We start from the raw sequence: 142,408 nt of genomic DNA on the forward strand, positions 1-142,408 counted from the left end.
GCTACATTCGACAAGAGCGAGCTCTGCGGCCTGGACCTGCCGACCAGGGATGGAGGCCCGCCCGCCTACCATCTTCCCTCCCACCGCCTCAGCCCGGGCGCGCAGGCTCACACCCCTTCCTGGGGAAGCAAATGGTCCCTTCCAGGCGGGTGGCCATGTTGTTCTAATAAAGCGGGAGGGGCGGCGGCGTGGGGAGGCGGGGGAGCAGATGCCGCTGGTTGCGCGCGGGAGCCGGGCGCTAGCAGAGCGCAGCCGCGAGGGAGGCGCGGGGGAGGCGAGCCGGAGCCGGAGCCGGAGCCGGAGCCGGAGCCCAAGCCCAAGCCCAAGCAGCAGCTAGTATTGGCGGAGGGCACCCGGGCGCAGCTGGAGCAGCAGCCGCGATGGCCGTGGCCGTGGGGAGACCATCTGTGAGTGCTGGGGCCTCGCTTCCCTCGGCCGCTTCTCCTCCGGCGCTGGGGGGGTTCCCGCTTGCGGGCGGGGGCCGGCGGGGAATACTGGGGGCCGGGAGCGGGGGCCTCGGGACGGCTGCGGCGGTAGCTGTGGGTGTGTGCATGAATTTGGGCGCGTGTCTGGGGCTGAGGGGAGGGCGAGGATCCCCGCGGCTCGGCTACTACGTGATGCAACAGTGTATCGCCTCGTCGCGCCCCGATTCCCGGGATGTAGGAGAAAAAGGACCCCTCGCCTATTTTTTCTTTAAGAGGATCCTTTTGGCCACGGTATTTCTCGGCTGCCTCCTCCCCGCGCACACCTTTCCCCTCGTGACAGTCGAGAAAGGCGCCGGGTGCGGGGGTGGGGGGGGGGCGGTTTCCTCCCGGCTCCCCCGCGCCGAGGGGCGACCAGGGCGTGGGAATTGTTAACCCAAGCGTTGGGTCACGCGGTTGTAGAAGCGGGTCAAAAACGAAGGGGTGGGATTGCTGGGTCGTATGGTAGTTCTATTTTTAGTTTTTTAAGGAACCTCCATACTGTTTTCCATAGTGGCTGTATCAATTTACATTCCCACCAACAGTGCAAGAGGGTTCCCTTTTCTCCACTCCCTCTCCAGCATTTATTGTTTGTGGACTTTTTGATGCTGGCCATTCTGACCGGTGTGAGGTGATACCTTATTGTACTTTTGATTTGCACTTCTCTAATGATTAGTGATGTTGAGCATCCTTTCATGTGTTAAAAAAAATTAAAAAGGGGTGGGATTTCCGTGGTGGCCTCCCCAGTGCACTGTGAGATCCCGGACACCCTCAGGCACCCACGCTGGTGACCGGGCCCTAACCAGGATGTGGACAAAAGCCTTAGATACACAAAGTTTTCAAAGGGCCCCGTTGTGGGGGTGGGTGGAAGTTTTAAAATGCTCTGCGGTTGGAAGGCCGGGGGCGGCGGGCTGGGGAGGCGGGCGAGCGAGGAAGAGGAAGGGATGGCGGGTGCGTGGAGAATCGGGTGCCCCGGGACGGGGCGAGGGAGACGGAGAGGGAGGGAGGGAGGGAGGGAGGGAGGGGGCTGCTTAGTCCCCGAGTTTGCCGGCAGGGCACGGGCCGCGCCTCCGGCGGTGCAAAGCTCATTCAGCGACTCTGGACCCGGCCCGAGGGCAGCCGGACTTCAAGGGTGCGGTTTCAGCCGGGGCTCTGCATCCCGGGTGAAAGGCGGAGGCCAGGGGCGGTGGCGGCGGCGGCCTTCCCTTTTTACTGAAAGGAGCAGAGCCGGTGGGGAAAGGCGGAGTCCTCTCTTTCTCTTTCCCCTTTTCTTTGTCGCTGTTCAAAGTCACTTTCGCCCCAATGGGCTTTGTGGGCTCCTTGAGCGAGTTTCTTCCCGCTCTACCACCTCCTTTTCTTTTCCTCTCTTCCCCTTCCCACAACTGTGTAGCTGCAGGTGGTGGCTTGAGAGATTTTGCAGGTACAAAGTCTCGCGGAGATACTGGAAGCTCTGCAAGCCCAGAAATGCAAATTGCAAGTCTGTGCTCTCAAACCCCCGGCCCTTCTCCCAACTCTTCCTCCAAATACAGTCGCTTTTTGCACCCCTCCCCCATAATTAGCGGAGTCCTTCAGCGTGCTCTCACCCGGTTTGGTGGTTCAGCTGCCGCGATGTTTTCAAAGACATTCTCCACCGTCAGAAAATGTGCAGTGGTCATATTGAAGTGTAACGGTGGGTCTTTTAGGTAGTTTAAACTCTAATATTTAATGACAAACACTTAAGAATTCAGGTCTCCTCTTGATAATTAGTGGTCATAGATTGTTGTTACTGCGGGAATTTGCATAGTCTCTGGGCTGATCCCTTTATTTTTCTGGTGAGAATATTGAGGTCCAGAGAGGTCAAGTTTATCTGGTTAAATTACTACTCCCACCCCCCCACCCTACCCCCCTTCCCCAACACACACACACACACACATATTTACAGAGCACAGATTCAGATAAATAACAATATCTGCTTTAGATAATTGGACAGTGACTATATGCAAATGTTCTGTGTGTGTGTGGGCAGGGTGTCTTTCAGTAACACCTATTGCTGGTGCATTCTTGAGGCATGGGGGAGGTGGGAGAAATAATTTGCTGCACATTTTCTATAAATTAGTTCATATATGTTAGTTAAATAGAAACAGTATGTGGATTTAAGATTTAGTTGTGTGGCCACAATCATGTCCAACACCAGGTCTGCCAACCAGATGTGAGCTTAATTCCACAGAACTCTTGTGTAAGACCTCTCTCATTCAAAAAATAGAGGCGATTTTACAAAGTGTGTGTGTACAGAGGAGGTAACTGCTTTCTCTGCACATTCCCTGTTGTCATTAGAATTAAGATTAAGTTACTTACAGTTTGGAAACAGAAGACTTTTTTTTTTGGACCGAGTTGTGGTAGGAGTGATCAGGAGTTGACTACCAAGTTAAAAAGTCTTTTCATACATTTTCCAAGGAATTGTTGAACTGTTTCACTTTGTTCATTCGGTTCCTGTTTTAAGTGTAGTGTTTGCAGTTAGGTCTTCAAAACAACCCCAGTGAATGCAGAAGATTCTCCAAACCCAGCCCCAGGGTCTCTACACAGAATCCTTCATGGTGGAATTCGCTGGCCCTCCTTTCCCCGTATCTATTCTACGATTTGAACAAAAGAAAGGAAGGGTGTGTTGATAGAAAAGAATCACTCCAAAGTTGACTGTGAATGGAGTTTCCCTAGTTACTCCTTTAGAATTAGATTTTTTTTTGTTTAGGAAAACGTGAACATATCTCCTTCCCCTACAAACTGCCTCTCTCATTCAGATTGAAGAAAAGTTCAACCAGAATAACTTGCCCTCAACTTTAGACAGACATTCTTGAACTTGAACATCTGAGTGTGATACCTCAGGTACATATGACATGTTACTGGGCAAAAATCCTTATATATCAAATGCAGTATTTTCTATTTTATGAAGTGGTTATCTTCAGTTATAACCATTTTAACTTCAAGGCTAAATTCAGACGTTTCTTAAGTGGATTTGTTGTTGGCTGGGAAACAGAAGCGTCAGTCTGGTGTGATACTGTTTATTTCCATTTTAATCTCGACCCTTAGCTTCTCCATTTTCCCAGGAGTGGTTTTTGGACTTGGCTCCCAGAAGCCCCTGAAGCACATCTGCTGTTTCCAGAGTGACTGATGATTAGCAAGAGCATTTCTCCCCTAGGGATGTGTGCACATTTTGGATGAGTTAGTATTTTGGCATCCAAGTCCCAGGGCCGCTATTATCTTTGTTTTAATCAGAGCATGGTAATTTACTCTACCTGGGAACAGGCTTTAAGTAGCTGATCCTCTCTTTTAAGGAGTAGTGTTCATCAAGTTATAAGGTCTGGGGGTTTAAAAGGACTTTAGAGGTCATTTGGTTCAGCCTCCTCCCCAATGCAGAAAGAAATATTTTCTACATTATCCCTAACAGAAGTGTTTAAGTCTTTCCAGTGGTGGAGATTCCCCTATGATATCGTTCAAGAAACAAGTTTAATTATCCTTTTGTCCACTGCGCCAAAAGGAATGGAAATCCAAGTTCATTCATTAGCTTATTTAACACTTTATTGAGCACCTCCTGTGTGCCAGGTACTGTTCTAGGTGCCAGGGATACAGTAGTGGACAACAGAGAAATTCCTTCTTACCTGGAGCTTTTATTTTCTGAGAGATTTAGTGTCCGTGTGAATTACAGAAACAAACTTCAATAGCGTATGTAAGCCATTTCGGGAGAAAGGAAATTATGTGCCTATTGCTGAGTCAACAGCTATGATGCAGGTTAAAGGATCTTATCTGTTCGAGGATCATTATAGGCAGTTCCTAAAGATAGGGTCTGTCTTCAGGAGGAGGGTGAGGACTGACAACGAAATGTTATTTTCCCTTGTTGTAAAATTGCCATTTCTATGACTTGAGGGTGTGGCCCCTACATGGAGGGCTGTGGCTTTTGGACCTGGGGAAGGATTAAATCTTTTGAAAGCCGTAGATTATTTTTCTATCTTCTAAAGTATCTTCTTTAAAAATGATATGTCTACATCACGATGAAAAACTGACCCAAGGAATTGATTAAAAGATGAAAACTACTCATATCCCATCGTCCTGATGTAACAGTTCTTAGATTATTCTCATCAACTTTTTGAGGTTTACAGCAGCAGGCATAACCCATACCATATAAACTGCTACTAAGAAACCAAACTGTGTGCCTGGGAGTACTCCGTCTGACTATTTGGACGTTCGTATACTCGAGGAAACAGATGCTTAGTGCTTTCACAGGGGCCATGCTATGTCTGTGTCCAGACAAAGGGATGAATGATTTGGATGGCCTGCTTTGATTGATTACCAAAAGACCCAGTGTTTATTACACTGATGATGCCACAGCTGATGATGATCTTCGGATTTAGGCTCCCTGCGGAGCAAGCTACAATCAGGGTTTTCTGTGCCTGTGTTTGTCTTTATAGGGCCTTAAACTTGGTTGGGGGGGAGGGTAGGGGATGCTCTTGGATTTTATCATTTATTGGGAACTGTCTTTCATAGCCTTAGCTAAACTGTCTCAACTGGGGTCAGCCAAGCTGAACGATTATTTAAACAAAGACCCAGTAGATCTAAAGCTTCAATCCTTTTTCCCAAAGAGAACTACTTTACAATATAATTGATACCCCCTTTGTTTTGTTTTTTTTAGTTTGTTTGTTTTAATCCAGATTGACAGAAAACCGCCTTTCAACTAAACAATACCTCTCCTATCCACTCAGGCCTTCTGGCAGCCCATCAATGCGGCTGCTGTTGAACATAGAAACAAGACTTGGGCTAAGGTGAAACAGACAGATTTCTAAAAAGAATGCTGGTGATCTAAAAATCAAGTATGCATTGTCTCACGCCTGGCCTGAGGGAGAAATCAGGAGTCTGTTGCCTGATGTGACCAGAGCCAAGGCCTTAGAAACACCTTTTCAGGATTGGTGCCAGTGAGGGTGAGCGCATTGCTCAAGTCAAAGGATGCAGGAAGTTGAGTTGTGTGGATGCGTTCAGTCCACCTGCTGAACTAGGACCCTGTGGGATGGAGTGTGATGTGTTGACTCGGGCCAGGCTGGGGTGGAGAGGTGTAGGAATGGCTTCATTCCTACAAAAGAACATCCTCGTATCCAACAAGGGGGAGCTTGGTTCCTGCTTTTTTTTTTTTTAATTTTAAAAATTGTTGTGAAAATATACCTAACATAAAATGTGTCTGTGTTTTTTTCACACACACACACTGTATTTTATTTTTACAAGAGATAAATCAACTGACACCAAGCATTGTAAATGGATGACCACAACAAAAGCAACAATGATTGCAATTACGAAACACGAAACACGCTCATACTATGTCATAATATTGACATTCAGTCCAGGAATCCTCCACTGTAACAGCTCATTTACTTTGCAGTGAACATTGATTTGTATATTTTTTGCCTCTGAGTCCTTGTGGGATTGTGTCTGTTTTTGATAATTAAGTAACATTCCTTTGGGAAGAATTTATGATTTTCTTACTTTCTAATTCTTTTTTCTTGTAGAAGTAGAATTACAATAATATAGATAGGTTAGAAATGGAAAAACAGAACAACTCTCAACACCCTAATGCATCAGTGGTCATTCTTGGCTTCCTAATCCATCTGCTTTATCAGATACGTCTTGTGCACTTTCTTTGTGTAGGTGCTGAGGTTATGACGTAAGTCCTTGAGATGCCGTCCCTGATGCTCATAGAATTTCTCTGAAGGATGAGCAAGCACTAGGTCTCAGCAAGGAAAGTCAGGTGGGGCGGTGGCTAGGGAAAAGTGTTCCAAGCCAAGGGAACAGCATGTGCAAAGCTCTGAGGTGAGGCAGAGCCTCTTAAGGGAATCCAGTGGAGCAGGGACATCAGCATTCAGGATGGCATAGAGTGGATGGACGTGAGGCTGAGAAGGTGGTGGGAAGAGACCACATCACTTTTGCAGTGCATTCTTCAAGACATGGGTACTTACTACATAGCTCTTTAAATATTTTATATGCTATCCACCCGACCCACAACATAGGATATCCCAGATTCTTAGACTTGGTTGATGGAAGACACTGAAAATCTTCAGAGCACTAATTCTTCAGGTTTCAGGGGAGGCTCGGGGAGTTGACTTCTTTCATGGCCAAATCAAGCCCTTAAAGAACTGAGGAAGTAAAGACTGAGGAAGGGCACAGAGAAGAGTGACAACATCACCAGGCCTTCCTCTGTCTAGTCTTCTGTATTGAGCTCTTCCTCAAGATGTAGAACTAAAGTCTTACGTCCTTACACACCAAAGCAACTGAGTCCTGAAGGGTGGGATAGAATGCTAGGACTCCTCCCACCTTGGACTGCAAGTGCCGGTCGGTGTTGTCCATAAAGAAAACTAAAAACCCACTGGATCCTATGAAAACAGGAGGAGAGTCTTTTAAAAGCCAGGGTTCTGTTAAGACTTAATCCTTTTTCATTCATCTTCCTTTGTGTACCCTTTTCATGCCAATATAAACTTCATGAATCTCATTAAGGATGCCCATTAAATTTACTCAGACCTCCTGTTGGAAGGAAAAGGCTTGACTCACAGCTTCTTTGTGAGGTATAGGAAACCTGTGCAGCGTCTTGATTTTTAAGTTTTTTCTATTTAAATTACTGTCAAGACAATTATTTCTGTTTATCCTCACAAAAATTCTGAGAAGTAATACAGGCAAGAAAACTGAGGCACAAAGAAGTTGTCACTAATCTGGTACAGCCAATTAGTGGGAGAGCTTGGCTTTGGAACCAACAGTTCTTAGACCAATGTGCATACAGACCTACCATTTGTATTGGTCTGTTAGACTGAATTATGATGAGGTAACAAATTGGTCCCGGGATCTGGTGGCTTACACAGCAAAGGTCTATTTCTCACACAGGGTCCTTGTCTGTTCCATCCTCTGAGATGCGCTCCGTGCTGAACTGACCCTAGGACCCAGGCTGAGGGAACGTTCTGTCCTCTCTCTGGACATTGCCAGTCTGGTGGCAGAGGAAGAAGAGGCCTGCTGAACCCTGAACTGACTTTTTAAGCTCTTGGGTGGGTCACTTGCACGTGAACATCATTGACCAAACTAAATGTTTACTCCTAAATTCAACAGGATGGAGATGGATAATCCTTCTGCAGAGAGTGGCTCTGCCAGTCACTTGGCCAAGCTGGAGGGGATGGGGAAGTAAACTCTCCCCTAGGGAGAGCCAGTGATTGTGTTGAATAGTAAGAGTTCACCATAGCTTCCTGGTCAGGGCATCTGCTAGAGAGCCAAGGGTCTTTATTATTTTGTAAAATTGTCTCCCTGTCTGTAATGATTTTTCTCAGTCTATTTGTCCTACTCTGATTCTAGCTGGACATGGCAGAATGATGAGAGAGGGAGAAAGAGTGTCTGTGTGTGTTTAAGCAGCCAGAATGAACTGAAGGCAGAGAGCATGATTATTCCTATTCTTTCACAATGAGCTTGCAATAGCACTGTCACCAAATAAGGGATGAGTGGTGACCTTCTCAAAGACCTGTGCTAGTCTCTGGTGGCCCCAACTCTGGGACTGTACTCTCTGGGAAATGGTTTTGAGGCTATTAGGGCTTCCAACTGCTTGATAGAATTATTTCCCTTAGGATGCTTCCAAATCAGTCTTTTCCCAGCCTGGCCCTGTCTGTTCCTAAATGCAAATGCATCTATGACACCCTTTTCTGTGCTTTATTTTCTCTCTGCTGAGGGGTACTAGTACAGTCATCCCTCAGTATCTGCAGGCACTGGTTCCAGGATCTCCGCGGATACCAATATCTGCAGATGCTCAAGTCCCTTATATAAAATCGCCTAGTATTGTTGGCCCTCCGTATCTGGATTCAGCCAACCGCTGATGCGGTCCCTGCAGATAGGGATAGAGGACTGTATGTAGCATTTTGGTTGAGAATGTGGGCTCTAGAGCCAGACTGCTGGCCTCCTAGTGTATCACCTCTGCCATTTGACCACCTTTGTGACCTTAGACAAGTTACTCACCTTGTGTACCTCACATTCCTCATCTGTAAAATAATTACAGTACCTTCTTCAAAGGTTTACAGGATTAAATGAGTTATTACACCAGGTGCTTACAATGATGCATGAAACATTCGTCCTCAGTAAAAGACAAACAAATACTGAAATAATAACTGCTTTATACCTAAGGCTGGGCTCAAAGCAGAACTGCCACACACCCCCCCCCAGCAGGAGGCGAGCATTTGCCCCTTCCCTTGCTCACACACCTGAAATGTACACTCTTCCCTTTTTCTTGTCAGGGCACACTTTTGAGGCACAGATCCAACATACACGCTCCTTGAAGCCTCCATTCACCAACCCAGGTTTTGGTGACTTTTCTGTCTTTGAATTCCAGCAGCAGTAATGCCCACCACACTTATGTGCCACCTACATAGTGTTCTGGCGCACCTCCAGCCCCAAGTTACATTTTTTAAATAAAGAGGAATGATCAAATCTAGTTGTGAATGTTTAAAAAAGCCTCATTACCTTAAGCAATATGTTCTGATAACCTTGACCACATTCATGTACTCTTAGCCCTAACTGACAGGCTTAAGGGAGGGGCTGGCGCTGTGCACAGACCCCACAGCCCAAGAGACATTTGACCGAAGGAGTGGAAACTGGTCCTTGGATCCGTTGGATGAGACGTGTACCGGCTCCCCTCCTCTCAGCCACCCTTTTATTCCAGCTGTGCTGTGCTACCCTCTGGCAGGTGTAGACCTCATCTCCACAGCTTTCTGCCCCAGACTTCTCGGCTGTAGTGTTCTGCTTAGCTGTTCTGACCTATGTACGTATCTGGATGTCCAAGGGAGTTACCATTACATGGCTCACCTCTGACTGCTGGGGGATAGAAGCTGGTAGATAAATACTTCTCTTTTGTCACTAAGTTGGACAATTCTGAGGCACAATCAGAGGGTCCACATGGGCCCCAGCCCTCAGGGGTGATTGGTCTATCCTTTAGGATAGCTTTCCCCTTTCGCTGTTAAACTTTTCCCAGTCCCCACTCCTGTTTCTCTGGATCACTTTCACATTAGCTGCATGCATGCAAACCCTTGCCTCAGGCCCCTGCATTTTGGGGAAACCCAGGTGAAAACACCTTGTTTCCTGGTTTGGGGCTCTTCTTTTGCCTTATGCAGATGAGGGAGACTGCATGTTGCTTTTGTAACATACCAGATTACTCTGGACATCAAAAAAATAGGTTCAGAACAAACTGATCTTTTATCAGGTTTTTACTGTTTACTGGAGGACAGACTTCAAACTGCTGTAAAAGCTAGACTCAGGGATTTCCCTGGTGGTACAGTGGTTAAGGATCCGCCTGCTAATGCAGGGGACACAGGTATAAGGTCTAGCTCATGCTCTCAAGAAGCCTGCAGTTCACTTGAGGAAAAAGTCTGAGACTCAGGTAATGCTCAACTTCCATGATTTTGGGGGGGTGGGTGGCAGCGTCTTGTCAGGCTCTTCTAACTACTACTTAGCCCTCCCTTTTCCCTTAGATAGTAAATGTCAGGAACTTGATTCAGAATTCAGAAAAGTAGGGCCCGTTTTATTTCCCTTCTCTTCTCATTTTATAATGTAATTTGAGGAGTGCTAGAAAGATGACCTCAACTTTATTTCCTTCTAGGCTACCATTAGAAATTTATTCTTTTGGTTTAAGGTGAGGAGAAAAAAGGCACAACAAAGGGAATTGACAAATTGTATCAGAGTCTGGAGGGGATGTTTTCAAAATTTCTTCCAGATTAGTTTGTATGCCCCATTATCTCTTCAAAACATAGTGACTGCCACAGCGTGCCAAATGCTTTGACTAGTAGACTAATATTCTATTCTAGGGCACGTGGGCATTTCTGTACCTACCATGCCTGCTGGATCAGTAAGCCAGTACCCATGCTTACTGGGTCAATTGTTTGTTTCCAAACCCGCTTATGCCAGTTGTAGCAATCATCATAACGTGCATAATTTAATATTATGTAAATCTATGTAATATAGGTGCAAAAATAGAAAGATTTAGTAAAGGTGAGAATTTTGCTGAAGTAGAACTGCTGTGAATTTAATATGGTTAAGTTGGAGAAAAAAATTGTAAGAATCTAAAGGAGTCTGAATTCAGATTACATTGAAAATGTTTCAAAATTCTGACTCCACTTGAGAAACAAACTGGAAATCATAGATGATGCTTATGGGCTTGTACCAGAAAGACACCTCTAAATGGAATTTCTCTAACTCATTATGATGAAAACAAACCTTGGCCTTTTGTCAAAAAAATTGGTGCATGAATGTATGTTTATATGTTTTAAGGTAAAATAAAATGTTTAGGCTATAACGATTTTTTAAATAGTAGTTTTTATTGTGTATGAAATTTGGAGTGAGTTTTATTAATTAATTTATTATTTTTTGCTGTGTTGGGTCTTTGTTTCTGTGCGAGGGCTTTCTCTATAGTTGTGGCAAGCGGGGGTCACTCTTCATCGCGGTGCGCGGGCCTCTCACTATGGCGGCCTCTCTTGTTGCGGAGCACAGGCTCCAGACGCGCAGGCTCAGTAGTTGTGGCTCACGGGCCTAGTTGCTCCACAGCATGTGGGATCCTCCCAGACCAGGGCTTGAACCCGTGTGCCCTGCATTAGCAGGCAGATTCTCAACCACTGCGCCACCAGGGAAGCCCCGATTAGATATTAGTCTTGACCCAAGCCCGTCAGCCCCTATTTGATGGATCAGGACTCATACTTGACGATCTTAAGGCCAAGTCTTCTGGCTGTTGGTTATACCTCTTCTTACCAAATGGAGATAACACCCAAGGCTGCAGAACAGTGCTGTCAGGTAGAACTTTCTGTGACGATGGAAATGTTCTACCACTACATTGATCAGTATGGTAGCCACTAGCCGTATGTAGCCGTTGAACACTTGAAATGTGGCTGGTGCAACTGTAGAATTAAATTTTTTATCTTTAATTAATTTGCATTTAAATTTAAATAGCTGCATGTGGCTAGTGGCTATCATACTGAATAGTGAAGCTTTAGGAGTGTAATCTAGAGATATTTACAATCTGATATCTTTCTCATTTTTTAGAAAACTTTTTTTTTTTTTTTTTTTTTGCGGTACGCGAGCCTCTCACTGTTGTGGCCTCTTGCGTTGCGGAGCACAGGCTCCGGACGTGCAGGCTCAGCGGCCATGGCTCACGGGCCCAGCTGCTCTGTGGCATGTGGGATCTTCCCGGACCGGGGCACGAACCCGTGTCCCCTGTATCGGCAGGCGCACTCTCAACCACTGCGCCACCAGGGAAGCCCTAGAAAACTTTTTTATTGAGAAAAATATCAAACATACACAGAGTAAGGATGGAGGTGTTCATTATAACGTTCTCTCATCACCCAGGCCAATCTTATATCATCTGTTTTCCCTTTTCTCTAACCTCTTCTCTTCCCTACCCATCAACCCCCCAAATTATTTTGAAGTAAATTCCAGGACAGTCTGATTTCATTTTGTTTTAAAAGCTAAGATGGTGATCTGGGGGAAGGAGGGGAATGGTATTAGAAAGAGGTACTCAGGGATCTTCAAATGTATTGGTGATTAAAAAAAAAAGACGAAGTATAGAGATGGGAAAAGTTACGGTTTGACAAAGGTAGGTAATGAGTATACAGATGTGCTATGTTTTGTTTGCTTGAAATATTTCATCACCATCATCATCATAAGAAGCCAAGCTTGAGCCCAGAGATGGAACAGTCACTGTACCAGGCCTCACTTACCTGTGCTTATATTGAACTTTGAGTTCCTGGATAATTTAAACATTCAAACATTTTTCGTATGTGATATTTATCATTGAGCTTAATTGAATGCCAACAGTGCTATAGAGTCGTAGGATCTGTAAAAAGGTGGAAAGCAAGCTGAAGATCTTTCTCTTTAGCCCAGTCTCCTCCCAACACTTGGTTTCAGAGAGTGGTAGCTTGATTGGAGCTCACACTGAGTCCAGAGTTTTCTGTCACACCACACTTGCCAGATCGACTGATTTGCTGAGTTAAAGCTTGCAGCGCTAAGCCACTCCTACCTACTTTTTAAAAATGGCAGATTCCTTTTTATAAATAAATAAATAAATTAATTTTTGACTGCATTGGGTCTTCATTGCTGCACGCGGGCTTCAGTAGTTGTGGCTCGTGGGCTCTACAGTGCAGGCTCAGTAATTGTGGCACGTGGGGTTAGTTGCTCTGCAGCATGTGGGAACTTACCGGACCAGGGCTCGAACCCATGTCCCCTGCATTAGCAGGCGGATTCTTAACCACTGCACCACCAGGGAAGTCCTCACAATGGCAGATTCTTATAATCTCTTTTAGAGCAGATACATTATTTCTAAGTCTACTTGCAGTTTTGCAGGTACTCTTGTTGGAGGGAAGTGTTTTTGTAATTAGCAGTATAAAGAAGTCATTTATGAAATTTTATATTTGGGGCTGAGAATTGATGCCTGTTACTGGTGGAGAGTATTATAGGAAATGCCTGTTTGTTTTTTACATTTCTGTTTATAAAAGAAACCCTTGTAGCAAGCACATTTTGGTCATGTGGACACATTGAAGGAAATAGTGCTTGCATCAATGATATTTAAAAGTGCAGTTTTCCTTTACTATGTAAAATGAGAATTGTTGCTGTGCTTTTGTAGTTCAATTTAGAGGCTAAAAATGATTTTCTTCCCTTCTGATAGTGTGCAGAATATGTATATTCTAAATTTGGAACGCTGTACTTAGGATCTCAGGATTTAAGGGGAATGCATTTGTGATGGTAAAGGATCTTGTATCATCAGAAATGCTCCCAGGCCTTGGCTCAGCTGTCCTATTGATGGCGAAAGATAATATGCTTTAGAAGAAGAGCTATTAAAATTTTTAGCAACATTCTGAACAACTGCAAGCCCATGGTTGCAACAGGGTGCTGTTCCTCTTCCATGGTCAAGTCTCTAAAAGCCTGCCCTTTGTGTTCCCTTGGTCTTTTGTTAACTACATTCCTGGGATGGAGGGAAGAGCTTTGTCTAATCTCATCGTCTACATTGCAATTTGGTCCAGTTTGTTTTTATTCCATGGTTTGTGGAGATAGTGAATAGTTGGTTAACACCCTACATATAAATGTTACCAGCAGTCAAGATTTATGCCATTTTTACAAATAATACTCCCGTGAAATGAGCCTTCTTATCTCCACTTGACAAGAGATAGTTGAATCCATGGTAGGGCAAGAAGATTTAGGGAAATGTTTTGTCAAGTCAGTTGCTCTGTCCTTTTCATGTAGGATAGAGACAAGAAACTATTAAGGCTTTAAAAATGACCGTGACCTGATTAGGAGACTATAGCAACTATTTTCAGTAAAGAGGGCACAAGATTAGTGTGAGTAGCAGGTTTTTTTCTTTTTTAATGTATTAAGTTTATAGATTTTGAAAAGCCTTTATATTAGATGAAATTTAAATCTAGCAATAACACATCTTGAAAAAGAAAATAAATTGATCGCAATTAAGCATTCTTACACTTAATTACATTTAGAAAAGTGTTAAACTTGATGTCACCATAACACTAGTAAGAAATAGAAGTTTACCATATGTGTTCTCTTTAAAATAGTTAATGAGCCATGGTTTACTGGCAATCTAGCAATCTTTGATAGGCCTCAGTTTGGTTCTGGAGTGAATTATTTATGGCATGGTAAGATAGTAAGGGAGAGAAATATGTCAAACTGTCTTTGAACAGGGTGAGCTTCATTATTTGGCTCATTTACTTGAAGGGAAAAAAGTACCAAAAGGGACAACTCTCAGATTCTTCTAGTTAAACTGCTATAAACGGGCAAGCACATGCCACCTCTTGATTCTGGTTGTTGAAATAAGGGTGTTAGTGGTGCCATAGTTTTTCAAGAGAAGACGGACATTTAGAGTTTGAGGTGAAATTTCCCCATCTGAAAATGTTGGCAACGAAATCAAATATTTTAAAAATACTGTGTGGGCCACATACACACATGCTCATGGGCTGAGTCTGCCAGTATGCAGTCTGATTTCCACTTGAAATGATTCATTTATTTTTCTTGTATTTGAATAAAGAACTCATTAAAGTTTTTAAATTTTATTTTGTTTTGGTATGCCTTTTAGAATGCTTTAACATTTGAGCAATTACAGTGCTTTGTGTGGAAAATACTCTGGTTTTTTAAAACAGAAGCAGTGGGACTTCCCTTGTGGCGCAGTGGTTAAGAATCTGCCTGCTGGGCTTCCCTGGTGGCGCAGTGGTTGAGAGTCTGCCTGTCGATGCAGGGGACACGGGTTCGGGCCCTGGTCCGGGAAGATCCCACATGCCATGGAGCAACTAAGCCCGTGCACCCCAACTACTGAGCCTGTGCTCTAGAGCCTGCGAGCTGCAACTACTGAAGCCCATGCACCTAGAGCCCGTGCTCCGCAATAAGAGAAGCCACTGCAATGAGAAGCCTGCACAGCGCAACGAAGACCTGATGCATCCATAAATAAATAAATAAATAAATATATTTAAAAAAAATAAAAAATAAAAAAAAAATAAAACAGAAGCAGTGCCTTGAACTCCGGTATGAAAATGTCTAGATTGTTCGAGGGCAGCATCAAAACTTGTAAATTGTTGGGCTTCCCTGGTGGCACAGTGGTTGAGAGTCTGCCTGCCGATGCAGGGGGACACAGGTTCGTGCCCCGGTCCGGGAAGATCCCACATGCTGCAGAGCAGCTGGGCCCGTGAGCCATGGCCGCTGAGCCTGCGTGTCTGGAGCCTGTGCTCCGCAACGCAAGAGGCCACGACAGTGAGAGGACTGCGTACCGCAAAAAAAAAAAAAAACAAAACAAACAAACAAAAAACCTTGTAACTTGTTTTGCTCACAGGATATCTCCAAACAGGTTTGATCACATTGGGAGAAATGGAACCGGAGTTGTGTGGCGTGACTAGGACCCACAGCAGAGAGAATGGGAGGGATTCATGAGTGTGTGGGATCCAATGTAAATATCCCTCTGCAAAAACATGTGCTATATATAGTGAATGGGGTTGGATTTTTTTTTTCTTCCTTTTTGGTTGAGGTCCAATGACAGTTAATGGCTGTTTCTTACAGGCTGTGAAATTATTTATGAGTTTGGCAGTAGGATGATGTAAAATGCAAGTGGATATAGGTAGAATAAGGGCTGTTACCAAATTCCAGTAAACTGTTAGTGCTGGAGCTGGGAGGGAATTGAGAGGTCATCTCATCAGGGCCTGCCTTTGAGACGGGGAACTGAGGCCCGAGTTCAGCTGAGACTGAAATTCCCCATTCACCCTTCCCTGCCCGGCAGGAACCCAGCATTCTCCCTTCTTTTCCTCTCCCTGCCTGTAGGAAAATGTATCTTCCAGGAACTATTTGTGACAATTAGAGAGTCTTGGAAAACAAACAAAAGCAGATGTTTGGTGAACAGAACTTTTAGAAAACAACTTGTGAGGAGGTTGTCTTTCCGATTGTTAGAACGTTTTTATTGGTAAAGTTTCTGTGGTTGTTTTTTGTGAGTCTTGATACCCATCTTTCCCAAAGTCTACTCTTCCATAATGGGTATAAGAAAAGCAAAAAACCAGTTAGATCATCGACAGAAAAATGTGGCAATTAATTACCTTTAAGTCTGCAGAATTTCCTAGTGGTGGGTTCAACCACATGAACTAGTTGATTTCAGCTGTTTCTGAACTACTGAAATGCTAGTTTCACATGGTCCAAGATAGTAGCTTGAGCAAAAGGGTAATAAGTACAGTTGACCCTTGAACAACAGAGGTTTGAACTGCACAGGTCCACTTAGAAGTGGATATTTTTCAATAGCAAATACTACAGTACTACGTCTGTGGTTGGTTGAATCCAAGGATGCAGAGAAACCACTTGTATGCAGGGCTGACTACACATTACACGAGGATTAACCCCTGTGTTGTTCAAGGGTCAGCTGTACTGGGGTATCTTCCTAGTCCTCTAAAAACATCCTTAGCGTTTTACGCGGTCACTGGCCACTCAGCCCTTCTCAGTTTATCCTGCTCAAACACTGTTCTGCTGGGGTACTTTTACTAAGAAATGTGGAATTGAAAGCTCCACGTGCACACGTGGAACAGTCTTCCTTCCACATGTTACCTTTGGCTTGAAAAGCCTCCCTTGCCTTGAAGAAAAGACTACCCAGCTAAAGTCAGATGCTGGATTTGTTTCTAATTGTTCAAGCGAACAGAAGCCAGTTGGAATGGAAGTCTTGGTCAACAGCAAGATAGTTTTTTTTTTTTTAAATTAATTAATTAATTTTTTAAATGTATTTTGGCTGCGTTGGGTCTTCATTGCTGCGCATGGGCTTTCTCTACTTGCAGCGAGCGGGGTCTACTCTTCGTTGCGGTGGCTTCTCTTATTGCGGAGCATGGGCTCTAGGCACGCGGGCTTCAGTAGTTGTGGCTCGTGGGCTCCAGAATGCAGGCTCAGTAGTTGTGGTGCATGGGCTTAGTTGTTCGCGGCATGTGGGATCTTTCCGGACCAGGGCTCGAACCCGTGTCCCCTGCATTGGGAGGCGGACTCTTAACCACTGTGCCACCAGGGAAGCCCCCAGCAAGATAGTTTGATATGCAGTTATATTAATGTTACAACTTGTATTGAGGATCTGAGACTTTTGGAAACATTGCCCTGTTATTGTAATTGAATCCTAATTCTGATTTGGCAGTGGTAGTGGCGGGGCGGGGGGCGGTGGTGAGTGGGCCCACAGAAAGCAATGTTGTAAACTTTAGACTTTTTCTTCCGCTAGTTTCCTAAATCGAATCCACTGAGTATTGGCTTTGTCAAACCGACTTTTGTTAAACAAGTGGCATTTTAGCATTTTGTAGATTCGGAAATTAAGTATAAAATAAGAGACATTTGGGCTTCCCTGGTGGCGCAGTGGTTGGGAGTCCGCCTGCCGATGCAGGGGACGCCGGTTCGTGCCCCGGTCCGGGAAGATCCCACATGCCGCGGAGCGGCTGGGCCCGTGAGCCATGGCCGCTGAGCCTGCACGTCCGGAGCCTGTGCTCCACAACGGGAGAGGCCACAACAGTGAGAGGCCCGCACACACAAAAAAGGAGACATTTAAACTTAACTCTGAAAATTTTATTTGAGAGATGTTGTGATCTCAATAATATTTCAGACGTCTGACCAAATAGAGGTCTGAAAATCTTTTGACTTTAGGCATCTTAAGAAATTTAAAAAAAAGAAATCCACCCAAGATCCAATCAATAAGAGAAAGCCAAACTCTACCAACTTCATGGTTCATAAAGATCAGAGTGCACTGCAACTGAATAAATACAACGAAAGAGCCACCATAAAGAGCAACTTGGAAATGGGATTTTTCTGTACTCCTTTGAACCAGAGGGTTAGAGATACGTTTCTAACATTTCAGTCCTTTTTGACTATTGGTTTAAAATCTGTGCTTTACTCCAATTCTTAAAGCATTGCATAATACTTGTATATGAGCTGTAGAACTAAGGGACCCTTTTATTGATATAAAACGTTTTCCAAAGGAAAAAGGTCCTGGAGAGGCTGAATCTCTTAAATTACTTCTGCAAAGCTGCCCTTCCATACTCTGTTCTCTTTGGGATTCAGGCTCACCTCCCCAGGGTGGCATGCTCTTCATGACTGGATGCCTTTCCTCCCATAATCCCTATGAAGCTATTGCTGGGTCCTGAGCACATCTCCATGCAAACTCAGTCTTCGCACATCACAGAAATGCCTTTCTCCTGGTTTCTTCCACCCTCTACACCTACTCATCCTGAGAGACTCTCCAGGCCTTTTAGCTTTCCTCTCGCCTAGGCAGAGTTGGGAAGACTTCTTTTCTGAAGTCCCATTTATCTTGGGCTCCTATAATAAGCAGATATTTCGTTGTACCGTAATGGTTTTCATGCCTTATTCATTTTTGTATCTTAAATACAGTATAGAATAGTGCCTGGCCCAAAGGAGTTCCTCAATAAATGCTTCAAAAATAAGTCAGCAGTAACAGGCCCAGGTTTCTGCCTAATGTAGAAGGACTTAATCAGTAAAAATTACTGTGGCAGAACATCCTAGAAGGAGGTTAGGGAACAAAGAGTTTAACAATCTGCTCAATTTTCCCCAGGAATTCTCAGTTATCTTTATTTAATGGTTGAGCACCTGACAGTAGGTTGCTGTGGAGGGCTGAGAAGTGAACACAAATGCAGTGGGCTGAAGGTTTTAATTTTCATTTCACCTGTTTCTTGTCTCAGCTCAATTTTTCTCAGCCCTGGGTTGCTCAGGCTATACCAGTTGGAGTTGACAGAGCATGATATAATTTACTCCTGCCCATCAGAAAATATTGCAGAGTGACTGGGTGAGGCAGCCTCAGTAAATGGTACAGGTGGTTCTCTTTGATGCTGTACTCAGGGCCTTCCCCTGGGCGTATTTTTCCTAATTATTGAAATTGTATGAATAGCAGTGATCCCTGAAGCTCTTCTATGTGGAAGTTGGTGGGTTGCTTTCAGTATTTCCACTTTCATTACTTATTATCTTCCAGAGAGCTGCCAGGTGAAAGTTCTAGAAATAATAGCATGTGAAGTGGTTATTCATAGTTGTCTTTGTCCTGTGGAAGTGAGGCTACAGGCATTCATCAGGACAGTAAATATTTACAATTTTTAAAGTTTATATATGAAATCTATATGTGTTTCTTAAATAAACGTTCTTAAATGGCTAGCAGAATTGACAATGAATTGATAGGGAAAAACATTTTAAATCTTGTTTACTGTGGAATTGCTTAAAGTGGGCAAGACTATACCAGATACTTCCTATTGTCTCTGAGGAAAAACTGTCACAAACCTATAATATAGACATCTGTACTTTTCCGTGAAAGGAAAAGAGACTTAGAAGTCACCTGCCCCAAAGTCATTCAGCTCAAAGGTGGCAGAGCTGGAATTTTTATTCCCAACTGACTTGCAGCCAATGCTTGTGACACTCTTCCATGCTGCTTTATTTTTTGTATTAATTACAGAGAGATTTTTTTCCAAGCCTATCATTTAAGATACTGATATTTAAATATTAAATTAAAAATGGGGGGCTTCCCTGGTGGCGCAGTGGTTGAGAGTCCACCTGCCAAATGCAGGGGACGCGGGTTCGTGCCCCGGTCTGGGAAGATCCCACATGACGCGGAGCGGCTGAGCCCGTGAGCCATGGCCGCTGAGCCTGCGCGTCCGGAGCCTGTGGTCCGCAATGGGAGAGGCCACAACAGTGAGAGGCCCGTGTACCGCAAAAAAAAAAATTAAAAATGGCACCACCAACTTCATGCAGACCTGCCTGAAATGTATGTTTGTGAAAGGTAACACTAATTACTTTAAAATTTTAAATCATTTTATGCGTTGCTCTGAAACAGAATATTGCAGTGTATGTTTCAGCTGAGTACTTTAGTTACGATTTTTGAATGTTGGCTCAGTGCAGCACAACACCTATGAATATGCCAAGACTTTTATGAGCTTTTTAGAGGGGTAGTATTTGCTTGGAAAAAAGAAAACCATCTGAAAATGGATAGAACTTCGGGGTTATTCAGTGGTAACACTGCTCATCTTAGAAGAAGATCAGAATGAGCCAGTGAGGGTCTGGGTGTGAAATGCCAAGTGGTTGTCACAGTGCCTCTTTTCTGTCCAGCTTCACACGGTATGTAAAAAATAGGCCTTTTAAAATATGGGGACATAAATTAGTTTTCTTAAGTAATTCTTAAGTAAAGATGGCCAATGGCTCCGCAAGATACAGCCACCTCTAGGTGGTTATGATATTCAACCACCGTGATTGTAGTGAGGTTGGACATCTTTTCATGTGGCTCTTGGCCATTTATGTTTATTTCTTTGTGAATGACTTGTTCACCTCCTTGCCCTTTGGCTCCTCTAACCCCCAGTTGGGCTGTTTCTCTCTGTCCTGTTGACATTCGTCCTTTTTTTATGTACAAATAATTTTCTCTCAGTCTGCCATGTTTCTTTTCTTTTGTTTTTGGTGTCTTGTTATATAGAAGCTTTAACTGCACCATCTTCTTTTTGGTTTGTATTTTGGTGTCTTGTTTTGGAAATCAAGCTCCCTTTTCACGGAAATTCATTTAACTATGTTTAACAGCTGTTTTATCTTTTGCTCAGTACTTTACAGACGACAAGAATGTAGCAACTGTTAAGAAACAGAGTCCATTCATCCAGTGGGAGACGTCCTGAACTAATAAATTAGAAACCACTCAAAGAGGAGACAGAAAGGGAAGAGCTTGAAACCCAAGATGTGAAAAGGAGCTCAAGGATCCAGCCCCTTTAGAGGGGCACAGGCATTCAATGCTCTGTGATTTGAAGAAACTTTTATGAGATAATTAACACCTAACTTGTAATTAACAGTTGAGTACACGCTGAGCTAGATGGAGGACAAGCAAGGGAGGCCTTGAGTTAGTGATTGGGTCTTTGAGTTAGAAATGTGTTGTTTGGGGGGAGAGATCCCATTTTAACATTCTTTTCAACTGGGTTATTTCCAGGTTTATAGATCAAAGTATTTTATCGGTAATAATGAGTAATAATACTGAACACTCACTATACAGCAGGCAGTGTATCTAAGCACTTTATGTGCATCATCTCATTTGGTCGATAAACTTATGAGCAGGTGTTGTTATTATGCCATTTTCCAAATGAGAAAACAGGCTCAAGAAGGTTAAATAACTTGCCCAAAGTCACATAGCTGGTAAGTAAATGGTACCAGGACTTGAATTCAATTTTTTTCTGTCCTCAGGGCCATCCAAATGTGATTGTTAACACATGTAAAAAAGTATTTGTGGAGATTCTGAATGATGAGTCCTTGAAGTCAATGAGAGTGGCTGTTCTGCTTTAAAATCAGGCTCTATCAGGCATCTGCTGGCAGGGCCTGACTTAGTTGCTCTCAGTGGAAGTCAGAAGTCTCTGAAGGACTTTACCACTGGAAACCCTTAAAAAAAATCAAAGCCGCTTCACTTCTGGGGCCCTGCTTTTCTCTGCAGCCTTTGCTGTTTTCTGCCAAAGTGATGAGTGGGTCGTTCTGCTCTTTCAAGCCCTGGCTTTGCTCTCCAGCACCCTTTTACTAAGTCAGGTCACAGGTAAGCCTACATGTTGCGGTGGTGCGAGGGGACTGGATAGACCTTGTCTGCGTGTGTACATGACACACACATGTGAGGGGGGGCTCAGAGCATGGCCATCTCCTCCCCAGGGCTCCTTGTCAACAGTTCCACTCCCCAGCTCAGCACGTATTTCATCAGGCTGTCCCAAACATAACCTTCTACTTCAGTGAAAATGTGACACATATCAAGCAAACGGAACAAATGCTGATGTGAATCGCTGATATAATTCCATAGTGATAAAGCAGGTTAAAAATCCAGGTTTTGGGGCTTCCCTGGTGGCGCAGTGGTTGAGAGTCCGCCTGCTGATGCAGGGGACACGGGTTCGTGCCCCGGTCCGGGAAGATCCCACATGCTGCGGAGCGGCTGGGCCCGTGAGCTATGGCCGCTGAGCCTGCGCGTCCGGAGCCTGTGCTCCGCAATGGGAGAGGCCACAACAGTGAGAGGCCCTCGTACCGCAAAAAAAAAAAAAAAAAAAAAAAAATCCAGGTTTTGTTACTTACTTCCTCTGAGACCTTGGCCACGTTTCTTTGTATCTCCATGACTTAATTTCCACCTCTGTAAAATGAGGATGATAATATCTATCTTACAGGGTAGTGAGGATGTAAACGTTAATGCATGTAAAGCACTTAGAATAGTGCCTGGAGGATAAATGGTACCTTATGAATGTTAGCTATTTTATAGATTTAAAGCAATAAGCCACTATTTCCAGAGTGGTGCTCCTGGTACTATTTCAGTGCAGTTCATGGACATCTTATATTCTTTTTTTTTTTTTTTTTTTGTTTTTAAACTTTTTATTTTCAAATAATTATAAATTCATGGGGAGTTTCAAAAACAGTACAGAGAGGTCCCATGTGCCCTCCACCCAGTTTCCCTCAATAGCTACATCTTAGATAATTATAATATAGTATCAAAACCAGGAAAATGGTATTAGCACAATGTGTATGTATAGTTCCATGTCATTTTATCACATATGTAGCTTCATGTAACCACCACTGCAATCAACAGATTATTCCATCAGAATCACCATAGATCTCCCTTGTGGGTCCCTTATTAGTCACACTTAGCCCTGCCCATCAAAACCAGCCCTAACCAGCGGCAACCACTAATCTGTTTTCCATCTCTCTAATTTTGTCATTTTTGAGAATGTTATATAAATGGAATCACATTTTGTAACCTTCTGAAATTGATTTTTTCAGTCAGTATAATGCCCTTGAGATCCATCCAAGTGCTCGTGTGTATCAATAGTTTATTCCTTTTTATTACTGAGTAATGTTCCATGGTATGGACTACCACAGTTTGTTTAATCATTTATCTACTGAGAGACATTCAGGTTGTTTCCAGTTTTTGACCATTACAAACAAAGCTGCTATGAACAACTGTGAACAGGTTTTTTGGCAGATATAAGTTTTTATTTCTCCAGGATAAATGCCCAAGAGTGCAATTGCTGGTTTGTATGGTAAAAGAGTTTGTTAAAGAAACTGCCAAACTATTTTCCAGAGTGGCTGGTGTATCATTTTACATTCCCACCAGCAACATTCAAGAGATCCAGTTTCTCTACATCTTCACCAGCATTTGGCATTGTCACTAATTTGGAGTTTAAATCATCTAATAGGTGTATAGTAATATCTCATTGTGGTACTAATTTGAATTTCCCTAATGGCTAGTTAAATGTTAAACATTTTTTATGCGCTTATTTGCAATTCGTATATCCTCTTCAGTGAAACATCTCCATGTCTTGTGCCCATTTTCTAAATGGATTATTGTTTTTGACGTTGAGTTTTGGGAGTTCTTTATATAATCTAGATGAGTCCTTTGTCAGATAATGTGGTTTGCAAATATTTTCTTCCAATCTGCAGTTTGTCTTTTCATCTTCTTAACAGGGTCTTTCACAAAGCAAATGTTTTTTAAATTTTGATGAAGTCCAATTTATCAATTTTTTCTTTTATAGATTGTGCTTTTGGTGTCATTTCTATGACCTCTTTATCAAGCCCTAGGTCCCAAAGATTTTCTCCTTAGAAATTGCAACAGCACCCCTTGCAACACCATCCCCATGCCAGCCTTCCTTACCACCCTTCTTGATTTTTCTCCATAGCACGTGCCCCATGAAACACCATATATTTCACTTATTTGTGTATTGCCTGCCTTGCAGGCAATATAAGTTCCACTGGGCAGGGATCTTTCCCACTCTGTTCACTGCTGTGTCTCCAGTGCCTAGCATAGTGCTTGGACACAAAGTACGTGCTCAATATACATTTGTTGAAAGAAAAAAGGAATCTTGGCTTCTGAGCTGCAAGATGCTTGGGCCTTATTACCAAAGGCAGGTACTCTTACAAGCTGTACCTTTGTGAGCCACATAAGAAGGATGCCAGAAGCCTGGAGTGGGGAGCACAGCATCCTCATTAGTACCCTGCTCCTCCCTGCCCCCACCCCTCAGTAGGGAGTGGCTGCATTCACCCAGAGAGAGGAGAACAGGGGTCAGGTCCTCAGGATACAGACCCTGGGGAAAGAAGGAACAGTGGTGCCCAGGCCACGTGCATCAGAATCTTCTGGGGGCTTGTGAAAAACACAGCTTCCCTGTTGAACCGGACCCTCTGGATGTAATGCCCTGAAATCTTCATTTGTTAACCAGCTTTCCAGGCAATTCTGATATGCTTGAGAATCACAGCCTTAGGGCAACTGAGAGGGTCGAGAGATAAAGTAGAGGCAGCCAGCAAGTGGAGATCTAGAGACCTTTTTTTCCCCAAAAAAGACATCTTATATTCTTACCTCTGACAGTTTGGCGCACTGATATCACACTTACCTCCCCCTGTAGATGAATGCATTTCTGTGGTCTCCAGAAAAGTGGAAACGTTTATTTGAGCCCCAGGAATACTGCTGGCTTTGAGTCATCCTTTCTCACCATGGCCACGTTCCTTTGATCACCCAGATGTAGTCCCCCACTTAAGCCTAAAGAATGGGTTCTCTGCCTTCTAGAATTGGCATGTATTCATGAGTTATTACCCTAGCAGCTGAAATCAAGATGAAAACATCCTAACTGTGCTTGTGGTCTCTCCCTACCTCCTCTTCCTTGTTGAAGGTGCCCCTTGGCTACGGTCCTTGTGGACTGTTTACAGCTCAGTGGCCCGTGTCGAGCACTGACACTCCTCCAAGCCCTGGACTAGATGCTGTGGAGGCACACTGAACACCACTGCAGGTTTCTGTGGCTTGGGTTTTCAGAGAGTATTCAAGCAGGAACAACTTTTAAAGAAATCATCTCATCCAGCTCTTTCATTTTACAGAGAAGGGGGCCGAGACCCAGGAGAGTCAGTGACCTGCTTAAGGCCCACAAACTCAGAACTGGAGCCAGATCCTCTGACTTTTGCTCATACTGCAAACCCAAGGACAGTTGAATGGAGGCATTCCTGATAGGTAGTTAGTAGGCAAATTCTTTGGTGGTTTCCCATTGCCTAGCGGAGAAAACCCCAAATCCCTTTCCAGTTACTGATCTCATGTTTGGGACCCTGGTCACTTACTACTGTGAAAAAAAATCTTAACGGTTTTGGAACTACACATGTAATGAATCAAGTTTAACTTGGGCCCTCAATGCAGTTGGGTGTTTATGGTGAGTCACCCTTCGTAAAAAAAAAAAAAAAAAGTGATTCCTTATAAAAGGCTTACATAACACAACTTGGGTTATTGGTGCTTGTGTGTGCATCTCCAGCCTGTGGACTAGAAAATAACGAATGCCTTACCGACAACACAGGACACCATTTGAAAGCTCTCTACCATCCCAAAGTGCTTACTGTGACAGTATCAGTTTGGGACATTTTTTTTTATTATTAGTTGCATACTTTATGCCAAAACAAAGTACTCCCCGTAGCCATTCCTGTGGAGTTTTGTTGCAACGTCGATCCACTTTTATTATTATTTTTTTATGTTTTAAAAATATTTACTTATTAATTCATTTTACATAACAATAATCGTATTACCTGTTAACATTAATAACAGTTTTATGAAATGTAAATTTTTCAAGTCATTCAACGAGTGAGATGAGATACAATTGTTTTGCATTTTTGTGATTCTTTTTAATGTCTGACTTAATAGAAGACAGCTGGTCTTTAGGTCTGCTTTTCATGTACTCTGATGCAATGTATTGTTTTGGTCGAAGTGCATGCAGAAGTCCCAGCCTCACAGATATGTGGTTGGAAAAGAAGGAACTTGTACACCCCTAAAAGTTTCCTGGAAAGGCCTCAGGGAACCCCTGACCACACTTTGAGAACTACGTTACTTTAGAGTAACTCTCTCAGATCTGTATCCTTATTCATTCCCCTCTAGGGAGGAACATTGCATTTCCTAATAGATGACATGGATGGAGAAGGGAGCGGGCAATGCTATTACTGTGAAGTTAGGACTCTCAGTGACTGTGTGCTGATAGTGGTGTATAAGGTAGAGCTATGGTAAAAAACAAAACAACAAGAAAATGACTCAGTGCCAATTCAGGATAGTGTTTGTATCTGGTGGTGGGCAGGAGGGAAAGGGTTACCATCACGTGTGGGGAACTCTGGGGCTTCAAAGCATTTGGTAGTGTTCTGTCTCTTGGGCTGGGTGTTGGATATATGGGCGTGTGTTCTTTCTCTTTGCATGATAAGGATATGTTATAGACACTCATATATATATATATATATATATATATATATATATATATTTTGTGTGTGTGTGTGTGTGTGGTACACGGGCCTCTCACTGTTGTGGCCTCTCCTGTTGCGGAGCACAGGCTCCGGATGCGCAGGCTCAGCGGCCATGGCTCACGGGCCCAGCTGCTCCGCGGCATGTGGGATCTTCCCGGACCGGGGCACGAACCCGTGTCCCCTGCATCGGCAGGTGGACTCTCAACCACTGCGCCACCAGGGAGGCCCGACACTCATATATTTAAAGAGAGCTCTGGTTTCTAGCACCTGGGGGAAACAATGAATCTGTTTTTTCCCCTCATTCAGTCTCTCCTGCTTTTTTGGCTTGGAGTTCTTGAATCTTTCCCGTCTAAAAAACACCTGTTTGGATACATGAGTTATGACTATATCCATCACAGTTATTTTTCACTTCAGGTACTTGTGTTCACGCAAGATCTAAAGCTTGTGATTCCCTCACTGTTGTAAGAGTAAAGAGAATCAGAGACTCTCAAGCTCAAATATAGGGCTAGAGTCATGAGAGCTCTTGGTGTGGGAATGGTCTGGTGACAGTGCCCCCCCACCTTTGCTCTGAACCTTCTGTGTCACGTTGATCTTGGCCCACAAGGGCTGATTGGTTGTTCTGCTTTCTGCTAGATAATAGGCTGGCTTTGTGGTCTTAAAAGCTAAAGTTGTGCTTCTTGGACCGGCTAACATACTTTTGACTTGCACTTGGATCCATTCCTCTGTTTTGTCTTCTCCTTTGGCTTCATATTTTATACTTCTGATTTGATGACTGATTACTTCTAGTTGGATTTTATTTGAAGCCTGATATCCACTCTAATGTAGGCACTGGCATCCTTTCTTTTCTTACCCCACGGTCAGTGATAGAAGCCTGTGATTGAAGAACTAGAGAGTGTTCATGCACCCTTCCTCAACAACGCCTGTCCCCTCATCTGTGTTATAGAAGATGAAACTGAAGCCCAGACAAATGGTAGTTGCTGTTATTTAAAGCAGCCCCTAGCTGGCATATGGTTGCAAGCCCTGGAGGATTTTTAGCTGTGGAATGTAATGGCTAAAGTAGCTTTGTTTGCATGTGTGCTTATTTACTTTAAGGTAGGTAAGTCCAGCTTCAGGATATAATGTGGAATGAGGTGGAGGGAAGAGTATAGTATTCTAAAGAAAGCATATTTGGTGGGAGAGAAACTTAGACGATAGGACAAAGCTCAAGAGGAAGCAACCACCAATTTTTACTGGAGAGGGAGAAAATGGTATTAAATAATATGTGACTTTAAATTGATTAAAGTTTGATTTTAAATGCTTTGCCATTTGTTGTACTTGCCGAAATATTATTGCCTAAATAGATGACATCTGAATATGGTTTCCATGAGTCTGAGTAAGCCATTAGTAATTACCTCATGGATTGTTAAGAAATCAAAAATCAGGTAGTTTGTGTTGATGCCACAGTGGCTGGTGGCTTGAACATGTGTTCCAAATTGTGAGCTGCAGACAAGTGCATGTAAAGGAATGTGGGTGCAATTAAAATGCCTTCAGAATGGAAGTCTAAGTAAATATTAAGTGAAACAACAGAAGTGAAATTGCCAACTAATACCTAGCTCAGAGTAGGCTTTAGAATCATGAATGTTAGTTTCCCTGAGGGTAAAAATATCACTAGTTTTAAAAGTTTTATTTTTTAGTATAAGCTCAGAAGTGGATAGTGGTGTTCCATCAATAAATCAGGAGATAATCATTCTCTCTTCCATCTAATCTTTTTTTAATCAATTACTTTTATTTTTATTTATTTTTGGCTGTGTTGGGTCCTCGTTGCTGTGCGTGGGCTTCCTCTAATTGTGGCGAGCGGGGGCTGCTCTTCACTGCAGTGAATGGGCTTCTCATTGCAGTGGCTTCTCTTGTTGCGGAACATGGGCTCTAGGCGTGCGGGCTTCAGTAGTTGTGGTGTGTGGGCTCAGTAGTTGTGACGCACAGGTCCAGTTGCTCCGTGGCATGAGGGATCTTCCCGGACCAGGGATCGAACCCATGTCCCCTGCATTAGCAGGCGGATTCTTAACCACTGCGCCACCAGGGAAGCCCTCTCTTTCATCTGATCTTAAATACGTGGGTGATGAGCCTTCCCCTCTAGACAGGATGAGGGAATGAATCTGGAGACGTCCTCTCATCCCAAAAGGCGCATCTCTTTTTAGGATAATTAAGGATAATTAAGTTTATGTCTTGCCAGTTCCTTGCACGTGGGAATAGGGGTACAGAAAATATTTGTTCTTCTCTATCCCCTACTCCTAAACGTTTTTTAGAGTCCAACCATATGTGTGTGTGTTCCTCAGTGCTCTCTGAGAAGCTAAGGAGGAAGTGATGGGAATTTCCGACGTGTTAGCCATGTGGTTTTAATCAGTCAGGACTGCATCCTGTCTTCCTTCTCTATCTCCAATGCATTTTCTTTGCATCTTCTATGTGAGCTTTAGTTGATTTTTCTCTACAACTGGTTTTTATAGCATTTTTCATATCTTCTTAGAGAAAACTAAGAAGGGAGGCTTGATAATCTCTGCTTTCTGGATGAGTGAGAGAGCGATTACTGTAGGCTGTTCAACTTTAACCTATAATCTTTCGGTTAGACATGTTCCTTCTGTGTGAGAAATACAAGAATCCACCCCAGCAGCTGGTGGTGGAAAGGCATCTCTTCTCAGATCCTTCCTCCTCTTCCTTCCTTAGTCTCCCCTTTACTTTCTTTGTGTGCTCCACCAGGTGGCTTAAGGCACGTATGTTGTGGTAGAGCTACCTCTCCTACTCTTACTGACCTTAGGAGATGGTAGTGTAGTGTGCTGGTGTGAGGCTGTGGATGTCCCCTGATGGCCAGCACACACACATCACTCTGTGGCTTATAAAAGGTTGACCGGGGGCTTCCCTGGTGGCGCAGTGGTTGAGAGTCCGCCTGCCGATGCAGGGGACACGGGTTCGTGCCCCGGTCCGGGAAGATCCCACATGCCGTGGAGCGGCTGGGCCCATGAGCCATGGCTGCTGAGCTTGCGCGTCCGGAGCCTGTGCTCCGCAATGGGAGAGGCCACAACAGTGAGGGGCCCGTGTACCGCAAAAAAAAAAAAAAAAAAAAAAAAAAAGGTTGACCAGAAGTAGCTTTTCTAGGCTCTTAGGCCTTGCTAATTCAGTGGCACGGGTTTGGAAGCAGCCTGCCTGGCTTTGAACCACCACTTACTTGCTGCATGACCCTGAGCAGCTCAATCTCTGAGCTTCAGTTGCCTCAACTGTAAAATGGGAATCATATCAGAGGTGGTGGTGAGAGATAAGTGAAATCAATGTAAAGTACCCAGGATGGTGCCTGGTGCTGTGCGCGCGCACGCGCGCACACAGACACACACACACACACACGTTTCCTGAGACCAAGTGCCCTACAGTGTTTGACTTCTAACTATGCACAGTGAGTTGCCACTAAGTGCTGGGAAGGGACCATACTGATGCGTGTGGCTGGAGTATTAATGTCTAACTTCTCCAGTTTCCAAGGGCATCTTCACCCTTACTTCCTCCATCACACGTACCCAGGGGGTTTTAGCCCATTAGGAGTGCTCCTTCCAGCATGGCCGCTGTTTTGGTTGGGGAAGGCAGGGGAAGACTGTTAACTCTGTGAGAACTGATTCCCTGCGTTTGTTCATGCTAAACATACAGATCAGGCTACGTGTGACATTGTGATAAGTGAGGTTCAAAGTAAGATGAGTAAGATGGGGTTCCTGTCCCCAGGAAATTTACATTCTTCTGGGGCCTAACCAGTGGAAAACTAAGTATACTGCTAGGTACAGGACGTGCTGAGTGGCCCAAATACAGTGAATGTTTGTGAAATAGAGAACAGTGGTGTCTAATTCAAGGAACCAGGGGAGGCTTAATGAAGAAGGTGACATTTTGCCTGGGATTTTAAGGATGAGTAGGATTTGACAGGTGGAATTGATAATAAAGCATTCTCTGTGCACAGGTGGTGGGCTTTGAAAAGAGTCAGCTGTCCAGCTTAAAGTCCAGGTGGTGGTGGACTTGGAATCTGGCACAACTGGTTTGAATGCTGCCTCTGCCATTCATTTGAGCTTTGGTTTCCTCATCTATAAAATGGAGCCAAAAATATCTACTTCACAGAGATATGAGGATTAAATGGGAAGATGTTTTAAAGGTCCAGGTATGGTGTGTGGCACAAAAGTGCCCAGTAAACCATTATTTATGTGATGGTTGTAGTGGAAGGAGGATAGTATTGAAAAGCTTGAAGGGTTAGAGAAGTTATGGCGACCTTGGAGTATCTTGTTTATTTTTGCTAAACTCTACTTAGTATTGTGGTCTTTACATAAATGTTCAATGGTTGCTTTTTGGGTGATTGATCGAGGGAAATGTTAGATCCCCTCTTTTTAGTTCTCTGGCTAAAAAAGTGGTAGAGCCTGTTTCCTCTTTTCCCTACTATGAATATTTTAACCTTCACTATTCAGGTATTCCAGGCAACTTTGAATTGATATTTGTAAAAGATATCAATCTACTTTTCCATCTTGAACCCAGAATATGAGGTGAAATAGAAGGTACATTTCTTAGTGCTCTAGTCTCCCTGAGGACTGAACTTTCACTCATTCCACTGTCCAGATAGAACTGGTTTTACAGTGGTTATTCCTTGAGTATTTGGGCATGCTAGCAGCCAGATGACTTGTGGCTGTCACACTGTCTTCCGAATTATTAATATCTGGGCTCAAGAGTAGGAAATTGGACTGAGGAGGAATCCGGGGGGAGAGCTGCCAGGCCTTATTTCCTTACATTGGTGGTCGCAGCTGCCACATTGGGCGAAACCCACTCCTGGTAATAACCAACCTAAGTATGTACAGTTGGTGCAGTTGTGGCCAAAGGGATTTAACTCTGTGTAGCCATGATTACAGTAAGATATATGGTCTGACCCTCTCTATGCAGGAGGAATTTGAGGCTTAGATCTTTCTCAAATCCAAATGGCCAAAGTTGCTTTTCTTGTTTTTGCCAGTGTAATCATCACTTATCTTCCCTGCCTGCCTTTCATTTTCACTACATGAATAATAATTACTCTAATGAACCATTAAGGCTTTGGAAGAGGTTAATGGTGGCAGCTTGGATCAGTGACTAAGACTTTTGCTAATTCTGTTCTTTCTTTCACCCTGGGTCTCATTTAACTTTCTTAGTTTCTCCTTCCTACAGAATGTATGAATTATAGCGAGGATCTCTTGCCAAGCTATAATCTTTCACGTTTCGATTTCAGCTTAATGCTTTCCTGTAATCATGCTATCAAAGACTGTCAGAAACATATTCTCATTCACATATCCCACAACTCTTAATCTATTAATCTAGGAGCATAGAGCTGAGACTGGACTCCATCTCAGTGAGAAGTCTGGGCTGCCAACCCAACTCCTTTGTGCTTTGTGGGAACGAGATGCATGAAAGTGTAACCTCTGCTGTTGCATATATTCTGTCATCTAGTTTTGAAAGCTGATGGGATTTTGTAACAGATTGTTGTATGTAGTAGAGGTTTCCCAGTATCCGACTTGGGTCCTACTTGATTGTTTAGAAATAACATGATGATAATGAAAATGCCTCTTTAAGAGGCAGTAGAGGGGGCAGAGGGGACTGTGGGAACATTCTTCTGTGACAGCATGTGAGAAGGTTTGTTTTGCATTGGCTGATCAAGACAAGAAAGCCAGCATCTAAAATCATCCAACAACAGGAAACTTTTGAGAGTAGCGGAAAATTGTAACGTAGCCTCTTGGGTCTGCTTTCCTAAGTACAGCAATATGTGTGAGAAAACCCCTATACCAACTTTTTCTTAGAGCTAGATGGACACTTCTGTGATGTGCTACTAGAAGGCAGAAAGTTGTCTGTTCTGCTGGAGTATTTATATTTTTAGGGGTTAACTGGCTCCATTTTTTTTTTTTTGCGGTACGCGGGCCTCTCACTGTTGTGGCCTCTCCCGTTGCGGAGCACAGGCTCCGGACGCGCAGGCTCAGTGGCCGTGGCTCACGGGCCTAGCCGCTCCGCAGCATGTGGGATCTTCCCGGACCGGGGCACGAACCCATGTCCCCTGCATCGGCAGGCGGACTCTCAACCACTGCGCCACCAGGGAAGCCCTGGCTTCCTCTCTTTTTTGAGAAAGAGAGTAGGAAGAAATAGGAAAGCTTTAGTTTGATTAGAATGGCAGAAATTGTAGCCATAATTAATGGAGTCAAACTATTAGGTTTTCTGCAAGATATGTTTTTTGTTTTTTTGTTTTTTTAAATGCTCTGGAGGACGTTTGCATCAAATAGCTTACCATTTGGATGGTTGCCCCGGCTGGTAATCTAGGTTAAAACATTGGCTAGAAGGCAGTTCTATACCCAAGATCCCTTGGGCTGCTGCTCTGGTGGGAAGATCTGTTCCTAAGTGCACTGGGTGGTAGGAAACAGAAAAATCTTTCATGATGTGACCGCCCAGTGATTGTTCCTTGACTTCCTCCCTCAACACTGTGACACCCAGTGACAGATCCTGGGTATGTGTTTAGGTATGTGTTGCTTATATGTGTCTTTGTAATGCTTCACTTTGAGGGATATTTCCAGTAAACTGAAATGTGAACCAGTTTTATTTAAAGTCTTATATCCTCTACACTGAATTATTCTTTGGTTTTTCCAGTTCATTGATTTCCATGCCCTTTTGGACCTCTTTCCTTTCCTGTTGCCTCCCCTAACAGACTCTACTTCTTTCTCTCCTCCCATCTCCATTCCTCCTCTGTAGCTATCCAAATTGATTTCCCCTTATCATGAGCTAGGTGAGGTCTGACCCCCTCAGAGAAAGTCTTAGTTTTTTGCCATGGTCCATGTTGCTGCCCCTTGTCTCACACTGATAAACTTTGTACTATACTTCATCATCAAACAGTTTGCAGTCATCTTCTGTTTTGTCTCAATGACTTTCCTCCTTAATAATGCTTAAGTTCCTTAAAAAGCTTCTGCATCTCCTAGAATTCTCACATAGCAGCCACCTAAATGTTTGCAAGGTTCACTTTCATTGTTGGAAGACTTCCTCCAAAGGCAAAGTGACACTCCACCTAGTTTGTCGTTAACCGCCTTATCACTTTTGGTTACGAGAGGGTGGAAATGCCTTGGTAACCTGATAGAGATCTAGTTTACGACGGTTTACTAATTCCTGTCTCCTCCCTCCCCTCCCCCGCCCCCAGAGACTTAGTTGTGTTTTGTTTTTAATTAGGGAAACTCTAATATTCATTATTTTATTCTATCCTAAAGTTAACTGGGAGAACATAGGAATATTTTAATGCACATGTGGTTGGCAGAATCCTAAGGTGGCCCCATGACCCCAGCCTCTTGTGTGCATGCCCCGTATAACCCTCAGAACTTGTGAGTACAACGGGCTAGTCACCCCTTTGATTATGTTATGGCACAGTTTCCTCTATGATATGAAGATTATCCTGGGGAGATCTGATCCAATCAGTCCCTGAAAAGGGACTGGACTCTTTCTAAAGAAGGTGATTTGAAATATGAGAGGGACAGAAGGGATTTTCTGTTGCCTTTGGAGATAGGTGGCCATATGGCTAGTAACTGTGGGTGACGTTTTGGAGCTGAGCACAGCCTCTGGCTGACAGTCAGCAAGGAGAGGAGGCTCTCACTCCTACAGCTGCAAGGAATGAATTCTGCCCACCTGAATGAGATTGGAAGTGGAATTTCCTCCAGAGCTTCTCAGCCTGGCCAGTGCCTTGATTTCAGTGATATCGTGGGCAGAGAACCCAGCCATGCCATACCCAGAGTTCTGAGTTACAGAACCAAGAGCTAATGAATAGGTGTTTCCAGCCACCAAGTTTTTTGGTAATTTGTTGCATGGCAATAAGAAACTAAGACATACCCCAAGTGTATGCAGACAACCTCTATTCCATCCTGATCGCTTTTCATCCAGGGCTGAGGTTAAGATGCAGTGCTATTTTATTTTTGGAAGGCTTGAGAATTTTGGCCAGGATTGTTTAGTAATATTTGCAGAGTGATATCAAATGTTAATTTGTATGTTTATTTCCTAAGAACATATTTACCATGTCTTTGGTCATTGTTGGTATAGCCCCTCAATTTTCAGGTGCTAGAAATGAATTCCTGCACTCAAAGATGTTCTAAATCAGCTGGGCTGAGCAACTGAAGATGCTTTGGGAGGAGAAATCCCTGGTGCTTTTGTTGATGAGTGCTACAGAGCTGGTTTGGATTTTTTTCTTCTTTCTCAGAGACTGCCATTATGTGGTCATTACAGTAACTGAAAGCCCCTTCCATCTTCAGAAAGGGACAGAAATAAATAATATCTTTCAAAACGGAAGTGGCTAATTTATATCCGGTGATAGAAATGGTGGCAAAGGAAGGAAGTGTCCCATCCATATTTCACTTTTTGCTGATGAATGCTTTCAGTGAATAGAGGTACATGAACTGAGACACAATATTTCTCAGATAGGAAGCACTGAGGAATTGACGTGTGAATATCAGGAGGAGAACCGTACATAAAAAGTTGAGAACAAATGTTCCAACTGATATGGTCCCCTTAATTATCTTTGACCTCCTATTCACTACTGTTTTGAGAAAGCTTGTCTGAAAGATGTGCTGCACGGTAAAGGCAGGGCAGAAGGCACAAAAAAGGAGCCACACAGCTGTGAGGATGTGGGTGGTCTTCTCCCCTGCAAGATAGGTGATATGTTGGAGATGGCACTGGGTTATTTGGGGTCCCACTGGAAAGCTGAGGGTTTTGAAATGATTAGTGACTCTCCGTGGTTTTTTCATTAGCTTTCCTTGGTGTTTGCTGAGTGAAGGGCTTCTCTCTGTCTCGGTGATGTTGAGTGGTGTGAGAGAACAGCTGTAGCATGTGTTTCTAATCGGAATGTGCCTCTCTAAATACTTCTTGCCTATCTGTCAATCCCCCTCCCCCTCCCACCCGTCTTCCTCTGAGCCTGCAGAATTTGTGAGAGTCCCTGGAATGCACATGTGGGCCTTGTTATTCCCAAACATGAGACGTTCTGTTGATCAGCACTTTGTAACATTAGGCTCTCACAGGCATTAGTCACTTTGACTCCACTAGAAAGACTGATCTTTAGAAATGTAAGAAAATGTCTTTTGCTGTTGTTGTTATTAATTCTTGGCATCCAGTTAGAGTTAGCCTTTGAGAATTTACATGGACTTCTAGCAAAAAGCATTCCGTCTGTAAGAAAAAAAAGTGCTGCCACTTTTTACAATTTTGGGATTGTCAAACTTAGTAGTTATTGGCTGCAAGACTATTTTACTAATAAGCCAATACCTCCCCCATCCTGCCTATCCTTCCCCCCACCTCCCCAGGATCCAGGGTTGTGGGCAGCAGCTGGGATTTTGTTCACTTCAGATACCCGTTTCTGAGGACTGTTTTTAAACAGTGTATTTCCTAATTGTGAGAGATCTGATATCTAACTGGCCAAAGGTGAGACTCTAATCCCAGACAAAGCAGCAAGATCTTGGAGGAAGTGTGGGCAGTGACTGTTTTCTGTGAGGGGAGGCTGTAGAGAAGACAGAAAGGCGGGTGGAGGAGCAGAGGCAGGACTGTGTCCTCAGCCCTTTGGTGTCAGGCTTCACTCAGCAACAGTGTGAATTTTCACCTTGCAGCTGGCCCAGGCATAATGGAGGGCGGGCTGGACCAGGCGCCAGGGCGCTGGGTGCCTCAGCTCTGGCTCTCCACGTGGCCCTGTGCGTGGGGAAGACCCATCAGCCACTGGACCTGTCTCCTTATCTGAGAAAGATGAGGTTGGAAGATAACAATTTCTGTGAAACCTCACACGGGATACAAATCTGGGTGATGTGTAATAGGGGTGGTGGTAGGAAAAGAGGGACATGCAAGTTGTGGATTTCCAGGCTCAGAAATAGAAATCAGCTGGTAGACTGGATGCACTTTTGTCGGTTATGAGTGCTGGGTGGGCAAGTTTCAGCCAGAAAAGGGGTGATGGGTGGTTATTAACATCTGGGCACAGGAGAAAAATCTAACTTGAGACTGACAGGCTTCAGGAAACCTTCGCTGTTAATTCGGAGAGTAGCGGAGGGTTTAAGATGATTAACCAGTGGACTTTTTTCTTCTGCAAGAGGGCGGCGGCCTATAAATTTATGCATGTTTTTAGCAATATGCATACGAATTGATGTTATTCTAGAGGCCACTAATAACTTGAAGTAGATATTGTTGCCATTTGACATAAGAAAATCAGAGGAAGGACAGATTTGAATTGAGAATGGGGGATAGGGTGCGTTCTATTGGAGATGTTGGCTTAGGGGTGCCTGGACCATGGATGCCCAGGCACCCCTAAGCCTGGAGGCGGGCAGCTGGTTATAACCAGGGAGTTGTTAGCTTGGGGTTGTCATGGGCAGGGATGGGGTCATCCAAGCAAAAATGTGTCAAAAGAGCTGAGGAGAGAGAATTATGTTCATTCTTGCAACAGCTTGGTGAGCTAGTTTATTTTAAAGTTGACAAGACTGATACAGCCACTATGCAGAACAGTATGGAGGTTCCTTAAAAAACTAAAAATAGACCTACCATATGATCCTGCAATCCCACTCCTGGGCTTATGTCTGGAGAAAACCATAATTTGAAAAGATACATGCACCCCGATGGTCATTGCAGGACCGTTTACAATAGCCAAAACATGGAAGCAACCTAAATGTCCATCAACAGAGGAATGGATAAAGAAGATGTGGTATATATATATATATATATACAATGGAATGTTACTCAGCCATGAAAAAAAGAACAAAATAATGCCATTTGCAGCAACATGGATGGACCTAGAGATTATCATAATTAAGTGAAGTAAGCCAGACAGAGAAAGACAATATCATATCATGTTGCTTATATGTAGTATCTAAAACAAACAAGCCAAACCAAACCAAACCAAAAAAAACAAGATACGAATTAACTTATTTACAAAATAGAAATAGACCCACAGACAGAGAAAACAAGTTTATGGTGACCAAAGGGGAAAGGGAGGGAGGGAGGGACAAATGAGGAGTTTGGGATTAACGTATACACACGACTGTATATAAAGTAGATAACCAACAAGGACCTCCTGTATAGCACAGGGAACTCTACTCAATATTTTATAATCTATAACGGAAAAGAATCCTGAAAAGAATATATACATATATATAAATTGAATCACTGTGCAGTACGCCTGAAACTAACACAACATTGTAAATCAACTACAATTAAAAAAAAAAGTTGATAAAACTGAGGCTGAGAAGTTAAATGAGTTACCCCAGGTCGTTACAGCTAAGCAATGGCAGAGTTGCCCCGTGTCTCCTGACTTCATGCGTCAGGTACCTTCTACTGTACTATTCTGCTTTTTTGCTTACTCTCGTCGCTTTCTATGTAACTTTGTTCTGTTATTAGAAAAGCAATAATTACACATATTTTATCTTACCACCCACCTATTAGCTTCAGTAAAATTGCAGGCTTAGCTACTTTGAAAATATTTTTATTATTTATTATTGTTATTCACATTTCCTGATTTTTATTTATTTATTTAAATTGAAGTTGAGGCTGTCCTTTAATATAAAGTCACGAGTAAATTTCCTGTGGTCCTGACACAACTTTTTTTTAAAATTTATTTGGAGTATAGTTGCTTTACAATGTTGTGTTAGTTTCTGCTGTACAATGAAGTGAATCAGCTACATGAATCAGGATATATACATATATCCCCCCCGCTTGGACCTCCCTCCCACCCCAGCCCCCCAATCCCACCCATCTAGGTCATCACAGAGCACCGAGCTGAGCTCCCTTTGCTACAACTTTTAACCAGAAAAAATGTTGAAGCTTTGGTTTTCTTAGATTATATTGTCTGCGGGTAGTATGAAAGAATTCACCCTAACATATCAGCACGACTTATCTTACCGTTTCGGTGTCTTTTTATATTACGCAGATAACTGGCACCCCTTTCCCTCACTGTACAAAATCTGAATACGATCCATTTCCTGATTTTTAAAATCTCATTTTCTATTATAAAAGTGTGAGGGTTTTTTTTTGATAATTAATTCAGATATTACAGAAACATAACAGAAAGTAAAATTTCCCTGTAATCCTACCATCCCCAAAGAAACCCCCTACACCATATTATTTTTGCAAGAATCTAGAAAAGCAAAATCTGTCCCTCTGCTGGGAGTCTTTTGGAGAAAGTTGCTTAGAGATGGCACTTAATATTGGAGCAGTTACTTAATATTAATCAAGATCTTTCCTGGTTATTTGGTGGTGTTTCAAGAGTGGCTTCTGGGTTTGATAGAGCTGACATTCCTGGCTCTGTGACTTGGGGACTGGCCCCTGGGTGCCTTTTTTTTCTCAGTCCCAGCTTCCAGCTGGGCTGCACTCAAGCTCTTTCCTCATATGGTTTTCCTCCTGAGTTCTCTCTTCTTCCTGGCTCTTACTATTCTGCTGCTTGTGTGAGACAGTTTCCTTGGGAGCTTTCTTGGCTCTGACCTTGGGATTTCATGGTATAGATGACAAGCAGAGTAGCAGATGTTGTCCAAGTCATTCTTAAAGAACGCAGTCCTCATTGGTAGTGAGATGCTTCAGATGTTTTATATTATGGAAGTGGCGTTAGCAATGCCTAGCCTTGAAAACATCCCAGTGCAGGCTTCGTAGTTGTGGTTTGGGTTGATACTTTGCATACCAGTGTTTTCCTTTTTGCATGAGAACTAAGGGCGTGTCCCATCTTCCCACCAACTTTTCCTTCTTTAAAAGAGAATATGAAACCAGTTGAATACTCTCTAGAATGTATTTAGATAAGTGTATGTATTTACAAAAATGAACAATCGGGCACTTGGGATGAGCTTACTTCTTGGACAGTTTGTGAGGCCAGGATTTCTCCAAATACTGAGAAGTGGCTGGTGCTCAATCAGTGATTTTGTGTGAGGAAAAGCATGTTCTTCTCTTTGCCTGTCTCCAGCTGGCTGGCATCTATTACTAAAACAGAGCCTCAAAAAAAAAGACTCTAAGATGATGAAGGGATATGTACCACTCCTCTTCTCTAAGTGGACATCTCCTTTATGGGAAAAGACAGAGAGTAAAGGGAATATGCCCCATGGTTCCATCTCAGCTCTATTTTAAATTGGACATTCATTTTCTTAGGACTTGAGTCTTAGTTATTTCTACCTCCTCCCATCGGGCAATGCTGGTCAAACAGACTTTGTTTTCATCTGAATACATAAAACTTGCACATCAATTGTACATAGGAGCTGTCTACTAAATTAATATCAAACAGTGCTGCAGACTAATACATGTTTTTATATCCTATAAGCTGGTGGATCTACTGCAAGAATCACATGAGTTATAAGGTTGCATCGAATTCTGTACTTTGGATAGCTTGTGATTATACGTTTGGATTGCTTGATTAACATCTGTCTGTCCCACTAGACTACGCGTTCCATGAGTTAGCAATGCTTTGCTTTCTCACCATCATCTCCTTAGCATTTATCACAGTATCTGGCACGTGTTGGTGTTCAATAAATATTTGTTGAATGAATGAAAGCATGAAAAATTTGCTTTTCTTCTTGAAGAGATGATTAACTTACATAGAAGAATTTTCTACATTTTGTTTTGAGGCTATAAATCCACTTTTCAAAAAATTTCTTGAAGACTGCAGATATAGCTGAAGAAAAAAATAGTTTTTAAGCAGGACAGTTGTAGGGAGTGGGTACATAACTTTTGTTTTAAAACTAAGTCAAATTATTATAGTTAAGCAAGCAGAAGTGAAAAGTTCATGTGGAAGACACGAGGTACACACACAGATTTCTATTCTGTTTGGAGTTAACCAGCGTAAATGACAGGAACTCCCTTTCAAGGGTCATGTAAAAACTGAGCCATCTTGGATCTGGCAATAGAAAATCACTGCCAAGAAGTTTTTACCCTGTGTTGGCTTTCCTCAAGCAAAATGACAGATTTAGATTTATGCATCTCTGATTTCCAAATGCAAGAAATCTTAGAATTAGCCTTAGAACCAAAGACTTTGCTTAGAGGTCATTTGTTTAAATCTCATTTTACAGATGAGGAAACCTAAGCCTGGAGATTAAGTGACTTGGATCAATGTAATTCATTCTCCATAAAATGAGGCTTTGAGAAGAGTGTAATTTCCAGGTCTGTAATACATAAAAGAAGTTACCTGTTAAATTTAAAAAGTAATAATTTAAATTTTAAAGAGGCAGAATCTTTCTAAACTTAAATTGTAATGTCTGTCTTAAAAAGGTAAAAAAAATGAAGTCTAATTGTTTTCAACATACGTGAAAACAGATGTCACCTTGGTAACATGCTCTCCAGCTCCCCCTGACTGATGAGGGTCAGCAGCTGTAGACTACCTACTAATCACATCTGCTGAAGCCTTCAGTTTTCAAAGGAAAGAACTGGGTTATCACTTTGAGTATGGTGAATAGAATCCATCTGTGCACAGCCAGTTTGTTAATTTCAGGAGGCTCTGGGCTGGACTAAAATAGAAGGAAGAGTGAAGATGAGGAATCCTTAATGGTTTCCAGCCGTGGAGGATGTGGATGCCTGCAAACAGGAATGGAATTCTGTGGCTTTCCCCTCAGCCTTGTAAATGAGCTTCCAATTTAGGGTGGATTTTCTTCACACTAGAGTCGCCATTCTCTCTTCCATGTTTTTTTTTTTCTTTTCGGTATGCCGGCCTCTCACTGTTGTGGCCTCTCCCGTTGCGGAGCACAGGTTCCGGACGCGCAGGCCCAGCGGCCATGGCTCACGGGCCCAGCCGCTCCGTGGCATGTGGGACCTTCCCGGACTGGGGCACGAACCCGTGTCCCCTGCATCGGCAGGCGGACTCTCAACCATTGCGCCACCAGGGAAGCCCTCCATGTTCTTTTTTTCCTCTTTGTTCCTCCGTGAGTGATTCTTCCTCCCTGGTTAGTCTGCGGGCTTTGCCCATCCACAGTTTCTCCCCCGGCTCCCAGCAGCAATAGGAGGGCTCCTCATTTTAAAATGACAGCTGTCTTCCTCCCACCTAATTTAGGGAAAGGAAACCCAGGTTTCCTGAGGACCTGTTAAATGCTGGCCCTCCCATACGTACCATTTCCTTAGTTCCTCCCAGCCACCCTGCCAAGTCCTCCATTTTTACTGATGGAGGACAAAAGGTAGGGAACCAAACCCATGGCTGTCTGAGTCCAAGCCTTTTTCCATCCTACTTGTGGTTAAGCAAGATTTGGAATTGTGGAACATACTTTAAAGCAGCACTCAGAATGCAGGTGTTGGCACACATTCTTATATAATTTGTTTTATAATTATTTCCATAATGAAGTCAGCTAGACCGCTTCTTAAAAACTTGTCGATTATAATCTTCAAAGTACACATTCATAATAAAGTGACCCTTTGTGTATAGGTAACATTTATCTGGAAGGCTTCTGCAAGCTGGACTTCTTTTCCCTGGTAGATTTGGAGAGCTCCAGCCTTCCTGAAAGATGCCCCCCTGACTTTCCCTAGCCAAAAGCTACCTGTTTCCCCTTTGTCATCCCACAGTTAAAGTGATGGTATTTATCACTTTTATCCTTAATAGTATTACATTTACTTGTGTCCTGTCTCTATTGCTACATTTTAAACCTCTGAAGGGCAGGCAGAGTGTTTATCAATGAATAACAAAAGTAATGTATTTTTGCTCCCTTAGCGCTTTGTGCAGTGAGGTGTTTTTTTGAATGAACAAATAAATAATTGTGTTCATGTGAAGATGATCTGGAAAGAGAAAAATGAGGCTGTCAAGTTAAAGACTGGTTATTTTATTTTATACTATAGAATTTAGTCATTGCCCATTTCAAGATGGAGTGGGCCTAAAAATCATGCAAGTACAACCCCTCCCTAGATAGATTAGCAAGTGGAGGACTAAATCAATTAAGGTCTTATAGTTACTTACTTAGAGGCTCCAAGGTGGCACTTGCATCTCAAAAATGGTCCAAATGAAACCTTTTATTATTGGCTTCATGTGCCATAGATGCAAAAATCAAAGTCTCAGAATTGACGGGACCAGTGAAAATATACTTAGAGCTACTTTGCCAATTTTAATTCTCAACTTCCACCTCTTATGGTTGCCAACGAATTATGATTTTAGAGAACATTTTTTTCTTTCTAGTTTAATATATTGGATTTCAATAGCAGCTACAATTACTGTATTGTCTGGGGCTACCTAGGAACTTAGATCATCATGTGGTAACAGTGACTAAGTGTGAGGACTCTGGACTCTGGCACCTGACCTCCTGGGTCCACATTGCAGCTTCTCACCTTATTGGCTGTGTGACCTTGGGCAACTTACTAAACTTCTGGGCCTCTGTTTTCTCATCTGTCAGTTGAGATTAGGTAACAGTAGTAACTACTTCATAGAATTGTTAAGATAAACTAATTCATTCATATTTAGGGCTTTTCTGGAACCTTGGTCCCTAAATGTTAGTTAGCTGTTATGATGATGATGGTGGAATACCAAATAGCTTGAGCTACTTTTATCCAATTATTATTTTCCTTTTATTGGTAGGGGGAATGTTCACTGAAATTCTCCCTGAGATTTCATAGTAAAGACAAGCCTGGAGATAGAATTTCTGTGGGATCTGGAAGGTTTGGATATGTAAACACTGGCTGTAAGGTCCTTCCAGATAGAGGAAATAGTATGAGTAAAGTCTGATGAGGAGAACCCTGGGGTTTTCTCCCAGGAACTGTAAGGAATTCCATTTAACTGCAGTGGAAGGTGCTCCCTGGGAGGAGTGGGAATAGAGATTTGAGTTTAGCCCATGGAGGCTCCTGAGCTGGCAGGCCAAGTTTGGACTGAGGGCCTTTGAGTACCAAGATCCCTTTGGCAGCAAGGTAGAGTGAGGGAAGATTAGAGGGGGTGGGATGGAGGCAAGGTGACAGTTGGAAGCCTGTTGAATTAGCATAAAGAGGAGGAGGATGTGGCATTGATAACAGTTTGGAATTGATGCAGGCAGGTGGGTCTCAGGTACAGATAAAGGTCACTAACAGAAACAGGGAACCCTGGAGTAGGGGTGGGTTTGCAATAGAAGAAGATGATTTCAAGTTTCTTGAAGAACAATTTGAGGGACAGAAAGGACAACCCGGGAGAACTGCCCCTTTGGTAGAAATTCAGAACTGGAATGCAGACAGATTTCAGTACTTAGAAAATTCTGAGAGTCATTGCTAGGTGTGTGATGGCGGTAAAGACATGAGACTATCTGAGACTCCCTGAGATCACGCCTGTAGACTCAAGAGCCCCGCACACATTCTTCGGATAGAGACATCTAAGGCATGAAGCCATAAGCGTGGTGCCATGAAGTGCTGGGGTGTAGGAGTTCATTTTAGCTGCTGTGTGTGGGATAGAGCTCCCCTCACACATCCTGCAGTGCTTTCAGTTTTAAGCCTGTTCATGAACCAAAGGAGGAACTTCCTATTTCCCCTTTCCCCATCACTCACCAATAGCCCAGTAAAGGATTCCTTTACTGCTGGGCAGAGAAATAGGCTCAGATTATGGAATTTTTAAATGGCATTATAAAATTGACATATTTTATATGACAAAGAAGAGAGAGACTCTGAAGACATAAATTTAAATAAAAAAAAAATTTCAAGACCAAACTGTTTTATAACCCTTCATTTTGTATGTGGTTTTCAGTGGGTATAAAAATACTTGGTGGGTATGTGGGTGGTTTCTCATGTTTTGGAAATGGTGAGAATATGAGATGCTGAGCACTGGGTTCTGGGATGAGAGCTATAATTACTAACTCTGATTCTTTCCCCGGATTGGCTCCTGGGTGGGTATCTGAACCTAAAAACCCAACAACAGTCCAGAATCCAGAGCAATAAACCACTCTCCTCCCCACCCACCCCGCTGGAAATTAAAAGAATTATTGTGGCAAAGAGGAGAGGGAGGGCAGGACGATGGTTCTAACTTGCCTCGTCCCCTTTTGTGCTGCTCGCTGACTGTTCAAGGCCGTGGTGCATCAGGAAAGAGGCTGCTGTGATGGCTTCTCCTCGCTGGCTGCACAGCAGCCCCTGTGCAGCTGTGATGGAAGGAGTTCTAAATATAACCCAGACTCCTTTCAAATCTTCCTCCCCCAGTCTTGGCAGATGTGGTAAACACCCTAAAAATACCTGCTGTCTGAACCTTTGAGGTCTTTGGAGAGGAAGGGGCAGGTGGTAGCCCTGGGGCCACGGGGTGCCGTCAGGAGGCCTTGCCAAGCTACCAGGGCTGCTCCCCAAGCTGTTTGGTGCACTGTCGGCCAGACCATCCTGCTCAAGGATAAGAGCCCACTCTTGAGTCTCCTAGTCACTGCTGGCAGGTTTCAAGGAGACTATTCATAGACTAGACATCTGTTCTCTGTCCCGTTGACCTAAAACCTGCAGCTGCCACCGTGGTATTCAGGCAGTGTTGTGGCTTCCAGTCTTGTTCCACAGAATCAGAATTGTAGAGCTAACGAGGCCCTCAGATATTATATTGTTCATAAAACATTCCATTAAAATCACAACATCTATGGAGTTACATTTCCCTGCCTCTGTAGTGACTTAGGGATTTGGAAATGGAGTCTCAGTCTCTGATTATTAAAAGACCTCACTGTCCTCATTGGGTAACACACATAGGAGGATAACGAAAACCAGTCTTTTTAAAAATAGTGACCAGATGATCCTGTGCAAGGCTTTTTCTTCTTTATTAAAAAATGGAAATTTGAGGCTCATTTTCTCACCCAAAATTCAGTATCTCGAGTATAAAGCTCATTGGCAACATAGCCAGACGCCAGGAGTCTCATTTTCAGAAAGGCTTTCAAGATCTAGTTTCTGGAATCCCATACCGTTATAACTGTGGTGTTTAATTGAAAGACCATAGCTGACCTCTGTTTTCCTGGGAAAGAAAGGTTTCACAGATGATCTCCAATACCCACGGAATGCATTCAAAGTTGTGGAGGCAGTCAGCACCATCTAATGAAACAATATAAATCATCCAGCTTTTAAATGTATGATAACTACCTTAGTCCCAGTCTCCTTCAGGAGAATCTTGAGAAGATGCGGGGAGTGCAGAACCTGTGCTAGGAGCTGTGTGAGGGAGAGCAAAGTAGCCCCGAGAAGCCCGTCCGGATGATGGAGAAGGAAACCAAGTCCTGTGCCACGCCCTTTTCAATATGTTCATCATGGTAGTTACAGAATTTCCATAATTGTAACGGGTATGCATCCTCCACTGTGAGCTTCTCAGGGCTCCTTCCTGTATCTGGAAGAGTGTCATTTATTTTTTGCCACTGGGCTGAAAGTAAATTGAAGGGTTTTCTTGAGTGCTTGAAGCTGTCAGAATGGTTGAAGTTTTTAATGTCACTTAATGCATGTCTGATTCAGCCACTGCTAGAAGCTTATTTCCCCTGGACCAGTGCACCTATAACTGGACCTGAGCTGCCTGGGAGGGAGATTGGTGTACTTAGGGACTCAGTGTGATTTTGTGGAAAGAGCGTAGCTCTGGAGTTGGTAACTTCAGTTGGGTAGAAGCCAGGGACGGGGTGGACGCAGAGGGGTCACCTTTTTCCATGCGTGTCAAGAAGAGAGGGTGGGAGAGGGAGGGGTACCCAGGTGGCACTGTCAGGGGTTATCAAATGTTTCCCTTCTGAAATTCCAGAATGAAGAGCTTCGAAACTTGTCTCTTTCTGGCCATGTTGGATTTGACAGTCTCCCCGACCAGCTGGTCAACAAGTCGACTTCTCAAGGATTCTGTTTCAACATCCTGTGTGTTGGTAAGTGCCTCGTCCCTTGCTGCTGAGCAAGGAATCTGACTCTTAGGTGTTGGCAGGTGACTGTCAGAGGGGCACGTTTCCGGAAATAAGGGGAATGATATTTTCTACTCTTTCATTATCAGTAAAGCAGGGCAATAATACCCACTCATGTATGTCACACAAAGATCGAGACTTGTATTTAGGTAGAATGCTTTGTAGGCTTTGTGATGTTATTCAAAATGTTATTTTTATTTGTGTCACATTGTCAAGCAGTGATCAGTTTAATATTGCTATTGAACCACTTATTTAAATATTTTGTGGGGGGAGGGACTTAGACCCTAGCTAGACTATAGGAAGTTGAAAGAAGTACCTGAGATGCACATACATAGGAAGATCATTCAAAAGCATTTTAAGAATTTGTTTCCAGGGTCTTTGACTATGGTGCAATAGTAATCTCCACTGAAGTCTTTTTAAAGATATGCTGTCTACAGTAAGTAAAATCTGAAACTACTTTAACCACTTTGATAAATTTAGAATATTAAAAATTTTTGCTTTTAGAGCAAAAGACAATTTAAAATTCTCTTTTATATTTGAAATACATTTTCTGCCTGAATTAATAAATTAACCTTTTGTCCTTAAATTGGAATCTGAAATTGACCTCAGTTTATTCCTGGTAGATAAATGGAAAAGGCCAAACAGATACAACTTACATATTTGCATCCTCAGGATGTGTTATTCATATCCTTTAGATGTTATGCATTGACCTGGGCCTCTGGCCTTGGTATTTTTCTTCTTCTTTAGCCATATATTTCTTAAACTAAGACAAGGAAGGTAGGAAAGGAGGTGGAGAAAAAGAGGAACATAGAAATAGAAATCTCCTATTGGTTTGAAGCAAACGTGTCCCTGGAACAGATGACGGCCTTTCCTTCACCCTCCCTGTCACTCTTGATGAAGGACCAGGCTAAACAGCAGTGAAGTGGCTCGGGCTGCATTGTTTTGTTGCCATTGTCCTCTGGGCACAGACTTCAAGACAAATTAAAAGGAATTCTGTATGTAGCCGATATGTGTTCTCTGTGTATCCGCCCCCGACGTTTGGCAGAACGTCCTGACTTCTCTTGTCTAAGTAAAATGAAGTGACTTTAGAAAAGAAAGATGTGCATTCAACGTAAGTTAGTAGTTGGGGGGAGGGCCAGGTATTTTCCTTTCTGAAAATTCTTCGAGAGGAGCATACTGAACGTGGCCCCTGCATTGGGCATTCGCTAGTGGAAAGCCGCCACTGACTTGCACACCAGATGGCTCGCTGTCTGGCATTATGTCTCAAGCACTGGAGAGAGAATGACTGGAGAGAAACATGACCAGAGCCGCCAGCTCTCCTGCTTTCCCCTTTTCCCCACTTGAAGCCGATTAAAATTCAACAGGGGACCCCCTGGAATGGCAGCTCTCAGAGTGGCATAAATGAGTCAGTCTTTTCTCTTCTGCTAAATGCTCATTGCAGAGCAGGACAATTCTTCATTAGCATAGCAATTTGTTGGCAATTTGTTGATTTTCTATTGAAAAGTGTGCTAAATTGTAGGCCAGTTACTATTCTGGCTTCTCTTCTCCGTCTCCCCCAGCCCTGTCTTCAAAATCAGTTTCAAGAATCTATGTGAGAGCTATGGCCCAGCCCCTGCAAGTAGGATAAAGCCTTACAGTGGGACTGGGCTGGAAGGACCTGGTTTGACCGGGTGTGTGGTGTGCAAGGGGGAGTGTTGACTCGTTGGCTGACCCTTGTGTTACTAGCACAATTATGGTGCTAGTTGGAATTCCTCACAAGCCACATCCTTGCTGTGCTGTTGGATTTGTAAAGCAGCTGCTATTCTGACTCTCCTGGGTGGGTGATAATCCCTATGATTCTTAGGTTTTTATTCTTGTTCCATTCTTAACCATGTTGAAAATTAGTTTTTCAAGTTATTCCAAATAATGCATATTTATGTTAAAAAATTATAAAATAGCCCCCCTTCTCTCCTACCCTCATTTCCATTCCATAGAGAAAACACTGTGGAATCCTAGGAACTTTCTAAACTTTTCTCTACTTGGAAATTATTTTCGGAGGCTGAAAACAACACCAGTTATCTCACAGTTTTGTAGAAGTCCCACGTGTGTCTCACCAGGCTAAAATCAAGGCATCCGCAAGGCTATGCTCCTTTCTGGAACGTCAAGGGGAGAAGACATTTCCTTGCCTTTTCCATCTGCTGGAGGCTGTCCACATTCCTTGACTCTTGGACCCTTTCCTCCATTTTCAAAGCCAGCAATGTTGTATCTCTCTCTGATTTTTCTTGGGTTAGGAAATTTTCCACAGAGAATGGCCGAAATCTAGTTTAAACTCAGTTAAGGCTCTTCCTCAACCCCCAAACACACTAAAAAGGTAATATATTGAATTGTGTAATTAAGAACAGCTGGCTCTAGGGATGCAGCGTGTTTGCAGGGCTCCGTTTCTGGTTTTCGAGCCTGCTTGCTGCTGCGTGGCTTCATGGTCGGGCTTCTTCTTCAAGGAGGTGCTACAGCCTCCAGCAGTGTTGCCAGCTGAGCAACCCCAGAGGAGAGAGAGGCCATTCCTGACAAAACCTTCTCAACAGTCATGGGATCTCTGATCAACCAGGCCGGGGTCATCTGCCCACCCAGGGTGGGAGATGGGGATCGTCCACCCCGAAACATACAAGGGTCCCATAGGAGAGAAGACATGGGCAGAAAGGAGAAAGGGCATGGGAGAGACACACTAGACAGATATAAACAGGTCTCTCATGACTACAAAAGTACTTTTTTGTTCTGGTGCAACATAAATGAGATCATGCCGTCCTATTCTTTTTTTTTTTTTTCTTGCGGTACGCGGGGCTTTCACTGCTGTGGCCTCTCCCTTTGCGGAGCACAGGCTCCGGACGCGCAGGCTCAGCGGCCATGGCTCACGGGCCCAGCCGCTCCGCGGCATGTGGGATCTTCCCGGACCAGGGCACGAACCTGCGTCCCCTGCATCGGCAGGCGGACTCTCAACCACTGCGCCACCAGGGAAGCCCGGGAAGAGAATTCTTGATGCTAAATCGGGTACCAGACACCCAAGAGTTCATAGTTCCTCTACTCTCCATCTTGCCTACAACACAGCCGTTCACCCACAAAACTGCATTTTGTTTTAAATAAAGCCTTTCTTTCTTACCCACGCTGTATTTCTCCAAAGAATCTAAATTAGTATTCAGCCTTTCTTCACAATTTTAAATTTATACATCTTTGTCATTCACTTTCCAAAATGACACCAGCTCTGTGAGAAACTCCAGCATTGATCCACCTGTATGTTGGTTCTTTGTGCACCTACACAGATGGATAAAATACTGTGACATCCCTGCTTTTGAAGAGGAACCAGTTCAATAGCAGGGTCAAAGTAAATTAATAACATATTTTGAAAATAGAATTAAAAAAATAATTCCACTGTATTGTTTTGAGGGGAAGGCAGAAGAGGAATAGAAAACAGACAAGTTTCAGATCATTTTAGCCAAAGCTATAGTGTCCGCATAAGCTGTAGAATTTTACAATCAGATCTTAAACATTTTTATCCCATCTTGCTTTTCCAGGAAAGGCTCTGAAGTGATTACAGGGTGAAATGAATGAGTTAATGAATAAAAGATAAAATTAACCACAGAAAATGAAGTGAAGCCAAGGTTAGAGTCAGAACTCAAAGCCATCAGACCTGCCTATAGCAGTTGATTCTCTCAGCAACGCATGTACCTCTCCGCCAGTGGTCAGAGCATGGAGGGACCCATTCATTCAACAGATATTTGTTAAACACATATTATGTGCCAAACACACGTTAAAAGTTTAATGATGACAGACTTACAGTAGCTATAAAGTAAAAACAAAATAGCTGCTCCAGATGAAACACAGTTCACCGGGAAAAATCTCTCCCATGGATTTTCAGAAAAGACATATGGTGGCCGTCCCTCCATTTAAGCTTGGGTTCCTGAGCGTCCCCCACTCAGCGCCACTGAGCCAGGCAACGCCGAGGGTCACATGCTGGTCTTCCAAGGGGACTTGAAAGACCAGCATGCTTTGGCTAATACCACCAGCTAATACCACAGCTGGTGGTATTAGCTAAAGCATGTTCCATCAAAGGCGATTCTATGAGGAGTTAAAACAACACAGCGTAGCTCTCTGATTATCTGGCTTCATCCAAGAATAAAAGCCAGACTGTTTAGAGGAGGCAGACAGACCTTCATGCACAGCTATTTGAATAATTATAATAATTATCCAAGGAACCAGTCTTGGCAGTCAGAGTAAAAATGCTGAATCATAGATCAACTATTTGCTCAGTTTACAATTAATTACTTTCTAATTCATAATACATTCCTCTGCGTGTTTTTTGTTTTTGTTTTGTTTTTTTCTTTTTTAATAACGTCCAGCTTAGAGCTTGCGGTTTAAACAGAATGGACGGGGCAAGCCTGCTTCCCACCGTGCGATGGGTGTTACGCTCACCAGCACTGGCAGACATGGGAGAAACGGAAGCCCCAGATAGTGCTTCAGGAGTAAATCTCTAATTATTCTAACAACTGTTCAGGCAGATGAATTTATAACAGAATAAGCAACAAACTGAAAAATCTACCGAAGTGGCAAATCTCAATATAAATGATCACCATGATCATTTTTCTTTTCAGTTAACTGAAAAGAAATGCCTGAAACTGAATGCCTGCTCTGTGCCAGGGATTCTGAAATGTTTCACAGTTGCTGCCAGTCATTAATTGTCTCAAAATATTGTAGTTGTTGGGTTTAAATTGGAACCTATGCCAGGTAGGCTTTTGCTTACTCAAGTTAAAAGAAGCCTTTGTGCTCTTGTGTGTCCTCAAAAATATAGAAAATGCCTTCTTTTCTGAGGCTAGAGATTGACCTCAACAACAAACGCATTGAAAAGCTCTCCTAGTTCTAGAATTCCTTTTATTCCAAAAGCTGTCATTTCTTAGGGAACTGCTTGTGGTGAATTGCACTGCTGCTAGAGTAGCTGTGTCTAATTAGGGCTCTTAAAAGCACAGAGCATAGGAATGGAAAGCAAAGCACTCTGAAATTTAGAGGAACAGTGGTTTTTCCAACCCGTGGAGTAACCCTGTGCTGTAAGTAGGCCCTGGAATGCTAATTGTTCGTAATTTCCACCTTAATGCAAATAATAATTAAAATTACCTTGCCTTTAAAAAGAAAACAAAACATGGTGTTCTTGATTCACATATGCTTAACTAATTCTCAACTTAGTAAAATGTGATGGTAATTTCAGTCCCGTCCAGGTAACCTAGAATCCTTGCCATGTAAATTGAAGTCTTTATTGCTGTTTTTAGAGAAAGAGATGAAAGTTAAGTGGGTCACTTTCCACTGATAGAACCGTTACCTTATAGGGGAAATTTTATAAGATAGTTCTGCTGTTGTGCCTTTTTCCCTGTTCTGAAAATAGGTAAATTCTGAAAAGAAGTTTGCTCTATTGAGAAAGATACTCAAGTAGGTACTTAAAATGACTGGAGTACCTTCAGTGTAGAATTGCCTTCCAGATTCTAGGTACCTTACAAGTGAGAACCCTGTTTTGTTTCTGTATCCATTACTTAGTAATTTTGTTTTGTTCAGAGTTATTTTGTTAAGTCACCAATGGTGGATATGAGCTTGTTGAGCATTAGGGAACAGAGACTACTTTAGGTTACTTTTATTGATGGGTCTTTTTTTGTAAGAATGTGAAGGAAAGTAAGGAAGACAGGAGACAGTCTCAAGTGCTACACAGCTAGACTTCATGGAGATCTGGAATGACATTCAGGATATTACAGAAGTTCAAGAAGTGTCAGTTGCTGTTTTTCTTCACAGTTTTATCCCCAGCACCTATGCTTGTCACATAGTAAAATACTCAAGTATTATTAATGAATAAATTTCAGGTACTAGTGTCTACCGTATCTATCTGCTCTCTTTCTCCTGTATGTCCAGCTAATTGTCTGTCAGCAACATGTCTTCTATTTATTGACAGCCTTTGCTGCCTCATGGCATCTGATTTTTTGCTTCTCTCAGCATATCTTTTCTTTTTTTTTTGCGGTACGCGGGCCTCTCACTGTTGTGGCCTCTCCCGTTGAGGAGCACAGGCTCTGGACGCGCAGGCTCAGCGGCCATGGCTCACGGGCCCAGCCGTTCCGCAGCATGTGGGATCTTTGCGGACCAGGGCACGAACCCATGTCCCCTGCATTGGCAGGCGGGCTCTCAACCACTGTGCCACCAGGGAAGCCCCCAGCATACCTTTTCTTTTTCATGCCATCGTGCTGTGTGCAGGTTCAAACTCCCAAAGATAGAAGTTTGATTGGATAGACACATCACTGTCCAGTTTGGAGCATTCTCAGCACTGGCGTCCATGGGTGCCTTTGGACAGGGGGCTAGCCCTGGGCCAGTTATCTGTGGTCATTATCAAGGTCCATGTTATAAACTATGGTCTTGCTTGTGAGAGGAATGTGGTTATGGCAGACATTTAAAATATCATTCCCATAACAGTAAATCAGAGTCTGGCTGGTATTCAGTCATGTTCTAGGTCAGATTCTAAGCTATGGGAGATCAGGCCAGTTCGTTGTTGTATTCCCAGAACTTGGTACTAAGCTGGAAAGGATACTGGCTGAAAGAAGACTGATGAAGGAGGAAATTCTTTGATCTTAGATGTATCGGGTCCAATGGGTAAAGCTAAAGAGTTAGGCAAATATACTTGAGCAACTTTTATCCTACAAGTGAATCATGGTAGTCAGTGGCAAACCACCTAAGGCTTCTAATTAGAGAAAGCTCAATTACAGAAAGATTCCATTCTACTTCATGTTTGTACTGTGTTGGAAAGCAATGAGTAATACAGAACTTCTAATTAGTAAAGGTATTTTGTCAGTGGGAAAGTTGCCCTAAGGCTATAAATCTTAGAGCTCTTTTTTCCCCCATGGAATTGTCACCATCCTAAAAGTCATTATGGCAATTTTTCAGAAGAGAGGTACTGTTCCTAGGACCATCATGGGATTGGGATTTGTTGAAAGGGCCGCAGTATATTGGTATGTTTAAATTGAGCTGAAAATCTAATTGGGAAATTTTCCAGATTTTTTTTTTTAAAGGCATTCTTGTGGGTAATGTTTCTCGATTTCTACCATCACACACTCAACCACCACCCCTGACAAGGGTGGGTTCTTTCTCATTGCCAACTATGTTTGACTCAAGAATTAGTATATATAGAGAAAATTTTTCTTGGTCTTATTTTGAAGACCAAGCTAAAGTTCTCCATGGCTCCACATTTGGGTCTTACCATTTGATTGGTGTAGTGGTGCTAGGTACCTGCCACTCTCCTTTGCATATATTAGGGGCTCAGTAAGACTTACTGACTTGAATTATCAATGTGAATTAATAAGGCCATTGTTGCAGGTTATTTAACATCATTCAGTTTCATTGTCACAAACATCCGCTTGAACCTGGGAAATCTAACAGGTGCTTGCCATCTGCTGAATAGGGAAATAAAAATGGAGATAATGGAGGATTCTCACAGATTCATAACCATACCTAAAAAAAATTAGGCAGTCATTTTTCTCTGTAACAGTGAAGTCAGGATGCTGTGTTGGTTGAGTGTAGGTGTTAGAACCACACAAACTTGGGTTAGAAGCCTGGCTCTGCCACTTAACAGTGTGACTTTAGGCAAGTTACTTAGACCTTATCTAAGCCTTAATGCCCCATCTGTAAAAGGGAGGAAAGAGCAGTACTTATTCCATGGGGGTTAGTACTAGGGTTTAAATGAGATAGTGCATTGGAAGCTCTTTACCACAGGGCCTTGTACAAGGTAAGCGCTCAGCAGCTGTAGCTGGGTTTGTTATGATTGCTGTTATTTGTCAAGAGTGTTGTTTTGAAAAATGTACTTCTTTTCCACAACAGTAGATGGTATCGAGTAATTCAATACAAATGAATCAGTCTTTTGAATTTTCTTCGTAACAGAAACTCAGCAATATAGAATTTTTTTTAAAGCAATATAGTGTTACATGCCAACGTTTAGGGAAGGAGGAACTACGGTTTATGTCTTTGAAATGACCACACACTGACCACAGGCAAGCTTATAGGTTCTGATTCTCTATGCAGAGGTAAAGAAAAGTATCTTGATCTGTAAGTTCAAGATCTTTTCTACTGAACGGTTTTGGAAATTCATTAAAGCGTTTCTCAGGAAGTATTCCGTAGATCACACATGGAAAGAACTATCTTTTTGTGGTGGAATTTTTGGTGATACTGACTTTTCAAAAAATTTTACTATCATGATGATGAAAAACTCCTGATGATGTGAACTGGTGCCTCAGAGGCATTGACACATTCTTTGATTTCTCCCTTGTGGTCATGCAGGCGAGACGGGCATTGGCAAATCCACATTAATGGACACTTTATTCAACACCAAATTTGAAAGTGACCCAGCTACTCACAATGAACCAGGTGTCCGGTTAAAAGCCAGAAGTTATGAGCTTCAGGAAAGCAATGTACGGCTGAAGTTAACCATCGTTGACACTGTGGGATTTGGAGACCAGATAAATAAGGATGACAGGTACATCTTGGGATTTTGTGGGGATGTAAATGAGTGAGAAGGTAACAGGATCCATCCCGGGTAAATGCAAAGACTAAGTGTTTGCTAGTTATGGGGCTTGGTCTCCTATCACCTAAAAGATAAGACATTCTTGTCCTCTGAGAAATTTTCTTAGAATATTCTTGAGGTCAGAATCAGCTAGTGTAATTGATTCCAGCTAGGGTAAGGAGAAAAGGGATTTGTTAGAAGGCATAAGCTACCTTGTGGCATTTTTCCAGGAGAGTCATGGAACCAGGCTTGGGTGCTTTCCCACCTGGAAAAGCAGTCTAGAGAAACACGTACAGTTAGTGGAACCCCTGCCACAAACTACCTTATATAGTTTGGTAGCTGTGACACTGGGGAGAGGTCTCTAGAACCTCCACCCAGTCTGTCTCAGAGAGCCAAATGCCTTCACCATCATTTGCAAGAAGAACCCCTTTCCCTGTGTGGGCCTCTGCCTTGTGTGGCTCCCTTCCTGCTTCCAGGTCTTGTATGGCTGCATCTGCTTCGTAGAAAGTAGACCAGATCCAGAACACTAGCTGCAAGAGAGTCTGGGAAGTGTGGTTTCTGGTTTTTGTTGTTGTTGCTGTTTTAACTCTGCAAAAAAAAAAAAAAAAAAAAAAAAGGGGCGTGGGGGAGGGGCATTAAAAAGTAAAAGGAGTTTGGAATGAACATCTGCCACGCTCTCCTAGTCTCTGAGGCAGATTGAGATATTTGACTGAATCCCCAAATTCCTACAGATCTGAATGAAAACTTGGAGTCAACATGATTTTCCCGAGAAGCCAGAGCCCAGGATTTAGTAGACCCGGGTTGTGATCTGGATTCTGCCTATGAGCAGCTATGGGACCTTGGCAATTTATCTCACTCTAAGGGAATGACGCTGGATACTCTCAGGCCTCTTCTAGTGGGATCTGCATACAGTCTCTTCTTAGGTGGGGTCTAAGGAAGGGCACTGGGAAAGGCTAAGCCTGGAGGAGGGGTGTGGTAATAATACACAGCTGATAGAGTGCTATCAGCTCCTAAAACCCCAAAGTGAAGAAAGCATGTTTGTGAAAGATCAGTTGGAAGAATTGTCGTTGATTTCCAGCCAGCACAGGATCTTAATATTGATGCTAGTGCTGTGGCATGAGCACTGTGTGTCCTTTGTGCATTGTCTGGGTCTTCCTGTAGGCTGCTCATACTTGGGTGGCCCGCTGTGTGCAGAATGGCCACATTGAGTCTGAATATTGAGTGTGGTTTCAGTGGAGCCTGGTGAGGAATTCAGATCGCTCTCTATCCAGCAAGGGTTTGTTAAGCTAATTTGATAATATATATAACAAACTTCTTTGTCAGTGTAGAAGAAGGACATGTTTAAGCTGCTTAAGAAATAAAATGTCTTTTCAGAATTTTGGTCCTGTAGTTTGTATGTAGACAGAAGCTGTTAGCTATGTCAGTCTCATGTATTCATTCACTAAAACTGGTTTACATAAACTTGATGATCTAGTTTTAAAATAATATAGTGAGGTTTTACTTTTTTTTTTGAGGTGAAGCAAACAGTCATTTTATTGACTCAAGTTCTTTCATTTACATCTTATCTCAGGCTGTTTGCTTTAGTAGTTTAGCACCCATCAGTAGAGAAGGCTGTCTGCATCCAGAGGTTTTACTTTTATAAAACACACATAGTCATTTTATAAAGCCAAGCAAGTTTGGCTCTTTTCTCTGAGTTGCTGTGTGCCCTTATTTGAGGGAAGCTGTTAAGCCTTAAACCTTCTTAATGTGTTAATCTCAAGATCACCCATCCTATTCACTAATCTTGACTTTAAATGCCTTATGATTGTTCTTACTTTTTTTAACTTTTATTTTTTTTAATTTTTATTTTGTATTTTTAAATTTACTTTTGGCTGCTTTGGGTCTTTGTTGCTGCACATGGGCTTTCTCTAGTTGCGGTGAGTGGGGACTGCTCTTTGTTGCGGTGAGCGGGCTTCTCATTGTGGTGGCTTCTCTTGTTGCGGAGCATGGGCTCTAGGTGCGCAGCCTTCAGTAGTTGTGGCCCATGGGCTCAGTAGTTGTGGCTCATGAGCTCTAGAGCACAGGCTCAGTAGTTATGGCACGTGGGCTTAGTTGCTCCGCGGCATATGGGATCTTCCCGGACCAGGGCTCAAACCCATGTCCCCTGCATTGGCAGGTAGATTTTTTTTTTTTCTTTAACATCTTTATTGGAGTATAATTGCTTTACAATAGTGTGTTAGTTTCTGCTTTATAACAAAGTGAAGCAGCTGTACATATACATATATCCCCATATCTCCTCCCTCCCACGTCTCCCCCATGCCCTCCCCATCCCACCCCTCAAGGTGGTCACAGAGCACTGAGCTGATCTCCTTGCGCTATGTGGCTGCTTTCCACTAGCTATCTACCCTACACTTGGCAGTGTACACGTGTCCATGCCACTCTCTCACTTCGTCCCAGCTTACCCATCCCCCTCTCCTTGTCTTCAAATCCATTCTCTACGTCTGCCTCTTTATTCCTGTCCTGCCCCTAGGTTCTTCAGAACCATTTTTTTTTTTTTAGATTCCATATATATGTGTCAACATACAGTATTTGTTCTTCTCTTTCTGACTTACTTCACTCTGTATGAGAGACTCTAGGTCCATCAACCTCACTACAAACAACTCAATTTCGTTTCTTTTTATGGCTGGGTAATATTCCATTGTATATCTGTGGCAGGCGGATTCTTAACCGCTGTGCCACTAGGGAAGTCCGTTATGATTGTTTTAAATACTTAAGTTCATTCTCAAAAAACGTTTGAGAAAGTTAAAATTAAACTGTCCCAGGCCCAAAGATAATTCCAGAAGGAGGCTTCCAGAGACATTTTTGTGCAGTGACAGCTTAATGGGAATAAGACACCAAATCATTAAGTACCATTATGTTTGCTTAGGGCTCAGAAACTTCATTAGTACCAGGTTTTTTTGTTTGTTTGCTTCATTTTCCTCAAAACTGTGTATGTTATATGTGTGTGTTTTGTAAAGAGGAATTTGAACCATTTTATCTAGGGCTATGTATTGTCTAGATATATTTTAACTATCTGTGATAGAAATATGAGCACACAGTAACAGCAGAGAAATATTTAACTCATGCTCTAGCTGAGCACGGAGCTCTATTTTATGTATAGGGCAATTTAAATGCTCTTCAGTAAGCATTGGCCTGTAATACAGGAGCAGTTGTTAGACATAGTAAGAAAGATTTCATTTTGCATCTGTCAAAATGGACTATCTGTACATTGTGTTGGAGTGGAGGAAAGCTAAGCACAGCTGAGCAGTTGCTCTTAATTTATGACCTCAATGCCAGGGAATGATGGAGAGGTTCTTGCCTGAAGGCTGTCTGCAATGCCCACTGAAACAGATGAAGAGAAAACCCTGATGACAGGCAAAAGTGCACACTGGTCCTCGTGTGGTCATGGAGCCCCCGTCCGAGCAAGGCGGGTCTCCATCTCTGACCTGCGCAGGTCTCTCCCTGGGGTTGGGGAGTGCCATGCTTGTGCACTCCCTGATGGGAAGACATCCGCTGCACCTTCTCAGGATGTATTCCTGCAGGAATGAGAACCGTCTTCCTGCATTTTGCTGCTCAGTTTCCATGAGCTGTTCCAGCTCTGAGTCATCGCTTCAGCACTGCCATTGCATTTTTACTTCTCCCCTAAATGGGGACTTTCCCTCAGTCTGGTGGGTTTTCACTCACCAGCCCTGAACAGCAGGTGGCCAGTGCAACGCTGATCCACACATTTGCAGCTGGAGGCCTCTTTAAGAAATTATCTGACTCATTTGGGTCAAATAATAGTTTCCAAGGAGACTTAGAAGAGAGGAAGTGTGATATTAACCTAACCTACATACCAAGTATTTTTTTTTCTTCGGAAATTTCTTGACAGCTGTTGCATAACCTCTTTAAGTGGCATTTAGAACTCTGGGCCCCAGAATGATTGTTGACACTGTTGACTATAAACCCAAATGTCTGTTGTTAAAAAAATAATCATTTGGATAGGGTCTGCTTCCTTCAGAAAATTGGAAGTGGGATATGCATTTTTGTATCGATATGTAAATATATGGAAGGGGATGTGCTGTTTCTCTAAACCCATGATTATTTTTAGTACTTTGAGGATTAGGCAAGCTTTTCTGCCATCAATGCAAGACTTCAAGAATGTCCCAGTTTGTTTATGTAGGCTTCGGACATGTCAGCATTCCTGCATCATTATCTGCCTGGGACCAGGCTAGCTAGAAGGAGGCAGGAAGAGAGATCTGGTAAGGTTTCCTGTTTTGTTTAATAGCACGATTAACTCTTCGTGGTCTAAGGGCCTCCTTGTTTTGCTGTCTGTACTCTTCAGTAAAGAAGGAAAGAGGTCTGGAGAAGAAGGGAAACCAAATTTGCTGTAGTGCTGGAAATAAAAGAACTTGTTGGCCTCACGTTTGGGATGTGGGAGATAGAATGTCAATGGCATATTACAAACTATAATGATAATCAGTCCTAAAAAAGCATGGATAATTGAAATCCACTGAGAGAATCCTCAAACTCACCAAATCTTTATCGGAGTTATAAAATGGTAATGGAATGGACTGTTTGGTCTTCAAATTCTGTCTTAATTACACTTTCTGGTAGATGTAGTTGAAGGATAAGGAAAATTAACTTTGGCTAATAGATAGCAAGATGCTAGGTATCTGGTCACGTATGAAATGGAGAGTCAGTCCCTGAACAATGGCATTGGCTATTTTGCAGGTGGGTAGCTTGGGTGGATAGAAAACATTGCATAAAATATTTTTTCCCCATCAGTTTTAGGGTCAACCTCTGTCAATTTTTTGTGTTTTTTAATGGCTGGAGATTTATGGGGGAAAAAAATAAGTGGTAGATAAAAAGGAATATCCCATGCCTTAAAAAGAAATTATGTGAAAATGTAAGGACTTGATTTGATCTGCCCTACCCCGCCCCTTCCCCGACCCTGCCCTTTCCTCTGCTTGATAGAGCTAAGATCCACAGAAGTTTGAATTGGCAGAGCAGAATATAAATAGGTATCCTTGCTGTAAGAATGGAAACTAGCAAAGGGCAAAATAGGGATGAAGTTTCCTTATCTTTATGACTTTGAGTGTAGATAACATATGGACAGGAGTAGGAGAGAGGGCAGAGTTTGTTCAAAGGATGTGAAGGGGAGTACAAAGCCACTAGGCTGACTCATGCATCAGGAAGAAACTGTTTCATCAACATAATTGAATCTTGAACACAAGGCATAGTGATTATGGTAAATTGTTCTCCTGAAATACATTTATTTGTTTTTAATGATATAGAGGGTAAAATGGATGGGATTTTGTGCTTGGTTATGTGTAGGAGGTAGGAGAGGAGGTCTCTGGGTTGAGCCCCGGGGTTCTGACACAGCCAGTGGTCTGGATGCAGGTGCAATTTGCTGACCTGAGGAATACGGGGGAGTGTGGGTTTGGGGACAAGATGAAGAGTTTGATTTTGGACATATTTAGAAGAGCAAGTGGAAATATCCGGTAAGCAGTTGGATGGATTGGTCTGAAACTTGGGTGAAAGATCTGGTTAAGTGAAACGCAAGAGTAGATGTGATTTTCCAAGGAAACCACATACAGGGAGAAGAAGGAGATTGAAAAGATTGGCCCAAACTCCTTAAGAGGGGATGGCAGACGAAGCCCGAGGTATAGAGGAGAACAAAAGATGTCTTGGGATATACCAAATCCAGGGCAGAAAGCATGCCTCACTGGAAAAGGAGAGGTGCTATGCCTCCCATAATCTTGGAGGATCAGAATCAAAACCAAATGCAAACTGTTGGTGGGAATGTAAATTGATACAGCCACTGTGGAGAACAATATGGAGGTTCCTTAAAAAACTAAAAATAGAATTACTGTACGACCCAGCAATCCCACTCCTGGGCATATATACCCTGAGAAAACCATAATTCAAAAAGTCGCGTACCACAATGTTCATTGTAGCTCTATTTACAATAGCCAGGACATGGAAGCAACCTAAGTGTCCATCGACAGATGAATGGATAGAGAAGATGTGGCACATGTATACAATGGAATATTACACAGTCATAAAAAGAAATGAAATTGAGTTGTTTGTAGTGAGGTGGTTGGACCTAGAGTCTGTCATACAGAGTGAAGTAAGTCAGAAAGAGAAAAACAAATACTGTATGCTAACACATATATATGGAAGCTAAAAAAAAATGGTTATGAAGAATCTAGGGGCAGGACAGGAATAATGACGCAGATGTAGAGAATGGACTTGAGGACACGGGGAGGGGGAAGGGTAAGCTGGGACGAAGTGAGAGAGTGGCATGGACATATATACACTACCAGATGTAAAATAGATGGCTAGTGGGAAGCAGCCGCAGAGCACAGGGAGATCAGCTCGGTGCTTTGTGACCACCTAGAGGGGTGGGATAGGGACGGTGGAAGGGAGGGAGACGCAAGAGGGAGGAGATATGGGGATGTATGTATATGTATAGCTGATTCACTTTGTTATAAAGCAGAAACTAACACACCATGGTAAAGCAATTATACTCCAATAAAGATGTTAAAAAAAAAACAACAAATGCAGAAAGGAAATGAATAGAAAGAAGCAGCATACTTGGGCCACTCTTGTGGGGAGGTGCTAAGAAGCTGCAAATCAGGAACTGGGGAGGCAGGAAGGAGCACCTGCTGTGAGCTGCTTTCCTGTCCTTGGGGCTAAGAGGGCGTAGGGGGACCTTGATTCCCCCAGTCACATGCCTTGGTGTCAGGAGACCGAAAGATCAGGCCCTGGACTGGCAGGGCATGGGTGGGCCTCACTGGAGTGGCCTGGTCCACTGCCCTACAGGGCATGCATGAGTCAGTAGCAGAACAGTTACCATGGAAAGCGGGTCAGTGTAAAGTTCCTTTTTTTTTTTTCCCTGTCTTTTTGAAAAGTCAGGCTTGCTTTTCTCTTATTTGTTGTTTATTATATTACTATGAAATAGTTATATCTCACAGTTTTATGGGCTAATTCTTTACATATATTAGCTCACTTAATTTGTCACATTAGCTGTCTGATATAGGTAATATCTTTGTCCTTGATATTACCTATGAGGAAATTGAAACACAGAGAGGTTTAGTAACTTGCCCAAAGCCACACAGCTAGTAAGTTATGGATTTGGAGTTTGGTCTTAGGTGGTCTGGCTTGAGTCCATGCTTTTAACCCCCATTTTATGTAACTGTCCTATCATAATAATGGCTATTGCTATTGTTATATAATTCCTGCCTATATTTTAAAATTGGAAAATGGAGGAGAATCTTATTACTTGCTCATCCTTTCTATTGGAATTCATTGGGATTTCTACTGTCATGTTTAGAATTTTATTTAGGCACATTCTACTTTTTCTTTAAACCTCTAGAGATTTCGTCTGCTCAAATTGAAGCAATGGATTATGATAAATCACCAAGGGAAAATATAAGAAAACTTTTTTCTGTTTTCAGTTTTGGTCATACATTTTTGTTTGTTTGTTTAATTTTGTTTTGTTTGTTTTTTCTTTTAGGGCATCTGCTGTCATCCTCATTATAAAAGATTTATAGTCCTGTTTCAGGGATTTCAGTTTAATTTATGGATCCGAGAGTTGACTGTTGAGAGGTTTTTATTTTTCTTAATGCCTAAACTGTTCCTCAGCAAGGTAGTAAGTTTGGGGAAGAATTAACCCATTTTATTCCCAATCAGCCCATGTCATTGCTGGTGATACTTACTTCTGAGAAGTCCCCTTGGAGACCTGGAAGAGTTCATGGCTTTTCCACAGTGACCTAATGTACTGTTTAATCCCTGGAGAACATATGGTTTATTGAATATGTCTTCCCAGTATGCTATTAGTGATTGTGTTTTTGGCCAGTTAATAGAGTCATGTGTAATTATTCAAAATAGATTTGAATTATGATTTGGTGAGAAGAGAGGGTTACAAAGTTTACCTTCAAATCATAAAATTTGAGAGTTGGGAAGAACCTTGATCATAATAGACCAGGCAGTTCAGTTTATAGATGAGGTTATGGCACACACAGGGCTTTATGAGAGTACGGAGAAGCCCTCATCCCCGGGGGTTGGGGGCGCAGGAGCAGGGAGGGGCTGCCAGCAGGAGGAGGTGCCGCATCCTGAAACTGCAGAGCAGTTTCATCTTGTGCATCGATGCCAATCACCTGGGAGAGGCTGTCAAAATCACTTTATTGGGACAGATTTTGAGGCTCAGTTTTGGCCCAGCAGGAAAGAATCCCACAGTCTCTTAGCAATACCTTCATGGGTGCCATGGGGGAAGCGACAGTGTGTCTCACGTATTTCCAGTTGCTGTTTTAAAGGCTGAGTGTTAGCCAGGGGAATAATAGGAAGAAGACCATTCCAGGTTGAGGTGTGGGGGGATGGGATGGCTAGCATGAGGAAAGGCACAGAGGCAGGCGAGAGCTTGACATGTGGGACAGAAAGGGTAAGCCCCGGAAGGGGTTGGAGAGAGGGCCTGGGGTGATGTTCAGGGGCCAGATGGCTAAAGGCCTGGGCTGCCAAGGTAAGGAACTTGGGCCTTAGCTCTTAGGGAAGAAGGAACCACTGAAGACTTTCCTGGAGGATTGTACAAAGAGGTTTGAGACTAGCAACATGCTGATTGGAAAATGTGTCTTAAAAAACCTTCTTCTGGGGCTTCCCTGGTGGTGCAGTGGTTTAGAGTCCGCCTGCCGATGCAGGGGACACGGGTTCGTGCCCTGGTCCGGGAAGATCCCACATGCCATGGAGCGGCTGGGCCCGTGAGCCATGGCCGCTGGGCCTGCGTGTCTGGAGCCTGTGCTCCGCAACGGGAGAGGCCACAGCAGTGAGAGGCCCGCGTACCGCAAAAAAGGAGAAAAAAAACCAAAAAAAAACCCTTCTTCTGCCCTAGCTATAAGCCGATCGTGGAATATATCGATGCCCAGTTTGAGGCCTACTTGCAAGAGGAATTGAAGATCAAACGTTCTCTCTTCAACTACCACGACACCAGGATCCACGCATGCCTCTACTTCATTGCCCCCACTGGACATTCGCTGAAGTCCCTGGACCTGGTCACCATGAAGAAGCTGGACAGTAAGGTACTCACTGCTGCTCTGGGTACTGTCCACTCTCCTGTAAGATCACTTTTATCCTGGGGCCCCAATTTACCTCTGCTTTCAGTGTAATTTGGTGTTTTGTTTTAAAGATTATGTTTTAGAGCAGTTTTAGGTTCACAGCAAAATTAAGAGGAAGGTGCAGAGATTTTCCACATACTCGCTGCCCCGTGGCATGCATAGCCCCACTCCCACCCCATTGCCACCATTCCCATCAGATGGTGCATTTGTTACAACTGGAAAACCTACAGTGACACATCACTGTGACCTCAAGTCCATAATTTACATGAGGGTGCACTCTTGGTGTTATACATTCTGTGGGCTTAGACACATTTATAATGACATGTATTCATCACTGGAGTATCATACAGAGTAATTTCACTGCCCTAAAAGGCTTCTGTGCTCCACCTGTTTATCCCTCCCTACTTCCTAACCCGGTATTTGTTTTTTCTGGTTGATGGAACCATAGGGTTTTGAAAAAAAATGGTTCAAAGCCTCTCTGGATATTAGGACAAAACAAAACAAACAAAACCATGTAGCTTATTACAAAGTATTTTTAGTTCTTAAATTAGCACTAGTGTATGCTCTGTTGAGGGTTGGGGAATTATACAGTGGAGACACCTAAAGGGTCGTAGGAAGGGTTAAATTTAGGGAGATTGAACTATAATTTCATGCTTTGTTTATTTTCTTAAAAACTTTCTTTTAAATCTCTCTTTGAAAGGTTTTTACAGGCTTGGCTTTAATTTGAAGTTTAACATGCAAAAAAAAACTGTTTATTTTTTTTTTAATCTATGTGATAAGGGTGGTCCAACTTCTTAGATTTTAAAACTGAGCTGCACCATGTGTTCAAAAGAAGTAGAGTCTCAGATCAAGTCTGACCCCTAATCTTTGCACATTTATAACCTTTCTCCTTCACAACATTTGGAGGAAGGGACTGATGAGTTTGACAACATTTGATGATCTACTTTATGATTAATTTGATTTTCCATTTTGAAATAAATGGAAGACAATACATTCCGAAATAAAGAAGCAGCAAGTGACAACAAGGACACCCACACGATTGAGCTATAGTATTTCCTCTTAGATTCTAACCTCCTTTTGAGTTCAATACAAAGTCTTACCTTTATAGGGCTTTGTTGGGTGTTATTTTCTGTCCAAACAACACTGTTTAAAAGATGCTTTTGCTCCGGAGGGACATAATAGTGAGAGAATGCTGAGAAGATCAGCCTGTCCCCAAGGCCTCTGCCTGTACCAGCCCAAAAAGGGCCTGCGGGCTGACACCAAGCCAGGCACCCGGGGCCCCCAGCTTGTGAAGACGCACTGCTTTACAGAGACATATTCTACCAGCCAGAAAGGAGTCCTGCAGCTAGAGCACTCTTGGGAGAATAAATGGAAACCCTTCCTCATCTCATTTGATTCAGCCTCAGTGAGCCATCGATGGTGGCTCACTGGGCAGGGAGGTCTGCTTCCTGGGCTGTCGGGTCCTTGAGAGCAGGGCTGGGAAGCAGACAGAGGGAGGTGGCTTCCTCACTGAGGCTGAGCTTGCAGACCACGCCAGGGTGATATCCAACAACAGGATTATGCTTCAGTTTAAAAAGGGAAAGAAAATAAGGCAAAACAAACAGCTAATCAAAACAAAACAATCACTACAAAGCTGGTTAAACTGCTTTCAAAGAACTATTATTGTAGAGCTGGAGTGCTAGGGAGTATCTGAAAACGGTGTTGTCAGAGGTTTGTTGATCCAAGTAAAGTGAAGAGTTAAGGCAAACTTATGACAATGTCAGACAAGATTTCCAAGCACCTGCCACTGAGGAAGAAGAGATTTTAAATATAAATTTGCTTGGTTCTTCCATCTACTCTAATCAAATTGGCCAAGAAAATATGAACCTCTGCCATTTTGTCCATGTTGATATTAACCCAATACTAAGTGTGCACAAAAGTTAGCCAGTACAAACCATAGGGAGGGGTTTGTTCCCCACGTCCTGGTCCAGGCATTCTCCCACCCTCAGTGATGTCTGTCTCACTGAGGCAACTTGCTGCAGGAAGCCCATCCATGATAAGGTTAGGATTGGGTTGAGGAATAGGACAGAACAGATTTTTCCATCAACGGGTCATCTCACTCTGGTTTATCAGGGATTTTTGATTTGGCTCTTGGGATAAAAGGAGAAGCAAAGGAATGCAGATGTGACCCGGAAAACCCCCCTAAAGACTCCCTCTTCTCTGGCTGGGACTGATCACTTTCTCACTGAGCCTGTTCCCTTTTCACCTGAGCTGGGTGAAGAGCATGGTCCCCGGTATCAGATGTCGGTAGCAACTTGTTGAAACTTCTGTACCAATCAGGGAGTGGAAAAAAGTTAATTGTAAAAAATCCATTTTAAAGAATGTGTCCTGTGGACAGTGCTGGGGTAAGTTGGGAGCAGAGTGTCCCACCTTGGGCTTTGGGGCTTGTGCTTGAGGGTCCTTGGCTCTCATTCTGGGCTTTCTGCCATTGTTGTCAAACTTCAGAGTTCTCACCTGGTCTTTGTATCTGATGCTCTGAAAGTGAGCCTTGTCTTTTGGCACCAGGTCTCATTCTGGCACAAAGAAGTAATGTGATAGAAGCTGATTTTCAAGAGAATTAGTTGGTGTGGTTTTGAAAAATTTAAAAGTAGGTGAAATCAATTTTGTTTTGGTTAATATTTAGGTTCTCTGCTTCCAGCAGTTCTCAAGTCATCAGAAGAAAGAAAGGATGCTCTCCTGCATAGAGCTGAATATTCCACTATTCTAACTAATGAAAATCTTGGTATTAGGCTGTTAGAAACATGCAAAAATCAAACTCCTAAAGTAGCTGGGAGGAGTCAAAAAGGAGTGGTTACTCAAAGAATAGGCTTCTTTGTTACCATTCTTTGTCATAGAGTAACACTTCCTTTTACACCGTAAAGAAGAATGAGGTGGCATAGAAGAGGAAATTACAAGGATGCTTTCTTTCAGTGCCAGATGGGAGCGAGTAAAAATGTTCAGAGATGGAACTAAAAGATTATTCCATATCTTCTTAATTTTGTATCTAGGTAAAAAGTCCAATATTTAATATCATCTCTATTTCTAAGGGAAGTCTTACAATTTCTGCTTCTTTGTTTTCTATATTTTATTCATTTGTCTATTTTTCTTACATTGGAATCGTATAAAAATGGATGTGTTTGGTTTATAGGTGAACATCATTCCAATAATTGCAAAAGCTGACACCATTGCCAAGAACGAATTGCACAAATTCAAGAGTAAGATCATGAGTGAACTAGTCAGCAATGGAGTCCAGATATATCAGTTCCCCACAGACGAAGAAACGGTGGCAGAAATTAATGCAACGATGAGTGTAAGTCCTCAAGTAAGAAAGGACCAACCAGTGATTTTCCTGAAAGCTTTTCTTAGTAGCAGCATTGTGCAGTGGCTAGAACATTGGACTAGCATCTAACGTACTCAGTGGGGTCCAGCTCTGCCACTGCTTCAAGTCATTTAATCACCCTACTCCTCAGTTTGTCCATCTGTCAAATGGGAGAGTTAGACAAGATCTCAAATCTCCTTCCTGCTTTAACAGTTATGATTTCCACAGCAAATCTTGTGGGAAGGGAATGCCAGCCCAGCACCATTTCACACAAAGCAGCTTAGAGGAACTAGCACTCCACTTGCTTCTGCCAGTGTCGGCAGAAATATGTCCACCTGCCTCTCTTTTGCTTCTGTGATTGGTTCCTGCCTTTTTCTCCTTTCTGCATTCCCTACCCTTTCCTGAATCATGAGGTAAACTGGCAGTGGAGGGTACAGTTTCCACATCACAGGGAGGAATGGTCAGGAGATAAATGATGAAAGCTTCAGCAATCTAAGTGTGCCTGTGATATAATCTCTCCTGAGGACACTCCGTCCTGCTAGTCGATACCCAAGTCTTTCCCACTGCTCCTGTGTGTCTTGTAGCCGTGGCTCACCTCTGTGTCATGTAACTGTACCCATCTTTCTTCAGTTGGGAATGCCCGACTTCTGTAGAAGAAGCAGCATTCTTCACACATAGTTGATGCCCACTGAGGGTTTTTGGAATTCTTAAAACTGAAGGTTAGCTTCAATGGAATGTAATTAGAAGCTGTTAAATAGCTTGGCCTTCCCTGAATACGTGCTCGAAATTGATTCAGAAGTGTGCTGGTGGCAGTGGAAGTCAGTCTAGACTTTTTAATTTGTGGTCCATTGAGGTATGTTCTACCTTCCTCAGATCTGATCATGACAAGTGTCTAATCAAGTCATTATTAAAGGCACTAAAGGCGCTCCTTTAATTAACAGTTTTATTGAGATATAATTGATATACTGTACGACACCCATTTAAAGTATACAATTCAGTGGTTTTTAGTGTATTCACAGAATTGTGCAAACCATTGCCGCAATCAATTTTAGAACATTTTCATCACCCCAGAAGGAAACCATATACCTTTTAGATGTCAGCCGTCTAACCATCCAGACACTGGCAACCACTAATCTACCTCCTTGTCTCTGTAGGTTTGCCTATTCTGGACATTTTATATAAAGAAAGTCATACTGAAGCTTATCTAGAGAATTAAATGACTTGGTTAAAGCCTTCCAGTTAAGAGCAGCACTGGGATTTTGACCTAATCCACCTGGTCCCAGTCTTGTTGCTGTTTGCCATCGTAATTAGGAGATCAGACTAATTCCACAAAACTGCTTCTTCCTTCTTCCATTCAGCATACGGACTTTTCTAGATATGGCTGTTATCATTTAAGGAGGAACTTTTCCCATAAATCACTCCCAGCATGATTAGGACTTTGGAAGGGAATGTAACTTTCCCCTTCTCTGGGAAATTGTTGAATTTAAAATTTTAGGGGGCGTCCCTGGTAGCCCAGTGGTTAAGAATCCGCCTGCCAATGCGGGGGACATGGGTTTGAGCCCTGGTCCGGGAAGATCCCACATGCTACCGAGCAACTAGGCCGCTGCACCACAACTACTGAGCCTGCGCTCTAGAGCCCGCGTGACATGACTACTGAGCCCGCGTGCCTAGAGCCCATGCTCCTCAATAAGAGAAGCTACCGCAACGAGAAGCGCACGCACTGCAACAAAAAAGTAGCCCGTTCTCACTGCAACTATAGAAAGCCCGTGCACAGCAACGAAGGCCCAAAGCAGCCAAAAAAAAAAAAAGAATTTAAAAAATAAATAAAATTTAGGGATGTCATTAATGCAGAGATAGACCAGCTCGGCTCTGTCCTAGTCTGGTCACACTGAGTCATGTGACCCCCTCTGGCTGTCGTGCTCCTGTGTCTAGGATAGTAAAGGGTCTGGAATCCTTGGAAGGAACTGGAGAGCAGATTCTTCCCGGGAAATGGCCATGAGGGCGTGCGAAAGGAAGGTAATCATAGGGGAGAGCGACTAGACTTACTCAAAAGTCAGAACCAAAACCAGAAGGCAAAAGAGCAGTGTGGGCTTTGGGCCCAGTGAAGTGCACGTTTAACTCTTGGTGCCTCCATCCCAAGTAGTTGGTGGACAACAGATTCTGTTTCAGCTCACTCAGAAGAGATAGCATGGAGGGAATTCCTACACAGATTCCACCCCTAAAGTTCTCTGGTTCTGGTTACTGAGAACTTGGTGATAATAGTAGTGCCTGACATTTTGACATTTATGGAGCACTTATCACTATGTATCGGGCACTGCTCCAGGCTCCACATTTAATGTCCACAACAGCCCCATGGACCCAAGCGGAGGAGTGTATTTGGTTATAGCATCATTAAAAGCTCAGGCTGGGACGGCACGTGTTTATTCCGCTGTAGGACTGCAATTTGGGGTCAGTGGGATTCAGGAAGTAACATGAATGAGTACCATCCAATTTTTCTCTGTATATCCCTTCCTGTCCTTTCAAGTAATTTTGCATGGCCATGAAACTAAATTTGTGTTAATTTTCTTGGAAAGAAAATACCCATGAATCTTTGCTCTTTTTCTCTCTTTATCAGATTCACAGAACTGATATTCCCAAATTCATTGTGCTCTTTATCAAGGAATTTTCTTATAGGGTCTTCCTTGCAGGCAGTTCCTGGTGATGAAATCCCATATGATATGTGGAAAGCAGATTTCATTGGCGGTTGCTTTCGTCACTCAGGTCGAGTGGAGGGGTCAGTTCCCTGGGTCGTCACAGCAGAACGTGGGCTGGAAGGGTCCTATTACCCCTCAGCTCCAGGGAACCACATTTCAGTTCCAGATGCTGAAAAAGAGAATGTGCTTTCTTGCCTTCCTACAGAGTATGAGATGAACTAGAAAATATAAGTATCTGGAGCACCAGACCAAATACCAGTTGGGCGGCCTGGGCTGAGGATTTTGCCAAGCTCTGGGAGAGGATCTGGCTTTAAAACACTCTTGTCTGTCTCAGTGTATCTGTAGTGGAAGAGCACTGGGTCAGGGAGCCCTAAGTCATAATTCTCAGAGCAGCCATTTCAGATGTTATTCTCACTTGCTAATAGGAGAAAGATAGAATTACTGTTTTCTCCCCGGAATGTAGCCATAGTTACCAAATAAACCAATGTGGCACAGCCAGTTGTCTTGAATAGTGTCTCTGCTCAAGGTAAGTCGGGGTGCAAGGCTTGAGCCAATAATTTGAGCTAAAGTATATTTGACTTGAATTTTGTGCAATGATCAACTGTCTAAAGCAGTGCTGTTCGGTAGAAATATAAGCCACACCAGTAATTTAAATTTTCCAGTAGCCATATTTTTAAAAAGTAAAAAGAAACATAAAGTTAATTTTGAGAACTTACTTAACCCAGTATATCAAAAATATCATTTCAACATGTAACCAATATAAAAATTATTAATGAGATGTTTCCATAGCAGGGCTTTGAAGTCCTCTGTGTGTGTGTGTGTGTGTATTCTTTTTTTTGTCATACCACGTGACTTGTGGGATCTTAGTTCCCCAACCAGGAATTTAATCCAGTCGCTGGCAGTGAAAGTGTCGAGTTCTAACCACTGGACTGCCAGGGAATTCCCCCAATGTATAGTTTATAATTACATACATCCCAACTTGGACGCATACGTAACTTACTGCTAACATATTTAAAAGTTTTTCAATATGAAGTAAGTACCAAAAAGACAATTTTCCTTCATGTTTGCATCTACGTTAACAAAACTGGTTCTTCTTTTTTTTTTTTTTTAAGAAGATCTGAGTTTGAAGCAAAGTGACATGCAGTCCTACCAAAACAATAAAGTGATAATTAATGGAAAAATATTTCACACTGCTTCCCTTTAAATGTAAATTAATTAAAAGTAAATAAAATTTAAATTTTCTTCATTTTACAAGCCTCATTTCAAGTGCTCAATAACCACATAGACCAGTGGCTAGTCTCAGGCAGTGGACATCCCATGCTTACCATATAATCACAAAGACTCCTAGTTTCCCCCCGAGTCCAGCTCATGTCAGATACTTGGTATCTGATTGTAGGGGGTTCGGATACACGAAGCCCAACCCCACTGAACTGTTGAGCCCCTCGCTCTTCTGCCCTCCCTCGCCCATTTCTCTTGCCCCGAGCAGAGGCCTGTGGGGGGAGGGGGCGTGTGGAAGCGGAGGAGACCATGTTTTTGCAGCACGGGAAGGATAACCGCTCTCTGTCCTTGTGTTGCTGGCAGGTCCACCTCCCTTTCGCAGTGGTCGGCAGCACCGAGGAGGTGAAGATCGGCAACAAGATGGCAAAGGCCAGGCAGTACCCCTGGGGTGTGGTGCAGGGTACGTGCATATCGCGGGGAAGGGGTTCCTCACGTGTCACCCCCAGGGTGGCTGTCCCCGATGGGTTTGGGCAGGTCCTTGACGTGGGCAGGTGGAAGGGGGCGGCAGGGTTTTACACCTGGCAGTCGTGGAGGCCAGAAAGAAGCAGGGAGGCTGGGAAGCAATGGAGAGAAGTGGCTGCAGCCCTATAGTGCCTATGAGGCAGCCCCCCAAGAATGCTGGGTTGTGTGGGGAATTTCGTATAAATTCCTGCTGGAAGAGAGATCTTCCCTGGGAGTTTGAATGAGTTCTTTATCAGCAAAGAATAAGAAAGCTGCAAAAAGCTTCTTGCGAACAAGAGGATACTTGTTTCTCCATTATCTCTGGAAAAATTGTCTTCTTTTTTTTTTTTTTTTTTTTTTAGAAATTGTCTTCTCAGTAAATATCTGAGAACAAGTGACCTATAATTGTAGGACATGACCACAATCTCTAACCTGAAGACATTTCCTATGTCACTTCGATGGGCAAGGTCTCAGATTCTATTACCAACCCTTGTGTGTTCTGAAGGAGGGATGTCCAGTGCTATGGATTAAGTAGAGTGGCTGCAGAAAGTTCCCTCATTGGTTTACGATATATCAGTCCTCCGTTTCCTTTGTTCTGAGTAAAGGCAATAAATCTGTGAGACATGAGAAAGCACAGTACCTTTGAGATATGTAGGAAAATTATGGTTTTTATCAGTCTTCCCAAATTCTCTACAATAGAAAAACTTGCTTCATAGTGTTGTTGATAAAATTAAAGGAGATGATACATAAAAACTGCCTTGTGGGCTTCCCTGGTGGCGCAGTGGTTGAGAGTCTGCCTGTCGATGCAGAGGACACGGGTTCGTGCCCTGGTCCGGGAAGATCCCACATGCCGCGGAGCGGCTGGGCCCGTGAGCCATGGTCGCTGAGCCTGCGCGTCCGGAGCCTGTGCTCCGCAACGGGAGAGGCCACAACAGTGAGAGGCCCGCGTACCACAAAAAAACCCAAAAAAACCCCCAAAAAACTGCCTTGTACAGGTCCTGACAGCACGGAGGGGCAGAAACCGGCCTGGCTTTGGAGCCAGAGGTGATGGGGTCTGAATATAGACTCTGTTGCCTCTGTCTGGGAGGTCAGCCTGCTCATCAAAGCCACGCTCTGCGCCTGGGAATCCTGCTAGGCAGAACTGCTGCCAAGAGCCAAGACAGTATTGGCAAAGCTCCTCCCACGGTGCCCTGCCCTCAGCAGCCACCCTCATCATCAGCAATCATGATCTCTGCTGTCAGAAATCCTGTCTTTGTAGGGGTGTAAGGAGGATCCAGTGAAGGATCTTCGGGTGACCTTGAGGCCTCAGAGATTTCAGGGGCAATGGTAACTACGTCTTAGATCACTTCAGATTTTAGTGACATCGCTGCTGAGAGCCCTCCCCGCTTTCTTCCCCATCTCCTGCAGTTGAGAATGAAAACCACTGTGATTTTGTGAAACTTCGGGAGATGCTGATCCGTGTGAACATGGAAGATTTGCGAGAACAGACTCACACCCGCCATTATGAGCTGTATCGGCGCTGTAAGCTCGAAGAGATGGGGTTCAAGGACACCGACCCTGACAGCAAGCCCTTCAGGTATGTGGGCACCTGGCAGTCAGGCCCCCCAGGCAGCGGTGTGAGTGGCGTGCTGGCGCATCACAGAAATGCTTGTTGGATTGAGAGATGGGTGGTGGAGGGACCTGGCGGGGGCAGATTAATAGCACGGATTGCCAGGCATTGCGATAACCGCTTTATTTGTATCATCTAGAGTACCTGATGCAGCTGATGTCATTATTGCATCCCCATTTTACAGATGAGGAAACGAAGGCACTGCAAGTGTAAACAGCCTGCCCAAGTAGGAAGTGACAGGTGTGAGTTTTGAACCTCTGTTCTTAACGGTTATACTCACAGAGGCACAGAACCTGGTCCAGGCATTTACAAAGGTGTGGATGCTCACTACAGTTTGTCCCGTTCATTTTTGCCAAATAGGTTTAACTTACCATGTCTCCTACTTTTTGACGTGCTCTTACTAGGTTCCAGTGAACCAGTACAATTCTAACAACACGAACGAGTAGTAAAGGAAATAACTTACAGAACATTTGCTGCGTATTTTCCCACACCGCTGATGGATGGAGAGGAAGAGGCAAAACGTGAAGGGGAGAATATCGAAGTTCATGTAGAATTAGGGGCCCTGCAAAGGCCAGGCCCTGTTAGAGCCCAGTGGTGGGGAAGGGTCGGCGGGGGCAGAGTGCCGGGGCCACTCCAGGCTTGGTGAATGGTCAGAGGAAGGTTTGCCGCCACCTGGTACAGGAGAGGATTGCTCTGTGCATACTGAACCCATACGGCTTCTTCACGGGGATCTGAGTTGAGGTGATGTGAGGTGTGTCTGTGCTTGGCGCCTGTACTGATCGGGGGCCACGGTTCCTTGGAGAAGACTGTTCTCCTCCTCTCTTGTGGCTGGCCTGGACTCCCACTCAAATGTTCAGGAGCTGGCTGGTCGCGGTGCCTGAGGCAGCCTGTGTGCAGAGCCAGTGGACTCCCTCTGCTGGATCTGAGCTGCCATTGCAGTGGCAGGGAGGTTATTTTCTTGGAATCTCTTTAGTTTGGTGAAGTCTGGACTGGTCTCCCAGTGGAGTGCTCCTGTGGAATGTATTTGGTGAGAACAAATGGAGACCCCAGACAGAGGGCTTCTAACCAAAAAGTTAGCTTCTAGCTAAGTTTGCATCATTTAGTCCTGCTCTAGGGGCTTGTAAAATTGGCCCTCTTCATTCACATGAAATGTGCTTTCCGAGGCAGGGTAGAGGATGATGCCCTTTTGTGTACACAAGTTTAGGGGATTGAACCTTGAAATGCATTGACCAAAAAATAGCCCCTACACAATCAAGCCTACTCTCTGGTTATTAAGCCTGAGGAAAATGGTTTTTGTGTGGCAGAGACTATCTTCATTTTTTCATAGAGGTTTTTTTTTCTTCTTCACCCATGCATAGAGATGAAACAAAAGGAACCACAGTAAAAATGGAACCCATGTGCCCTCCACCCTCATTCAAACCCAGGCGGTGTTGAAGGGTGAAGGGGAAGCAGTGTGGGTTCAAGTCTTGACTCTGCTACTCCCCAACTCCTGAACCTGCCTGGGCCTCAGGTTCTTCACCTGTAAGACGAGGAACTGGGCTAGATAAGGGGACAGTGAGATCTAGTAGGGGGACTTTTTCCAGAATGTGCCACAGAGGAAATGCTCTAGGCTCTGTGGACCATGCAGTCTCTGTCCCAGTGAGTCAACCCCACCCTTGTAGTGGGAAAGCAGCCAGAGACCCTAACATAAAAGAACAGGAGTGGCTGTGTTCCAATAAAAACGTATTTACAAAAACAGGCAGGGCCAGATTTTGCCCTCAGGCTGTAATTTGCCAGCCCCTGGCCTAGATCATCTCTTGGAGTCCTGAGCTGCCTGCAGAAGTTAGAATGCATGTGACTGTTTCTTAAGTCTGTTAGAGGTAATTTACCTCCCCAAATTTTAAGAACCATTCAGCACAGCTGTGTTTTTTCCAGCTCTGGAACTTGGAGTCTGTGATGCAGGCCCCTTCACTAACCTTCCACCGTCTCGACCAACTTGGGTTCCTGGTTCCCAGGAACCAGGGCTGGTGAGGATTTCCTGCTGCTGCCTGTGTCTCTGCGTTTGAGTTACAATTTCTCCTGCAAGGCCAGGGTAGCTGCCGCCAGGAGGAGGGTTGCTGGGTGGGTCTAGCAGGTCCTGCAAGGCCTGGCAGAGCTGGATCCAGCTCACTGCTATGGCCTCCCCGTCCCCAGGGGCTTCAGGACCTGTGGTGGACGTCGCTGAGGCCTGACTTGTAGAGAATGTGCTTTATTCACACGTATCCCCCTCCCCATTTGGTTCCTTTTCTACTGGCCTGAGGGTTCCTTTTTGAGGATGAAAAGGAGAGAAATATATTTTATATAAAATATATTTTGTATATGTAAATATTTTATATATAAATATATTATATATATATATGTATATATATAAAACCAAGGCCTTTACTCTTTTCCCTGTATAAGAAAATAAGAAACAGAGAAAAGTAGACCTTCTAAAAATAAACATCTTCTATCATCTCAGTTCCTGGGAACCCTGGAAATAGTTTCTCCTCTTAGAAACCCACTCAGTCAACCTCCAGTGGCCCTCTTGGTGCAGGCAGGATCATTTGGAACATGAAAGTTGGCTTTGAATCACATGTCTTGGCAGATAGCAAGGTGAAATAAACTTGGTTTTCCTCTCCTTGGAAACCACTGCTTTACAAAGGGCCCAGCCTCTCCCTTGGAGGAGTTTCCAGCCTCCCCAGCACTTCCTGTGAGCCTGACACTGAGAGTGCAGGAGGGGACACAGTTAAGGAAAAGCAAAGGCCACAGTTAATTTAAGGGATTTCCCAGAATTACACCTTCAAAGTCATCATGCCTGGATGCTCAGAGAAGACTTTTTTTCCCTGTGAATTTAGGGTGAGCTTGGAGGAGTATCAGTGAAGGACTCAAGGCTTTTATATTCTCAAAGTAGAGGATCACTTCACGGGTGTACAGTGAAGTCCACCCTCCCCTCTGGGCACCCTGTGTCCACCACTTGCCCTCTGGGTGCCACTTGTGTTTATACCATGTGTTTATAAAGCAAAGGGTGGCCTCGAAAGCCGAGGCCCATAAGTGGGAGCTCCCCTGAATATATGACACCGTGTGAAACCAAAGCAGAAGCTGGGCAGGCCACATTTAAGCCTTGGAAGTATGTCCCGGGCACAAAAGCTGAATCTGTCCCTGGTGCTTTCCTTCAACCTGCCTGCGTTCAGAGTTGTGTCTCTCTTGTCTTGCGGTAGAATCTTTCTGTCACTACACGTGTATATGTCCAGGCGTCAACCTGCTTTTTCTTGTGCGCATCTTTCCCACCTGCTGCCCTGCAGCCTCAGAGCTCATGCCTCACCCCAGCCAGAGCACCCATGCCTTCCCTGGACCCAGGTCCCCCAGACCCTGGCCCCTTTCTGGCTGGCATTGGAGGAAGATGGGGGCGGGGATGTCACACAGGAGCGGGGATGGGTCTTGTCCCCGCTGCTTGTCTCCTGAGATGCCACCGCCCTCTTCCTAACACTCCATCCTCACCTCAAAACACCACCTTCTCCTTGACTCTACCTATCAGGTCACAGGTGCTCCTTCACTGCCCCTCTCTCAAGAAATCACAAAGTTTTCAGGCCCATGAGACCATACACTTTTAGGAGCATGGAGGGCTCACTTCCCCAGCCTTGGGAGGTGGGGCTCCCGCCTGAGCTAGGTGGCCCAGCTGAAAATCCCAGCTCTGTCACTTCTTCACTGTGTGACCTGCACAGGTTACTAAGCCCCTCTGTGTCCGAGTTTCTCCATGTATAAAATGGGAGGTGATAATAATAGCTACCTCACTGCGTTGTTGTAAGGATAACACATTTGCGTGTGTAAGTTCCTCCGTAAACCCCGGTGGCGTGTGGTGCTCTGGCCTGCCCTGCACTGGGTGGTCCAGGAGACGTAACAGGGAGACAACTGTGTTACGTGAATTACCGGAGTGCACGATGAACTGGAGTGTCAGTGCTCGTTCTCCCTTCCCTTGACCTCCATGAGCAAAGCCTGCCTCTCCCAAAAGCTGTTAGAAGAGAATGAGAAGATAAAAGCCTCAGTTTCAAACCAGCCCAAACCCTCATGAAAAAATTGTTCACTTCTCACTTGGAAAAGGGTGTTAATAACTACAATTAAAAATTAAGTTGGAAGAGCTAGATATTGCAAAAGATATCATCACTTTAGGTATCTGAGAGGGTACTATAGATGCAGTTCCTTCTGGACTGGTTTTCACTGGCTGGAAGCATAGGGGAGGGTGTCTGGTGTCTCTCATTCACATGTGGATTTCTGCAGGTGCCCGGGGAGTAGGATCTGTGACTGCATTGCTAAGAAACCTACTGCAGGTGACTCCTTGGAGTGGGGGGTTTATGATTTCTTTCTCATACATTGCTTATGCTTTCCAGTGTCAGAGTTGCAAAGCTGGTTCCTGTCCCCAGATGCAGCCATCTAATAAGCAGCATGTGTTGAGGCCATCTGGCTGGTGGCAACATCGCTCCCTAACCTTTCTCTAGAACATGCGCTTTCCAGCTTTGGGCTGCAACCTTCACTATCAAATGTGTTCTACATCGTGATCCAATATACACATCGTGAAGTGATACCTGCTCTTAGAGTTTGCACTGCATTTCTGGTTTCTTCTATCCTGTTCTCTAAACTTTTTCTTTTAACATACTGGTTAAAACCCTTGATTGGGTCATGACCCATAGTTTGAAAATGTATCTCCAGAAACTGGAGCCTAAGCTAGGTTGTGGTTGGGACTGGATCAGGTCGAGTCATGCTGAGAGGTCTCAGAATTCCAGTGGCATTACCCAAAGGACCTTCTCTCTGTGGGTCACTTAACAGAAGTTTTCACAATTAAACAAATTTGGCTCTAAGTGAATCAACTTAAACAGGTTTTTTTTTTTTTTTTTTTTTTTTTTTTTTAATTGAGGGACATTTCAGAGCACTTAAGACAAGCAGTGGTTGGCAGACTAGTTACATCAAGTCACCTGGAAGCATTTTAAAAATACAGATTACTTTTGCCTTCGCCTGACATCCTGAGTCAGCATCTCCAGGAGTGGAGTTAGGAAACTGTGCTCAGAAAAGTCCAGTAAAACATGCCCAGGCGACCCTGACGTGCTGCAGGGCTTGGGAGCCCCCGTGCGCTGTGGCTCTCCTAAAGGGAGGTCACACATTGCATTTTCCTTTTGTTCTTTTGGCTTGGGAACCCCACTTTTGAAGATTTCTGGAAACTAGCGATCTCTGGAACACACTTTGGGTCATGTTTCTTGGTAGTGTTTCTATACTAGGTGTTCCACTGCTTGTTAAGAAAGAAGAGGAAGATGGATTCATTATCTTAAAATGAACAAAAACTGGGTTCCCCCAAAATTTCATAGCAGGGACAAGTCATCCTCTGCCTTTGGCCATTCTGACACAAATGATAGTGATAAAGAGTTTATTAGAAGCTAACAAGCAAAATCAAACTCATGAATTATTTTATAGTTTCATTATCCATGCATTTCTCTCTCTCTGTGGCTCTATAGCTTAAATTTCAAGTCCAAATATTGCTATTAATATTAGGCAACACTAATGTCGGCCAAACTTGCTTTTGTCTCCTAAGATAATGTGAAAGCCAAATATACCTCCAGAAACTCCTAACTCGTGATTGTCCATTACCCAGGCAGTGTTGACACTCTTGAGGGCAGGAGAACTGATTGTTCAGCAACCAATAAGAGCATTGATTATAGAAGTATAAACAGTCCTAATTAATGCATTTTGTAAGTATGCTGCTCTTATAAACGTATGTCCACATGCACACGCCCCTCCACCACCTGAATGTTCTTTTTCTCCTTCTACATGGACAAGTGTGAATGCTGGGGTGGCTCTGCATGGAGCCTGGGCTCATCCACAGGCGCTCTTCATTTTGGAATCAGCACTTTGGATGAATTTGGTCCCTAGGTAAAAGTGGATAATCCTGCTGCAGACTTGTGTAACTGTAACAACCCTTGTTCTAGGGAAACTGCAAGGGAGAGAGAGAGATAGCAATTACCAGCAAATGTATCTCTGTTTGTGTAAGTGTGGGTGTGGGTGTCTGGTTTTTTTTCTAGTTGTGTTACCAAAGGTGATTTTTCTGTAAATATATCTCTTCTGACTTGGAGGTAAAACTGCGTGATGGCCTTTGCTTTAAAATATTGGGCCCCAAGTTCTGTAGACAGTCAGGGGCAGGATAAGGTTTAAAATAAAAATCAAACTCCTCCCTGCTCTGTTTACAATTGGTAATACCACTTGAAGAGCCGCAATTTTCTGTAACACCTTTAGATACACTATTGTCTCTTTAGATGGTTCACTGAGTCTGTTTTCTAAACTGGGGGCTGGAGGAAGACGCGTGCGGGGGTAACATTTATTAAGCACCGATGTGACCTCAAATGCTTCACTCACTCTGCCCACATTTACCTCCCGAAATCATGGGCCCCGGAAGGCATTGTATTCAGAGAACATTGAGGCTGAGAGGCCGTGCCCTTCCCAAGATCAGTCAGTAAATTGCTGTGAACCCAAAACCAACCCTGGTGGGTCTGTCTGGCTCCAGTGCCGATGCATTTCTCTCTCTACACCCCCTCCGTCTTCTAAAATTCTAAATCACGTCTTCAGTATCTACGTGGTACTGAACTGGGAGATACTGGCCAGCCCAGGCTTCCCCCATGTGAATGTATGTAGCATACAGCTTGGCCAGTAAGAGACATCCCATTAGTGCTACACTGTACTTATTGCCTCATCTCTGGTTCCTGATGTGCTTGTCTTTCTGATCGCCACATAACTAAAAAGAAGATGGTGCCATTTTGTGTGTCCTTGAACCTGGTGAGTTGGCAGCCTTATTTATTTTGAGGAAGTGGCTGAGTAGGAATTGTCTGGACTGAAATTTCTTATCATGCAACTCCATGACACTGTCCTTGGTTTGTGGCTTTTGAATAGTCTTCAGGAGACATACGAAGCAAAAAGGAATGAATTTCTGGGAGAACTTCAGAAGAAAGAAGAAGAAATGAGACAGATGTTTGTCATGAGAGTGAAGGAGAAAGAAGCTGAACTTAAAGAGGCAGAGAAAGAGGTAAGCCAACTGTCCTTGCTTCCGGGGGAGACACACACGAGACAGGCCTTCGTGCTGCTCTAAGCACTTGCTACATATATTCTATCACACGAGGGGCTACTAACCTGGTACGAAGAGTAGGGCAGCCAGTCTTATCCCCATTTCACAGATGGTAACACTGAGTGTCGTAAAGCTTAAGTTATTTATGCAGTCACATACCTAGTTAGTAGCAAAGCCAAGACTAAAGCTAGAACTTAGGTTTCCAGACCTGATCCCACATTCCTTGTAACTCCATATTTCATCAATTTACAGGTGATGAAACGTAAGATTTGCAATTCTGGGACCATTATTGTCTCAGTCTACCAGTCAACTCAGTGAACTAAACAGTGGAGGGCCCTTCGCCCCTGTCTGATGGGGGACGGGCTCCGTCCGCCGTGTCTGTGCTCTGGCTTCCCTCTGGGACGCACACCGCTGGCTCCAGTGTCCTGCTGACTCTAGTTCCCCACGCCGAGCCCAGGGTAGCTGCATCCTAGAGGTTCCCATGGACTCCTTTTTTATTTCCAAAGAAGTGTTTATTGATTATTTGAGTTTTATTTTGAGAAGTTTCTTGAAACACAAAGTATAGGTTTTGGTATGGAACAAAGTTGTTTCTAATAATTAAGCACACAGACACACAATTAAATTATCACTTTAAAATATTTTAAGCACAGAAAATCTGCCTAAAACTGCACAGATGAATGTATATTTCATTATAATGTACCCATTATTTAAGTTAAACCAAGAACTTAATTTAGTTGCCATTAGATTAATGAAGTGTGGAAACTTTTTTTTTTTTTTTTTTTTTGCGGTATGTGGGCCTCTCACTGCTGTGGCCTCTCCCATTGCGGAGCACAGGCTCCGGACGCACAGGCCCAGCGGCCATGGCTCACGGGCCCAGCCGCTCCGCGGCATGTGGGATCTTCCCAGACCGGGGCACGAACCCGTTTCCCCTGCATCGGCAGGCGGACTCTCAACCACTGCGCCACCAGGGAAGCCCGGAAACTTTTAAGGTCACTTGATTAAATGTAAATGCATCCTTTTTACTTACATTTGTTTCTTATATGTAGTACCCTAAATACACGGCTAAACATGTGCATAGAATATTATAAAATGAAATAACAATGAATATTTTCAGATGTACAGATTATTTCACATTATGATGAGTAGTAATTTGATCTCATTTTAAGTAATATTTTCATTATAATAAGATACAGTTTTAGCAGAGTTCAGAATTAAAAAGTCAGTTCTCTTCAGATTTTAAAATGACCCAATTAATTCTTTAGCTGATATAGCTCAATGAATATTACTCATTTTACCCTGTTAAAAGATAAACTGAGGGACTTCCCTGGTGGTCCAGTGGTTAAAAATCCACGCTTCCACTGCAAGGGGACATGAGTTCGATCCCTGATCAGGGAACTAAGATCCCACATGCTGTGCAGCGTGGCCAAAAATTAAAAAAAAAAAAAAAGATAAACTGAGGCACATTAAAATTTATAAGAGTTTATCTGAGCAAACATCAATTGGAATCAGGCCCCATGGATTTCTGCTGTAACAGTCACCCCAATGAGAGAGAGCAAGAAATAGGTTTGCCTTTGATGGTAGATAATAAGAAAGTTAGAGGTTATTTAAATAGCTAAGTACTCACCCTAGTTTTGCTGCAGAGAAAGGAAAGTTGAGCCTTATTTGCTGTTGGCTTTAAGTATCAAGTTGAATGCTAGGTAAAAATTCTAGAATTATCTAAATAGTAAGGATTTTCCCCTCCCTCCCTCCCAGTTTTTTTTTTTTAATATAAATTTATTTATTTATTTATTTTTGGCTGCGTTGGGTCTTTGTTGTTGTGTGCGGGCTTTCTCTAGTTGTGGCTAGCAGGGGCTACTCTTCGTTGCAGTGCGTGGGCTTCTCCTTGCGGTGGCTTCTTTTGTTGCAGAGCACAGGCTCTAGAGCACAGGCTCAGTAGTTGTGGCTCACGGGCTCTAGGCGCGCGGGCTCAGTAGTTGTGGCTCACGGGCTCTAGAGCACAGGCCCGGTAATTGTGGCGCATGGGCTTAGTTGCTCCGCGGCATGTGGGATCTTTCCGGACCAGGGCTCGAACCTGTGTCCCCTGCATTGGCAGGTGGATTCTTAACCACTGCGCCACCAGGGAAGCCCCCTTCCAGTTTTTGTTTCTGCATTTTGTGATAATTTTCTAAATTCAGTTTGTCAAGGGCCAGAAATTTCTCCACATACTCTTCTTATTTGAATAGTATGGATACATATATCTGTAGTCACTGTGTAAGTCTCTAAGTAAATATAGATTATACTTTTCAAAAAAGGACCAGAACTTTTCTTACCACTAGGGCGAGTTTCTTATTAGGAGCGTGGATAATTTTTATTTTCTTCTTTATGCTTTTTACAATGAACACGTATTTTATTATCAGAAAAAGTGCACAGAGATTCGCCTTAGTGCTAAGGGGTCCAAGTTTCAACAGTGTGTAGGGCTCCAAGGGATGCTTTTCACCACCTCGGCCTGGCTCAGCACCAGACGGTACCTCACTTGTGTAACTAAAACACGGGCAGTGGCACACACACGTTCTGCTTCTGAACGGATCCAGGTAGCCTTACGCCAATAAGCGTCCCGTTCCCTCCACCAAGCTTGTCTTCCTCCTCTTCTCTCCAGCTCCACGAGAAGTTCGACCTCCTAAAGCGGACACACCAAGAAGAGAAGAAGAAAGTGGAAGACAAGAAGAAGGAACTGGAGGAGGAGGTGAACAATTTCCAGAAGAAGAAGGCGGCAGCTCAGTTGCTACAGTCCCAGGCCCAGCAGTCTGGGGCCCAGCAAACCAAGAAAGACAAGGATAAGAAAAAGTAAGCGGGTGTCACCCCCATGCAGCGGGGCCCTCTAACAATTTATTCCTCTTGCATGTCTCTACTTTTCCCATTTACAGACTGGAAACTGGTCTATTACCAGAAAGATAAAAGCAAGAATTTTCTCTACAGTGCAGGGGAGACGACAAAGGTTTTTAAAGTATTTCTAAAGGGTACACAGACACTAATTTATAAAACTTGACCACACGATCAAGCAATCAGGACTGGAGTAACCTGTCATCTCCAGTAGTATCTTCTGCACCAACACTAGGACTCTTGAGAAGACAGTGCATTTCTCTTCACTACTCTCTGGAGACAATCCTCATGGCTCTTGATAAAGAGCATCCTAAAATTATGATTGTTAGAATTATTTTTCTATTCTCTGTTGTAAGGCTTAAGAAGTCAGTCATTGAAAGTCTTGTTCCCAAAATGAAAGATTTGGAAGAACTACTAGTGGCCACTAGTTTTCCCTCTAAATTCCACAAGATGATGAATCGTTTTATCGTGAAAATGGGATCAAAATGCCCGTTAAGACACCTCCACCAATTCTCAAGACACACCTGTACCCGCACAAAATTTTTTTTAAATATGGCCTTGATTTAATGTGCCAAAGGGTCAGATTCTGCTTTTGAGTTGTCACTACCTATGATACTCCAATAGCAGGGGCCTGAATCCAGTGGGAGATTTGGGCCTTCCTTGAAATTCTGCTGTGATTTGAAGCTTTATATCAAATCACCTGAAAGACTAGAGGGTGCCATTTTATGACAATTACTATTGGTTTGACAGTAAGCACAGTGGTCAATAAGATACCTTTGAAGAAAACCTTAGTGGTAGCTGGGTGGTGAGCCCATGGATGCCACCCTGCTTTGTCTGTTTAAGGTGTGGTCCTCTGAGGGCAGTTTTCAGGATTCCTGCTCTTCATCCTTAGATGCTAAGGTTCTAGGGCAAAGGCTGACGACTAAGTAAACAATTAAAATGTTGGTACTGGAGTAGGCAGAGAATTACATTCTTAGACATATATGGCAGATAGGATTGAGCCTGCACAGCAATCGAGTCCTATCCCGGGGGAGTAAGCTCGATAGTGGTGTTCACTTAATCTGAGTGAACGTGCAGTCTTGTCCCTGAGGAATCTTGTTACGTTTCCTGTGGTAGAAACCAAAATGCACTGCTACAGTGACGTACAGAGAAAGTTTGAAATTCTGCTTTGCAAGCCTTGACTTGCCAAGCTCTGAGCCAGCAGGAAATGTATGAAGAGAGCCGGGGAGCCAGCGGATTTTCTAAGCAATAGAAAGTAGTTGGTGTAGGTGAGCTGTGATTTGAATGGGGTTGGTACAGACCCACGTGGTCAAAGGACTCCAGGGGCCGAAAATTTAGTTATGCTGGATTAATCTTGAGAGTAACAACTGCCTAGATTATAATCCAGTTCAAGAAAGCACTTTGTAGCTACACATGTTGGGAGAGCATCGGCCACTAATGGTGACGTTCCCCATGCAGATGCAGAGATTAATGACTCTTCCAGGAAAGACAAAACGCAAGCCATTTGGCATCATTCCTTGTTGATCCAAACTAACCCAGGATAAAAACAGGTTGTGTGTGTGTGTGTGTGTGTGTGTGTGTGTACGTACACATCTATAGGCATGAATGAAACAGGAAAAAGCTGCTGACTCACGGTTTAGGAAACCCAAAGTCGAGTTTTTCTTACCCCGAAGCACTAAAGTGCGTAAAGGTACATGTTTTAGAACTTAAAATGTTTATAGAAGACCAGCAATGTTCCAAGGATATTTCATGTATACTGGATGTGCCTTTAAGCAATAAAAATTCCGAGAGCTGACCAGTATTGTGCCTCCATTGTAAAAAGTATCTAGTAACAGACTTCTCCGTGCAAGGAGGTTTTTCTTGTCCTATAGAACATTTTAGGTTATTTTCTTCCCAGCCTTGGTCCTTAGCAGTGTATAATGCATTTCACGTTTATGTGAAGTGTGTGCGAATTCTATTTTAGCCTTATTTATACATTCTCATTTATTATTAATGGAATTAGACTTAATTTGGTGAGCAGTAGTCACCAGATTTTGTGCCTGACAAGGGCGCGTACTTTTCGGTAACTTCTATGTTCTTAAGCTTTTCCACACTTTCCCATTTGAACAGTGAAAGCAGTTGCCAGTTGGAGGCCTGAAGTGTCAAAGTTAAAAAAAAAAAAAAAAATCACTTCCCTTGCTGCCAGTGGAGAGTTTTGGTTAGAGAGGACCGCAGACAGACAGTAATCAGGGTAACCAGAACAGTACTTGGAAAATAAATGGGAGGCTCTTTCCTCCTCGTGTAGCTGGAGGAGAGGCTGGAGTCACCACACTTGCCGCTTAGGAGCTGCTCCAGGGAGAGAGTTTAAAAAGAGATGCGTATTGATTCACCTGCCATGCTTCCACCTCAGAGCTTCACTTCGTTTTTCTAATAGTTTAAAATTCCGTTTTTCTATTCTAATGCCACGCTCCCTGTTTAACGTAGGTAAGGCTTTGTACTTCTCCTTGACCTGTTAGTGGCATGAGAGCATATAACATTTCCTAAGATTACAGACAAGGTAGAACTAACCCTGGCACTGCCATTAGCTGGACCCCCGCCTCCTGCCATCTCTGGCCACCAAGTCACTTTCCTTGATGGTGGCTACACCTCAGTGGTGGGAGTGCCCGAGGGTAAGTTGTTCAGTAGTTGTTCAGTGTTCATCTTTTCTGAAAACTTTGCACAGTTGCCAGCCAGCAGTTTGCTGGTTAAGATGAATCCATTCCAAAAACAAAGTTTTAAAAATCTATCATTTTAAAATGGTACCTGGCATCTGATAACTATAGTTTACACAATCATCCACTCATCTTTTCTTTTTTAAAAGAATATTTTGATTCTTCCTAAGGGATGAAGTTGCATGTTTTGGACTTGCCTCAAATTAGACATGTGAATCTTGGACTTGCTTTATACCTAGGAGGGGGAAAGCTCCGGGCATTGCTTTAGCTGTAACCATATAATGATTGTCCTTTTTTTTTTTTCCCTCCCAAGTAGATTAATAGCATGTCCTCCATCCACTATATTCCAATCCCCAAGTTAATTGTTGAAAGACATTTATTGTATATTCAGTACCGATGTGATGCCCAAATCTAATAGATTATGGTTTTGTGTTATTTGAGAAGATGAAAGTCAAACAGCAAATCCTTTCACTAGAACATGTAGTGGTTTCAAGAAGTCACTCATGAATTCTGAATTACCTGCAAATGGAAACTAACCACGTGTTCTTTAATTCAATATTAAAATTTTGCTTTTGCTTGTCATGTAGAATAGCTTACTCAAATTTTTGGTTTTAATTTCTGTCAATTCCATAATCATTGCATGAGCATTCACCATCACCGAATGCTGGTGCTGGCGCTCCTAATTTTCCTTCTTTTAATTTATTATTATTTCTAACTTTTTTGTTTTGTTTTTTAACTTGCAGTGCAAGCTTCACATAAAGCCTGGCAAGCCAAGGATGGTCCGCATTCACCTGCTTTTGCAGTAATATTGTATCTCTGCCATCTGTGTCCTTTTATTTTGTTTTATTTTTATTTTTTTCCCTTTCCCAGACACCATATAACTATTAACTCATTTTGCTGAATGTTGTTCGGTGGTGGAAAATGATAGAACAAGGGGATAACAGCAAAAGCTATGTGCAGCCGGACTTTGTTTCTGGAAAGCAAATGATTTGCCTTTTATGCCTGTTCAGAGTGGCAGCAGGAAGCATGCCTGTTGTGTTACTTTTATGTTGCTTTGGACCAAGGGAAGGAGGCTAAATTGCTACATGTACGTCTGACAGGAAAACTTTTCACCGCCTCAGCAGCTGACTATAAACCTGAATAGCCATGACAACTTGCTCTTCTTGATTATTCGTCTCCATGACGCAAAAGGCCCTGAACTCCCTCTGTCTCTTCTCCACACCTGCCCCGAACCAAGGTAGCTTTGTATGTAGGCAGAACGGTGGGTATGCTTTACCTGACTTTTACCCTTGCGTGGATTTTTTTATTACTATAATAACATTATTTGGCCTGGGTTGTGGGTCTGTTCAGACTGACAGTTTCCTCTTATGGCTTTAAAAATGTGTCTGAACCCCTGTGTCTCAAATCCTGGCCAAGTGGGTTGTAATAAGAAAATGATGAGTCTGTTCCCTTGTATCAGGGCAACCTTGGCCCTCTCACAGATAGCCCTCTCCAAGGTTGGATCATACAACCTTGTTTAGTAGAAGAATCTTCTACTAAGGATGATGGGCTTTCCACAACCTGTTTACTACTTACAAGATCCAGTCTTTTCATAAACACACCTAAATCTGCTCTCAGTAGGCTGAGAGAGGAGGGCCTAATGACTGATTCCAGGATATCGACTGCTTCTAATAACAGTTTTCAATAATTATGAGGAGAAATTTTCCAGAAATATTTAAAATAGAAAATCTGTTATAAACTGTATCATCTGCAGCACAAGTTTGAGGGGGCCTTGTCAACTTCCGGTAGAAATGGGAAGGAACATAACATAAACCCACAAGTCAAGAAAGCAGAAATTCAGCTTCACATCCAGTTTCCTTGCATAGTCTCTTTTTGATATTTGCAATAAAGGCACGATGGAATAGAACAGCTGGTCTTTCAAATCCAGTTGTCTTGAAGGAATTTCCTCACCTTTTCCTTCACGAAGACTAGCTCTACCTGCTCTTTGCTTTTAAGGCCCAGTGCCCCATCAACAAGGGTTAGGACTTAACCATATGGCAGGACATAGACTACATGCCAAGTTTGTATGGAAAAGGGCATATCTAATTTCTTTTCTGTACTTTTTGAGGCTTATCCTTTTATTTCCTTGATTTTTTTCCCCTCTAATAACAAGATACTCGCAGCTTTCTCTCTAACTCCGTAGTCTCCTGTTTCTTACTTGAAAGAATAACATTTCTCTTGAACCTGATACTTCACCTCTGCATTTTCCTTTTGGCCTTCACTAGTCATACATTAATCAAATAGGATAGAATACACACACACTTACACACACTTTTTTTTTTTTTTAATAAGTCTCTAGTTGATTCCAATGAAGACTTTTTTCCCTTCTCTTTATCCTCAGCCACACTATTATGGGACAGAAGGAATGGTCATCCATGAACTGATTTAGGCTTAATTAGGCAAAGTAAGAAATCAGTTTCACGGAAGCCGAAACTAAGCTGGGATACAAACTGCAAACCAGAAGCAGCAATAGTGATATAAAGACAGGCTTAGGAGCTACTGGACCAATGTTTTTGTTTTTGCTTTTGCTTTTTTAATGATTCTAGTCTGAAGCTGGCTATTAGGCAGCATGCTGATTCTAACCATGGGCCGAGTTTGCTCAGATGCTGTGCACCAGACAGAAGCTTGAATACTTGTGTTGTATGCTTGTTCCAGCCATTGCTTGTGTGAGCATTTTTGTGCCTTGTAACAGGAAATACACTTCTAAATTCTAAAAATGCATCACTTTAAAATTTTCATTTTACATGCATCACTAAAGCCTTTTTAAAGTGAGCCTAGCCACGAAAGGCATCCAGCTGACTTTTTGATTCCAAGATTGTTGATTGATTGGATTGATGTTTCTTTTCCCATTAAATTTTTCACAGAAAAATAAATCATATGGAGAGTCAGGGAATAAAAAGTCAAAGAAAACATAAAGGCTTTTTAAAAAAATGCATTGCTTCTGAACTTTTCTCTGCCCCTGCTCCCTGGCCCTGTTGGTTTGTTATTGCTGCCCTCTCTTCTTTCTGTATCTGTGCCTTTTTTCACAGTAGTCCTTGGCTCTGCACGGAATAAATGATACCCTCAAATCTAATTGGATGTGCTTTCGCCTTTGCATGTAAGTACGGCAGTAAAAAACCTTTGAGACCTTTTTGACTTTTGAAAATTAGAGAAACAAATGGGATAGGTGGATTTTTTTTTCTCCCTGGAGGGGGGTAGGGAGGTATTGGTTTGAGTAGTCTTTGTTTTTTTAAAAAACAAACAAAAAACCTAAATATATTTAAAATGGCTCACATTTATATCTTTTTTACAAGAAACACAGAGATTTGACTTTTCCTTGATATCAGTGTGCAAGTCAGAAATTACTAACCCCAGTCTGTGTTCTACACAGCATTGTGGGTTCATTGGATATTACAGAGGGTCCTTGGTTTTTTTTTGGTTTTGTTTTTTTGGTTTTTAGTGTTTCATTTTTTTTTCTAGGTTTTTTGTTTTGGTTTGGTGTTTTTTGTTTTTTGACTGCACCGCGTGGCTTGTGGGATATTAGTTCCCTGACCAGGGATTGAACCTGTGCCCTTGGCAGTGAGAGCGCAAAGTCCTAGCCACTGGACTGCCAGGGAATTCCCAGAGGGTCCTTGGTTCTGACTGTGTAAGTAAAGTTAGAATGAGAAACTACTACCTTACACTATAGAGAAAAAGCAAGAGGAAAAATTTTTTTTAATGCTAGGCTCCCTTTATGATTGCTTAATTTTTGGTGATCTTGGTTTAATGGTCTTTCCCTTGTGCTAACTACTGGCAGGGATCACCTTTTTTTTTTTTTTTTTGGTCAGCTCTTGCTGGCCTCTCCCCACATCTTTTGTTCAACCATAATGACCATCTTTTTGCTTCTTTTGGACTTTAGATACCCATAACAGTTGTAAGTGTGGTAGGATGTGATGAAAAAGCACTTAGGAGAATTTACTGGCAGTTTAGAGACTATGTTTTCCCAACTTAGGCTCTTTATTAATTGGTCAAGGTTTTGTCCAGAAAGGGCACCTCAACCAGTGGAACATTTAACAAAATGCTGGGCACAGGTTACTCACCTTCCTTCTCTGCTTTGTGATCTCACCAGCGATAACACTTCATATCTTGTGCACCTCAAACACTCGGTTTCCTCACTTTCTTGACATATCCATAAGTGTTTCATATACAAACTGTTGAATCAGTTTTTTCAGCTGTTACCAACCCATGTCATACTGTCTCTGTGTGGTCCTACCAAAACTGTCCATTCAGATCCCTTTGCTTTCCCATTTGCAAGTGTCTGAAGTTGTCAAGTCTCAGCTTCCAGAAGTCTCGGTTCCACTGACAGGATACATATGTGATGACTCTTTAGGGGAAATGATGACGTACAAAGTCTAGATTGTATGTAGGTATGAAGGGAATTTTTAAAATAAGTTGAAGATTAAGCTGTGAACAGCATTAGAACTTTGTCTATTTCTTAATTTTAAAATATGCTGATATGCCTTAAACTGTAGTTGTAGATCATTGTCATTTTGCTGTTTGAAAATAACCAATGTGTTTTTAAAACTGTTGTGTAATCTACTTTGTGTTAATGCAGAATTGTCATATATGTAAACTGCATGTTAGACACTTGTCTTTTTTAAAAAACTAAAATAATTGTATTAATGTGAAGCATATCATTTTTTCAAGTATGAAAGTAATCACTTAGCAGACTTGCTTGGTAATTTGGTGTCTGTTAAGGTAGGAGAGTGGCGGACAGGTAATCTATGCATATATCACTAGTGCCAAGACATAAAGTGGGGGAAAATATATTTTTACCCAAACATTGTGTGCCCTTTTGTGAGTTCTTTTTAGTCACTGTTTGATATGCAAATGTACACATGCTTATAATATTGGATAAAAGAAATAGGGATGAAAGAGTCTCGTGTTTTCCTACCTTGTCTGGGCTTCAAATGCTACCATCTGGGCAGCACCAGCTCCGCCAAGATGCTTGCCACGTGATGTCCTGTACGTCATATTACTGTCTCTGCCACCCTTTCTCCCTGACTCCCGTCCCCTTCCACCCCAACTAGACTAGTGCCCCACTGCCCCAGCTGAGGCGTCCTCTTCTTCCCCGGCCTCCGGTGCTGGCGCTGCTGCTCACCCCCGCGCTGGGCTTGAGGAAGTCATCCCTTTACTGACACAATGCTGTTCTTTCACAGTTTGTTGTAGAGAAGCTCCTTTTTTTTTTAAAGCCTCTTAAGAATCAAATTTGAATCTGAACCTTTCTTTTTTCTCTTCTGTAGCTTCTTCTTTATGTAACCATCCTGTTGACAAGCCCTACTCTCTCCTAATGGACATAGAGCATTAGAAGAGCAGGAGCTGTCTGTTCACACGTGTTGGGGAAGAGTTACCTCATTTCCACCATCGCCTCCTATTCTTTTAAAGTCTGGGTCAAATATTGCACTGCTGTTTGTATTTGTCAATGTCTGTTTACAAACCACTGCCCATAGTGGTTACTTAAGTGACTTATCACCACCAAAAACAGTAATACCTAATACTACTACTTAAAAGGAAATTGAGTGAAACAGAGAACTTGGGCCAAAACCCAAGGTAGCCCTGTGTTGGGATCCTCTTGCTTAGCTGTCATGTTCTTGAAGCTGCTGACCCAAGAACTCACGGACTGAAGACAGCATGGACCCTAATCTGAGGGTCCACAGACTTGATCTCATGTTAACTCCAGACCTCTGTCCCATGAGTGACATTCTGAACAGCCCTATCAGGACCCTCAACCGTCAATCAGGTCATAAGATCGGGGCAACAATTTTCCTTCCTTTTGTTAGCTTTATGGGTTGTTTTGAAGTTTGGGATTTTTTTTCCTAAACATTTGATATTGCATGAACAAAGATGGCTGCATTTTTTTAATTTGGAGTGTTCTATTGATACAATGTTTTTATTTTTCAGCTGACCGTCTGCCTCTTGAGAGAGAGAAGTGGGCATCCTTCCTTTAAATTCAGGAACCATTGTTGTTTTATTTGACTCTTTTTCTGTTACCTGCACCCCTCATCTAAGTTTTTGGGGTTTGGGATTCTGTTTTGGAAAAAAAATTTTTTTTCCTACTTAGCCAGTTCTGTTTTATGTATTGGTTATTCAAACTTAGTTTTGGTATCAAAATTATGCCAGTTTTAAGCTCAAGGGGAAATTTAAATGAACTTTAAGTCACAGAATTCTGTTTAAGATGCTCTCCTCATCTCAGATACAACAACAACAAAATCCCTGTGCTGTCACTGGGATTTTGACCTACAAGTCTTAATCATGTTTAAAATGTGCCAGTATTAGGTAGATGACTTTTCTGCCTCTAGGACTCAATTTATATTTAAAGGTACCTTAAAATAACTTTCTGGCCCATCCCTGCCTTTTTATTTATTGCGAAGCTTTTCTTTACCTTGTGTCCAGAGTTTTTGTGTCCTGGACCATGGAAACAAACCCTCGACAAGTACATATCCTGTCCCAGACAACAGCAACATTAACTTAACGTTGGTTCTGATCAGGTGGCTTACTCCACTGTGTCTTCAAAAAAAAAAAAAAAAAAAAAAAAATCTGCTGGAAATCACTTAAAATACACCCACATGCAAACACACGCACTTCTGCCTGCTGAGTCTGTGAGTTCTAATGCTGACTCGTTTGTGACAGGCTATTTTATTAGCAGCCACCTCTTAGGTGCAGTTTTTGTAGTCAAGGTACAAGTTTCAAATTCATTTCTATTTTAAGGCATGAACACGCATTTTAAGTTACCTTTTCATTTCATTACTTGTCAGTAGTCTGCTTACTTCCATCATTATTTAGCCCCATAGTAGGTGGATATTGGTGGCGTGAATTGCATTTGGTAAAGATCTTAGGAGTGTTCCCTTGTATTTAAGAATGGTACATATGCTTCTGTTGAAAGGTGAAATGATGAAGCAACAGTCCCTGCTTCTTGAATCATTTGATTCTTGGAAGAGGTTATTTAGACCAATTGGAGGAGCTTGCTGGCAAGGGGCCTTCTTAGAAAGACACTATTATTAAATGCAATAAAATCAGGTTCATCTGAGCCATTAAATGATTAAAATATAAGAGTCAAGAGCCATCCCCTCCATACTACAGTGTAATCTGTAAGGGTAGAAATTTGCTAATGATGTGACCGCTGGTTTGCGGGTGGATGGTGGGTATCAACTCCTTAACTGATGCTACAGCATGACATACTGTCAGTTTTGTAAGTTAAACACAACTGTGTTTAAACACAATTGTGTGAAACCACTGTGATTACTAAGTACAACAATTGGATTTATTTTTAAACTCCTTGTAATATTTTAATATCAACTTTACCCTATCATATTTTAAAAGTAAATTCTGCATCAGATTGTGAAGACACTTTTTGGGCAATATTTAAAAAGCAAATTAGGCAGTATTTTTTTGTTTGTTTAAGTAGAGAAATGTGTAATCTATTTCTGCTATTCCCTTTTTAGTCTTCAGGTTGGAGGAAGTGTAAAGGTAATCATCTTAATGGGAGGGGCAAGGGAACTGGCTATTACATGCAGGTTGGCCTCTGTTCAGTTATCTAGGGAAAGTGGATAACAGACACCACTGGTCAAGTACACAGCTATCCTCCATTGATTTGGCATTTTACTTAAGGTGGTTCCTTTTTTCAAGTGTTGATAAAACTGGTATGTTCTCAGGTTCTCTTGGCTGACCAACTAAGAGATACGAATAATAAAAACTACTCGCTTATCCTAAGCTAGATTGTTGAAAAGCAGGGAGAACTGAGCCATCTGAACCTATTTCTATTGGTGATAGGCTTTTTATTTTTCATACAGTCTTTAAAAAAAACCCTTACTTTACTTCAGATACAGACTCGGCCTTATTGCTGAAAAGTGTAGTCTAGATGATCTACTTGAGATAGGCACAGCACATGTATAAAGGAGAGACCTGATCTGAATTAGTATGTGCTGAGCTGGGTCAGATAAAATTAGGTCATCTTCCCAATAGGCTTGACCATACTTTTCCCCATCAACTGTACCTAAACGTCCTTCTTAGTTATTTTGGTTATTTTTCTGCCTATCATTGTCCCAGCTTATGGGTAAAAGTTCTGGATATCTGAAAAACTAAGTACATAATTTTCACTGTATTTAAATGACATTTCTATGCAAAACCTTTTGCTTTGCAGATGACTGTCATCTTTCCACCCTGGAGACTGACAGTGTTGGCAATGTGGCTCATTTTGAAGATCCTTGTACTTGAATCCTTAAGACCATGGTATTTAGTCCTTGAGACTGATACCATCTGGCTTTCAGATCAATCTCTAGCAAACAACTGGCACCCTCAGGGCTGGTGTAGAGGTTGAATGTGTTAATCTAAAAAGACTAATTGCGAGCCTCCGTATCTGCTCACCTCACTTTCCAACCTTCCTATTCTGACAGGTAGCTGTTTACAAATGAGATTTTTTGGTTGGTAGTGGAACATCGTGGGAGGTACAGATGAAGACTTCACATCTGCCTCAAATCAGTTATTTGCATGCTGTGAGTTGAATGGCATTTCAGTCCACTATGGAAACTTCCTTTCAAAATCATGGCACCTAGATCAGAGGAGGCAGAGGCTATTATTCAAGGTTGGTCCCTGTCAAAAAAAACACTTGTGTATGTGGGGGGGGGGAGGGTGCAGAATGACACTCCACGAAGAACTCTGCTTAACCATGCCTTCTCTGTACGGTGCGTTGAGAATGCTGAAGAGTTGCAGTTCTAGCTCTCCTTGCCCTTTATTTATATCCATCCATCTTCCCCCCCCCAAATACTGTTTTTTATTCTATATACTGCACCAGGCCTACATTAGGTACTGTGGATGTAGCCACGCACTATGAATTGCATGTCTCTCTGCATACCTCAAACACGGCAAATTCTGGGGGTAAACAGAAAAGGTAAGCCCTTTCTATGCTAAATTGTGAAAGAGAGAGTATTCTGAAAAGCAAAACCCACCCCCACCCCCAACTGCTTTTCAGTGGTTTCTTTCTTAAGGTTGCCCTTCTTTCTGTAGTGTCCTCTTGCTAACAAAATAAGCTGTTTCTGAGAATGAGAAACCAGTTCACTGGGCCTATGCTTTTCTACACTGCCCTACTGTTGTGTAACACAATAAGGTCAACAGTTTTGGCATCTGATCTGCTATGAAGGTTGTACTTCAAGAGTCAAGAGAAATGGAGAGGTTCAGCCTCCTGGAAACTTCAACACTAGTGTTTTGTGCTCTTCAGATTTCTCTACCTGATAAGATGTTCTTGGTTACCTCATGACACCTTTTCAATAATCAAGAGATGACACAGGAAGAGTTATGTCTGTGTGCTACACATGGGTCTTACATCATAAAAACCACTGCAGATGGTCCCTGACTTAAGATGGTTTGACTTAAAATTTTTTGATTTTATGATGGTGTGAAAGTGATATGCATTGAGTAGAAACCATATTTCTGAATTTGGATCTTTTCCTGGGCTAGCAGTATGCAGTTTGGATGCTCATTTTGCTGGGCAGTGGCAGCAAGCTGCAGCTCTCAGTCAGCCAATGCAATCACAAGGGTAAACAACTGATACACTTAGAACCATTGTTTTTCAATTCAGTATTCAATAAATTCCATAGAATATTCAATACTTTATTATAGAACAGACTTAGTGTTAAATGATTTTGCCCAACTGTAGGTTACTGTAAGTGTTCTGAGCACATTTGAGGTAGACTAAGCTATGATGTTCAGGTTAGATGCATTAAATGCATTTTCGACTTAAGGATATTTTCAACTTACGATGAGTTTATCGGGATGTAACCGCACTGTAAATAAAGGAAGGTCTGTAAACTCATCAGTATGGTGAGGGAAGGCTTTCATTTTAACTCCTTAATGCAAGCTGTGCTACAAAGCCTGTACTTCATCTCTTCTGTCCTAATGATTGGTCAAATCCAGCTCAAAATAAAAGCAGCAAGCTTTTGGGAGTTACAGCAAGCTTTTGGGAGTTACTACAAGCTTTTGGGAGTTACAATACTATTTTCAAGTATTCTCAATCATATTTCGAAGTTATCTTGCAGGACCAAACAATGAACAAGTATTAGGATTTTTAATTTGTAAAACTTTTTTTTTTTTTTTTTTGGTACGAGACATACTTAGCCACCATCTGTCCCAAACCACGGCAGATATTGCTAATTTCCCTCAGTCCCACATGCACAGGCCTCCTATGGCTTAAGTGATGTGAACTTGTAACTGCAAATGATGCTGATGCATTGCTTAGCAACAAGAGGTGATTGCTCAACTGCTCATTCCCACACAGTAAGCCCAGTTTCTCCCTGAAACTTAAAGATGTCCTATTTTTTTAAAAGCACCATCTAGTGGCCAAAGCTCAAAACATTATAAATGAGCATAGGCGACATTCTCCTATTAACACAGTTTAAAGACTAGTTTCAACAATTTTGGAGGCTTTAGAAACAACAATTACATGTTAGACAAAACATCATATCTCAAAGCTTTATCCTTTATATTTGGTAAGTCAGAAATTGAACCTTGTTAAAAATTCTTGGCTATGTGGACAATTCTCTCATGTTCAACCTGCTATGTCCCAGGATGGTTGTGAGGACATCTGGCACAGTATCTTCCCTTTCCAGTTGAAAATGTACAAACTACCTTAAGGATGAAGATAACAAGGCTCCCCATTATGCTTGCTGAGCATCAGTGGCTTTAATCACATTGTGCTGTTTCGGGCAGTAATGCTCAAGGACAACTTACTTTCTTGTTTCAGGAACTCCAAAGGAGTGAATTAGAAATCCTGAAAATCCAGGTATGTAAAGAGAATAGAGAGGACATACATACGTGTTGGTTCTAACAACATAGGAGAAAAGAAAGAATACTTCTTCGGGGGCAGACGCCAATGTCTTAACTCCCTCAATAGCAGGAATGTAGGCTCAGATTCTCATCAGCTTGGCCAAGTGAGGAGCTACGCTATAGCTTCTTTCAGAGCCAAAGGCATGGTGTCAGGAACATTTCTGACAAATCAGTTGTATCAGTCTTTTTAACTGGCATTTGAGAGCACTCTCCTTTCCCAGCCCTCCCCTCCACACTAATGTAAGACATCATCTGCAGAAAATTCAGTTCTCCACAGATAACCAACTTAAACCCTGAAAGACAAGTAATTATTCGGCTACTCCTAGTAAGAGCTTCAAGAGCTAGAGCATGCACTTTCACTTCTGTTGAATGGAGGATTAGAGAATAACTAATTTCTCCCATGATGTTTATTCCCTTGCCTTTGCAGAGCCTTTGTGGAATAACAGGTTTTCTCACCACCAGGAGGCACCAGGCAATTGTGATCCATAAAGCTCAAGTTTCCAAATCTTGGAAGAGAGTAATTGTGGTGTGATGCCAAGATTTAAGACAGGTATCTTGGGACAGGCTAATGAGAATGGTTTCTGGTAAAACAGGATCCTAATTTAACAGTAGGAACATTCTTAATGAAAAGTTCCACACTGTTCAAGAATGTTTTGCTTTTTTCCGTCTCAGCCCGTGAGTTCAGGCCCCAGAGAGCCAAAGTTCTCCAAGAGCTCAGGTCTCTGGGACAGTGGCAGGGAGATGTAACTGAAAGGGTGCTCAGGAGGGGCTGGTCTCCAAAGTACTATCATTTAACTGATCTATGGGTTAAATAAGCTTTGAGGCATGAGATCCAGTAGCAGCCCAACCATTCCAATTCAGTTCCCATGAAAACAATCCAAACGGACTTACCATCCATTACCATCCATTTTTGATTAGAAAGCCTCAAGATCAAGAAATTAAAATATTATTTCTAACTTCTGTACCATCTGTAGCAACTGGACCACAAATGAAATATGCTGATTCTAGACTCAACTTTATCCGCAGCTTTCTACATAACAAAAATGTTCCTCATTTGTTAAGTGGAAGTGGGCAGGGGGTTAGTAGCATTTATTTTAATGATGAACATTTGTAGTTGTGGACTTCCTGGAGCTCCCACAATTCAGGAGAATTAAGAAACAGAACCAGATGAAGATTAGGATAAGTGGGATTTTTTTTTTTTTAATGTGTATCTGCAAAGCCAGCCTCATGCTGTCTTCACCCCCAAAATTCTTCTATATCCCTTCTCACTCCCTGTACTTACTTACACATAAGTTTCCCCCTTGATTGGACTATAGCAGGTAGCCAACCCTACCATAAAAGAATTTAAAAGTCAAATGTTGACCGGAGAATACTCTTGCTCTGCTAAACCAGAACAAAATCAGTGGCTTAAAAGGTTATCTAGATGTGGGTCTGTGTCTGCCCTCACAGTTCCTTAAGCTAAGAATTTACTGTTTGGAAGGTCACAGAGTCCACCATGTCAAAATCTAAACTCAGTCACATTTAAATCCCCCCTTCATGTTTTATTTTCTGCAAGCATATTAGGATTTTTATCATCTTCCGTAGTTGAAATAGCAGTGCCTAACTAATCAAGAACTTGCACTTCTTCACAAGCAGGAAAAAAAAGAGATAAAAAGGTTAAGGACAACTTTTATTGCTACCAGAGGCTTTTATCATCAGTACATGGTTCTGACTGCAGTACCTTCTTCAGGCTGCACAGGGAGCTCAGGACCCAGAAGTCATGAAGAGAAATACAGGTAGGCTGGGGAGGCAGGGGGATTAACTTTTATCAAGAAAATCCTAATAGCTTAACATAAAACTAGGGTACTGAATTCAGTTATTACATGTTACAGACCCAAATCATAGAGCTGCCCCAACATCTAGACAGTCTCTCCTACTGATTATAAATGAGTCAACTGAACAGTTTCTTTAAAATCTAATTTTAGTTGTTACATGTTTCTTTGGTGAGCACCTGGATATATTAACTTTATCACAAATTCTATTATACAAATGTCAAAAATGCTTCCAGCAAATCTTAAGAGTGTCCTAATCACATGCCACTTTTAAGCTTCAATTTAAAGATAAAAATGAAAATATTAATTTTGTTTCCAAACTCTAGAAACTGAAAGGAGACAAACAAAAATCAACATGGTAATGGGAGTTCTTTTTCTGTTACCAACTCTGATTCATAGGCAATTTTGAAGTACCTTTTTCAGATTAAGTTGAATTTGAATCATGGATTAAACATGGCTGTCACTGAAATAATTTGCTCACTAAATTGCTAAAAATAAATTTTCAGGGTTTCCTCATCAGTGGAAGTCAGGCTATAGGTCAACATGCATAAAATTCATTTAGTATTCAAAGAAGCAGCAAGCAAAAGCAAGAGGAAAATTAAATCAGGATTCTGGAACAAGGTTTGCTAGCTAGGAATTCTGGAACTTAAAAAAAAAACACTGAACGTGAATTTCTGACACAGGGTAATCTACATTACATTTTAGCAGAGAAAAGGGTGGAACTGACAAACACTACAAAGAAATTTTTTACTTAAAAATTTTTTGATCTTGAATTTTACACTTTTTTTGGTCTTTAAGTGCTTAAATAATGTTGAATTATAATTAGCCATACAAGTCAACAGGTTTTTTTTTTTTTTTTCTGGCTCATTTCGAATCAGCCTGGTAAGGTATATACCTTTATACAGCCTATCCTGTTTTCCATGTTCCCATTCTCACAGTAGTCTACCTTAGTTTGCACTAGAAGGTAACACCTGGAGCTACATGACAGAAACAGGCTGCAAAGGTGGACAAGGGGAAGTATGTCCCTCTTGCCTTGATAAATCAGTGCCACACACAGAACCCACATTTTCTGAAGCATTATCTTCATTATAGAGCCGTTTGATCCCATCATAGAAGTCGTCCACTTCCATTTCCTCTACTTTGCGTTTAGCAGAGGTATGCTTGCACCCATTGGCAGCTGGGAGATGACGGTAGAAGGCTGCTGTACCTCTGACTGGCACTTCTGGTTTGCTGTTGTCCTTGGAGAAATCTGGGCCTGGGGCAGAGGAGGGATGTAATCTGAACACTCCTTTGTCACAGGTCACCAGGGTGTGCTTGAGGGGACGGTAGACATAAACGGAATTTAGAGGCAGAGAAGACTGCAGAGTAGAAAGGTGATGTGCCACAAGCTCCCGACAGTGGATCAACTGGGAGCTATCCATCTGAGCCCGGGGGAAAGAAAACACAACGTTGATAATTAATATAGGCCACTCTGTCTGTCGTCTTTGCTGGCCAGTTTTTCTCCCCGTGCCCTCTGCCCCCCAAGATTTCTCTCCCCACGTCTTTTACCTCAAACTTGTCTACTCCAGCCTACCTATCATTTTTAGAAATTGTGTCCAAATCTGTATTTGTATTATAAACTTCTTTGGAACTTGAATTCTTTATTTGCAATTGTATGCTGTACATCTTCATGAAAGCTGAAATTATTCTTTTTTGTTCACTGCTATATATTCTAACATATGCTTTTGTTCAGTCTATTTCCCCTGTCTAGAAGGCCTTTCACCCTACCCTCTTTGCCTCTTCCAACCTCCTTAGTGAAGACCAAGGTATAGATAAACATAAAATCCATTAAGCATTTAAAGAATCAGACAGAGGCACGAAAAAATTTAAATAAGGGATGGGGAAAGGCTGGCTAAGAATTTTGAACAACTTAAGTATTATTTTGTTTTTAAAACAGTAAATGGGAACCTTTGACAAGTTATATTTTTGTAGAAAACAGCAGAATTGACAACAATAAGAAAAAACATTCTTGCTAATGTTTTTAATTTGGGAGTTTCACTAATTCCTTCTTATCCTTCAGGATAATTCAGGTATCAGTCCTTTCGGAAGCCACCCCCTTGACTCCCCTTAACCCGCCGACAAACCCAAATTTCAGGGTCATCTGTTTTTGTATCAACCTGTCATCATACTTACCACACTGTATTAGAATAATCTATTTATGCTTTTCTACTATAGACTACAAGATCCCAAGAGGTAGGCACTGTATCATGTTCTTTTTTTTTTTTTTTTTTTTTTTTTTGCGGTACGTGGGCTTCTCACTGTTGTGGCCTCTCCCCTTGTGGAGCACAGGCTCCGCGGCATGTGGGATCTTCCCGGACCGGGGCACGAACCCGCATCCCCTGCATCGGCAGGTGGACTCTCAACCACTGCGCCACCAGGGAAGCCCTCATGTTCATTTTTATTCCCTAAGTTTCTAGCACCAATGACTGTACCTGGAAGGCCCTCAAAATCTTACTTGTGATAGAGTCCAATTAGTTGCTCTTTGCCTTACTTTCCCTGCAATTATAGCTCTAGTCAGAATTCCTCTAGCAACATATATTTCTCCCTATTCAAATTTCTTTAGCGGCACCCCAAGTGCCTGTCGGAAATCTAACCTCTTCAGCTTGGTATTAAGAAGGCTCTTCACAATCTGACCCACCCTTTTCCAGCCTTATTTCCTCCTACCATATCCCAATTTGTGCTCTACATTCCTGCCAAACAGCCCTGCTCTCTACTCTGCACAAATCTTGCCCTTTCTTACTTTACCCTTGCTCATCCTGTTTCTACATGTTGAAACTGTATTACGTATTCCTTCCAGGTCTGGCTAACTGATGCCACCTCCAGGAAGCCTATCTTGACTATTTAACTATTGGGGATCACTTTCCAGTCTTATATATTCTTTATATAATCAATTCTTATTCATACCTATAAAACCTGTAGCACACAGCATGACTTTGCAATACCACAGAGAAAATAAGGAAAATAACATGCTCTGCAAGAACATATTTGGCGACAAAATTATTTTTATCTCTAAATAATACTTATTACTTGTCACCCAGGAAAGTATCAGTGGAAAGGAAGACGAAAGGCTGGTGTTAGTCATCACGTAGTACAAAGGTAAAAATGTCTGAAGTTGTCAGAAACTATACCCGAAAATGACCATTTTTAATATCTACTATTTTGTTCACTAATTTTTTTCCCCTAGTTTGAAAGGCACTAGATAACACCCTAACAAACAGGTAAGACATTATTAACTAGTATTAGAATTTCTTTTCCTCTCTCAAAAACAATGGAACAAAGCACACAGGATAGGGATGGGGCTTCAAAGTTCTTTAGGGCAACTGGTATTCTAGGCCAGGTACCACGCTTCTTCAAAAAGCCTACAAAAGAGAGGTAACAGAAAAAAAGACAGGAATTGGGAAGTGAAAAGAAGGCTACAGGGTAAAAATTATGATAAGTACCTAGGTTTAATGAACTGTTCTTTAACGAATGATACTTAATGGCCTAGAAAAGTAAAAATATCACAAATATTCTAAGGCCTTGATCACTGGGCACAGTATCACAGAAGAATCCTGAAAAAAGACATGTATTTCAAGTAAAAGGAAGACTATTTATGTCACTATAAACTTCCTCTGTGAAAATAGTACGTAAATAGGGAGTTCTATTTATAGGTGAGGACTGGCAGAAAATGGGGCTGGAAAGACAATGAAGATTATGCAAACCAATACCATCTAATGAACTCTACTTCCACCCAAGTTAAGTCCTTTGTCTAAAATAATGCATCAAAATAAATTTCTTCTAATCTACTACAACCTAAATTTGTTCTAAGAAAAAAAATAATATGGTCCTCATTGAGATACAGTGGAGGAAACAAAGTAAGCACATATACTGGAATTACTGCAACTTTAGACACCAGACTAGTCCTCTAATGAAATTGTTATAAAAAGATTTAAAACGAACTTGTTCTGACTGCAGTGTCAAGAGAACATTTAACTATCTCCCCAAATTCAAATATGGTAACCATTTTAAAGCATCCCCTGCAACAACAAACAGAACTATAATATAGCTCACCAAGGAGGTAGGGTAAATAGCATTGAAAGTTTGCAGAGCAGACATCCAAGTAGGTTACTGATGGGAAGAGGGGATCAGAACAGCATGATGTAATTGGTTCAGATGGACCCATAAGGTTCAATGGACAGCATAAAGCACTGCAAATACTGTGCAGTGCAGTTAAGTAGTCTGACTTCAAGCACCTTTAAGAAGAACTAGAAGACCCAGGTGGGGAAGGTCTGCTTCCTTAACTCCATACTCTAATTTTAAACTACACCACAGCAGAAACATCTACTTTGACTAGTGGCTGACTAGGGACTAGGAAGACCACACTTATCTGGGTAGATTTAACATCCTGAGATAATCAAGGTGGACCACATCAGTCAGAAAGAGGAGAACATGAGTATAACCACAGAAGCAGAGCAATGAGAGAAGGGGTAAGAGCAAAGAGAGGGTTAGCTATCCCAGAATGATGATCAACAACAGGTAGCAAAAGAGATAAGAGGGGTGGTGATGGGGGCGGTGGAGTGGGGAGTGAGGGGACAGGGAGGGACAAGAGGAAGCTTGCCTTTCAAACCAGGGAACACTCACTGTACTTCGTCTGAAGTCCAGAGGGAACATAGGCAGAGTTGGTCATAGTGGGCCCCCTCACAGCATGAGATGTCTATGATGGACCATTAAGCAGTCCTCTCAAACCAGGACCCTGGGAAACATGTCAGAAGTAATTCCAGCATGATCTTACCATCTGATGCAAGAATTTCCTAAACTAGAACCAGAAATCCAGAAGAAACATCTGATATTACTATGGCCTTGTCATGGTCTTATTACAATAAGATATTAGACTTGGTGTTCCTACATGAACACAGGTGAACTTAGCAAAGACAACTGAGTCTTAAAGAATAAGGAGCCACTCAGATTTGGGTCACGAGGGTTTCATAGAATTGCTAAAACCAAGTCTCAAAATCTCTGAAGTTCTGTGACCTTACTTGTTTTAAACTGTTCTTCCTCATTATAACTTGACTACTACATGAAGCAGAGACTTTTTAGAATCACTGTATCCCCAACGCCTTGATCATAGATTTCTCAATAAATGTCTGTGGAATATAACTATATACATATACAAGAGAAAGGAACACTGGTTTTCAAACTATGTCCAAATAGCTTATGAAAGGGAAGAGGCCATGTTGAATAGGACTGCATCTGATAGGCCTGTGCCCCAAACACACATTACAAAGTAATACTTTACTACTTAGGATTTGGGGATTGTGTGTGTAGAAGATTTTGTTGGGGGTGGGGGAAGGGTTCCAGTTCTAAAGGAAACTCTTAAAACCACTGGACTAGAATCTTCAAGGTTTCTGTGGTACGGAAAAAGCACTGGGGTATTTTTTAGTTTTCTTTGCTACTAATACTAAGTTCTGTGTGTCTCTGAGAAAGTCCCAAGTTCCCTGGACTGTAGCTATAAAATAAAGGAGTTGAATGATATGATTTCTAAGAAGGTTCCTTCAAATTCCAAGCTTATAATAATACTTGGGGAAAACAGTTTCAGTGAGCACTTTCTTCTAGCACCAGAAGACTTATAAAAGAGAATAAGCAGATTCTCTAGTGTTCTTCAGTAGAGAACAAGCCCTCAAAGCTGCAGAATATACATGCTATTTACATTCTTACTATTTATGCTTCGAAGCCTGTCCTTTCTCTGTGACATGACTCTAAATAACATTCAATGAAACAAATCAGAATAACTACTGCCAAATGAGAATAAATAGGGACATATATATTTAAAGGGAAAGTAGGTTCATAAGTCCTTTATGGACTCAGTTGGCCGAGTATGGTTTGCAGCAGATCTAAACTTGTAGGTTCTATTTGGTGACATGAATAGAAGCAATAAGGATTCTCTCCAAGTTGCTGCTAACACACAGCACCATTACTAATTTTTCATTTGAACGAGAATTTTCTCCACTAAACTTTCACTTTTTATATAGACAGTTGATAAAAATTTAACTGACTGCTAACATTTTGTATCAATTTGAAGATATAAGTTATTAAACAATCTGAAGCAAGAGTGAGAACTACCAGAACTTCAGAAAGTCCTGGAACTTCAGGAATATAGTTTCTATTTGCCAAATACTTCCCTCTCTAGCCAACAATAAATTATGTGCTTGTCTAAAAAAGTAACTTCTTGCAATTTATGTTCTTGACTTTTATAAAATGAGTAAGTCAGAAGTACTATAATGAAACCTACAAATATAGCTAGGAATGTTCTTCATACAAAACTAATGGAGAATATATTATCAAGAATCTTACTAACTTTTAAAGTAATCTAGAAGGGATGAAAAGAATCAAGAAAATACTATCTAAGCTTTAAAAAAGGAAAAAGACATCTAACACATATATTTAAAGTGTGTAAAACTATACTCTTCTCTACTCTTAAAAACGAGTTGCCATTACAAGATTAAAATGTCTCTTAGTTTTATAACTATCTGCTAACCCTATGTATCCCAATAGGAGAAAAATTTTTAAATGAACACTATTTAATTAGACTGACACCTACCTGTGCTTTCTGAAGCAGTTCAATTGTAAGAGGAAGCCAATCAGGAATGAGTTTCTCCATTTCCAAACTAACCATGGCCAGGGCAAGCATGGATCCTTTGAATTGCAGAAGTTGGCTGCAGGCCATACAGTGAAGTAATTGCTTGGTAAGGACTGCCAAATGTTGAGATGGGCTCAGTTTGGGCAAACTAAAAAGTAACTGAGGCCTAGTTGACACTGCAATGGCATGGAACTAAAAAAATAAAATCACAAGAACATCATTCTAGTTTTACTCAAATGTCTAGAAAAGCTATATACAGAAACTGATGTAACCTCAGGTATTACTCAATTTCTAAGTTTGCAATTTTAGCTTCAATGATTTGACATATACCCCAATTTCTCATTTTTCCTTGGCTAATTGCAATAATTTTCCTTTTCCTAAAAATCAGAACAACAACAACAAAAATGAGTGGGCAATCTACTTTTCAAATTACTGAAATAGGACTACACATTCAAGTAAGAAACTAAAAGATTTCAGGTATATTTACAATGTGAAGAAAATCCAATGGTGTGGCTGTGTGAAGATCCCAATTCAACTTATCCAGAATAATTCTCTCCATCCTCAGAATTTCAGACGAAGAACATCCACAGAAACTATCTCTTGCTAACACCTTCAGTACTGGTATTCTCTATCCAAAGCAAAGGGGGATGGGGCAGGAGGACAGGACAGAAAAAAATAAACTCATTTTTCAGTTTTTGTTTTGGTAAACAGAAAACAATAAAAGGATAATTTCAAAAAAGAGACATGACTAATCTTTAAAGGAAAATATTTACCTCGTCTTCCTCAACAGTCTTGGCAGCTAGGAAAAAACAGCTGATTGCAATACAACTCAGGTATTTTGGGTGGGCCTAAAATGGGGAAGAGAGAAAAAGCAACTTCAGTGATTCTTCAAAAAGTTAAGAGTTAAAATTCACAATTCTATGGAATTCAATTAATCTGATTCCTACGCATTGTTTTATTTATTTATTGCACACAATTCTACGGAATTCAATTAATCTGATTCCTACGCATCTATCTATCTATCTATCTACCTATCTATCTATCTATCTATCTATCTATGGCTGTGTTGGGTCTTCGTTTCTGTGCGAGGGCTTTCTCTAGTTGTGGCAAGCGGGGGCCACTCTTCATCGCAGTGCGTGGGCCTCTCACTATCGCGGCCTCTCTTGTTGCGGAGCCCAGGCTCCAGACGCACAGGCTCAGTAATTGTGGCTCACGGGCCCAGTTGCTCCGCGGCATGTGGGGTCTTCCCAGACCAGGGCTCGAACCCGTGTCCCCTGCATTGGCAGGCAGATTCTCAACCACTGCGCCACCAAGGAAGCCCCCCTACCCTGCTTTCTAAGATCAGAGCTAACTTTTAACTTCATAACCTCAGCCTTATTATACTCTATGAAATACTAAGACCATTCCATTGTTGGAAGTTCAACCAATGCTAGTTAGCCAAAGTTAATTTCTATCCAGCAGAGATGAGCTTGATTTTAGAAGGTATTTTTTTATTTAATAAAATTCCCCAAATTAAAAATATATTTGTGTATTTTTTAAGCTAGTTTTATTCTCTTTGCCTGTTATATCAGTTAGATTAACATACTAGGTGTTAGGGGAATTAAAGAGAAAGAAGGGAAAATAAAATGAAAGCTATTAATATATTTCACATGCTTTAAAAAATTATAGGATGCTAGCAGATGAAATTTTCTAATTAAATGTTCACCCAAAAAATTATATATTCAAGATCCATGATAAGAATGAAAGGCTCCTAAATATATACATAACCAAATTAGTGGGGAAAAAACCTTTCTTGGGTTTGGCACCCATAGGAGGGCTTGAATTTGCCATTTTCCTTATCTATAATAAGTAGGCACACTTTCTACGTCATTGGTAAAATAAGGGTTTGCCAACCCAGCATCAGAATCCAATTTTAAATAATCAGGACAGGGATTTCCCTGGCGGTCCAATGGTTAGGATTTGGTGCTTTCACTGTCATGGCCTGGGTTCAATCCCTGGTCGGGGTACTAAGATCCCGCAGCCGCTCGGTGCAGCCAAATAAATAATCATGATAATTTAGTCCAATTATATTGAATGACACAGAGATAAGTTATATAACACAAAGAAAACCTGTTTCAACATTTATTTTATACCTAAATATTACATTCCCATGAAGCCTTGGGGAAGGCTTCTGATGACCAGAGTATGGCCTTGATTAATTTTTTAATAAACATGCCAACCAGTGACCATTGTGCCTTGGTATAAGTGGCAGACTGTCTAGGAATCTTCCAATTCTCTGCCCGTATGAGAAATAAAAGCTAGTTCAATACTATCAATGTTTTTAAATAATCATTAATATTAATCAGAATATTACTGTTTAGAAAGCACTGACATAAATATATTTTCTTTTACAGATGAGAAAACAGTCTCAGAGGTTAATGGACACCACACAAGTGATACAGAAAGTGAAGTCAGATCTTGTTGCTAAGACAGTTTTCCAGGTTCCCATGTATACAACATATCAAAACCATATCCCTGAGGTAATCAGAGTTCATTACAAAGAAAAGAGTCCAACAGTTAACAACTTTGGGTAGGAAATGCAACCCCCAAATCAAGGGCACCAATAATAAATTTAGTACTGAAAAGAATCCCAACAGCAAATATATGGGTGTGTGTTTTTTAAACAAACAGTAGTTCTCAATCCTGTATGTATACCAGAATCATCTGTGTAGTTTGTTTTTGTTTATTTAAATACAGATGTCCAGATCTCACCTACTAGAGATTCAGATTCAGTTAAGTCTGGGATAGGGCTCGAGGTCTATTATTTTTAAAGAATTTCATAGTACCTTCTTCTGCACCGCTGGGATTGAGGTTCCATTCACTGTTGCAGCCCTTTAATAGTCTGCTTTAAGCACCTTTAAACTATGAATACATTTTAGATGAATTGTTTCAATGCAGATTAACCATATCTAAGTATCTGATGCTAGTAGCATGATAGGACCCATTAAATAAGCAGTATGAAAGAAATGATATTTTACTTGGCAAAATTCTCTAATTGTTCCCGAAGCTTCCCCTAAATCTGTTTAAACTGTTTAATAATAAGGCCAGTAAAAATCTTCTCTATGATAGAAGCTACAACAAGTCCATTAAAAGTTTTGAGGAATATACAACCCAAGAAACGACACTAACCTCAAATGCATCTCTGTGAAAGGGAGATTAGCTATAGTAGGGGACTAGGGAGAAGGGAGGGGACTTGATGCTGAGATAAATGTAGGCATCTCACATAACCCAGACTTCAGGCAATTAGTATCATTATAATTTAAGTTTCTTTACTCTCAAAAGTAGAAGTCTGAAACACAGAAAGGTAACTTGAGTGGCCATCCAAATTCTTCCACTCCGTAATTCTTTGGCTTCTATTTTTTTATACCTAATAACAAAGAATATGGTACCCTCAGCACTGAAGACATCATTCCTGCAGCTACATATTCCTAGGCATACAAATAACAACTGAATTGCTTTTCATGCCTTGCTATTGAATAAATGCTGACTTTCTGCTGTAAATCTGTTGTGGGCCTACTATGACTGATTTCACATACTATAACCAACAATATATTATAGCAATAGGGACAACATAAAACTTACCTGTAATGCTGCCATTTAACAAAAATACAACGAAGTTATTTTATGACAGTTCAGTTCATCTTGTTATACTCCTCTAGAAAGTATTTATATATTGTTCAGAAAACTACACAAAAGGGATTCAATAAATAAGTAGTGACAGAGAAAAATATGCAATAGGCTTATACTTTTCTAGTCTGATTCACTGTTCACAACTAGTACTCAATGTGTTAAAAAGATGACTGAACACTTTGCCAATGCTATATGGTTTGTATTAAAATCAAGAGATCAAAACTTTCATAGGTTAAGTATAAGTTACGAATACTCGTAGCCAAAAGAAAACTACAGAATATAATTAGAAACATTTCCGAAAACTTAAAGCAATAGCTTATAAGTATATATATAATCTTTAGGAAGGTTTTCCACTCCTTCCCACTTTGTAGAATGTTTTACTAATAGTCCCTGGTGTAGCATATAAACCCTCAAAAAAGAAGTTGTATGTAAGTGTATTCTAAAATATTTACCTTTACAGTAGCTAAGAACCTGTCCAAAAGACTGCTAGCCAGAGCAAATGTTTCTGGGTAAAGGTTGAATTGGTACTTGAGTTTGGCCAGCCACTGAATCACTTCATCTCTCTGGGATGGAGAAACATTCTATAAGGGAACAATTAAAAAATAAAAGAGAACAAGTAAAGTTTCAAGTTATCATCAAGGATATGTTTGTAATTCTTGTTTATAAAAGGTTAGCAAATGCTATGGAATATGTGTTTATACGTTAAAAAATGTTTTTAAGTTTATTCAAAATCTATCAAACTTGAGATAAATGAAGATAAAACCTTATGTACTAGTTATAGCATTTAATATCAATATCCAATATTCTCTTATTTATTAAATAAAATTTTCACAATGTCATCTCACTATATATCTATACTTTAATTAAATTGAGATTTTAAAGTTTAGGTAACACTAATATCAACTGACAGTAATTTTGGAAGTAAGTTTTCTTAATTCTTGAGAATAAGAAAATATACTGAATTTCTTTCTAAGGCAGCAAATAGCCATTAAACTATTTTAGGAAACACAAATGGACTATGATAACAGAATGATAGTCCATTAAAAACAAAACTAAAGTCAAGAGGAATAAATGAAAAATATCAGGAATAAGAGACAAATTACACATTTAAAGATGATGAAAGAATACTGAAGGGGAAATTAACCTGAACCAACTTATCATTACAAAGATCACTGCACAAACACTAAACATTATAGGTGTTTTAATCTTCCAACATATTATTTTTAACTGCTGGATATAGGCTTAATTTTTAAAAGGTACACACTTTAAAGCAGTATTTAACGATTTACTCTTTGTAAGCACCATAAAAAACAAAACAAACCTAGTAATACTTAATCTACTACTAATAAATAAAATACATCTATGTAAGTACTACTTCTGCCAGGTAAGCACAACAAAGTACAGAAATAACTCTGTGATTAGTGGAAAAGACTATTTTCAATAAGTTGAGAGTTCCAGACAAGTTAAGGTTTAATCTAAGCACTGCAGGATTTATCATCATAACCATTTTGGATAGAAATCTCTTTAAAAATAAATATAATACTTATCTCATTCCTCAGAAAGTACAGAGACCACAGCTTAAACCTTTTTCCTGATCATTCAGGGTCAACTTTATGAAATTAATTCCTATATCACAGAAAGATGCCTCAAGAGCTACTAAAGCATGAAGGGCTGTACATCTTGACAATATATCTCCTCAAACAGGTATTTCAGTTGGAATTTCTTCTCTCCTTCCTCTTGGCTCTCTTTAGTTTTGTAAGGAATAAACACCTTGATGATCATTATAATCTCTACTATTGCACTGGCTAGTTTCTCTTATTTTATTCCAACTCCTCTTTCTGTCAGTTTTCAGCTTTGACACAACAAAATAAAGTGTTTCTGTGTTGGCCAAACCAACTAATCACACACATAATTTTTATATTTAGCTCTAAACTCAGTTATAACTGGTATTTTAGAAGGTTAACTGCCATACATTCACCTTCTGGTCAATTCCTTTTGTCAAATAAAGATTGATTCTAGAATACTGCACAAGAAATACTGAGAAGAAAATAAGATAAAGATGGCTTACAACCTCTTATATTTACATCTCACCACCAAGCTGGTGTTAAGACTATGAACAATAATCTGAAAATATCTGACAATCAAGACATTTAACTGAGTTCATATTAATGAACATTAAGTGTCGATCATATGATAGGTCATGGGGATACAATGAAGAATGAACTCTGGGACTTCCCTGGTGGCACGGTGGTTAAGAATCTGCCTGCCAATGCAGGGGACGTGGGTCCGATCCCTGGTCCAGGAAGATCCCACATGCCGCGGAGCAACTAAGCCTGTGCGCCACAACTACTGAGCCTGTGCTCTAGAGCCTGCGTGCCGCGACTACTTAGCAGGTGTGCTGCAATTACTGAAGCCCGCGTGCGTAGAGCCCATGCTCCGCAATAAGAGAAGCCACCGCAATGAGAAGCCCGCGCACCACAACTAAAGAAAGCCCGCGCGCAGCAACGAAGAACCAATGTAGCCAAGGGGGAAAAAAGAAAAGAATGAACTCCCTCTTTAAACTTTAAAATTTAAAGTCTCATGGTGAGGGAAAAAATCAGGAAATGTCAATAAAATATGGTAAGCATTAGAATAGAGGCATGCACAGGGTGCTAGCAGACCACACTGGAAGGGCACCTGGCCCAGTGTGGGAGTAGAGTAAAAGGCTCTTGAAGGAGACAGTAACTAACTTGTATCTTAAGAGTGAGGGGATGGGGGTGATCATTTGTGAGGCAAGGAAAAGAACCAAGTATTTTAAACCTGTGAACTTTACTCTGAAGGATAGGACCAATGTCAACCTGGAGGCAATAACCTACTGTTAAGCTCCTCAGATTTGCAAATAAAAATCAAGATGGATGGAAAAGACTGCTACAAAAAGATACTCTGACAACTTGTGAAACTAGTGATACAATTCAATGAATCAAAAAGAAACAATAAGTTTCTTTTGTTCATGGGACTGAGGTTGTGGGCTTGACAGGTTTGGGGTATATAGAGTAGCAGGGAACTGTATGTCCTGCAGAGACTATTATCCAACTTGACAAGAGGAAACTGGAGTTACGCTATTAAAGCCAGGAGTTGGATTCTCACTCTCACAAAAGGAGTCTGAAAAAGGCAGCAAAATACTATCTGGATTCTATGGCTTCTCCAAAGGTGGGAGGAAGCAGACACAGCCCTACAGCTAGTCCCTGGGTCAGACAGCTCTTAGTATGGTCATTGGTTTTACAATATTCCATTTTCCATAGAGCCCTGAGGTGCTACTTTAAGAGCTGGACTAGGGGCCCCTAAGGGTCCCTGGGAACCAAGTGAAGCAATCACAAAACTATTAGATGGAGAAAGTTAAGTATTCAAGAGAAATTAAATTTCTACCAAGGTGAGCTTTTATCTAAAAGTGCCAAAAAAAAAAAAAAGAGTAATGTTAAGTAAGCCATCTGAACAATTCAATTACAAGGAAATAAAGTCATACAAGGAAAGGCAGATGGTGATACAATCTGATGAAACTGGGGACGCTTTTAGGGAGGTGAAAGAACAATGATCTAGAGTAGCAATGAGGAACAAAAACACCATTAATTCTACCTTCAGGTCAGAGATATAGGAGAAAAAAAAATCCCTAAATAACAGATTATATTATGTAATGTGACTATCTGGTGTTTGACATTAAACAAATATAAAACACAAACATATAACTGCAAGCAGTCCCACAGAAGATGGACATAATGTTCTGTAAGTATGTGTGTATGTAACACAAGGGAACACAGTTAAATAGAGATTTCCATACCATATTTATAACTAAATGATATAACTTATGTAAAACACACAGAATGCAAAAGGCACTTAAATATTAGTTTTGTCCTTTCCCTCCTCTAAAAATACCTGGTACTCTGTGATGCCAGAAAAAACAAATTTACAAAATATTACATATAAATAATTATCTTAAACCAGTTATAATGCAATTAGTTATGAAAGAGATCATGACAATCTTTGGACTTTAACTTATATTAAAATTTTGAGAATAGAGCCAAGAAAGCATTGTTGCACAGCTAGTATTATCAACACTAGCCAAAACTAACAATAACCAAAAACACCCCACAGAAGATAATGGTTTGAGAAGACTCACTCTTAAGTGAAGGGATACTGATCCTAAGATCACTTTTTCAAATCAATTCAAACCTGCACTGAACAGTAATATTATCAGAATAGCTTTAAACAATTAAGTTCTGTGCATAAGTAATCCCATCAGGGAGGGAGGGAGGGGGGAAGGAAGGAGGTCTGCCTACCCCAGATAGTATTCCCTGATCAAGGGATCTGTTTCCTCTTAAATGGATTTCTCAAATAGGGTTAAGAGAGTTCAGTAAATTGGTTGAACAACTAATTCCACAGAGAATTTATAATGGTTTGATTCAACCTGGTAAAACACAGGGCTTTATATTCCACGTGCTGCTATTCTGATAATTAAAACACAAATCTTCCCCAGCTTTAAACTCTAAAAGGTTCACCATTACCTCACAGATTAAGTATAACCCCCCAGGCATGGCATACAAATCCCTCTTTGACCTACCTCTCCAGCCTCACTCACCTTTCATCACTTTCTGCCTTAAAATTCATAACAGCAGTATTTGTATTTATGTTCTTCCTTGTTCCTGTAATGCTACTTACATCACTGCTCCTTTGCTCATACTGATCCCTCTGATTGGAACACACTCCCTCTCTTTTCCCTGCCTTATTATTTATCCTTTAAGAGATATTTCAATGGTCAGTCCCCATCAGATACTTTTCCCGATACGTCAGGCTACGTACCTTCCTGTGTTCCCACAGCATCTCTTGTCACAACTATTAAGTTCAACACTTCTTAAAAAATTACCTTACTGCTTTTGCCTATGACTGAGTAGGTAGCAGCAAACCTACACTCTAGCTGAGAACTAGAAAAGCTATTAACAACAGCAACAGAAAGGCATGAGAACTGCTAGGATAACCAGGCCTTGAGGAGCCAAGATTCTGGAGAGGAGGTAACAATAAGAGAGGAGTCAACACTCTGCACAGCTTCCCCTTTCAGGCATCTGCCCATCCTGTGAGTATGGCAAGAGGTGTAAAGTATAAGCAAAGAAACCAACAGAGCTTTGGGAGTCTTACAAGGCAAGAGACAAAATTTGGAGACTTGAGGAGCCAAGAACCTAGTGGGAAGAGGGAGGGTCAGAGATCTGAATGTGACACTCAGCTGACTTTCCTCTTAATTCATTTTCTGAATGAAATTCTGAAGTTGGGAAGGACAAGGATCTCAGAGGCTAAGCAGAAAGCCTTTGAAAAGCAAGAATGAGTTCAGGAGGAGTTTAGCACCCTTCAGGAATAAGGGGCACTAGTAAACACTCCAAGCTCTCAGCTGGAATCCTTGGCTACACTCTAGGAGTTGGGGGCAACCAGAGGTGATGAAGCCATAACCAACAGCAGCCTCCAATCAGCACAGTCCCTCAGTGGATTAAAGTGATTAACCTCCTCTTCAGTTTGCCCACCAGAGGGAAGACTGAACCATCCTGCAGAAAGATAGCACCTAGAGCCTCTACAATTTTTCATAATGTTCAGCAACCAATCAAAAATAACCAGGCATGGGCTTCCCTGGTGGCGCAGTGGTTGAGAGTCTGCCTGCCGATGCAGGGGACACGGGTTCGTGCCCCGGTCCGGGAAGATCCCACATGCCACGAAGCGGCTGGGCCCGTGAGCCATGGCTGCTGAGCCTGCGTGTCCGGAACCTGTGCTCCGCAACGGGAGAGGCCACAACAGTGAGAGGCCCGCGTACCCCCCCTCCAAAAAAAAAAAAAAAACAAACAGGCATGACAAGACAAAGAACTAAGTGATCAAAAACCAAGAGGAAAAAAAGGGGCAACAAAAAGATCTGTCTTTGAGTTACCAGAAAAGGACTTAATATACAAGTAAATAGACGATGGAAGACAGATGACAATTTTCATGAGAGAAATGAAATCCATAAAAAAATCCAAAAGGGAAATCCTAAAAGTGAAAAATACAACAACTCAAATTAAGAACCCAATACGGGACCTAACAACAAACTAGGCAAGGGTGGACAGCTATGCTTTGAGGAAAATTTATAGTTCTAAATGAATATATTAAAAAGAAGAAAACTGGAAAACCAATTATTTAAGCATCAAGATAAAGAACAGCAAATTATATAAAGAAAGTAGACAAAAATAACGAAAAAAGAGCAAAACTAAAAAAAAAAAAGACAAATGTATAATAGGGAAAATCAACAGAACTGAAAGACGGACAGACCTCTAGAAAGGGTGATTAAGAAAGAAAAAGCACAAATCAACTAAGAAATGAAAAAGGGAACAGCACTATGGACCCTTTAGATGTTAAAAAGAGGATATGAGTAGCTTTACACAAATAATTTGAAAATTTAGATGAAATGAATAAATTCCTTGAAAAACACAACTCACCAAAACTGAGATAAGATTTAAATGAAGACCTGATTAGCCTCGTATTTACCAAAGAAACGGGACTGATTATTAAATACTTTCCCACAAATAAATCTGTAGGCCCCAGTGGCTCTGTAGTAAAACATTCCAACATTTAAGAAATAATATTAATCTAAACAAACTGAGAGCACTGACAAAAAAAAAAAAAAAAAAAGCAGGAACACTTCCCAACTCATTTTACAAAGCCAGCATAACTTTACCATGAAAACTTGACAAAGGCATTACAAACCAATCTGACCCATGACCACAGATGCAAAACGCCTAACCAAAATATTAACAAAATCCAATGACGTGTAAAAATTCAACACCTATTCATGAAAAAAATCTCTTAGCAAACTAAGGCAGAGAAAGGAATTTCTTCATCTAATAAAGATTTAAAAATATATAGCAAATATTATAGTTAATGGTGAAATACTGAAAACTTTCTCCTCAAATTCAGACTTCAGCAGTGTTCTGGAAACCCTAGCTAATTCTGTAAAACAGAAATATAGAAATATAGAAAGTATAAGGACTGGAAAGAACTAAATAAAACCATGATTATTCACATTTGACATGACTGAGTATAATACGCAGAAAACCCTAAAGGCTTGGCATACTATTAGTAAGTTAATTTAGTATGGTCTATATAAAAATCTATTTTATTTCTATATACCAGCATATAGAAGCAAGCATGTAAAAAAATAAAAAATTTAAAACAATACCATTTGTAATAGCCTCAACAAGACTCACATACCCAGGAATAAACCTAAATCACCAAACGTTAAAAGAAACTGAAGACCATCTTTAAAGAAAAATGGAGAAATACTCTATGTCCGTGGAATAGAAGACTCATATTATAAACATATTAATTCTTCCCCAAATCAATCTACAGACCAAAACCCCACAATTTCTTTTTATTTTTCAAAAATTGACAACTATACTTAAAAATACATATGGAAGAACAAAGGTCTTAAAATAGCCTTAAATCTTAAAAAAAAGAACAAAGTTTATGCCACCAAAGGCTTATTATAATGCTACAATAACTGAGGCAGGGTGGTATTAAATAGAGGCAAACAGACCAATGATGAAAAAAGGGGCAAGAAACTAACCCACAAATGTATCTACTCATATACAGCAGTCACTTGATTAAAAACAAAAGTATATATCACGGGGGGACTTCCCTGGTGGTGCAGTGGCTAAGACTCCACGCTCCCAATGCAGGGGGCCCGGGTTTGACCCCTGGTCAGGAAACTAGATTCCCCATGCCGCAACTAAAAGATCCCACGTGCCGCAACAAGGATCCCGTAAGCGGCAACAAATATCCCACGTGCCACAACTAAGACCTGACACAGCCAAATAAAGAAAAAAAAAGTACATTGCAGGGCAGTGGCAAAAAATGTCTTTCTAATAAATGATACTGGTTTTCCATGTGGAGAAAAATTATTCTTGACTCCTCCTACTTCACACTATACCAAAAAGGAAAAACAAAATCCTATCTTCATTACCTTGGATTAGGCAAACTTTTTTTTTAGTATCTTTATTGGAGTATAATTGCTTTACAATGTTGTGTTAATTTCTTTTGTACAACAAAGTGAATCAGCTATATGTAGACATATATCCCCATATCTCCTCCCTCCTGAGCCTCCCTCCCACCCTTCCTATCCCACACCTCTAGGTCGTCACAAAGCATCGAGCTGATCTCCCCGTGCTATGCAGCAGCTTCCCACTAGCTATCTATTTTACATTTGGTAGTGTATATAGTCATGCTACTCTCTCATTTCGTCCCAGCTTCCCCTTCCCCCTGTGGTCCTCAAGTCCATTCTCTAAGTCTGCATCTTTATTCTTGCCCTGCCACTAGGTTCATCAGTACCACTTTTTTAGATTCCATGTATGTACGTTAGCATACGGTATTTGTTTTTCTCTTTCTGACTTACTCTGTATGACAGACTCTAGGTCCATCCACTTCATTACAAATAACTCAATTTCATTCCTTTTTATGGCTGAGGGATATTCCACTTTATATATGTGCCACACCTTTATCCATTCATCTGTCGATGGACATTTAGGTTGCTTCCATGTCCTGGCTATTGTAAATAGTGCTGCAATGAACACTGTGATACATGTATCTTTTTGAATTGTGGTTTTCTCAGGGTATATGCCCAGTAGTGGGACTGCTGGGTCATACAGTAGTTCTATTTTTAGTTTTTTAAGGAAGTCCATACTGTTCTCCACAGTGGCTATATCAACTTACATTCCCACCAACAGTGCAGGAGGGTTCCCTTTTCTCCACACCCTCTCCAGCATTTATTGTTTGTAGATTTTTTGATGATGGCCATTCTTACTGGTGTGAGGTGATACCTCATTGTGGCTTTGATTTGCATTTCTCTAATGATTAGTGATGTTGAGCATCTTTTCATGTGTTTGTTGGCAATCTGTATGTCTACTTTGGAGAAATGTCTATTTAGGTCTTCTGCCCATTTTTGGATTCAGTTGTTTGTTTTTTTGATATTGAGCTGCATGAGCTGCTTATGTATTTTGGAGATTAATCCTTTGTCAGTTAGGCAAACATTTCTTTAAAAGGACTAAGCAAAAAAATTTTTTTTGATAATTTGGTCATTAAAAATTAAGAACTTCTATTCATCAAAAGTCAACACAAATAGAGCTGAAGATATGTGTAATACACAGAGCCTGCAAAAGAAAGAACTCTTAACAATTTAAAAAGGAAGTCAATGGAACACAGGTGAAAGATTTGAACAGACATTTAACGAAGAAAGGATATCTAATGGCCAAATAAGCACATGAAAAGCTGCTGAATTTCATTAGTTATCAAGGAAATGCAAATTAAAACCCAATGTGATACTATAACACTCACCACGATAACTAAAATGAAAAATACAGACAATACCAAGGGTTGGCAAAGATGCAGAGGAACTTGGGACCTTCATACTCTGCTATAAGGGGTAAAAAAAAAAAAAAAATGTGGTGTAAAAGTGGTATAACAACTTTGGTAAGTAACACAATTGGTGGTATCTGCTAAACCTGAGTATACACATTTTCTAGGTTCTAGCAATTCTACCCCTAGAAATATACTCAACAGTAATGTACACATATGTTCAACAAAAGACAAGCACAATAAAAGACTCTAATGACCATCAACAGCAGAATGGATAAATGAATTCATATGATGGAATAATACATGGAAATGAGAATTAAATTAACTATGGCTACATGAAGTATGGATGCATCTTACACCAAAGAAAATTCTGAGCAAAGGAGGCCAGTACACACTTTATGATTCCATATATAAATATAATTCAAAACAAGGAAAAACTAATCTGTGATATTAGGATAATGGTTTCTTTATGGGGAGGGGATAGATGGTAGTAACTATAAGAGGACACAAGGAGGTGCTAGTAATGTGGTGGTTACACAGTGTTATTTTGTGAAAATTTATAGAGTTGTACACTTATGATCCATATACATATACTTTAAGAAACTGTTTACTTAAGGAAAAGAAACAAAACCTATGGGCAAAATAGATTTATTTGTTTACCAAGTCTACAGATGGTACAAAAAGGACAAAGTCAGTACATTACATAACAATCATAATTTTAAAGCCAGAAAAATGGGCCAGCATCAACAATTTGAAACTTAGTAAGAATAAATATGAAACAGTGCACCTAAGTTAAAATTTTTTAAAGTACACCTAGGATAAGGGAAACTCTGCTTAAAAGTAGAGACACAAAAACAACAAGGTTTTAAAAACAAGTTCAGTATAAGCCAACAACATGACACTGCTGCCAAAGCATAAAAATTTTTTTAATTTAGGGCTATATTAATGAAATTATCAAGCCAAGATAAAGTGAGGTAATAGTTTCACTTTACTGCTCATTAATGACCACAACTCAAATGTCACAATTTAAGAAACAAAGTAAATTAAAGAGCATACATAGAGAAAGAAAAACTGAGAGGCACAATCTTGTCAAATGAAAAATGGTTAAAGAACAAAGGATATTCAACCAGGAGAAGAGATGACTTTGCGAGCTTAACACCTGACTGTAAGTAGATAAAGGGCTATCATTTAAAATATAAAATGAATATTTTCTGTACTGCTCCAGCAGAGAGAACTAGAACCAGTAAGTAGCCACTAGAAAGAAGCAGTTTTCAGGTTCAATTCAGGAAAAACTTTCCAATAATTGATAGAGCTTTTCTATGGTGGAATGGACAAAGTATCCAAAGTAGAGGATCACTTATCCGAGATGTCAGAACTTACTTTTTAATTTTGTGGTTAGACTAAATCAGTGTTTCCCAAACCTAACACATATCAATAAAACTATGAAGTTTTTTAAAATACAAATTCCATAGTTGCCACCACAAGCAATGTAGGTCTGGGAGGGGCCTGGAATCTGTAAGAAGCCTCCTGGGTGATTCTAGTAGCCTAGTGGTTCAAGATCCTGTATTTGAAAACCACATAATTAGATGGCCTTTAAGGTTCCTTCTCAAAATTCTAATGGAAATCATCTTTATATAAACAGCTTGAGGCAAGGTTTACCTTTGTGTATCAAAAGCACTCTGTACATCAAAATAAATTGAGAATATCTGAAAATACATGTCACTTTAACCAGTCTTTAATTTTTTTCCCCCAAATTTGTAACAAAATTGCTGTGTACCTGAAAATACTATTATTATATAAAAGAACTCCTCCAACCTGGATGAATTATAAAGAAATGATAATCAACATTCATTTAACAAGTGTTTACTGTGAGCCTATTATATGCCAATAAACAAAAATGACAACTCTGCCTCAATGGAACTTGGTCAAATCATCAGAGAATTATAATATTGTGTGCTATCATACAGGAAGTATAGAGTGCTGGGGGATCAAACAGAAGGGGAGTGATAGGTGTGTAATATTCTTGCATGACCACTCTGTCCTAAACTGCAAGATAGGATAATGTAAATGACAAGAAAACTGTGAGAGAATGACCCTGAAGTAGAGTTTAGGTGAAGGAAGCAGTAGGAATAAGAAAATTAGAGGGAAAAAAGCTTAAAAATATTTTATTTTTCTGTTTTAACCAGCAACCCCCCCAAAAAAAGGAAAGTTGGAAAAGATACATATATGGTTTAGACACTAAACTTTAGAGACAAGATTGTTTCTCTTATGCAAGGAGGAGTCAAGAAGGAGAGAAATCATGGTTAGAAGCAATATTGGAAAGGGAAGTAGAAAAGCCAGTCCCTGAGAGTCACAGAAGAAAAAAGAATTAGAACTAGAATAGAGAAGTGTCCCTGGGGTTACTCTGTCCAGTGGCTCAAGCCCCTATAGTTCTTTACTCCCATCTCTATCTTATCTCCTATACCCACCAGACCAAGCCCACACACATTTTACAAGAATTAAGTATGGTGGGCTTCCCTGGTGGCGCAGTGGTTGAGAGTCCGCCTGTCGATGCAGGGGACACGGGTTCGTGCCTGGGTCCGGGAAGATCCCACATGCCGCGGAGCGGCTGGGCCCATGAGCCATGGTCGCTGAGCCTGCGCATCCGGAGCCTGTGCTCCGCAACAGGAGAGGCCACAACAGTGAGAGGCCCGCGTACGGCAAAAAAAAAAAAAAAAAAAAAAAAAAAAGAAGTATGGCTTCTACCTGACATTACTAAAGGCAAAACCTTAAATAGATCCCTCTTAGAAGTTCTGATAGTGTTCTGTTCTCTGGTCTAACATCTTAGTAATATTTGTTAAAATACCTATAAAAATAGGCCAGATTAAATGATAATATAGCAATATACTATAATCTTGGTAGAATATCACCTTCGAAGACCATGTTATAAAAGTATATCATTGTTGTTGCATGCTGACTCAAGGAGATAGTAGGAGAAAAATGAAAGAAATGGTTCTAAAAGCAGCTGTAATAAAGCTTTGAGGCTTACTAGAATAGTATTCAGAATATGGCAGATACTTAATAAACATTTACTGAATGATTGAATCCCCAGTCATCTAAAAATCACACAAGCATACAAAAATAAAAAATGAAAAACAACGTATAATGGGAAGAGAACTGCCTCAGGTTCAAAATTATAACTCTACTACTTACTATTTGAAGTCTTGAACAAATTGGGACTACTGTCTTTTTTCAAAGGATTAAATGAGATATTAAATGTGATAGCACATGCAAATGCTCCTAGTATAAAAGGCATTCTTTCAGGCTAACTAATCTTCAATTCACTAAATGACAATTAGATAACAGTAAATGGAAAACATGTATTTCTTTAGCTTGTCGGAAAGAAGATAGAAGTAGGTTGGAATTAGAAAACACATTCAGATATCAATAACCTATGAGCAAAGATTAACCTAAAACAACACAGGAGGAGCTTAGATACTGTCATTTGCCTACACATACCAAAAATTTCTCGGCCGCTACTTTTTATCCCAAACACAATGCTAGGTACTAGGGATAAAAAGATGTGTAAGACATGTTACATAGTAAACTTTTGGGATAGACAAATTTCATAGTTATTTGGAAAAAATAACTCTATATGAAATTTCTAAAAGGCATACAGCCAACAGTAATTGAGAGGTCAGCTGCTGATTACCTCCCTAGAAGCTTTCAACATTGACATTTCGTTAGTAGTTTAAGTGAATTCCTTATAAATATTCATGAAAGAGAAAGTTGTTGATCACTAAAGACAAGGATTTGACTGTGTTCAGCCTCTGTGGCAAACTATATATCTAGAAATAAAGAAGGCTTATTATTCTAAGTATTGTACTACAAGAAAAGAGAAGGGACATACCTAGCTTCCTAAAGGTGTAACTCAGATAAAACAAAACAAACAAAAACAGTTCATTTTTGTTTTGTTTCAGAATGAAATAAGGAGATGTTTCTCAAGTAAAGAATAGAGCATATCTTTAATGGTACATATTTCTCCAATACAGTGTCAAGATGCTATTACATATGATAGTAGTACACTTAGCTCTAATAAAAGTCACCTGTCTGGAGTGAAAAGAGAAATCATTACCTGATTTGTAGGCATTTTCGGCACATTCACTTTCCACATCTGGGCTTCCCTGGAGATTGCCTTTTCCAACAGGAAAGACAATCTCTGGTTTTCCAACAGCCCTGGAAACTTCATGATATCCTTTGGATCTGCCTGCCACCCAGCTTGATGTAGCTACCTATAAAATCAAATATAAAACAATGCTCTATATTTAATTATATATAAAGTAACTGTAGCATAATATAAATATGTTGGTACTTATTAAGCAATTCATAAAACAAAATAAAAATGTTATGAGGCAATATAGGATTTTACAGCTCTTTAAGATATCATATATTAAAATGTCACCATCATCATCAGTTATCTAAAACATTCTCACTTTAAATCTGAAATTCAGTTGTAAAGAGAATAAAAACATGACCATATAATTGATAGAAACTTAGGACTTTGATCAAAACATATTATCACTGTGTCAAAAAATTTTAAGTCACAGGCTTTTTAGACTAGGAATTCTTAGAATATTTGTCCCAAATATTTCTCTTAAAAATGTACACAGATAAGGGCTAAACCCTCTTTTCATTAAAAAAAAAAGTTACATCAATTACATTAAATCCCACCCATTTCTACTGAATCAGTATGAGACTATCCCCCCCTTTAAGTATGAAACCATCTTGAATTGTGCTCCCACTACAGTGTCCACTAGCTACACATGTAGCCATTAAAATTAGAATTGAATAAAATTAAAAAATAATTCCTCAGTCACACCAGCCCCATTTCAAGTGCTCAGCTGTCACATGTGGCCAGTGGATACTGCACTGGACAGTGCAGGAAAGGAACATTTCTATCAATGCAGTAAGTTCTACTGGACGATGTTGATCTAGAAAGCTCAACAGTCAAGTAACTGGCACTCTAAAATGAGCAGCAAGTTTAAAGAGCAACACAGTACAAGGCATCTCAGAGTCCGAGAGACGTTTCTACGTTTCTTCAAAAAAAGGGAAACCAGGGCTTCCCTGGTGGCGCAGTGGTTGGGGGTCCGCCTGCCGATGCGGGGACACGGGTTCGTGCCCTGGTCCGGAAGGCACCAGGCCGCTGAGCCTGCGCGTCCGGAGCCTGTGCTCCGCGGCGGGGGAGGCCACAACAGTGAGAGGCCCGTGTACCGCAAAAAAAAAAAAAAAAAAAAAAAAAAAAAAAAAAAAAAAAAGGGAAACCATAGAGATTTGACTGTGTATGGAAAATTGGATTGAGAAGCTGCTGAAGAATGTGAAAAGACTTAACTAGATTGATGAAGCTAAGCAACTGAAAAGGTTATTAAATTCAAAAAGAGATTATGCAAAAAAATAAACATAATATACCACAACATTTACACAGCAATAACAATGAAAATACTGAAGAGAGATTTCAACACAAACGCTGTAATAAAACTACACTGGTAGGATGAGGGATGTTGGGAGAAGGTAGAATCAGAGTCTCATCTTTATATTTCAGAGGAAAACCATAAATAATTTCTAAAACTTAAATATCAAAAAAACAGCAATAGGTAAGTTACTTGAAAATATGATCTTAAATAACAAGAGAAATAGGTAAGAGCTGAGGGTGATTAACCTCTGGGGAATGAGAAAAGGGTGGAGAAGCCAAGCAGCAGGGGAATGTGGTTTTTCATTATAGACCTCATATAACTATTCCCTTTTTTCAACTCTGGACCTGTATTATGTATATGCTTCAAATTCCAGGGATTCTTTTTAAAAAAATTCAATGTCTAGAATTAACATATGAAAAGTTCCTAATTTTTGATAAAAATTTAAAATTGGAAAAAACAAAAAATACAAACCTAATCTTCAATTTCCATGTTCCCTCTGCCCCAACTTCAGCTACTATCCTCTCTCCTACTTATCACCCCACATACTTCACTTACTATTCAACCTACTGCAAACTGGTTAACTGGATTGTAATTGTTTTTCTTTTTGCTTCTTTAAACTCCTGGGTTTTTGCAATTTTTCTATATCAAGCATGAAGTGCTTTTCATACTAAGCAGAAAAAAGTAACTTAGAAAGTGGAAAATAATAACTATCCTGAAAGGTCCAACTCAAAGGTAATTTCTTCCAAGAACTATCTCCCCTAATAAATTATAAATTCCCTTGCAGTCATATCTACGAATATCATGTTTTTATTACTCACAGTGCCCATCGCACAGTATCCTGATGAAACAGAGACACAACCAAAGGCTCATTTCAACCCTTGGGGCCAAAAACAAAAAACCATAACCAAAACAAACCCAAGTCTAATCTCTTTCACAGGTGAATTCTTCAAATGTTTAAAGGCTGCTATCATGCTCACTAGTTCATCCACTGCATTGCTGAAAAACCATTCAAGAGTTTCTCACATGACATGATTTTTGCTCTTCTAAATTAGCACCAGTAATGCAGTTTAAGATCATTAGCTATTTTTTTTAAAGGCTACACCACATTATCAATTCATGCTCAACTAAAACTCTTAAGACTTTCTAAGGTAACTCTTAGGTGAACTTCCCCTCCACCTGCCCCACCTCCCTTTGTATGGGATTTTGGTGCCTTTGGGGGGGGCCGGGGGGGCGTTACATCCTTGTTCAGGACCTTAAAGGCATTTTTTCCTTTGAAAAAAGTCATCTTGTTAAATTCTATCTACTGTTACATTCTGCTTAGATGTTCTGAGATTCCAATTTTGTTGCACTGGTACTTTTCTCAAATTCTCCACAATTAGATAAACAGAGTCACTACAACTTCATCGAATGCAAACATAAATATCAACCTCAGAAACAGAGTATAAACTAGATGTTCACCTGTCTAGACGTATTTAGAAGAAACACCTATATTGGATGGAGACTGAACTTCATAGGTTCTAAGAACTTCTTCTAAACCTAATTTTGGTCTGTAATTGATTAACTCCTGTCAAAACTTACTTATTTCATTCCTTTAGCTACTCTCAACAGGGTGGCTCACCAGGATCTGCCAGCCTTCTCAGCATACCCCAATGGGTGGCTGCCCCTAGTACTTACTCTTCCTTTACAATGATTCCTTTGAAGATTACTTTTAGGGTAGGATGGGTGGGGGACCTGAGAGGAACATATAGGATAGAATCATGTAAAGAAGTATAAGATCAGGTTCAAGGGATTCTTGTTCTTCAATCTTCTATAATTAAGGCCCTTAGTAAGACTTTCAAATATTTAGATGATATAACAACTTTTTTTGCAGTATGCGGGCCTCTCACTGCTGTGGACTCTCCCGTTGCGGAGCGCAGGCTCCGGACGCGCAGGCTCAGCGGCCATGGCTCACGGGCCCAGCCGCTCCGCGGCATGTGGGATCCTCCCGGACCGGGGCACGAACCCATGTCCCCTGCATCGGCAGGCGGACTCTCAACCACTGCGCCACCAGGGAAGCCCATAACAACTTTTTTAAAACAAAGGAATCTGGGTCAAAGAAGAAATCATAAGGGAAATTAGAAAATACTTTGAAATGAATAAAAAAGACCAAACATACTAAAACTTACAGGAAACAATGAAATACTTGTAAATGCCTATATTAAAAAAGATCTCATAGGTATAACTGAATCAATTTGCTATACACCTGAAACATAATGTTGTAAATCAACTGTACTTCAATAAACAAGAAAAAAAAAGATCACAAGTTAACACTCTAACCTTCCACTTTAAGACACTGGAAGAAACAAACCAAACTATACCTAAAGCAAGTCAGAAGAAAGAAAATAATAAATATCAGAGTGGAAATTAAGGAAGTAGAGAACAGAAAAAGAGAGAAAAATCAATGAAACCAAAAAAGTTTGTACTCTGAAAAGATCAACAAAATTGGCAAACCATTAGCTACACTGACCAAGAAAAAACAGAGGTCAAGTACTAAAATCAGGAATAAGGAAGGGACATTACTACTTATGTTACAGAAATAAAAAGGATCATAAGGAAATTTTTATTAACAATTGTATGCAAATAAATTGGACAACTTAGATGAAAAAGACAAACACCTAGAAACAAACTATCAAAACTGACAACAGAAAAAGCTGAAGAGTCATATACCAAGTACTAAAGAGACTGAATTAGTAAAGAAACTAGTGTCAAAGAAAAGCCCGTGCCCCAGTGGCTTCGCTGGTGAATTCTACCAAACGTTTACAGAAAAACTAATACAAATTCTTCACAAACTCTCCCAAAAACTAGAGGAGAAGGCCTTCTCGTTTTATGAAGCCAGTTATTATCCTGCTACCAAAACCAAAGACAACAGCACGAAAACTACAGACTAGTATCTCTTAAATACAGATGCAGAATTCCTCAACAAAATACTAGCAATCTGTATCTGAAAACATAAAAAAGGGACTATACACCATAACCAAGTGGGATTTAGCCCAGGAAAGCAAAGTTGGTTTAACATTCAGAAATCAATGTAACACACTGTATCAACAGAAGAAAAAAAGCAATCATTCTTTGCTCACAATAGGGAAATGTAACAAAGGAAAAAAAAGAGTTCAAATTTCCTTAAACTTTAAAAAATGAAGTATAAACAATACAAGTGAGAAACAAAAAGGACGGAGGACACCTGTGGGGATGTTCCAGATTTTCTAAGCTACAGAAAAATAAAAGTGCAATACCTTACCCTAGACTGGATCCTTTACTGCAGAGAAAAATGCTATAAAGGTCATTGTGGAGTCAACTGACATAATGAGAATTTGGACAGATTTGACAAAAGTAAATTATCAATTTAAAATTTACTAAAGTTGGTAACTTTACTGTGACTCTGTAAAAGAATATCCCTATTCTCAGGAAATACACTGAAACATTTAGGTGTAAAGGGCCATAATGAATGCTGTAGAGAGAGGGGGTGGAAGATGAGGGGAAGGAAGACTCGATAAAACAAATGGAGTAAAAGGCTGAAAATAACTGAATCCAGGTAGTTTCTTTTTGAAATTATTTACAAGTTAACAACACAGAAAAAGCAAAACAAACACAGAAACCATAATTTATGAGAAAATGTTCTACATTCCTTTTTTAAAATATGATATGATACAGTGGAGAAAGCGCTGACTTGAATTCTACTTCTTTTACTAACAATCCACAAGCCTGCTTTCTAATGTTTTAAAACAGATTATTTGAGCTAGATGAAAAATGAATCCTGCTAAGGAATAAAACACAAACATTAAAAATATAAACTTACTGTTTTAAATAACAGAACTTCATAGTTTTATGTTGTTATTTTATGTCCATTAATGGTCACATTCAGAATTCTGAATGCTCAGAAAAGTCTATAGGAACTAAAAAACAAAAAGACTGTATTCTGGTTGGCATATTCCATAAACTTTGACCTTGAGCGTTTCACATTTCTCCTCCCATTCTTTCAACTGCTGCTTCTGCTTCTTCCTCTATGTTTATCAAATACCTTATTGTCTGAGTGAATAGTTTATAAAACACTTATTGTACAGCATTAACTATGTTACAAATCAGCATACAGGGCCTCTTGCTCTTCTGAGGAAAAGTGCTTCACAGTGCTGGGTATACAACAGAAACAACTTCATTAACATGGAATTATTGTATTTATTATGTTCAAAACACCAACTCCATTAATAATTTTGTACTGCTGCCGACTTCCGGATCTTAGTTCCTCTTATAAAAAGAGAGATTTATTAATGTGACCATACAAAAACCTCATGTTCTATTATTATCTCCTTGACTTTATGCCCTTAACCTAATAATGAACTAGAGGTACTTATAATTCCAAAACACCCTGCTTTATCCCAACCTCCATGACTCTCCACATACTGTTCTTTCAACTTGAAATGTCCTTCTCTAGCTTGCACTCTCCTTCCTACAGAGTTGTCATTTGCATCATATGTACTTGAACATAATTCTACTTTTGCATTTAATTGCTCCGTGAGAGCTGACTATTTGTAGGCTGGTCTCTCCTACTAACCATGAGTTCCTTGATGGCAAACACTCTCCAGAGTTTAGCACTGTGCCAAATAAATAATAAGAGCTTACACTTGTTAAGTGCTTAACAACTAAAAACAATGAGTGCTTACTACTTGGCCAGGTATTGTTCAAAGTACTATGCCATATTAACTCCTCGAACACAAAGGAGGGTATAATTATTAAGTCTGTATTATTATTAAGCCCCCTTCAAAGATGAAGAAACATGGACAGAAAAATGAATACTTTTCATTTTTAAAGTAGTATACAATCAGAATAAAACATGTACACACACTTTAAGCTTCCAATCTTGACCAAGAAACATTTTAGAGTTCCATTTTAAACTACTGATACTAGGATGCCACATTGCCACGTAAACTCACTTATCTCAGTTTAACTGCAAACCATCCCGGTGCACCTTCCCGACACACGCTGATTCTACCAGTCTGCTCTTCATCAGTATTGAGAAACTTCTTCTAGTCCAGAAGCTTAGAATCTCTGATGCGTATGGTCCCAGACTAGCAAATCTGAATCCTGTCCCTTCTTTCTTAATCTCTTTGTCCGTTCCCTTCTATCTCCTCTGCCACAAATGACCTGGAAAAGCCAGAAGCAGATAACGCTACTTTAATCTGTTCCGGGGCAGAGACTGTATAGCACAGACTGCCTGGGCTGGAATTCTGGCCACCGGGTTCTAGCTGCCTTCTAGTGGGAAAATTAACCTTACGGAGCCTCAGTTTCACTCATCCGTAAAATGCTCCTGAACTACCTGCCCCGTGAAGATTCAATAAGTTGCAAACCACTTATAACGATGCCTCTCCGATAATAAGCCTCAACAAGTGTTATTATGAACATCCCAAAGCCACACTGCTGCTGCTCAAACGTTGAGTGTCTCCCGCTGACAGAATAAAAGCTAAATATTTTAGCCTAACATTCAAAGGTCTCCAGTCTGATTCCATCCTACCTCCGGAGCGATACCTTCCACTATTTTGCCATCTAATTCTCAACTCCTAACAAAACGATCTGCAGTGGCACCTCTAGCTCGGCAGAGGGGCTTCTGCCCTCTTTTTAAATTTCCGGTATTATCTGCCCTACAGGGTGCAATTCAAAGCTCACCTCCTCTCCAGATTCCCCCGACTGAAGCCAACCCCGGGAAACGTGCCCCTCCCCCGAGCTCCCGCAGCGGCTCACCCCATTCATCCGTCCTCCTCCCCCACCCCGCCCGCTCTGCAACGTGAATGATGTTCCCGCGGGTCCCGCGGAGGCGTCGAGATCTAGGGGCGGGGGTGTGTCCCCTTCTTTGTGTACCGCACAGGCTCGCGGACCCCAGAACGCGCACTAGGAAGCAGCTTGCTGTTGCTGCAAGAAAGTTAGTCGCCTACGGGAAAATTGGCCCGAAAGGGAACCCAGCGGAGCCGTTTCCAAACTGGGCAGGTGCCTGAGTTGTAGGCGCGAGGAGACAAGAGGAGCGTCCGGAGGTTTCCCGGAGGGGGCGGCAGGGGCGGGGCTCAGCCGAGGGGCGCGCGCCGGCGGCGCGGGGCTGCAGGGGGCTCGCGCGCGCGGGTCGCGGGGACGTGTGGAACCCCCCCCGTTCCCGCCCGCTCACCTTCTCCTCCTCTTCCTCCTCCTCCTCCTCCTCCCCGGCAGAGCTGTAGGCCTCACAGTGGTGACGAGGGGTCATCCGGGGGCCCGTTACCACCTCATTTTCCTCAGCGCGCGGCGACGGGGCGCGCGGGACGAGGACGGGGCCAACTGAGGAGGGAGAAGAGGGGGAACCGGGCCGGAGGGCGCGGGCGCTGGCGCTCGAGCGGGACGCACGGCTGCGGCCTGTGGGTCGGTCAGCGAATTAGTTCCATGACACCCCCGGACCTGAGGCCGCCGCCGGTCCCGCTCCTCCAACCGACGCCGCTTGTGCCCGGGTGGGGAGGGGGTTCCCTCTCGCCATAGGGCGGCGGGGACCGGGGAGAGGCGGGGGGTGAGACCGGCTCTGCCCCTGCCCGGGGGAAGCGCCTCCGAGGGGAAATGGTGAAAGGGGGGGAAAGGGGGAAAAGGAAAAAAAAAGGAAGGGGAAGGGGGGGAAAATAAGAAAAAACGAGACAGAGGCGCTGCCGCGTCCGCTCGCGGGGAAGGCTGGGGAGGGAGGGGAAGGGAGAAAGAAGTGCCGGTTTCGTCGGCTCCGCCCTCGCGGACCGATTCCTAGACTTGCTCACTCCTTGTAAACAACACTGAACTGGCTTCTGGACCCTCTCCCGTTTTCCTCCCCGCGGCCTTCTCCGTCCAGCGAACGTACAGAGAAGTCCGGAAAAAAGCTGGGCTGTTGGAAACGGGCTGGGAAAGTCTCTGGCATTGGGGTGGGAGGAGGGCTAAGAGAAGCTAAATGTGCGTGGACTCGTTTTCCTTGGAGGAGCGGAAGGGTTCCTCTTCGACTGCACGGTGACGTAAGCGCCTCCTCAGCTCGCTGGAAGAGGCGTGCGGTGGCCGGAGAGTGCGCTGCGCATGCGCCCCAGGGAAGAAAGCAGCAGCTGAGCGCTTCGTTTGGGGGTGGGGTCTTATAGGGATGCTCCGCTGGCTGAACCGAGAGCTACGTGGTTTTATCCAGCCTGTCTTTGTCTCTGGGGCTTGTAAAAGGATTTGTTAGAAAGGGCCGCGATCTGTTGTGTAAAGATCTTGCGTTCCTTGTAGACCTCGCAAAAAGTTCTGTGTTCTCTTCTTACCATTGACGTGTAAATAGAATTATGGGTTTTTTCGCTGCCACGTCGTGGGTGGAGGGAGATTCTAAAGCGCATTAGAAATCGGGAAATTGCAGGGAGCATAGTCTCAAGCACCTTCTAAAACAGTAAATTATATTGCTGGCAGCAGGGAACCTGCTTTGTAATGCGCCAAGGGAATTCTATCCACTTAACCAACATATCTGAGTATTTCCGAGTAGGTTTTATTATCAGGTCTTTAACGAGTGAGTGGTGACATATAAATGTGTTTTATTTGGGGTTCCTTTACGGACCTATGGTAAATTTTGCTCATCTTTTAATCGTTTTAGTTATAAAAAGAAGAGTAGAATTACAGAAAGTTTTGAAAGAGAAGAAAACCCTCAAACTCAACCATTTACAGAAGTAGTTGATTTGTGTTTCCATTTGTCTTTTATATGACTATTTTAAGTCACTTAAATTTGTTTTAAGCTTATTCAGCGAGCCAGGGGCTAATAAGCTCTAGCAAGCTGGAATTAACCGAGACAAATAGCTTCTACCTTCATGGAGTTTACAATCCAAACACTGAGCTAATTATCACTATCTAAAATCACCCAGTACATTGATTTGCTTACTTGTACATTGTATTCTCTCCTTAGAATATAAGGTCTAGGATGGCGGGATCTTGCATGTTTTATTTCACCCTGTATTCCTGCATGTAAGAGGCTCTCAATATTTTATTACTGACTGAATAAACAATTACCAGTATCAAAAGTATTAAGATGGAAAATTGCAGGCTGCTATGGAAACACTTAATCCTAGCCTAGTCAGGGATATCAGAGGAGGTTTCTGTGAGGAAGAGACATTTAAGGTGAGACTTGAAACCACTTGGGCATAGAATTGGGGAAAGAGTGTTACAGGCAGAGGAAACAAGTGCAAAGACTCGAGCTGAGACATTCTAAAAATCTCGGAAAGGTAATGTGGCTGGTCCTCAGAGAATTGAAGGCTGGGACAGGGGGCAGGTCCCTATTACAGAACAGGGAAGGGAAGCCCAGGAAGGATTTTAAGTGGATCGTATTTTGCTTTTTTCACCTCACGTAGTCTTTCTTACGTGGGCTTTATTGCTACATGGTCTTCCTTCTATAACACATCGACAACATTTTTTTGCACAATACCATTCACTGCAGGACCATGAAATTGCTTCTGATTTTCACTACTTTAAGAATAATACCAATTCCATTCCCAGATATGTAGTCAAGAGAAATGTAAACCTGTCCACACAGAGACTTGTACGTGACTGTTCATAACAGCATTATTCATAATGGCCAAAAAGGTGAAACAACACGAGTGTAAGTCAAATGTGGTATGTCTATAATATGGAATGTTATTTGGCCATAATAAGGAGGTACTGAAATATGGTGTAACATGAATGACCCATGAAAACAATGTGCAGTCCTTTGTGGCTGGCTTCTTTCACTTAGCATAATGATTCCATTTGTATGAAATGTCCAGAATAGGCAAATCTATCGATAGAAAGTAGATTAGTTGCTGCTTGAGACTGAGGATGGGGATGGAATTGGGGAATGATAGGTAAAAGTTTTGGCGTTCCTTTTTTATTTTTTTTTTTGGCGGTACGCGGACCTCTCACCACTGTGGCCTCTCCCGTTGCGGAGCACAGGCTCCGGACGCGCAGGCTCCGGACGCGCAGGCTCAGCGGCCATGGCTCACGGGCTCAGCCGCTCGGCGTCATGTGGGATCTTCCCGGACCGGGGCACGAACCCGTATCCCCTGCATCGGCAGGCAGACTCTCAACCACTGCGCCACGAGGGAAGCCCTGGAGTTCCTTTTTGATGAAACTATCTTACAATTGATTGTGGTGATGGTTGCAAACTAAATATACTAAAAACTATTGAATGATACACATAAAATAGGTGAATTGTCTGAAAGATCAATACAGCTGTTACAAAAAAAAAAAAAGGGAGAAGGGGAAAAAACCAAAAAGAATACAATTAACATCTTCATGTGTAACCTTTTCTGGGTTATTCCTGGGTCCAACGGTATTTACACTTTTATGCCTTTTGATGAATACCCATTTGCCAAATTGCTTGGCAGAAGAGTTGAATCAATGAAAATGTAACCTGAGTATTTAAGAGTTTTCACTTCATTATATACTTACTCTTTTTGAAACTTAGTTTTGTTTTTTGTTTGCTTGTTTGTTTTTGCGGTACGCGGGTCTCTCACTGTTGTGGCCTCTCCCGTGCGGAGCACAGGCTCCGGACGCACAGGCTCAGCGGCCATGGCTCACGGGCCTAGCCACTCCGCGGCATGTGGGATTTTCCTGGACTGGGGCATGAACCCGTGTCCCTTGCATTGGCAGGCGGACTCTCAACCACTGCACACCAGGGAAGCCCCTGAAACTTAGTTTTAATAAAACTGTCTTACTGCCTGTGAGATTGCCAGTGACAATTTAATCTAGAATACTGTAAATATAATTACAAGTAATTAATTGGTGGGTAAGGAACTTGTTCCAGTTGTCCTAACAAAATATATGGACATTCTTTTTCTTTACTATTCAAAGACCTTACTTTTAATCAACATCTCTTTTTTGTTAATAACTGTAGTAGTTTTTTAAAAAAATTAAGTGTAGTTGTAACAAATGGAAAGACTTTGAAATTCCCTGAGAAAATAAATAAGGCATATAAAGAAAACATTAAAATCCTTGTATTGGGAAGGAATTCATATTTTTTCATTTAAAAAATATTTTTAGGAATATTTTGTCACAAATAGTAAAAATTTTACTAAAATTAAAAATTAACATTTAATAATAATATTTATTATTAATATTAATAATATTTATTATTTAATTAATATTAATAACAATATTTAATTAATAAAATAGTAATTGATTACTAATAAAATAATATTTATTATTTAATTAATAAACTACCACTTTTCTATGTGGTATTTGAGAATAATAACTAAAATATATTGATTACTCACTGTGTACCAGGCATTGCACCAAGCACTTCTATTGCATTCTCTTCTGTTTATTCCTGCAGCACTCCTCTAATGTAGGTATTTTTGTTATCCTCATTTTTCAGACAATAAAGAGGTAAAATAAAAATAAACAACAAAAAGAGGTAAAGTAAATCCTCAAGACTGGTCACACAGCTTGGAGAGGCAGAGCCAGGATTCAAACCCAGTTTGTCTGACTCCAGAGCCTGATGTGCTTTTAGTCACTACCCTTTACTGCCTCACCCTGTGGGTATTACTGGCTTGCATGGAAGTCTTCGAACAAAAATACTCACCCTATGGTTATTTTTGGCTTGCCTTTAATCTTAGAACAAATATTCAAAAAAAAGTTTTTAGTGACTAGTTCATATTTGTGTTACTAGAGAGCTGATATTTGCTTGAAAACAGATTATTAAAATTTTCTTACACTTGTTTTATTTCATGACTAGAATATTGAATCTTGAAATATAAACATGTCCTGCTTCATATGCAGACTAAGGAGGAAGCTGAGGGCTTCCCTGGTGGCGCAGTGGTTGAGAGTCCGCCTGCCGATGCGGGGGACACGGGTTCGTGCCCCGGTCCGGGAAGATCCCACATGCCGCAGAGCGGCTAGGCCCATGAGCCATGGCTGCTGAGCCTGCGCGTCTGGAGCCTGTGCTCCGAAACGGGAGAGGCCACAACAGTGAGAGGTCTGCGTACCGCAAAAAAAAAAAAAAAAAAAAAAAAAAAAAGGAGGAAGCTGAGAAACAGTGTGCTCTCAGAATAAAAGCTCTGTTCTGAAATGCAATATAATGTAAAATGAGACTCCCTCCAGAAGTCTAGGACAACTGAAGGGAATCAAGTTGATGAACAAAGTGGTTTGCTATCTGTAATCTTTCAAGAAAAATAATTAGAAATGGACTGCTTACCTTTTTATGAGTGTAGAAGATAAGGTTATATTTAATCTCTAATGACAAAAATTTCTAGTCTCCTTTGTCTTAAATGAAATTTTAGGGTAATGTTCCCAGCAGACAATCTATGAAGGTACTATCTTGTCAGAGAAATACTAAGGCCTACAGGAACAAAGAAAGTGATTCATTGTCATTATAATCACTTACTTTTAGCATTTATGTACACTTAAGGATCCTTTTTAAAGCTCCCAAAATACTTGTTTTCTTTAATCTCTACAGAGACAGAAAGTGAGAGGAGTAAGCCTGTCAAATAGACATTAAGAGAAAAGGAGTCCACATTCACCAAATAATATAAAGACCACCTACTTACTATTTTTTTTTGTTGAAGTGTAGTTGATTTACAATGTTGTGTTAGTTTCAGGTGCACAGCAAAGTGATTCAGTTGTATATAGATATATATTCTTTTTCAGATTCTTTTCCATTGTATGTTATTACAAGATATTGAATATAGTTCCCTGTGCTATACAGTAGGTCCTTGTTTATTTTATACCTCCTACTTACTATTAAGTGGGGAGAAGTGCTCAAAGAAAAGTCAAAAATTCTAAAATAGGAGGCCACAGATGCTTTCCAGATTTTGACCAACTCTGAATAGAAACTGGCTTTAGGTTTCTCCTATTTAGGTGCTTATTTAGAAAGACTTCACTGGGAGGGATCATTGGTTGCATGCTTTATTAAAAGGAGCCCCAGAAGTCAAATAGAGGCCACTGTTTGAAATGTGTAAATCGAAAAGGAACATTCTTTCCTTGTTCTTGGGAGGAAAATACATAATTAAAATAACACCATTTTACTCTCACAAACTGTTTTGTATGCTCAACTACCAAATTTAGTAAATTTGGAAAAAAATATTTTTGTATATCTTACATAATCATACTACCAATACATTATATTTCTTGTTGAGCATTACGTGTATGTGGGAGGTGTGAAGAGACAGGTAAACATATTCCAAAGTGTATTTTTAGTCTCATCACAACAAATGTTTACTGTAATCTTTACTTCTTCTCACTGAAGGAAAAAAATTATGTTTGGGGAATCAGGGTTCCAAGACTTCTTTCTCACATACATAAGCTGCTTCTATTACCAGACAGTGATTTAGTAAATATTTGAGACCCATTTGAATACTGGGGCAGGCACCATAGGAGATTCTAAGAGTCATATGTGGTCCTGTTTGTAAGAAACTTCCATTCATTCATTTCTTAATTCAACATTTACTAGCTGTGTGACCATGAGCAAGTGAACCATCTTCTATATAACTTGACCTCAGTTTCATCAACTGTAAAACAGGGGATAATAATAGTATATCTCCAAGGTTTTTATGAGGACTAAATGGGGTAATATTTACAAAAGGCTTGGACCAACGTGTGACACATAGGGAACACTAATTGTTAGCTTAACGCTTGTAACCCTTTATTTGCCAGGCTTGAGTTTAATCTTTTTTTTTTTTTTTCACTTAATACAGTTAAAAATGGCCCACCCTCTATCAGCTCCCAGCCTTGCACAAGGGAAGAAACAGAGAGGAAAAATTCTCTGTGTTGGTCAGGAAAGGCTTTATAGACTTGAATGTGGCATTAATTATTTTCTGTTGAACAAATTACCTCAAAACTTAGGTGTGGGGCTTCCCTGGTGGCGCAGTGGTTGAGAGTCTGCCTGCCGATGCAGGGGACACGGGTTCGTGCCCCGGCCCGGGAGGATCCCACATGCCGTGGAGCAGCTGGGCCCGTGAGCCATGGCCGCTGAGCCTGCGCGTCCGGAGCCTGTGTTCCGCAACGGGAGAGGCCACAACAGTGAGAGGCCCGCGTAATGCAAAAAAAAAAACAAAAAAACAAAAAACTTAGGTGTGTAAAACAATAAGTATTTAGTATCTCACATGGTTTCTGAGGCTCAAGAACTGTGAGTATTTTAGCTGGGTGGTTCTAGTTCAGGATCTCTCATGAGGTTGCAATGAAGTTGTTGGCTAGAGCTGAAATCATGATGGGACTGGAGAATCTGCTTTCAAGTTCAGTCATGTGGCTGTAGGCAGGAGGCTTCAGTTCCTAGCCACTGGGTCTCTCCATAGGGCTGCTCATGACCAGGCGACTGGCTCCTCCATCACAAGTGATGAGAGAGAGAGGGAGAGGGAGACCAGTATGGAAGATGCAGTCATTTTATAGCTTAATCTGGGACATGTTCTACTATCACTTCTGCTATATTCTATTTATTGAAGCAAGTCAATAAGTCCAACCTGTACTGAAAGGGAAGGGAATTAAACTTGAAGGGAACATTATCAAAGAATTTGTGAACATATTTTTTATTTTTTTAATCTTTTTTAAAAAATTATTTTTATCTTTGGCTACGTTGGGTCTTCGTTGTGCGCAAGTTTTCTCTAGTTGCAGAGAGCAGGGGCTACTCTTCGTTGCAGTGTGCGGGCTTCTCACTGCGGTGGCTTCTCTTGTTGTGGAGCACAGGCTCTAGGCGTGTGAGCTTCAGTAGTTGTGGCATGAGGGCTCAGTAGTTGTGGTGCATGGGCTTAGTTGCTCCGCAGCATGTGGGATCTTCACGGACCAGGGCTCGAACCTGTGTCCCCTGCATTGGCAGGCAGATTCTTAACCACTGAGCCACCAGGGAAGTCCCATGAACATATTTTTAAAACCACTGCAGGTGTGGAAGGAAAGGTAAGGTTTTGCTAGGTAAACAGGAACAAATTTACGACAGGCAAGGGAGCAACAGAAGCAAAAGAATAGAGATACTAGATTACATGCCATGTAATCTGACATGGCTAGAGAATTGAGGGGGTTGTTTTATTCCTATTTTTAAAATGAGGAAACTGAGGCTTAGAGAGGTAACTTTCCCAATGTATATTATACAGTTAGTAAATGGCAGAGCTGGGTCCTAAATCCATATAATCCTGATTATAGAATCCATGATCTTATTACTACCTGTACTGGGCAGGGTTCTCCGGAGAAACAGAACCAAGAGGCTGCATCTATGTCTCCATCTCTACCTCTATATGGAGAAAGATTTTGAGAGAGAGAGATATTTATTTTAAGAAGTTGGCTCATGGTTGTAGAGGATTGGTAAGTCCAAAATCTGCAGAGGCTGGCATACTGCAACTTTATGGAAGAGTTGCAGTTCAAGTTCAAATGCAGTTTGCTGGCTGAATTCCTTCTTGCTCAGCCTTGGTTATATTAAGACCTTCAGCTGGATGGATAAGGCCCACCCACATTACAGAGGGTAATCTGCTTTATCCAAAGTCCACCAATTTAAATGTTAAATCTCATCTAAAAAACACAAAAATACCCTTCACAGAAACATCCAAAATAATTGTTGACCAGGTATCTAGGTACCATGGCTCAGCCAAGATGACACATGAAATTAACACATGAAATTATACTACCCTCTACAATAGTGACAATTTGGGGACCTGACTGCAAACAGCCCTGAATGTCATACTAAGCAGTTAGTTGGACTTATGAAAATTAACCAGTGGCTCTGAGAGACATGACCTTGAACAAGTGACATTGGATGGGGTGTTCCCATAGAATATTGTAATTCCTTTAGGAAATGTATTTTGGAATATTTGTCTATCATGCTTGATCTTCAGTCCTGTTTTGACAAATGACAAATATGGTTTTTATTAACATATTTTTTCCTTTCAATATTTTCCTTTTCAGGCCATGTATTTTTAGTAATTAGCTTTTCACATATTTTGAAATGATGACTTTCATTTCAAAAATATTTTTCTCTGTTATTTATTCTCCCCTATTTGGAGCTTTTCTCTTAACTTTTTCATTCACTTTGATGCTTTATTTCAAGATTTCCTTTTAGTCATGCCTCCTACGAGAATGAAATGCGAAATTAGGGAAGAAGACAAAAATATGGGTGCAAACTAAAAAACCCAGTTTGTACATCAGCTGGACTTGGTGATTCCAAAGGTATAAATATTGTTCAAGTATCATTTCTATGCTGACTGTGAATAAGAAAAGCTGTTTCAAACTTGCTGCTGGAGATATTTCTCTTTGTAACTAACACAGAGCAGGAAACTCTTAACTTTTTTTGTGGAGCCTCAGAATTTAAAATTGCACTGGTCCCAACCTGTTCTTTTGACCCACTCCAGTCTGGGTCCCCATTGAGGACATGACACAGATAAGGGGTGGACTGGAGAGTGTTGTGAGGACACCTGAAAGTGATGTGGCTTATACATCTGTGGATACACCCTACCAGGAGAGAACAGGGAGCAAAATCTAGAAAACCAGTAGAGCAAAAGGTACAACAAGTTGGAAAGGAAAGCAGAACTGGACTTTCAGAATAAATAGGGGTTGAGACCTGCTGGTAAAGCATAAAACAAGGTTAGAGAGTTTGGGAGCTAAAGTTTGGGCTATGGATTTAGCCCATTTTCAGCTTTCCTTCTTAAGAACAGCATGATATAATTTGTGAGCTTGAAAGCACGGGGAGGGGTGGATGACACCACTAGATGGTTTGGTGAATTCTAGCAGATGAGCAGATTTTGTGTGAGTGAAGAAGACAACACCATTCAAAGGAGAAGCTAGTTTCCTAAAAAAGGAACACTTAATGCATCAGTGCTCTTCTGTGTTCCTTTCTCTCTCTCCCCATCTCCTGTTGCTATACTGATCATTCTACATGCTCAATCAAGTGTGATTTCCATCTTTAGTGCTATGAAAAAAAGGGCTTCATTAATAGCATGAAAGAACAAATAAAGGTTTTACCAAAATCAGTTTCTTTTATTTTCTAACATATCAACACAAATATTATGTCAATGATATAGTGGAGGTTTTGATAGTTTATTTATCTTTCTATCTTTAATAAAATTATATCTAAACCATCTTGGAAAAATAGTTTTCTTATTTTACCTTGAAAGATTGCCATTGGAGGTATACTTATAAATTCTCTAAGTAATCCATTCCAAAGGAAAAGTATCCTTTTAGTTGTGTTCCTTTGCGTATTTCAGAAAGCTATTCTTTTTTTTTTTTTTTTTGCGTTATGCGGGCCTCTCACTGTTGTGGCCTCTCCCGTTGCGGAGCACAGGCTCCGGATGCGCAGGCTCAGCGGCCATGGCTCACGGGCCCAGCCGCTCTGCGGCACGTGGGATCTTCCCGGACTGGGGCACGAACCCGTGTCCCCTGAATCGGCAGGCGGATTCTCAACCACTGCGCCACCAGGGAAGCCCCAGAAAGCTATTCTTAATATGTTGCTCATTTGAACTGTGTGATAGTGGAAACTAAGACCCAAAGATCTGACCTTATGAAATACTCTTTGGATCAACCCAGCTAATTTTGATGTAAATCTTAGAAAATGATCTGCTAATTTTGACTTAAATCATATTTATACTTATAACCACTTGCATTTTAAAGTGAAAAAATACATACCCAAAATCCACTACTCTAAAGTATAAGATAATTTCCATTCCTGAATCCAAAATGTCTTCTGAATGCTTAAGGATAATGTTGGGTAAGGAGGAAAGATAATGCTGGAGAAATATAGTGAGAGAAATCAAGCTTTATGCTGAAGAAACTGCAGTTTTCTATGGACCTTCCCTTCCTCCCACAATAACAGATCTCCTCCTTCAGACCTCTCAGAGAGGCCCACTGATCAGTTTTTACAGGTCCATTGCAACTTGGCCTCCTGACCACTATCAGGAATTTACAATCTACATATAAATAGGTAATGAATATTAAAAGATTAATTTGAATGCCAAGTCATTTTTTTTTAACCAGAAAATTGTTGAATATAGAACAGACTTCCTTTGACAGCTACTCCCGCATACATTATAATATATGTACCATATTCCTTACTGTAGAAAGTTACAGTTAAGGTCATAGAAACTGTCTTGTCCATATGAAAAAAACAAGGCTATCGATGTTACTAATAGTATTGCTTTTATGTTTATACATATATCTTGTATGTGTAAGTATCTTTCTCTTTGCCTTTGCCTTTAAAATATATTACTGCTTTAGTTTTTAAAACTGTTCGGGGCTTCCCTGGTGGCGCAGTGGTTGGGAGTCCGCCAGACAATGCAGGGGACACGGGTTCATGCCCCAATCCGGGAAGATCCCACATGCCGCAGAGCGGCTGGGCCCGTGAGCCACGGCCACTGAGCCTGCGCGTCCGGAGCCTGTGCTCCGCAACGGGAGAGGCCACAACAGTGAGAGGCCCGCATACCGCAAAAATAAAAAAAGTGAGAGGGTGGCATGGACATATATACACTACCAAACGTAAAGTAGATAGCTAGTGGGAAGCAGCCACATAGCACAGGGAGATCAACTTGGTGCTTTGTGACCACCTAGAGGGGTGGGATAGGGAGGGTGGAAGGAGGGAGACGCAAAAGGGAAGAGATATGGGAACATATGTATATGTATAACTGATTCACTTTATTATAAAGCAGAAACTAACACACCATTGTAAAGCAATTATACTCCAATAAAGATGTAAAAAAAAAATAATAAAAAAACAAAAAACAAAAAACTGTTCAAAAACCAAGGGGTTATTCACTAAGTTCTCATTCGTCACTAAATTCAAATTGAATTTATAAAATGACAGTGTCAGAGAGCGTATGTTGATTTTTATAAGTTTGATATACGCTAAACAAAGGAAGCAAGACAAAATGCAATTTCCTATGCTAACAATGCCAGGATCCTTTATCATAATACTAAAATGATCCCTAATGTTAGGAGTTAGATTAGAGTAAAAACCAAGAATAGGAAAGGTTTTCAAAAGATTCTTTTGAGTACAGGGCCTTTTTTGTATTGAGTCAACAATTTTACATTAAAAAGTTCAGTAAAAAAACAAAAAACAAAAACAAACACAAAATTCAGTGAAGTGTGCTGTAATCAGTACCTATCCCCAGCTTCCACAGCAGCTTGAGGGGGTAACCGAAGGGGTAAGTGTCATGACAACAGCGCTGGCTCTGAGCTCCCCCTGTGTAATTGCTGGCACCTCAATTCTCCCAGCACTCCAAGTTCCTCTTTTCCCTTGGCAGGTCCTAGAAGAGTTAACTTGATCTCTTTGCCAGTCTTTAAAAGAATCCCATCTTTTTGTCTCTGCCTGGTTGCTTTGGCACAGCTGCCCTGCTGGCTCTTCAGGTGTCTACTGACCTCTGCATAACACATGGGGGTCACTGCCTGACAGTTTGTACTTAAAATCATCCCTTCCCAATGGCTGATTGATGTTCGATTAGGTCCCTTGCGGTCAACATCTATGTTGTTATAGGTAAAGGGGGGGTAAAGTGAAGAAGGGGGCCTCTCTCTGCTGGTGCTACAGTCCTTTCAGTGAATTTGTAAGTAGGGTGGTCTTGCTTTCTATTTTTATAGAGCTCACAATGTTGCATTTTATGTTGACACATTTCCTTATGGTTCTTAGCTCTTAGGCTCTCATCAACTTCTGTGGATACTGAATCCGGTAATATTAAATGTGACATTACTTCATCAACCCCTAAAGTGTCTTGACTCTTTAACTTGTAGCTATTCAGGTTAGCTCTCTACCCACTCTGGGTCACCCCAAAGAAATTAGGGGGCAGCCTCTGTCCCTCCTCTGCTCCCTTCCTGTGGAGACCACTCTTGAGTTCCAAAGTATTTTCTCTATCTGAAGGCCCGGTAGATCCTCTGGTGGCCCTACTTTCTAATGTATGTAAGTAAAGACAGCCCCCATGTTAAATGTAACTTTTACTTTTTAAGAGAAAAATTCACTTT

At 41.5% G+C, this 142,408-nt stretch overlaps 2 protein-coding genes across 2 annotated transcripts; one reads left to right on the forward strand and one right to left on the reverse strand.

Moving 5' to 3' along the window:
• Positions 1–341: 341 nt before the first annotated feature.
• SEPTIN11 (septin 11) lies at positions 342–86,629 on the forward strand. Its single transcript, XM_079700909.1, has 10 exons — positions 342–407; positions 45,838–45,952; positions 54,311–54,506; positions 63,421–63,607; positions 66,810–66,971; positions 71,255–71,351; positions 72,800–72,968; positions 79,929–80,061; positions 82,736–82,923; positions 86,393–86,629. Exons 1-10 carry the CDS (start codon positions 381–383, stop codon positions 86,406–86,408), a joined length of 1,290 nt encoding a protein of 429 aa, XP_079557035.1. The 5' UTR covers positions 342–380; the 3' UTR covers positions 86,409–86,629.
• Positions 86,630–98,180: 11,551 nt separating this feature from the next.
• CCNI (cyclin I) lies at positions 98,181–129,818 on the reverse strand. The gene is given in 8 exon segments (XM_079700921.1): positions 98,181–99,756; positions 104,952–105,182; positions 105,478–105,618; positions 105,764–105,838; positions 109,112–109,240; positions 122,167–122,268; positions 122,270–122,323; positions 129,690–129,818. Coding segments are annotated over 8 exon segments (1,251 nt in total). The 5' UTR covers positions 129,765–129,818; the 3' UTR covers positions 98,181–99,312.
• Between the last annotated feature and the right edge of the window lie 12,590 nt (positions 129,819–142,408).

The sequence above is a fragment of the Hyperoodon ampullatus genome (genome assembly GCF_949752795.1).
Source record: "Hyperoodon ampullatus genome assembly, chromosome: 1".
Lineage (NCBI taxonomy): Eukaryota > Metazoa > Chordata > Mammalia > Artiodactyla > Ziphiidae > Hyperoodon > Hyperoodon ampullatus.

Bases quoted from the DNA above. Each gene is read 5' to 3' on its own strand.
- SEPTIN11 (XM_079700909.1), top strand. From the start codon at position 381: ATGGCCGTGGCCGTGGGGAGACCATCT. The intron at 45,953-54,310 runs GTAAGTGCCTCG...GTGGTCATGCAG, and splicing joins TTTCAACATCCTGTGTGTTG to GCGAGACGGGCATTGGCAAA. The intron at 63,608-66,809 runs GTACTCACTGCT...TTTGGTTTATAG, and splicing joins TGAAGAAGCTGGACAGTAAG to GTGAACATCATTCCAATAAT.